Source organism: Lagenorhynchus albirostris, chromosome 12 (assembly GCF_949774975.1).
Source record: "Lagenorhynchus albirostris chromosome 12, mLagAlb1.1, whole genome shotgun sequence".
NCBI lineage: Eukaryota > Metazoa > Chordata > Mammalia > Artiodactyla > Delphinidae > Lagenorhynchus > Lagenorhynchus albirostris.
This window is the reverse complement of record NC_083106.1, coordinates 47,318,822-47,463,000: the sequence shown is the minus strand read 5'-3', so window position 1 is coordinate 47,463,000 and position 144,179 is coordinate 47,318,822. Positions and strand designations below refer to the sequence as shown.

General features: G+C 43.1%; 1 protein-coding gene and 5 long non-coding RNA genes across 15 annotated transcripts; 3 read left to right on the top strand and 3 right to left on the bottom strand.

Moving 5' to 3' along the window:
- The first annotated feature begins 552 nt into the window (after positions 1-552).
- On the top strand, positions 553-17,254 carry LOC132530846 (uncharacterized). Its single transcript, XR_009543918.1, has 3 exons — positions 553-718; positions 12,071-12,148; positions 16,964-17,254. It is a non-coding gene; the product is annotated as an uncharacterized LOC132530846 (long non-coding RNA).
- Positions 17,255-39,652: 22,398 nt separating this feature from the next.
- On the bottom strand, positions 39,653-61,211 carry LOC132530849 (uncharacterized). The gene is made up of 3 exons (XR_009543921.1): positions 61,090-61,211; positions 52,039-52,139; positions 39,653-40,680 (listed from the first exon to the last, which is right to left on the bottom strand). It is a non-coding gene; the product is annotated as an uncharacterized LOC132530849 (long non-coding RNA).
- Positions 61,212-64,254: 3,043 nt separating this feature from the next.
- TRAF3IP2 (TRAF3 interacting protein 2) lies at positions 64,255-105,470 on the bottom strand. Of its 4 annotated transcripts, none has more exons than XM_060168323.1 (9): positions 105,192-105,459; positions 92,466-93,299; positions 81,654-81,840; positions 78,159-78,337; positions 76,042-76,130; positions 72,277-72,345; positions 71,087-71,203; positions 67,274-67,348; positions 64,255-64,851 (listed from the first exon to the last, which is right to left on the bottom strand). In XM_060168323.1, exons 2-9 carry the CDS (start codon positions 93,289-93,291, stop codon positions 64,705-64,707), a joined length of 1,689 nt encoding a protein of 562 aa, XP_060024306.1. In that variant the 5' UTR covers positions 93,292-93,299; positions 105,192-105,459; the 3' UTR covers positions 64,255-64,704. The 4 variants fall into 4 exon arrangements, with proteins under 4 accessions (XP_060024306.1, XP_060024305.1, XP_060024308.1 ...); XM_060168322.1 differs by having other exon boundaries at positions 81,648-81,840; positions 105,192-105,458; XM_060168324.1 differs by lacking the exons at positions 64,255-64,851; positions 67,274-67,348 and having other exon boundaries at positions 71,111-71,203; positions 76,004-76,130; positions 81,648-81,840; positions 105,192-105,470.
- Positions 78,801-108,849, top strand: LOC132530844 (uncharacterized). 7 transcript variants are annotated; one of them, XR_009543913.1, is made up of 5 exons: positions 78,801-79,338; positions 87,792-87,864; positions 97,523-102,095; positions 103,081-104,058; positions 107,078-108,849. It is a non-coding gene; the product is annotated as an uncharacterized LOC132530844 (long non-coding RNA). The 7 variants fall into 7 exon arrangements; XR_009543917.1 differs by lacking the exons at positions 87,792-87,864; positions 107,078-108,849 and adding exons at positions 105,145-105,304; positions 105,958-106,485; XR_009543912.1 differs by lacking the exon at positions 87,792-87,864 and having other exon boundaries at positions 78,805-79,338; positions 97,523-101,737; positions 103,081-103,156; positions 103,933-104,058.
- Positions 83,118-85,473, top strand: LOC132530847 (uncharacterized). Its single transcript, XR_009543919.1, has 3 exons — positions 83,118-83,226; positions 83,325-83,401; positions 84,157-85,473. It is a non-coding gene; the product is annotated as an uncharacterized LOC132530847 (long non-coding RNA).
- Positions 108,850-135,061: 26,212 nt separating the features above from the next.
- Positions 135,062-143,444, bottom strand: LOC132530848 (uncharacterized). The gene is made up of 3 exons (XR_009543920.1): positions 143,352-143,444; positions 136,652-136,904; positions 135,062-136,032 (listed from the first exon to the last, which is right to left on the bottom strand). It is a non-coding gene; the product is annotated as an uncharacterized LOC132530848 (long non-coding RNA).
- Positions 143,445-144,179: the final 735 nt, after the last annotated feature.

The window sequence follows — 144,179 nt, the reverse complement described above, 5'->3', positions numbered from 1 at the left end:
AGGCGGGATTGGCCGGAGCCGCGGTGATCGCGCTCGCCTCGCCGACCGCCATTTCACATTCTGCAGAGTAGGCGGGGGCAGCCGCGGAAACGGCTTTTTACAAGGTAAGAAAACCCGCCCGCGGGGAGGCGAGGCGCAGCCCTCGTGCCGCTGCAGCCTCGCGGGAGGGCGGGCGGCGGACGCAGCCGGCCCTTCTCAGGTAACGCAGCGGCCTCGCGCGTGGCCCAGGGGCGGTGCGAGGGGCGGGGGCGCGCGAGCGCGGGCTTCGGCCTATAAAAGAGCCGCCCAGCCGTTCGTTCCCCCACATGCGGCGCGAGCCACCGCGCCCCCTCTTCAGCTGCTGTTCTGCAGTGTCTGCGCCTGGCCGCTTAATGAGTTTTATTCACGCTCAGCTCTGCTTAGGTTTGTCAGGGCTTGGCAGATGCAGTGCACAGGGATTTCCCACCGCGGTGTCTTTCTCCCGCCCCTTTCCTCCCCTCTCGCCCTAGTATGTCCTTCCTTGGTTTCCTCCTAGGACCCACAGGCTGCGTCCCGGGCGCGCGCCTGGACGTGTAAGGACTTGTCAGTTCCCAGTGACCTCCCTCCTCCCCTTCCTCCCCTCCCTTCCCCGCGGAACGTAGGATTAAGAGCCTTTCGGCGAAATTTTCGGCCGAAGAAAAGGCCCAAGAAAGTCACCACGTCAGATGTGGACTCCCAGTGTTATTCATTAACAGTTTGTGTAAGGTTTTACTATCCTAAGGCATAAAAGCAAAAGGAGGTGGGGGAGGACCGTTAGACAAAACAACTTTATCCAAAAGCGGGGGGGAGGGGGAAATAGGGGTGCAGTTGTGAAACGGAGAGCAAAAAAAGGGTAGTAACAGATGCAGCTGGCTTGGCCATTATATTGGAACCGTTAGGTTTTTGTCTGACTTGGTCACTAATATTGGGCGTGACCTTGGACAAATAATTTGGTCTCTTCGGGCCTCAGTTTCCTTATCCGTGCAACGAGAGTTTAACATAAAAATCCATTAGGGTTTCTTCCCATCAAAAAGATTGAAGCAGTAGAAGGCAGAAACCGTGGTTTCAAGTTTGAAATATGCCACAGAATTAGGACTTTTGACAGTCGTTTTCAATCTACTCTAATTAGAGATCATTCTTTCACACGTGTATTATACAGGTGTTATTTTAATGGTTAGTAGGTTGCCGTATATTTGAAGTGGTGTGAGAGACCCTCATTTGGAACCATTGTGGTTCTTAAAGTAGGAAAAGCAAAAGGCCCAGAGGGACAGATCACTGGTAAGCTGTCTATAAATCCCATAACATATAATGCTAATAAGAGTTTATGTTCCGAGGGATTCGAGACTGATTACCACAGCAAATTAGCTTGCAGTTTTCAGCCAGAGAGCATGATTGTAAACATAGGTGGCAAGATTTCTACTAATATACAGGACCTTACTTAATATTTTAAGAGGCAAAATCTAATTTGATTTTAGTTTTAGAAAGGTATAGAAGTGACTTAAAAATAGGACTACCATACTAAATGCATTTTCTGGTAAAATATTTTGTACAAGCTGAATATCAGATGCACAGTACCAGTGATTCTCACAGTATTTCATGGCACTAGTGTGTTCTTTAATATTTTGGCACTTACTAAATCACATTTTTGGGGTATGGGGCCTGGACCACCCACCACTGTCATGATTCTTAAGTAATATAAAATCGAGCATCCCTGTACTATATTATAAAGTACATCCATAATATTTAAATTATATTACTCCTAACTAGAAAAAGGTAAAAGTATGAGATTCACAGATTAGCTATTTCTAGAAAAGGGTTTCTTTCCTCCTACCTCTTGAATCAACTCATTTACTTTAAGAAAAGGCAGTTGCAACCATCATTCAAATCCTTCTAGAACTCCAAGGAAAGAATGTTCACTCTTGAAGAAAAACATTTGCAGCATGAAATTAAGATATTGTGTCCATTGCATGTAATAAAATTTAATGTTCAAATTGAAAACCTGACAGTACTCCCCTAATTAATCATTATCAAATGTGTTTTATAATTATATTCTCCTGAGGTAAGAAAGAGCTCTGGAATTTTGAGTCAGAGAATGAAAAATTAAACCATCAGTTACTAGGTAAATGAGTTTGGAAAGATAACTATTTTGGGTTTTTTTTTTTTCTCATCTATGAAATGGATAGTAATTCCTGTTTTAACTTTTCAGGGATGTTGTAAGGCTTAATCAAATGAGATAATGTAAAAAAAAAATGAGATAATGTATGTGAAAGTATCATAATAAACTTTGACATCCAGAAATTTAACTCATCTGAAAACAATAAAACCATTTGGAACTGTTATCTACATACAATATGAGAAATGCCGAAATTGACCTCTATACTTAACAAACTTAAAGCATCTGTTTTTGTTATTGCTGTTAATGCTGAGTGACTATTTGCCAGGTGATTTGAGATATAGCGAGAAACAAAACAGACATGTTTCCTGCCCTTAGAGAGTTTATAGTCCAGCATCATAGAAATATATTTCAGTCATATCAAGTGACATTTTATTATCTCTTCTAGTTCATTAACCTATACTCATCATGTCATGCCTTTAGTAAAACCTGCTCAGCCTTCTGTACCAATACTGTTCAATGTCTGTTAGCAATTTATAATCTAGAACAAGGCAATGGATACCATAATTTTTTGGTAGATATTATAAGATGGCTTATTCAACACTTATCCAGCCCCCTTTCTAGCTTGCTTTTCTGTACTTTAGAAGCTAGAAAATTAAAAAATACTAGAGTACTGGCATGGATGAGTGGTGTGCTAGTAAATCATTAACAATGGCTGGAGGAGGGGAAAGAACCTGATTTGTAGCATTGACCCATTTTCATGGTGTGAATACTCCCAAGCTACCAAAGGGACTTCACTGAATGGGGAGTTAGTTGGAGAAGATACTAACAATTATATGTTGGCTTCAGCGTTTCACTACATGTAACCTAGTTTCCAGCAATCAGATGCACCCATTCAAGACGTAGATCTGAAAATGAGCAACGTGATGCCTCAGTTGCACTCAGGGAGATGGGATTTTCTGGCAAACACCGTGGTGGAGGTGTCTGGTTCTTCTGGGTAGCTGGGGAGGAGTTCTGGCATCCATTTTGAGAGTCATAGGTGCTGACTGGCAAGTGGTGCTAGGATGGCTTTCTGCTAGAATAGCGGATGTGATGTGGGATGAGTGTTCTTCCCGGTTTGGTTTTTCCTGGATGTTGTTTCTAGCCATGTATTATCCAAGCCTGGTTCTCTGGTTCTCTCAGAGATCTATGAGCTAAATACCATCCTTTAATCCCTTTCTGCTTAAACTAGCTCAGTCACAGTCAGCTACACAATTTGTTGAGCCCAGAGCAAAATGAAAAATGTAAGGCCCCTGTTCAAAAAGCAGGGAACAAGTGCCATTATACGTACTAAAATACAAAGCTTTTTCTTTCTTCCGTCATCTCTCCCTCAGCCTGTCATGCTGTTTTTTAATTTGCTTTTTAATGTCATTCTAAGAAAAATTAGAATTTTAAATTATTAGAATGAATTTTACCATTTCTCGTTATATTGTGCAGTGCCATTTATAAATGCAAATATAAGAGCATTTAACTCATACATGAAATCACCAAAACGACACAATTCATATTTCGTAGCTTGTACATGCCACGAGGATGTATTTTTTGCTTATCAGAACAGTGTAAATGCAGCACAAAACTAACTCAGCTGTTTTTCTTTCCCTTCTTGATATGCACATATCCTACCAACCTGAGTAAGGAAGGACTGAAGGGAAAGGAACTATGGGTTGCCCTGCCTTTCCCCTTCCTTCTATGTCATCATTTTCAGTGTAAATGGTCATACAGGGAAGTAACACACACAAGTAAGGCTACGATAGAATTCTTTGGTCACTTGTATTTCTTAGGATGCCATTATCTTCTTTCTGCACCTGAAGCAAGTTCTGGTTGAAATGGAAAGCATAGTCTCTTGGAACTGTCAGCGCCTCCACTAAATCAGTCATAGATATAACATGTTTGCCTTGTAGTCACTTTCCCAGAGCTCCTGTATGCTTAGGTTCACCAGCATCCTGTGCTTGTGAGGCATTATGCAGACTGTGTGCAAACTGGGTAGTAAGCAAGAAGACAAACAGTTTGCCTCCTCTGCTTGCAGGTATGATCCATTGTACCACTTCTTTTATAAAACAGACATTCAAACATAAAAGTATTAAGATTTTCAGAATGGTAACTGCAGACCGTTAAAGCAAGCAGAGGGCCCTGTATGACTGCACAGTTTGCATGCCATGAAGTTGACCCTGAGCTCAGTGTTTCTCAAGGGGGCTTCTCCTGATATTTTGGATGAAACAATTCTTTATTGTGCAGGATATTTAACATCCCTGGCCCCTGGGCACTACATGCCACTGTGATAAAAATACCCTCATACATTTCTAAGTGCCCCCCAAAGAGGAGTTACTTCTCTCTACTGAACTCCTTTAGTGGACTCCACTGTCTGCAGCTAGAAACCATGATCATTGCAGATCCTGGAAAGGTCATGTGCAATTTTTGCTATGGATTCTCAAGCAGAGCAAAATACAGAGTTGAGTTAAAAAGATTTCAAAATTCTCATACCTGGGAGAGCAGAATTATGGTGACCTTTTTTCCATTGTCAGAAAAATAATACCACCTACCTTGGTGATGAAACAAACATTTGGGATGAAAGTTTAAAGGGGATCAGTGGGTTTTAGGTGTCACATGCATATAAATGGTAGTTGATCTTTTCTAAGGGAAATTTTTACCCAATCCTTCATACAGTGTCTGACCTCTATGAAACCATGATGGTAAAGAAACTCATTTCCTCCCAGAAGGGATTTGGAAGACCTAATTAAGTATGGCAAACTCTGGAGGCAATTGCCATCAGCTCTCCTCACTCTCAAAAGACTTCATGCAGGTTTCCTCCAATTTATTCATAGCAGCTGTCTGGGTATAAGGTAGACACATAAATATGTATTGCCTGAATGATAAAATATTTTTTGACTAAAAGAATGGGGTTTTATGTCTCTTTTTAAAAGAAATTAAAGGAAAGTCAAATTAATCATTGTGGTGAGAGCTGAATTTCTCTCTGTTCTTATCTTTTTAACCAATTAATCTACTCAGTTACAGGGAGAAGCAACACTTTGAAAAAACAACTCTCAACTTTTCCACTTCCATAAATTAGCAGTAATAGTTTTAAGGGAGAGACCATTGAGCCTATAAATTAAAGATGATGTTTGAGAAACAAAAAAGAAGCTTTCAGAATAGAGTAATATTAGAATTGTTGATTGAGCTTTCCAGGACCCTCATTTAAATTACATGTCCAGAACTGATATTGGGGCATTTCTGATGGATCATGACTAGGCAGGAAGAAACCAAACACACATAGAGTAAGATTAGATTAAGTTCTCAGTTTAAATAATCAGGATTCAAAATCTCAGAAGCAGTGTGTCTGTAGAGCAGCATATCTCAGGCTGGTTTTCCCTGGCCCCAAAGTCCCCACTGCACTTACATATTCACAGCTTAAATCACATTCCAGGAAAACGTCCACTAATAATTTTTGTTATTGACAGTGAGCTCCCCTGGGTTTTGATCCTAATTTTACATCCCTCCAGGGACCAGGAAAGACTATTTACTGTCAGATGTGTAGGTCACAGACCAACACTTATATTTCCTTATTTTCTCAATAAAATGTATTTTTCCAATCTTAAAGGTTTGAAATGCATAGGAAAGAAATTATGGAAAACCATAAAGAAAATATAGGACACTCAATCCCACCCAAAGGCAGTCATGATTAACATTTTAGCCCCTTTTTTCCTAGAAAATTTTTCTATAAGTATATTACACAGTGGAAATAATCCCGTTTTTTTTCACTTTACATTGTAGCAGAAACATTTCTCATGCAAATTAGAATTTTTCGTATAAATTATTCTAATGGATACATAATATGCTGTGCCATGGACATACAAGAGTTTTCCATTTTCCTACTGTCGGCCAATAACAGAATGTTTCAAATTTTACAGTTATAAATATCCCACCGATTAGCTCCATTTTGGATCCTACTCTTAACTTTGAAGGAATTTACTTTATTGTTCATTATTTGACGAGAACATCAGTTTCAAGTACATGCCATGTTCTTTCTCTCCAAAGAAGAGAGAATTGTATGTGATATTCTTTCTGCCTGGTTTGCTCTTCCTCTCTCCACCTCTTTTTGCACAGTTAGTTCATTCTTTAAATTTCAGGTCGGGACTTCCCTGGTGGTCCAGTGGTAAAGAATCTGCCTTCCAATGCAGGGAACGTGGGTTTGATCCCTGGTTCGGGAACTAAGATCCCACATGCCTCGGGGAAACTAAGCCCATGCACCACAACTACTGAGCCCACGCACCTCAACTAGAGAGCCCGCGTGCTGAAACTACAGAGCCCACACGCTCTGGAGCCCGGGTGCCACAACTAGAGAGAAGCCCGTGCGCCGCAGCAGAAAGATCCCACATGCCACAAAGGCCCGATGCAGCCAAAAATAAAATAAATAAATAATTATTTATTTTTTAAAAAGAGAGATCTTTAAAAAATAAAAAATAAATTTCAGGTCAAAGGTCACTTCCCCAGGGAAGCCTTCCCAAGCTATATATTTGATTATGGTTCTCTGTTACACACTCGAATTGTACTGTTTCTTTTTCTCCAGAGCACTTACCTGTGGTTGCAATAATCCATTCATTTGTGTTTTATTTGATTAATTTCTGTACCCGCCTTGGACTAGAATACTGCAATCATTATCTGGATAAGCAGTGATTATAATGCTTCTATAAACACAGGCCAGTTAATGTGATCTCATTCATATCACTGACAAGATGGGTTAAAGCTTGAGGCTGAAATACAATTAGTCCAAAAATACTTATGTACCAGGTATTATGCTAGGTGCTGGGAATATAGAAGTGAGAATGACAGGCATGATTTCAGCCTTCATGCTAATAGTCTAGTGCAGGGTTTGGCAAATTTCCTGTAAAGGGACAGATAAATTGTAGGCTTATCAGGCCATATGGTCTCTCTCCCAACTACTCAACTTTGCCATTGAAACACAAAAGCAATCATCAACAATACATATAGGAAAGAATGTCTGGGTTCCAATAAAACTTTACTTAAAAAACAGGCGGGGGGACTGGGTTTGATCCACGGACTATTGTTTACTGACCCCTGGTCTAGTGGACAAGACAGCCATTAAACAGATCATTTGAGATGACAAATACTTCAAAAGAAAAGGACAGGGTGACATAAAGTCACATGGCAGAGCTGTCCAACTTAGCCTAGAGAGAAGAATAAAGACTTTCTTGAAGAATATGACTTTAAGCTAATATTTAAATAAAGAGGAAGAGGAGTTACCCGGATAAAAGTAAGGGCAACAGGCTTGATGAAGACCTAAAGCATGGAAAGAGCAAGAATAGAATTAAATTCATTCTTAAACTTAGCGATTGACGGAGAGGGAGATGAAATTGTGTAAGGATAGAGTACAGAGTGAAAAGACAAACTAAAAGTGTTGAAAAAATTTCAGAACCTAGTACTTCCCTAGAGGAAGAGATGCCAGCAGGAAATACTCAGAAGGAATGATCAGTGAGGTGTAGCAGTAGTAGCAGGACGTTTAAGACCTTCCATCTTGTGACCTAAATGGGAAGGAAATCCAAAAAAGAGGGGATATATGTATATGTACAGCTGATTCACTTTGCTGTGCAGTAGAAACTAACACAACATTGTAAAGCAACTATACTCCAATAAAATTTTAAAAATAAATAAATAAAAGAATAGTTTGTATAAAAAAAAAAAGACCTTCCATCTTTTATGTTGGATATGTAAGTTGGGAGATATCAGCCTAAAGGCTGGGAACCTCAGAGAACTGGTACACTTTCTGAAGGACTAGATAGGTAGGTAGATAGATAGATAGATGATATAAAAGAATAGACCTGAGGACTGAGAAAGTGTGAGTGGTAGGGTAGAAAAATGAAGAGGTAGTGAAGGAATCAGAAATAATAGATAGGAACACATCACTGATATATAGTAGGTGCTCAATAATTTTTTGATAAGTGAATGGAAGGATAACAATATAATGTAAAATCAAAGAACCCAAGAGGGAAAGGGTTTCAATAACAGGTTGACCTATAGTTTTGCATGCTTAGAAGAGCTATTGCTCAAGGCTGGTTTCCTTGACTATCTGAGAAAGGTTGCGGGTAAGGACTCAGTTACTTTTGATGCCCTAGTGCAGGATAAGCCTGACCTCCAATTCCTTCCTCTAAGGAAAGCTGACCTGGCTCTTTTCTTCCCTGAAGATTTCAATGAGTAGGAATAGGGACCTTCCTGTGTCAGTACGTGTTCAAAATAAAAATATAAAATTAGAATAGGAGCAAGATTTTTCATAGATTGCCATGACACAAGCTCAACTGTTTTGGTCATTTATATTAAACATGTATTTTATTACTTAATTCTAAACATTTTGTATTGCTGTTTTAACTTTATTAACTTCTTGTTGATATCTATAAAGTCCTGTGTTAGATGCTGTGAGTGATTCAAAAAAATGTAAGACATAGCTCTGGGCTAAAGTATTATGTAACTGACAAGTAAATTGTAAGTTTCTTGACATTAGGAATCATATTTGACATTTCCTATTTTTCCTTGTACAGTATCAGATTTATAGTTGGTACTGCAGAAATAATTTTCCCCTGCCCTCTGCCTTGCACCATTTGGTGACCAAATGGTGTCCATAATATAGCCACTTCTGTATGACTTGGACAAAACATGATGCTTTCTGAAAAAGACAATATTCTGAAGGCATCTGTGACAGTAATTTCAGCTTGTTGAAGGTTGGGGTTCTTTGTGTAAAGGTCAGCCTGTCAGTAAATAGCATTGCCACCCTGTTCTTTCAAGATTATAAGAAACCTTTGTATGTGTGTTTTTATACCTAAAGAAAAAAAAAAAAGGGTAGTGGGAAACTGTACCCAGTGGTCTCACCAGATGTTTTCAAACCAGAACTAGGGCAACTGAGTTGTAATTTGTTTTTAAACAATTTATTTTCACAAATTTATGAGAGTAGGGAGCTGAGATTTTTCTTGCCTGAATTAGCAGGTAATTTCATTTTCCATTCGACTTTAGCAGAGAAGACCTCTCCTTAAGATGAAAATGTGAAGCAGAGGTTCTTGCTAAATCTAAAAAGTAGAGCAAAGATTAGTCTTAAGAAAACTCATAGATAAGGGGGAAGCATACCTTTTTCCGAATACCCAGTCCCCTGTACTAAGCATATTCAGAGGCTTGCAAGACTTAATTTATTAATGACTATGACATGTGGCTTACGTCCTCCTCTTTACCTGCGTTCCTCCCGTCATCCTGAGTGAATTCATCACCCAAGTAGACAGCTCACCCAGCACCAGCCTCAGAGTTCCTGGATGTGATCTTCACCCACTCACTTCTATTGCCACATCCTGGATTTGTCATACACCCAATCTGTTTCACCTCTAACCTCATAAATGCAGACTTGACTTTGGCCAGAACTTTCATCCTAGCTCTGTCACTCAGTTACTCCCAGTACAGCCATTCTCAGTTCCCTAACATCTCATTTCCAGTACTCTTCCTCACTCTGCTGCAACCTCTCACCCTTCTCAGGTTTCTCTGACTTGGGACCTCCAGTCCATAGACTTCTCTTCTTTCTCCCTATCAGCCTTCTCCTGCCTTCACTTCTTTCATCTCCTGCTGCGTTCTATTTTAAATTACCACTCTCTTGCCAGGAACCACATCTCCTTTGCCCTGTTGCCCTGATATCGCTTACCTGACAAAACAACAGCTCTAACTGGGTGTCTGCTCCCAGATTGCTGAGTGCACCCAGACAGAAAAAATAACTGCTATGCAGATTGGCATTTAACACTGTAAATTCAGGACCACCAACCTCAGCTAGATTATTCTTTATCTATACTGTTGGGAAGAGAAGGTTATCCTTATAATGTATTAGTCTCTACCACCTGAATCTCATACTTAATAAGCCAAGGTATAGTGTTATAAATTCTTTGTATACCAAAAATTAGTATTAGGCTGGATCATTTCAATTATTACCCTCTCTGACTCTCTAACTTAGCTTTTGTACTTACTTTCCTGTTTTACTTTATGGTTTTGGGTCTAGTCCATCCAATAAGGTAAATTTCTAATGTTTTTAAAATTAATGTTTGATCAGTCAAAAAGAACATGTCTTAAACATTATGGAATGAAATGATAACGGAAGGGAAATCATTCCTACACGTAATTACCCTTTTTAGAGGCCTTTGTGAATCCAAGTCTCTAGTTGTTGTCACTCAGGACAGGGGTCTTAGGCTCAGCTCACTTAAGTCATTTCATTCTTGCCTTTCCCAGCTTCCCCTTTCCATCATTTCTGATCCCACAAATTTCTAAAAACACACCCTTTTTTTCCCCCAAAAGTAGCAGGGAAAGCAGTGCTATGTGTATGGGGAACAGGGCTGGGTATGTTTGTACGTATAGTTCATTTATTGAATGGCAGCGTAGCATACTGGTTAAGAGTTCAGGCTCTCCGGCCCAATTTCCCTAGTTACCTGCTCTGTGATTTTGGGCAAATTACTTTCTGTACCTCAGTTTTCCCATCTGTAATATACAGATAATAATACTAGTTCCTACCTCACAGTGTGATTGTGAGGATTAAATTACATATTTTAAATGAGTTAATATCTTAGAACTGGTAAGCACTCAGTAACTGTAAGCTATTATTCATAATTTAGAATAAATTATTATTAATAATTACAGCTTCTCTATTTCCTAAAATACACTTATTAAGAAGAGAATAATGATGAAAGCTAGGAGCTGTTAAAAGTCCATTGATTGGATGTAAAAAGTAGAGTTTTAGAATCGCAAAGGACCCAAGAAATTATTTAGACCATTGGTTCTTAGACAGTAATATGCATTAGAATCACTTATGAAATATTATAAAGTCACAGTTACCCAGGCCCTCCCTTCTCACATCTACCAAGTCAGAAATATCCACAGGCAGTTCCAAAGCATCTTCCTTGCAAGAACCACTGAACTAATTCAAGTCTTTAGATTTTATTATGAGGAAATTGAGACTTAGAATAAATAACTCGCCTAAGACCCCAAGTGTAAGTGGGACCCAGGTAACGTAGCTCCTTGGTAAGTGATCTTCCTGCTCTTCTATGTTGCTTGCCAAATATTAAATTTTAAAGAAATTAATATGGGAGTTTATCCTTCTCTCAGTAATATCAGGAAGAATAACATAGGTTTTAAAAGCATACTTCATTCAGCATTTAATTCAAAATAAAACTTATTTTACAATAAAAATAAATGCAGATGACTTTTGTAGAGGACTTCATGCAGAGGACTTTTGCATATTTACAGTAGGATTTAAAGTGAATTTTGCTGTGCTTTTCATGTGGACGTTTGTTTTTGCCACAATGCTTGCTGCTAATTAGTACAAGGAAACACTGCGTTTTTGCTCCTCACGCCAACCTCACAGATTGACAGGCAAACAAAACAAATGGTTTATAGGGCAAGGTAGGTTGTAGGAATTAAATTCTTCAGAGCTCTCAATAATAAAATATGCATTTCTTATAATTAGGATTTTTTAATTTACATTAAATTTTTTAAACCTTTGTGAAATATTCTTGGAATTTTCCAGTCCATGAACAGTCAATGTAGGAAAATCAATGGTTATTAGGTATAGTTTTGTTATTGTAGCTTTACTGATTGGTAGATTAAAAGTCTAAAAACTATAGCAAAAATTTTTTTCTGAATTTTTCTATTTGGTATTGAGTACTATGATACTATATCTCTTAAAATGTTTTTCTTTATCCATAATATAAAGGAATCAAAAAATACATTAGAACTCGGATGTGAACTTGTGCAAAGGTGTGAAATAAATTGAGATGACAGGGCAGAAGCAAGAAAATGGAGCTCAAATTAAATCTACCCCTCAACGCAGGCCTGTTTATATTTTACTATGTTTGCTATCATAAATTTATTTCCATGTATGTGTTTCTTTGCTAGAAATGATAAATAGCTGCCAGCCCAACTTCTGATTCTTAGGCAACTCCATTTTACCAACAAACCACTCATTTTGATTTGGTAAGTGCGATGAAGTCCACTATCCCAGATCCCCATCAACCTGTTTTAAACTGTTGTTGCTTCTACTGTGTCTTTGCCTGATTCCATACCCTTTGCTCTGCATTTCATCTCAGGTTTGACCTTTGGATCTTTTTACTTGATGCATGTGTCTGGCCTCCTGGCATTTGACTACAACCTGATCATCTTTGGTTTAGACTCACCTTCTAGTTCCAAGCTACCAAGATTTATACCCCCTGATTCCAGCAGTTCAGAAATTCCCGGCACAGCCATTGGCTGCTATCTAAAGGGGATCAACTTCAAACACTAGCCCTATATTATAAACATTTTTTCATTTGTTCAACAGATTGTACTCATCACTACTATGTGTAAGGCACTAGAGTAATTTCTGGGAAATACAGAAAATTAATTAGTAATAGAAAGCTTAATGCTCTTAAAATCTGGTAAAACAAATAATACAAGTATATAATGATAGTTTAAGATAGTATGTGTTCAACTCTTATGAAGTATTTATACAAACAAAACATTAATTTTAAAAATCTTCGAATAGAAAATCCTTAAGCTGGAATTAAGGGGTATGGGGTACAAGAAGACATGACCAAAAGAACCTGGGATGTGATTCATGCATTAAAAAAGATTAGGAAGGGCTTCCCTGGTGGCGCAGTGGTTGAGAGTCCGCCTGCCGATGCAGGGGACACGGGTTCGTGCCCCGGTCCGGGAAGATCCCACATGCCGCGGAGCGGCTGGGCCCGTGAGCCATGGCCGCTGAGCCTGCGCGTCTGGAGCCTGTGCTCCGCAATGGGAGAGGCCACAGCAATGAGAGGTCCAAGTACCGCAAAAAAAAAAAAAAAAAAAGATTAGGAACACTGACAGGTGTTTAACTAGACTTTGGAGGTAGGGTAGGATAGACACATGCAACAAACACATTCCAAAAAGTGGAACCAAATCAACAAGAGCAGAAAAGGTTAAAGAAATTTTATTCGTCTAGACTGGTTGACAGTATATGTAAGGAGTGGAAGAAAGCCTAGAAAAGTTGGTTGGAACCAGATTATGGAAGGGTTTGAATACTGAGGAGTTTAGAGTTGGCACGTATGTTTTGGGGAGTCAGAAAGTTTTGAGCAGGAAATGATGATTGGCTTGATTTAGCAGTGCTTTACAGGAAGGATTTGGTAGTGAGGAGACAGGCAGGTAGAGACTGCAAACCAGGGAATCAGGAGGCTAATACAGACAGTAATCTAAAGTAAGGAGGGCCTGGAGACAATTTCTTTTTTTTTTTTTTTTTTTTTTGCGGTACGCGGGCCTCTCACTGTTGCGGCCCCTCCCGTTGCGGAGCACAGGCTCCGGTCGCGCAGGCCCAGCGGCCATGGCTCACGGGTCCAGCCGCTCCTCGGCATGTGGGATCCTCCCGGACCGGGGTACGAACCCGTATCCCGCATCGGCAGGCGGACTCTCAACCACTGCGCCACCAGGGAAGCCCTGGAGACGACTTCTTAAGTGCCTGTTATGAGCTGGTGCTGGTGATACAATGAGGACTGGGTCCTTTTGATGAGGAAGTTTTTAGTCTAGCGAGATATTGATTTCTTAAAGGCTCCTAGAGGGGTCTCTATGCAAAACTTTGGGACCACTTCTGATCGTTTCCCGGTTACTAGGTTAATTAGATCGATCTTCATTTTATAATAGGATGTATTCTCTACCTTCTAAAACTACTTTTCCGTTTTATCAGTCTGCTAAGGCAAAAGTATCCCAACCACTTGCACATAAAGAAAAGCAGTTTATTACTTAAAACAAGACAGGAACACGACACCATACAAGGCAAAGCAGAAAATGACACGTTTTAAAGAGATAACTGAAGATGATGAGGAGAATGAATTGGAGGTTAGATTAGGAACAAGAAAACCAGTTAAGAGGTTGTTGTAGTAATCTACCTGCTTGATTATGAGGGTCTGAACTAAGACAGTATGAAAGAAGAGGAGTCCTTAGTGGCTACTTCCACCATAATCCTTTCTATCACTGCCCTGGTACAACTCGGGGGTGGGTAAAGGACTCTCACTTGGAATTGATCTTGAACAGAGGGACTCAAGAACACAAGAAACACTTGTTTACTTCTGCAGACTTAGAGGTAAGGCTCCTACTGCCAAGCAGTCTCTTTTCCTGTTCCTTTCTTATTTGGAACATGGTTTACCAGCCTTCACATTGATTCTGTGAACTCCCTGATAAATTCTTGTTTTGCTTTAGTTAGCCCAAGTTGGTTCCTAGGGCTTACAATAAAAAACCTCTAATTGACACTGTATGTGATTTTTGAGGCACCTGTGGATAACCAGGTGGAGACTGTTAGAAATATGAAACTCGAATAGTGGTTCTCAAAGTGATGCATCAGCATTACCTGAGAACTTGTTAGAAATGTAAGTTCTCAGGTCCCGCCCCAGACTAACTGAATATGAAACTTGAGGAGTGGGGCCTGAGCAATCTGAATATCAGTAAGCCCTCTGGGTGATTCTAATGCAAACTATAGTTTGAGAACCAATTGAACTAGAGCTTAGAAGGGAGATTGGGGGTGGAGATAAAGATGTGTGAGTCAAATGAATGACAGTTGCTGTTAGGGGGAATGAATAACCTCCCAGAAGAGTGGAAGAGAAGATAAGCCCCTGAAGTACATGAAATAATCGAAGAAATTGAGACTAGTGCCGTACAATCAAGGAAGGGGAAATTTAACAGAGGTGTCAGGTGCTACACAGAGGCCAAGGTGGATGAGAGAGCCAAGCGATAGGACTGACCATTAGAGGTTTTTGGTGTCAATTAAGGGAGAATTGGTACAGATAATGAAAATAAGTGGTGAGAGAACAAAGGCAAGAAAAAAACAAAGGATACTTTTTTGCAGTAGGTTGGGAGTGCAAGAAAGAAAGTTGAGGTAGATGTCTCAGTTTTTACTGCATAATAAACACTCTAAAACACAATGGCTTGAGACAGTAATTATTATTATAGCTCAAGTGTTTGAAGGTTGGCTGATCTCAGCTGGGCTTGCTCATATATCTGAAAGCCTAATGTGGGTTTTCCTCTGGGCTGGGTTCTGTTTCACATATCTGTCATCCTCCTGGGACTCTTTGGCTTGCCCTGAGCATGCCTTTCTCATGGAGATGGAAGAAGAGTTTCGTTTTGGGTTTTTTTTCACTGCAGCATTTTTTTAATTGAAGTATAGTTGGTGTACAATATTATATGTAAGTTACAGGTGAACAATATAGTGATTTACATTTTTTAAAGGCTATACTCCATTTATAGTTATTATACAATATTGGCTATATTCTCTGTGTTGTACAGTATATTCTTGTAGCTTATTTTATACATAATAGTTTGTACCTCTTAATCCCCAACCCCTATATTGCCCCTCCCCCTTCCCTCTCCCCACTGGTAACCACTAGTTCTCTATATCTGTCAGTCTGCTTTTTTTAAAACTATATTCACTAGTTTGTTGTATTTTTTAGATTCCACATATAAGTGATATACAGTATCTGTCTTTCTCTGACATTTCATTTGGCATAATGCTAAAGTCCATCCATGTTGCTTCAAATGGAAAAATTTCATTCTTTTTTTATGGCTGAGTAGTATTCCATTGGATGTATATACCACATCTTCTTTATCCATTCATTTGTTGATGGACACTTAGGTTGCTCCCATATCTTGGCAATTGTAAATAATGCTGCTGTGAACATTGGGGTACATGTATCTTTTCCAATTAGTGTTTTTGTTTTTTTCAGATGTTTTTGTTTTCTTCTTGTCTGGAAGAAGAGTTTTAAGAGGGCAAGCAGAAACATACAAGGCTTCTTGAGGCCTAGACTCCAAACTGACACACTGGCACTTCTGCCTCTGCCTCATATTGGACAGAGCAGGTTGTGTGACCAAGCCCAGATTCAAGGGGGTGGGAAATAGAATTCACCTTTTAGAGAAGCTGCAAAGTGACATGGCAAAGGGCATGAGTTCACACAGGGGTGGAGAATTGGGACCATTAAAACCATTAATACTTGGATCAGCAGTAATGCTTGACTGCTGGGAAGCAGTGGTAGGAACAGAGACAGCTGGTGCAGGCAACCACCTTGGTTTGACTGTGTAGGAGAGGCCTGGGGAGGAGTTGGGGAGGAGGGCATAGTTGAAATGACTAGGGGTCCAGATTGTACACGGAAGCAGGTGAAACCAGAAGGTGAATTGGGAGGCAGAAGATGAACAATTATGCATTTTCATTGGAAGAGGTGGAAGTTCACAGAGAAGAAACAGAATTTATAGTCTTGGAAGAATAGTTCTGTGATAATGGGGTTAAAAATCCAATTTCATGAGACAGAACTGGAGCTAAATTTAAAGCAAGAGCTCTGGAGACAAGGTACCTAGTTTTGCATTCTAGTTATGTGATCTTGGTCAAATAATTAAATTTCTGTATGACTTAGATTTTTTTTTTTTGGTAAAACATGAATAATAATTGTTCTTACCTCATAGGGTTACTGTGAGGATTAAGTGAAATAAACTATATGAAGTACCTAGAACAGTATGTCTGGTGTTTACTATGTTTTATTATTTTAAATACCACTTACATGTATCTATAATCAATAAATGTGAATACTTTAGAGAATATTACTTGAAAGACAGTGGCAAGTATACATTGTGTGTTCTGCCTTAGCTAACAAATGCTGTGTCTGGAAAATACATACACAGTTAGCTACCTGTTGAAGTTGGAACTCATGCAGCCTTTACCACTTAAGGTTGTTTTCTTTACTGTTACTACAAGAAAATAATTATCATGCTCAAGTCATATGTCTCCTCATTTCCCCCTAGGTGACCATGCTTTGGGATTTTCATAGTTTGAGTAATTCCTCTGGGCTCTACCACCCAGCAAGTTAAAGAGGACAAGATTCCTCCCTGGGGATTGTGGTTCTGGGAATGTGAGCAGCTTGTTTTCATGAGAGCTGCACCCAGACGGGACCTACTGTTAGGAGCTGTTGTGTGGGTGGCTGTGTTGTTTTTAGTTGTTTCTTCCATCCTACACTGTTGTTTATATATAAAGATTTTTGAAAAGTGAATGTTTTACAGGGCTGTTTTGCTTATACAAAGAAAATTAAAACAATTTCAAAGTAATTACTTGTGTTTTATATTTTTCTCTTTTAAAATAAAGTATTCATTGATATTGCCTGGAAAGAAAATGAAGACCAAAGACCTGGCTACACTCTTAATGTTTTAAAATAAGGTAATGTTATTCTCTGTTTGAATGGAGCCTTCTAAGGAATGACCACAGTCTCATACACAGTCGACTTAAATGCATTCTTTATCTTTAAAAGGAAGCAGAATAGGATCATTGAATAAATCACATGTGTTCACAGCCTTGTCTGATGAAATCATATACTACACAAACACATTATTCTCTAGTCAGGAGGGTAAGGGGACATTTGAAGTGGGGCTTGCCCTGGCGGAAACCTTTTTTTGTTTAAAAAATAGTGCAGTGAAAGACCACACAGTAGATGATAACAGAAAATATCTTCCATGCCTTCCTCTACCTTTATACTTTCTCATTCTCCTTTGTTCTCTAAGGACATCTGTTGTAATGATTATTTGGTATAACTCATAGGTACATAGCAGAAGGCATATCATATTTCATTTATTATTTTGTCTATTATAATTATTGCTCTCTTTTACATCATGACATTGTAGGTTTTTAAAATATTTTGTTTATAAAATATATGAAAGATGTTATAGGAAATTTATTAGTTGGCTGTAGATATCTAAAGAGTAAATGTTTTAACTCTGAATTTAATAAAATTATATTTTAGGAAGTCTAGCATACTTTTATCAAGCTACATCTTAAAGAGATAAATATACTGAAAGATGAATTTCATTTTCCTTTTTTACATCAATTGCAATGTTTTGTTTTTTTTACTTAGGCATTTGAAAGATTCTTAATTATAAGCAACATTGATAGGAGATTTTGGAGGCTTTAAAATAGGTCCATTATTTCAAATGTTTTCAACATTTTGATAGCTGATTTGCTGTCTATATTATGGATGCAATTCAAAATTCAAGTTTTTACTTCTTATTAGGTGTTCTTATATTGCCTTCCAATTTTGCCCTAGGTTGATCCCCTGAGGAATTTTGAAATTTATGTTTGAAAGAGTTTTTTTTAATGAAATGCAGTATTTTTGAAAGAATTTCAAATAAATGTTATTTTTATTATGAAAATGTCAAACATACACAAAAGTAGAGCAAATAGTATGACAAACCCCCAAGTTATGTCTGAACTTTAAGTGATATGTTAGTACAGGTACTACACTACATTTGTTAATGCAACATGTTCAGGGACTCAAGAAATGCTTGTGGCTTACTGCACACTTGAAAGAAGTTGTATAAATCAATTTTTTAAAAATATTCAGTCATTTCCCAATCTATAACAGATTGTATTTCAAATGTTTGTTGGTCGTTAGCCAATTTTTGGACCTACAAATGTGTTTCTCATAGAAACAATCTTGAAATGGCTATTAGCTTTTCAGGCTAGCTCTCAGTAATTTATCTAATTCACAGTTAAGGGAACCCAAACACCATTTTTAACATCATTTCAGTGAGAAAATGCTTCCTTTGAAGCATTTGAAGTCCTAGGGAACAGCACCACCCATCTTCCCTTCCACTAAGTATGGGAGATACGGGAGCAGAGTCAGAAGACTATAGTGAAGATTCACATCCATGATGCGTCTTCAACAAAAGTAGCAGGAACTCAGAGAGGACAGTAGGAGTGTGGGGATGGGAGTGCACTCTGTACATTCCATTCTGAAATGATTTACTGTTTCCTCTGCCAGTGGAGTTTGTTTTTATCCTTTTTTTTTTTAAGAACTTTTTATTTAAAAAAAAACACCTTCACAAATACTCTGTTGTATCCAAAGTTTTCATTTTACAGACTTTTTTAAAAGCAGGCTTCTGGTTATTTTATTCTTTGAGTAAGTTTCTGACATGGGGGGAAATTATTTTCACTGGCTGAGATATGCCTAAGACAACAGGAAAAGATTCCTGACTAGTAAAACATAAAATTGGAGTATAAACATAGGTACTAAACTGCAAATAAGTCAGGTTGTTGGAATAATGTATATAGTGAACTTACAAGTATTATTAACCTTTTAGAGTATCTGGGAATGACAAATGAAAGCACAGTTTTGTCATGCCAACCTATACTCTCATTCTTCTAAATTGACCTTACATTCCTACACTCCCAGGCTCTTATCCTGGCAGCTATTATAGGCTCCAGTCTTACCTCCTCTCTAGAGAACGTGTATGCTTGTGAGTGACTTGACAGCAGGCCCCCAATGCTAGCTAACCTCATTTTCCAGAGGTAGTAATGCCAGTACCCATATATACAAAGAAAATCAAACATCCTTTGTGATGAGTCCACTGAAGGTCCCACAGCATGATGTGCCACAACTTCACTCCGACCCACGCTCCCAGAAGATAAAGAGGGTCCTGCTGTGGGTCGAGTACTGAGCTAACAAGGTGCTTTACATATGTTACTGTATTAGACCTCATAGTAACTCTGAGGGATAGGGGTGCTGTCCTCATTTTACAGATGAGGAAAATTTCCAAGAACTAGTTAGCACTGGAGTTAGTGAGTGGCTAGATTCAAACTGGGTTCAAACCACTATGAGGGGAATGAACCCACATATCCCTCATTTGAACTTGCCCACCAAACCAGCTAAGGGAAGAAAACCAAAAAGCCGTCTCTGAGTTAGCTTTACACTTACCAGCAACTCTTAGAACTGTGGTTCCTCTGCCTGGGGAACCTGGGCCCTGCAGCTCCCGGAGCTAGCTCATATCCTCAAGATCCCCCCAAATCCAGGGTAAGCATGTCTCGTCTCAGCCCTTCTGAAGTCAGGTAAATGCCTTGCCATTATCACTAGGCTCCTGCAGCTGGAAACCCAATCATCTCTAACCCAGATGAGGAAACTGGAGCTTGATATTAAGGCACGGCTCCAGAAGAACCCTTCAACTGGAGTCCCTCCCTGCCTACTGATGGTGCTGAGAGTGCCAGAGGACAGGCTCCCCTGCCAACCAGCGTAACTCGGGAAAATCTGCGTGAAGATATAGTAGTCGAGAGGAAAAGAAATAAAATTCAAGAACTGGAGTTGTCAGGTGATCCTGCAAAGGAGCCTCTAGGCCCACAGATGTTTCATCTGCATTAATAACTTCTCCAGTAACTTCAAAGATAGCTACTTCTAGATCTCTGAATTCCTAACCACTGATGGAGAGTCTAAATTTAAGATATCAGGCTCAGAAACTCCCAGAAATAGCCTAGGGCAGTCTCAAAATATGTCCCTGGGAACTCGTTAAAAATGCAAATTAAAGAACCCATCTCAGGCTTACTGAATCAAAAGTGGGGTCCAGGAATCTCTGTTTTAACAAGCCCTCCAGGTGATCCTGGTATTCACTAAGGTTTGAAAACCACTGGCCTAGGAAGATGAAGGATGATTCCAGGTTCTCCACATTAACCTAGAATTAACCTGCAACAGCTACCTGAGGTTAGATTCTACCCTCCCACCTCCCACCCACCTCTAACCAGTGCTGTGGTTAGAGTCGGGTGACTCTCTCAACCAAGACTAACTGCCTGGTTGCTCATTTTTTCCCTTGAAAACTCCAAGGAAAATTTTGGGTAGACAGCAGATGACTGAATTGAAATTTTAAAACTCATTGTTTATGATAGGGGAATTGGAAATAACTTAAATGTCTATTAATAGGGATTTGATTAAAAACAAATTCTAGGGCTTCCCTGGTGGCGCAGTGGTTGAGAGTCTGCCTGCTGATGCAGGGGACACGGGTTCGTGCCCCAGTCCGGGAAGATCCCACATGCCGCGGAGCGGCTGGGCCCGTGAGCCATGGCCGCTGAGCCTGCGCGTCCGGAGCCTGTGCTCCGCAACGGGAGAGGCCACAACAGTGAGAGGCCCGCGTACCGCAAAAAACAAAACAAAACAAAACAAAAATTCTATGAGGATTGGGACCAATGCTGACCAATACTACGTTCGCTATATTCTCATTGCCTAATACAGCATTAGTATTCAATATTCATTAATTGAATGAATAAGTGAATATATATTCATATACCTTCAAATGCTGAAGTACAATGCAGCCTTTAAAAAAGTTTTCTAATAGCAATCTCATTCCCACATATTTACCCCAAAACCTGAAAGCCAATGTTTATAGCAACTTTATAATCGCCCAAAACTGGAAACAACCCAAATGTCCTTCACCTGGTAAATGGATCAGGAGGGGACTGCATTTGAGGAAGTAGTTGAGGGCACCTCATTTTACATATTGTTTTAATTATAAGAATATATTTGTGTATTATATAATTAATAAACAACATTTTATAGACTGGCAGGATAAACACCCAAAATGTCAATAGTAGTTATCTTTGGTTGGTAGGATGACAAGTGATGTTTTTTTTATAGAAAAATTTTATAGAAAAATTAATTTCGTATTTTTCTATATAAACAGGTTATGCTTTTATAACTAGAATAAAAAACAAGTTATTTTAAAAGTGGGGAGTGGGAAACCCAGGAAGCATGACACATGAAAAATTTATACAAATTAAAAACGTGGGGGACTTCCCTGGCAGTCCAGTAGTGAAGACACCGCACTTCCATTGCAAGGGGCATGGGTTCCTGCTCGGGGAACTAGATCCCTCATGCCACATGGTGTGGCCCAAAACAAAAAAGGAAAAGAGAAAGTTATAAAAATATCCAAAGCAAAGTTTCACTGGAAAAAGAATTTGTATACTCCCTCCTCAAATTTAATGTCCCTACAGATTACCTGGAGTACTTGTTAAAATGCAGATTCTGATTCCAAGGATTTGAATTTCTAACAAGCTCCTGGTCCATAGAGCGCTTGAACAACAGGCTGTAACACTGTGTTGTCAAAAGAACAGCCACTAACTAGCCACATATGCACTTGAAATGTGACTAGTCCCAATTGAGGTGTACAAGTGTAAAATACACACTGGATTTTGAAGACTTAACACACACACCAAAAATGTAAAATATCTTAATTATATTAATTACATATTGAAACAATATTTTTGGATATATGGCATTAAATAATATATTAAAATTAATTTAAGCCTGTTTCTTTTAATTGTTTTAAAATGGCTACCAGAATATTTTAAATTACATTTGTGGTTTGTATTTTTTGGCTTGTATTTTATTTTTATTGGACAGCACTGATCTAGAATAACTATTAACAGGATTTTACTTCACTCTGGGTCTTAAATCACTAAAATAATGCAGGAAAAGGATTAACACCTCATTAATGACCAAATTGGCAACTTTTGTATATTATTCATTAAGTAAACATCCTTAGGATTTCTTAAAATCTATAGGTAGAGGTTGAGACAAATAGAAATCATAGAATTTTAGATCAGAAAAGAAACTTTAAGGTCATCAAGTTCAAACACCCTGGCTTATGGAATTATTTATCAATTTGACAAAGATGTATTCAGTATTTAATATCTGTAAGTACTGAATAGGTACTTACATGATGGACAAGTAAGTAAGGTGAGTGCCTACCCTGGAGAAGCTGAGAATGATGGTAGTGGTCTGTAATGGCACCCCATTAGGCATGTGGACAGAGTTCTCTCAGACACAGAGGCAGAGGCCAACACAGACTCCATTTTCCTGAGGAAGATCTAACAAGCTCCAAACAAAGAAGCTTACTTGGGCTGGCTCTAAGTTTCCCCAGGTTTTATAGCTTCTGTTTGATATCAATGATGCACATAAGGCTTTAGGATTAGACGTGTATTTAAATAATCAACATAAGGCATGCTCTCTCCTCTTTCACACAAAATAGATGCACTGTTATCAGAAAGCAAGGAAATTTAAACCTGAGAAACTTTGGAAGTTTGAACATGGTTGATGGAAGCAGAATGAAATTTGGAGTGCAGCACAGCCAACCTTCAATTACATGTGCAAATGAGAGGCGAATAAAACAAGATGCTCAGTTCAGCAATTATTTTTTAAAACTTATTTATAAGGAATATTTTATATCGGGGCATTATGACTGAAATTTTTTCTTATTTGTTACATTTCCTTTCTGTGAAGGAAGGAAAAGACAAATTTAGGATAAATAATAAAGCATTTCAGTGAGCTATAAAAATTCTTTTTACTTCAAGTGGTAACATGGGCTGAAAATATGAATAGCCTTTACAATTTTTTTTACTTTAAAATCTGGGTCCTTCCCCCCCATAATATTTCAAGCATTAATAATGTAGTGCTTCTTTAAATCAGGTTGCTTTGGTATGCATTCTTAACCTATAGAGAAGCAGCTTCAGAGGACAAGCTTCCCTCAGTACATCCACAGAACCAAAGGCCCTCATGATCATGGGTTGGATCTAATCTGAACATTTATTTGTATTACTCATTTTCAACCAATATTTTTAAAACTGCCCATCTGGAAAAAGTCAAACCTACCTGAGAATTGCTGGACAGCCCTTGCCCAAGAGTAAAAAACTGCCTAAAGCCATTTAAAACCAAAACTTGAACTAAGCAGAATAAATAGTTCTGCCTAAGAATTGTAACTACATTCCCCTGTCTTTGAGAGTAATTGGACGGACTTCCCTGGTGGTGAAGTGGTTAAGAATCCACCTGCCAATGCAGGGGACACAGGTTCAGAGCCCTGGTCCAGGAAGATCCCACATGCCAGGGAGCAGCTAAGCCTGTGCGCCACAACTACTGAGCCTGCGCTCTAGAGCCTGTGAGCCACAGCTACTCAGCCCGCATTCCACAATTGCTGAAGCCTGCGCACCTAGAGGCCGAGCTCCGCAGCAAGAGAAGCCACCGCAATGAGAAGCCTGCGCACCGCAATGAAGAGTAGCCCCTGCTCGCAGCAACTAGAGAAAGCCAGCGCGCAGCAACGAAGACCCAAGGCAGCCAAAAATTTAAAAAACAAAAGAGTAATTGGAACAGCATATTTAGAACCCAGAATGTTTGCTTAAGAACCAGCAAGTTAATTTGGTTAATTTTGCCTCATTCACACCAAAAGGTAGAGTGTATTGAGTCTTCAGTTGGCTTTAAATATTCCTAATGATTTTTTAAAAATCTTATTCCCAAACATGAGCAGCAATTATTACAGGAAGTGGCCTAATCTTCTTAAATAATAATCTGCCATCCCCCCACATACAAAGGGAAAACCCATTACGACATCATTTAAAAATGTATCTGTTGTAAAGACACCTGTTCTTTGGATCAACATGCTGGGGGTGCAGGAGGTACCCATCTTGGAATATCGACACGGAGAGATCCTGAATTAGGGGTATTTGGGATGATGAGACATTTACAAAAGGTTTAGATTCTGGAAAAATATATACCTGTAAGTGTAGTCCAATAATGTGGTAATTTAGGTATGAATTCTTCTTTTCTCAAATACAGAGTTTTAGGAGAAGATGTTTTAGGAGAACCAACACACTGCTCATGTCTTGTATAATACCAAGCTTGCTTTGCTATTTTCCTGAGTTGCATCAATAGAAGAAATATAAAATGATAATTAGTCTCCTTGCCACCTCATCAGAGGTTTTATAAATTTATAATTTTGGCATGTTTATGACACAACTTGCACCCTTATTTATTTCAGATGATTTTATTAGCTGGTATCTGCAGGCTATGAAAAAAAAACTCACTTATCTTTTCTAAGCTTTCCACATCAGTTGGTCATTAGAAAATTCATGGTCTTTTTGGAAAAATTCTAACATTCCAGCCTCTTAAATAAGTATTTTTTTCCCTCTATGACATTAATTTCTTCCCTTAAGTTTTTACTCCAGCTATAATCTTAAGAGTACAGGTAAATGGGAAATACACATAATAATAACTGCATTTAAATTTATAATGTGCTGAATCTCTTTTGAAGGTAGTCTTGTAATAAAGAAGGAATTCAAAACAGAGAACCTCAATCTAGTTTCTGCGAAAACATAAGAAAGCTACAAATCTGCCAACATTTCATTCACACTGAGCTATACATTTCCTAGGCACATCTACCTTCACTAGCAGGCAGAATTTTCTTTCTCCAGAATAGAATATGGATAATAAAGATAGATAGACATTGATAATTACTTGGCTTCAAAATTATGCTTTCTTCACGTACATAGATTCAGGAGCAAAATGTTTAGAGAACTGTTTCAAATGTATTGTGGGTTGTGAAGACCAACTTCATTCGCTTACTCTCCTAATCCACTGTTTCATACCTTCTCCTCCTCAAGCCACCAATAGCTCCTTCCCTCTTTCCTTTTCAGCCCTTGTGTCCTATTTCACTGAGAAATAGGAGTAATCAGAGAAGAATATCCACAGATCCCCTGGCCACCAGCACAGTCACCTGCCAGTATCTGTGCATATTCTCTGCCTTCCTTCCTTGGAATGAAACATACCAAGCTATGTATCTCTGCAGCTTGTGCACTAGATCCTATCCCTTCCCCCCTACTCAAAGACAGTGAATCAGCAACCTTCCCCTCTCCTGCATCATCATTCCCACCTTCCCTATGGCTCATTTGCATAAACTGCTACCACTTTGGTGGAAGCAGCTCTCAGCGCTCTTCCTGGATTCTTGCAGTAGCCTCCTGAGTGGTCTCCTTCTTTCAGCCCTTGCTCCCCTTCAATCTGTACTCACCTCAACAGCCAGAATGCTTCTGTGAAAATCCAAAATCTTGCTGCTCCTTTGCACAAAACCCTCCACAGGCTTCACATCTCACTGAGGGTAAAAGCTAACGTCCCTACCAAGGCTTTCAAGGCCCTATTTGGTCTTCCCTGCCCTCGGCCTCCCCTTACCCTCTAACTCAATCTTCTGCTTTTCTCCCTGGGCTCTTCCTGCACGAGCCGCAGGGACCTCTTCATCTTCCCTCCAACACCAGGCACACTCATGCCACTTGTACCAGATTTTTACATGGTTCATTCCCTTATTTTCTTTTGATCTTTCCTCAAACATCACCTTCTCAATAAGGCCTTTCCTGTCCACTCTTTAAAATTACAACTGCCCCTCCCCCACCCCACCTTCCTTGTTCTATTTTTCACTTATTCCATGTGGTGAAATACTATGTATTTTCACTTGTTAATTGTTGTTTATAGTCTGTCTGCCCCCACCCCAAGCAAAATCCATGAGTGGATGAGACTTTTTTTCCTTTTTACTTCCCCCCCATATTCCTGGTATATTCCTGAAACATAGTAAATGCTCAATAAATATTTATTGAAAGTATGACTCTGTCTTTATGAGAACGTAACTGGAAAAGGACGTGGGAGTATTAGTCGTGCTGACTAAAATTTTAAAATCTATTTCACCAATTCTATTTTACAGATTTATAATTTAAATATACTTTTAGCTTCAGTTGGTTCTCTATAGGCATTTCTTTTCATTTAGAGGTATTATGGGACTCTCGTATACTTTAAGAGAAATATACTGTGGAAAAAAAAGGTATGTATCAATTCCTTTTGAACTCTCATATCTTTCGATAGCTTGCTATTTAAATTTTTTTTAATTCAATTCAGACATTCAAGTATTTACACTTATTTTTTTATGGTCCCTAATCAAAGATGACCTGCTATAAATTTCCCTCTAAGCACTGCTTTATGTGCATTGTACAAATTTTGATATGTTGTATTTTCATTATTATCCAGTTCAAAATACTTTCTTGTAATTTCTTATTTGACCTATGGGCTATTTAAAATTATGTTAACTTCTAGATATTTGGGGATTTTGCACATGTTTATATTGACTTCTAATTTAATTCTATTTTATGGTCAGAAACCGTAGTTTTTAAATTTCATTTTAATTTTTTTGAGACTTGCTCTACGGCCCAGCAAATAATCTTTCTTGGTGAATGTTCTGTGTGCACTTGAAAAGAAATGCGTATCCTGAAGTTTTCAGATAGGGCGTTCTATATATGTTAATTAGACTAAGTTGGTTGATTGTGTTATAAAAGTCATGTTTATCTCTTCAGATTTTCTGTCTATTTGTTCTATCAATTATTTTGTTAGTCAAACAGGAGTAGAAATCTGTTAGTGTGAATTTGTCTATATCTCCCTTTGGTTTTATTAGTTTTTACTTCTTGTATTTTGAAGCTCTATTATTAAGTGAATGCATGTTTAGAATTGTTATATATCTTTCTGATGATTGACTCTTCTATTATTATGAAACATCCCTCTTTATTTTTGGTATTATTCTTTGACCTAAAGTATACTTTAATATTAATATAGCCATTTCAGTTTTCTTATAATTAGTGTTTATATTGTCTGTATTTTTCAGTCCTTTTAATCTATATGTTTAAAATGTATTTCTCATAGACAGTATACAGTTAGGTCTTGCTTTATTTTCCAGTGAGATTTCTCTGCCTTTTGATTGATGCGCTTAGTCCATTTACAGCTACTATAATTATCGATATGGTTGATTTAAGTCTGCTCTCTTGCTCTTTGTTTTCTATTTATCCCATCTGTTTTAAGTTCTTTTTTCCTGCCTTCTTTTGGGATATTTGAATATTTTTAAATCATTCTATCTTCTCTATTGTTTATTAGTTATGCCTCTGTTTTAGCTTTTTAAGGGTTACTTTAGGGTAAAACACATATCTTTAACTTACCACAGTCTACCTTCAAATAATATTATATCAATACTATTCACCTTACAATAGTATACTTCCATTTCTCCCTTCCAATCCTCTGTGTTTTTGTTGTCATTTTACTTCTGCATATGTTTTATACACCCACAGTACACTGTGATTATTTCTGTTTTAAATAGTTAATAATCTTTTTAAAATTTATTTTATTTTTTGGCTGCACCACACACCTTGTGGGCTCTTAGTTCCCTGACCAGGGATTGAACCCAGGCCCAAGCAGTGAAAGCACAGAGTCCTAACCACTGGACCACCAGGGAATTCCCTAAAATTTATTTTATATTTATCCATATGTATACCATTTCCAATGTTCATTCCTTTGTGTGTATTCAATTTTCCATCTGGTATTATTTTCTTCACACTGAAGAATTTTCTTTACCATTTTTTGTAGTCCAGGTCTGTTGGTGACAAATTCTCTCACTTTTGTTTGTCAGAAAGGGTCTTTTTTTTTTTTCCAGTTTTTAAATTCTTTAATTTGTTTCAAAGTTAAACCCAAGACACATTGACTTCATAGGAAATCCACTAAGAAATGTTTTTCTAGGCTGAACACCTCTTTTCCTTTAGTCTCCCCCAAGAGAGCATGTACATGTTAATTACTTTCATTTTATAATCACTGCTGTCCCACCACTATACCAAGATCACCTAAACTGTGTGTGTAGTATTCTGAATGTTCTTAGTTATACCCTAATTTCACTAACTGCGAAAGATTTTCTGGGATAGCCTGTCACTTGAATTCTTCGGCTACTTTTGAAGATGAAGTCCAAAGAACTCTCAAATGATTCTCCTTTGGCGGGGGAGGGGGGGTGCTGCTGGTGGTATTTTATAGGCATTAGCAACTGGCACCTGGGGCTGTGCTGATCCCATCGGGCATCACTGGGAGGCAACCTATAAAACCAAAGAATCACTTGGTGCAGCAGCCAACTAAGTGACTCAAAACTGAAGGTTAAATTTAAAGAAAAAACTAATTCAGAGAAAAAATGGTAATCCTAGAGGAACTCACTCTAAGCAATCAATCATTATGTGTGTGTGTGTGTGTGTGTGTGTGTGTGTCTAAGGCACAACCAGAATGGTAATCGAGAGGAACTCATTCTAAGCAATCAGTCATTATGCCTATGTGTGTGTGTGTGTGTGTAAGGCACAACCAGATCAATTCAGTGCAGCCTGGTAGGTCCCAGATGACTCTCCTTTTCAGGAGACTGTGATCTGAGGGAGCAGAATCTGGCAAGTGGCCAGTACCAGTAAAGAGCAGCCATGGCAACATTTATATTCAACCCCCCTCTGCAGTCAAACCTACAGGTTCTGGAATTCCCTGGCGGTCCAGTGGTTAGGACTCATCACTCTCACTGCCAAGGGCCAGGGTTCAATCCCTGGTTGAGGAACTAAGATCCCACAAGCTGTGTGGCACAGCTTTAAAATAAAACAAAAACAGAGGGACTTCTCTGGTGGCGCAGTGGTTAAGAATCCACCTGCCAATGCACGGCACACGGGTTCGAGCCCTGGTCCGGGAAGATCCCATATGCCGTGGAGCAACTAAGCCCGTGCGCCACAACTACTGAGCCTGCGCTCTGGAGCCCGTGAACCACAACTACTGAGCCTGCGTGCCTAGAGCCCGTGCTCCGCCAAGGAGAAGCCCGCGCACGGCAATAAAGAGTAGCCCCTGCTCGCTGCAACTAGAGAAAGCCTGCACACAGCAATGAAGACCCAACGCAGCCAAAAATAAAACAAAATAATTAATTTAAAAAAAAAAACAAAACAGAAACAAACCTACAGGTTCACTTGGGTCCCACAGAGCAGTCAAGTCCACTCAGAAGCAGACTATAACCCAGCAGGTAGACTTTCCCACTTGCCAACACATCCAGAAAGGGTCTTTCTTTTGCTTTCATTTTCAAGGTTACATTTTCTGTATAAAGAATTCTAAGTTGATGATGTTTATTTATTTGCATGTTCGTTTGCTTTCAGCACTTGTCTTCTGGCTTGCTTTGTTTCTGATGAAAAATTGGTAATCATTCTTATTTCTGTTCCCCTCTATGTAATATATCTTTTTTTCCTCTGGCTGCTTTTAAGATTTTCTCTTTATCGTTGGTTTATGGCAACTTAATTATGGTGTTCCTTGGTGTGATGATCTTGTGTTTATCCCTCTCAGGGGTTACTGAATTTCATCAATCTGTGACTTAATGGTTCTCATCTACTGTGGGAACATTTCAATCATCATTTCTTCAAATATTTTTTCTTGCCACACTCTTTCTTCTACTTCTGAATTACACTCCTTGATGTTGTTCCACACTTCACTAGGGCTCTGTCTTTCTTTTATTTCTCCCCAGTGCTTCAGGTTGTATAATTCCCATTGTCCATTTTTCAGGTTCACTGAGCTTCCACAGTGTATAATCTGCTGCTGTAATGCCCTTCCAAAGAAATTTAAAATTTTTTATTTCAAAGAATGTATTTTCAGCTCTAGAAGTTATATATGATTTTTAAAACTTCTTAATGTCTCTACTTTACTTGTTTCCAAATTATTTCATGTTTTCTATTATATCCTTGAACATATTTATAAGAGATATTTTAAAGTCCTTTTCTATTAATTGTAATAGACTGAGTTTATCCTAGTTATGAGTTACACTTCCTTGCTTCTTTATGCATCTGTTAATTTTCTTTGCTGCTGGATCTTGTACTCACCATACTGTTGAGCTTCTAGACTTTCTAGTCTTCCTTTTGAGAGTATTTTGTTCCAGCAGGCAGTTAATTTACTTCCAGATCAGCTTGGTCCTTTCAAGTCTTGTTTTAAAGCTTTGTTAAGATGGTGTTTTTTTGTTTTTTTTTTTTGCGGTACTCGGGCCTCTCACTGTTGTGGCCTCTCCCGTTGCAGAGCACAGGCTCCGGACGCGCAGGCTCAGCGGCCATGGCTCACGGGCCCAGCCGCTCTGCGGCATGTGGGATCTTCCCGGACCGGGGCACGAACCCGTGTCCCCTGCATCGGCAGGCAGACTCTCAACAACTGCGCCACCAGGGAATCCCTGTTAAGATGGTTTTAAAGCAGAAGGAGTCAAAATTTTTCTTTAAAGGGCCAGGTAGTAAGTATTCTAGGCTTTACAGGCTATAGTCTCTTTTGCATCTTCTTTTTTTTTTTTTTAAACAACACTTTAAATTGTAAAAAACATTATTTTCTCAAAAGGCATTCAAAACCAGTTGGATTTGTTCTGTAGGCTGGATTTGCCAACGCCTGTTTTAAAGAACTCTTTAGGGCTACTTTAGCTATACGTTTAGAGTATTGCCTTTCTGAAGTCTCTATTAAATGCTGTCAGTCAGGGACTATTCAACGTCTGAGATTTTATCCTACTTGCAAGCCTACAACAGCAGCCTAGATGCCGGCAGAAAACAGGAGACTCCTAGATCAGAGACAAAGGACTTTATTACAGCACAACAGGCATCCTGAGCTTCATATTCTCCTTGGTTTCCCTTGGTCCCTGTACATCATGGGGGCATTGCAGAGTGGATCCAAGTGGATGTTACACACACAGTGGATCTGTATCACAGCTGAGGAACCCTGAGCTTAGGAAACCTCTCATTTTATAAGATAGCTGCTAGCAAACCTGTCCAAACTTTGCCCTGGAAGGAGCCATTCTCTTTATTACCCTGGTCAGGAAACAAATTTGCCCTTTGTCCTGGAGGGTGACACTATAGCATCGAAAGGCTATTGGATATACAAATATCCTTGGAAAGGTAATCTGGGACAAAATTGTCACAAGACATGGAAAAATGCCATGGAAGATTGTCTCTTAGCACCCACATGTTCAAGAGGTCTCTCTACTGGTTGGAACTCAAATGCTTCCCATCTCTGTTAAAGTGTTGCTTAAGTCTCAGATCCCCGGTAGTTCTTTCTCTGAGAGTTGTTCTTCTCCCAGTAGTTTTGCCTGGCCTTATGGGGTCCTATCTTATGCATGTGCATCTTAATATTCAAACAAACACTCAAGATGACCCTTACGCAGATTTCTGGAACTCTGTCTCTGCACATCTTTCTCCTCTCTGCTACTCTGTTCTTCAAACTGCAGTTACTTCCTGAGCTCCAATCTCTTAAACTCAGCAAAACCACCATCCTCTGCTTAAGTTTTCCTTCTTTGTGAATTCACAGAGAGCCTCCAGGCAGAAAGCTGGGGCATTTGTGGAACTCAACTCATTTGTTTTCTTTTCCCAGGCAACAAAGTCCCATACAGCCTGTTGTTCAACTTCTGAAAATGGTTGTTTTATATATTGTTTTATTTTTATAACTTTTTATAGCAGGAGATCTAGTCTGGTACTGCTTACTCTATCATTGCACAACTGTCTTTTTAGCATTAACTTCTTTGTGTTTTGGAATTTTGATTTGCACAATCACTGAGTGGGAGTTACTTCTGTTATTCTTTCTTACCCCATCTCCAATTTAATGAATATTTTCATCTGCCCTTGTCCCCATTCCAGACTCCAGTCCATAAACAAGATCTTAAAATGGCTTTAGAGGACTCCAGCTCCGTATCGATATTAGGAATACGTCCAATCTATTAACTGAGCCAGGTGGTATCTCAGTTCACTTGCTGTAATGATGTTTTTTTGTCCTTTTCCTTTCCTGGGTCCACTGCTTCTGATAAACCCACAGGTCCAGGAAGTATATTGGCAGTAGTTTTGTCCAGCCTCCTTTTGTGAGGCTGGGAAAAGTCAGGTGACCAATCATCACTGGTTACCCGGAACTATGGGATTTCCGGAAACTCAGGAGTTTCACTGGTAAAGCAGAGAGTGTCCTAGGGAAACCAGGATGGTAGGTCTGCACCAGTTCCTGGCTTTCAGAACAATGCTGGCTTTGGTCTCCATCTTGACTAGAGCATTTTAGCCTTGGTATTCCACCAGAACTAAATTTCCAGTTGCCACTAGTTGTTTCAAGACCCAGGCCCTGATAGGCTGAAGCTTTAGTCCAGCTCACTGCTTTGCATTTCTGTTGTGTTTCTAGTGCACAAAGATGTTTATCTTGTTTTTCTGAGCCCAGCAATGACCTTTTGGTTTTCTCTTTTTCTACTTTATCTGCCTTACCATGTGTTTAGAGCATACAGGATGAATTGAAGCATGAATTTACTGTGCCACCTGACTGGAAATTCTACCGATCCTTTTTCAATTTGATATTGACTTAGTTTAGGAAATAATGCAATTTAATTGCCTGCTTTGTTTAGAAACCCTCCAAGCCCTTCCAGTCATTTTGAGGGACTTCAAATTACAGAAATTCAGGTGAATAGTCTCTGTCCATGCAGTGGCTGAATTCTGTTTGAGGGTATTGTAACTCAGTACTTGAGTTAGCATAGAACAAAGGAGAAATAGCATCCTAACTGTCCTCCATTCCACAACTTTCATCAACTTGGTTGAGGAAAATGGCATCAAATACTGCTTTACCATCATCTCCACTTCCACTTACAGCTACTCTCCTTTTCTTATTCATCCCTTCCTGAAGACGCAGAAGGAAGAAAGTCAAAGGGAGGCTTGGGCCAGTGGTTTCTAACCTCTTTCTTATGCAACCCTCAAACTGTTTTTGGAGAATATATGGATTTTCAGACCCTTTGACATAACTATGGAGCCCTCCCACATAGTTACTACCCTTGAAATTGGGCAAAAGGAGCAGGATAAGCCTTTCTGCTTCCTTGTTTGCCTCAAATTATGCTGTCTGTATTCTTTTAGATGTGAAGATTTTTAAAAAGTTTTCAGCCTTTTGCTGTTGCATTCTGTTGACAGTAACAATCCAGTTATTTGTCTTGCAGACTTGCACTGTGATCTACAGTAAGCATTCAAACTATTTCTACCGGATTAAAGAGTTTTTGAACATCGGGGTTTTCACATTTCAAACCCAAGTACCTAATATCATGTAAACCAAGCTTCTACCATAATACAAAACTACTGAAGTAGCAAAAATACTTTCTAGAGCAAAGTAGTTCACGTAACCATCTTAGCTCTACTTAGAAAAATAGTCCCATCACCCAGCTTTGGACTTCTGTTTTTAAAGTGGTGGAAATGTGTACGTGGCTATTCACACTGAGACATTTAAAAGTTGGTATCTTTAAGGGTTAGTCTATTTTTAACAAAAATACAATAAATATGTGAGTTAACTGCTCACGTGATGGAATTAAATATTTTCTGGGAAGTAATTTAGTAAAAACCAAATGATTCAAGAAATGATTACCTTACTGTTTTGTTAAAGAAACTAGTTGGAAAATGCCTTGTTGGGTATCTTAAAATAACTCCATAGGTAGCTGGTCTGTGACTCCTGACCCGGGTTGGGGGCGTGTACAGAAAAGTTACAAAATGAAATAGAGAGCCATTAGCAATTGAGAACACACTTATTTAACTGGGACTAAATATTGCCAGACCAAGTTTTGTGCTAAAATTAGACGTTGGGGTTGGTCCAATAGCAGCACAAGTTATAATCCTTTAGAAATCATAGTCTGTTGGTTCAAATCAGGACACCACAACATGAGAATATAAATCACTTACGTCTCCATTGCAGGACAGTAGAGTTACCAAAGCTAGAATTACTTCTACCTAAAGGTTGGATTTTATTTTATTTTTTCTTTTTTTGCTTTTCTTTCATATGTGAAAAGCCCCTTTGAAAATGATATTTAATTTCCTAGTGCTCTGGCCCCATGCATCAATATATATATATATATATATATATATATATATATATATATATATATATGTATTTAGGTAGGTACTGGGAACGGCATACTAGAACCTAGGAAAATTAATGGGAAAGGTAATGTGGTATAGTGGAAAGAGAGTCTACCTTGGAGTCACACACACCTGCCTGTGAATCCCAGCTCCACCACACTCTCTAAAACCTTGGAGAAATCACTTCATTTCTATGGACCTCGGCTTTCTTACCTTGTTTTTTATTTATCTTTTATTTTTTATTTTTTACCTGTTTTTTTAAAAAAGCAGAAAATGTCAGGCGCTGAGAAAATGCTTTCCCCTTTCCCCTCTGCACCACCATCAGAAGACATTTAGATAGACAGAATTTCATTAACTTAATATTTATTGTGTGCCAGGCATTGTGCTACGTATTATCTCATTTAGTCTTGACATACCCATGAAGTAGTGGGGCTTAAACAGTCCTTATATATGTCTTTAGGCTTTGCTTGCCTAAAGGTACATGGCTAGAAAGTGACAGAACCAAGACTAGAGCTCAGTGCTCTTAACCACTATGATTTCAGACTCACAAAAAATCAAAACTTAAAGATAACCTACCAATTAAATGCTGCGAGAAATGTAATGACAAACCATTAGTTTCTCACCAGATTTAATTTTTTTTTTTTTTTACCAAATTTAATTTTGATACATGTATTAGTTAGGGCTGCCATACAAAATACCACAGACTGCGTGGCTTAAACAACAGACTTTTTTCTCACAATTCTGGAGGCTAGAAGTCAAAGGTCAAGGTGTGGTAGGTTTGGTTTCTTCTCAGGCCTCCCTCCTTGGGTTGCAGATGGCTGCCTTCTCTGTGTCCTCACATGATCATCCCTCTATTTGTCTGTGTCCTAATCTCCTCTTCTTATGAGGACACTAGTCATTTTGGATTAATGACCCCATTTTAACTTAATTACTGCTTTAAAGGCCCTGCCTCTAATAGAGACAGTCACATTCAGAGGTCTTTGGGGTTAGGGCTTCAATATATGAATTTGAAGGGACACAATTCAGCCCATAACAATGCATATATAGCATAAACCATGTGATACCAAATAAAGAAAACAACTAACCCCCCCAGAGTGTTCTCTATGTGTCAAACACTGTTCAAAACACTTTACACGTATTTATTTAATCCATATGAGCTAGGTACTATTCTTAGCCCCATTTGTTACTGAGAGGTTAAGTAGTTTATCAAGTCACATAGCTAGTAAGTAATAGGATAGGATTTGAATCCACACAGTCTGACGCTAGAGTCTGTATTCATCCAATACATTATACTGCCCCTCTCAACAAGAAGCATCCCATTTGGGCCAAAGAACCAGAAAACACAGTAATATCTATTTGAAGTAAAATTATGATTAAACTTCAGAACTCTGTATATGTTTAACTAGCAATTACTATGCTGTCCTACATGAAAAATAATGAAGCAGCTTTCGTTTATTCCTTGGTTATGGCTGAAGTAATAAATCAGAGTCACTTAGAAAATGGCAAAGAAAAATTCTAAGTAAATTTCTAGCATTCTACTCTATGTAATGAAGAATTAATACAAAGCATTTCTCTTCTAAATCTTCAAAGGCAAATAGTACCCACAATGAAGCATTAATATGTGAAGACTCAGGACACATATGCCTCACTTCTGATTTTTCTCGTTAAGTGGGCATCATTCCTGCTTCAGCCCATTTACTGAAACAAGAAAAGGAGCTGAGTTTCATGTCTGGAGATGGTGGTCTCGGGGATAGCAATACGCTCCTTCTAGCTACTGAAGTCTGCAGGTCTACAGAAGCAAGAACTTGGAGCCAGATGTGACTAGAAAGAGAAATTGTAAACTACCCCCACCCCCTTCCAGAATCCCCCAGTTAGGGAGGAATGTAGGGTTCCCACTGCACAAAGGAACAGGACTTGAGCTAATTTAGTTGAGTCTCAAAGGACGGCATTCATCAGCTCACATCTGGTTTAAATCCAAAGTGAACACAAGAATAGATTTGGGGTTAGGGATAAAATCACTGCTGTGGTACTCTTTGCCAGTCATTTTAGTTTGTCAACAGAGCCTCTGCCTTCAAGGTGCTTACAATTTGATGACGGTGGGTATTTACAAAGATGTGATAACGAGAGTTTACAGAGCTCTCACAGTCAAGTTCTACTTTGAACATAATCAATATGAAAATGAAGAGTGGAGATACTTGTTACTGCTGTTCAGGATTTTAGAGGCCACTGCTGACTGGAGTTAAAGGCAAGCTGACTGGAGTTAAAGGCACACTCACTGGAGAAAACTTGGGTGTTGAGATGGGCCTTGAAAAATGGTGTAGGATTTGCTTGGGTGAGGGGAAGTGAAGGCATGTTAGAGGATTCAGTAGCAGCTGGGGCACAAAGGCAGGAGTGAGGGAGCCATGTGGGAACAACAAAGAGACCTCGTCTCTGGAACGGACAGATTTGGGGGAGTCATGTGAGGTACTTTAGGATTAGACAGAGTGGGGTCAGATGATGAATATGGCTCAAGCTGGAGGTCAGAATAATTCTGTTAGTTGAATTGCTCATTGCAATCATCTCAATTCTCTAAACATGTTGGTAAGAACATGTCTCAATAGAACTAAGTGCTTTGCCACTACTATATATAAAAGGATAACTAGTAAGAACCTACTGTACAGCACAGGGAACTCTAGTCAGTACTCTATAATGACCTATATGGAAAAGGACCTGAAAAGGAGTGGACATATGTATATGTATAATTGATTCACTTTGCTGTACCACAGAAACTAACAACATTGTAAATCAACTATACTCCAATAAATAAAAAAAGAACTAAGTGCTTTGCATTCAGTGGCATGTTTGTTATCCTTAAGGCTGCTCAGACTACAACATACACTGTGGACCACTGGCCCATCAGATTTGTGTCGTGCCTAATTGAGCTGGGGGATCATGCACCTGTTAGCCGTAGGCCTCCATAGACTCAGGCCTGGCGGGAGGCCTTGGAGCAAACTCACGTGGCTTCTAAGTGCCCTGCTGGAGTTGGGAGGAGGGTGCCACTGCCCCGCAAAGGCATATAGCCTCAGAAATGACTTCAACTTTTTTGAATCAATGAAATACACATTCTCTGTCTGCATTTTATAACCCTTCAGAAGGGAGAGCTCTAGGGAGCTCTGGGACGCGCCACCCGCTCACCGCCGCGCCGTGCTGTCTTGTAGTAGAAAGTTTTAGAGTCTCACAGACCTTTGACTTCTGACCCTCCTGTGTGACGTTACACAAGTTTACTAAAGTTTTTGAGCCTGTTATATTTTTTAAATCTGTAAAACAGACCAGTAACTATGCAGTTACAGTTCACTCTCTTCCTCCTCTTTTGTGACTTCTCTCAGTTGCTGACATTTTTGAAGAACATTTTTTTCTAATCATAAATGTGCTCTGCTATCAAGGAGGCGAAAACCTTACCATTTAGGAGGCCTATGGCTCCTGAAGGAAATATGGGGGTGGGTAGAGTTGGCCTGCCCCTCCCCCCTCCCCAATCATGTATTTATCTCCTCAGGCTAGGATTTCAAGTCAACCAGAGCCACTCCTCAGGATAGCACAGAGCTCAATAGGGTCCAGAGTTCTTGGAAATCATGTCAGAGTAGAGGAATCAACTACCGTTATTCATATTGCGTTTAAAAGAAGAAAGAATGGCTTAAAGCCAGTATGTGGCCTAAAGCATATAAAAATTAAGGTTACATGTGACAAAGCATTTTACGAGTTCAGAAACAGTTGGGCAAGGCCATAAACTATCATATTACTAAATTGCTACCATTTCTAATGTTCAAGGCTCCAACTACAAGTTTGTCCTTAGAAATTGCAATGTGCTCTCAGTAACTTGGCGCAACCCAGTTGCGCTTCCAGCTAAGAAGCACATAGGGTTTGCTGGTTCGTATTTTGCCTATATTTGAATCCTAAAAATAACCACCTCATGAGAACAAGATGAGCTTTGTGAAGACTGTATTCCAGTTGGTTAGAAATGGAAGATACATTTTTCCCATGGCCTCTTGCCTTTCATTTCTAAACACATTTGTCTCTACTCTGAAGCAGAGGAGACTATTAGAGCAGCTGCAGTGAGCAGCTGTAGAATCTTCTGTCATCTGCTCTCTGGCTTTGCAGACTTTGTCCCATCCTCTGCTCCCAGTTGTCCTTTTCTTTCTCTTTAAAATCACCTGCTCTCCTCAGGTCCTGGCTCTGTCCCTGCAGTGATTTTAGGGGATTTTGCCTGGCGTCCCCCCCCCCACTTTTACCATTCTTTACAGTAAACAAACAAACAAAAAATCAATAGGGAAAACATTTTTATCTTATGAGCAACAGCTGGAAGGGGGAAAAAGTCTATCAGCCAATATAGAGCTGCTTGCTGCTGCCCCTGCAAGTTCTGTTTGTCATTTTTGGTGGTGCTCTTTTCCATGTGCTGCCATTTCAGTACAACAGAATGCTCTACTTTTACATTTGCATGCAGAGGCCAGATGATTACGACTCTTTGAGGGGAAGCCCGCCACAGATTACCTTGAGAGAAATGATTTATTCATCCCGTGCACAGTCAACAGCTCTCCCAGAGGCCCTAACCCACAACTTCGCACCGAGTGCTTAGGGACTGTCTGAGCCGCTCCCAGCATCGCTCTCAGTGCACAATAAGCTGTTACGAACCAGCAGCTGTGGAACGCTTTTTGTTCCTAATGTGTCGTTGAGCATAAACCTCTCTCTAAGGCAGCTTATGGGAGCTAATGCAGGACAAGTTCCTTTGCAGAGTATGTTAAAGTAATTTATGTTCCATGGCTTTTAGGGAAGAGCCAGCTCATTTTGACAGGTCCTTTTAATGTTGTTTGATTTTGAACACTTAGAAAATAAGCTTGCATTCTTTTTCTCCTTTTGAAAAGCTATTATGTGGTTTTGAAACATACATATTTTAGATCCCACATAATATATTATCCAAATACTAATTTAAAACAAAGTATTATTTAATATATCTGATTTATAACACATTACATGCACCAAGCATAGAAATCAGGTAAAAACATATTATAAGTCTTATTCTACTATGTTGGCAACAGAGAATTCTGCCTTAAAAAACAATATAAATCATCTTTTGCCACTGCTCTCTGAAAATAATTTGTGGTTAACAAAATCAAAATTGCACCTGCAAGAACTGCCAGTAATATCTTCAATTTTCACTGACTGCACTCTCCCTTCTCTCCCCCCGCATCTTTAGACTCAGGGAACAGCAGCACAGTGTCCACAATAAAAAACAAAAGTGAAAGAAAGGAAAGGAAGAGTTTGTAAAATTTCTTTGGCTGTGAAAGAGGATGGATCCTAGCATGAACAGCATATAAGTACACAGACAAAGCATACCTAAAATAAGGCAGTACACACACACCAGACTACATGTGGATATGTGTGCACGTGTGCGTGTGCCACTGCCCATTTTCTCACAGAAGTATAGCAGCTTCACTACCTAGAGGTAAATATCGATATATCAATGCTATATGTGAAAAAGAAAACCCAACACTAAATTGCCTTTTTAAATATTACAAAAAAACAATAAGAGTATCTTTGCTTAGAAATGTAAAAATAATATGCTTGCAAATGCTAATTAATTAGAACTGAGAGTAAATACTTTGTGAAGAGTAGATAAGAAACTAGAACAGTTAGACCTCAGTTGGCCTGGGCCAAGTGTGAAAATATAGAATCACAGAAGCTTGGAGCCAGAAGGATTTGATTAGACTTCCATAAATCACATCTTAGAGGCATGAATCCCCTTGGTAACATCCCAGTCAAGTGGTCATTCTGCCCTGGTTTTAAATACTTCTGCTGTAAATATACTCATTACTTCCAATGCAACCAGCCTCAAGTTCTTATTTAGGGAAGATAAACTTATCTGTACGTATGTACATCCATTTGGTTCTTCTTCCCCTTCAACCCACAAAGACTAGATCTAACCCCTCCTTCAACCCTTCAAATATTTGAAGACAACCATGATGCCTTATAACTGTCCTGTAACTGAGCTGTCACTAACCTGGATTGTCTCCTAAACCAGTCAGCCAGGCTCTTTATCCATCCACACCACTCAGCAGCTGAAAGATCTTCATTCCTGGAGTAGACTGGTGGTGGTGCTTCTCAGGTGATGGGCCTGTGATGTGACTGTACTGTGTTGATGAGTTACTGCTGAAGACACTGGAGCCAGAGAGGGGAGATCCTAAACCGAGAGAGACCAGGGAAGAGCTTGAGTCTTAATTAAGGTGATGGCAACAAAGGCAGGCACTGTGATGTTTCACCTGTGCCGAAAAAACAAAAACAAAAACTATTACTTCATGTCATTGACATTCAACCAAGCCTGTAACTTTGGAGTTAGCACCTTGAGCTCTAGTTGTACCACCAGTTCTGTCATTGGCCAGTTGCATGCCCTGGGAAAATATTCCCCACCTTTCCAGAGTTGCCTCTGTGATATTCAAAGGTATATGCTGCTTTTCTGCCTAGAAATGTGGCCCCTCTCCTGGTCGGTCTCAGTTTAGATGTCATCTCCAGGAACCCTTCCCTGACTCCCACCCCTACCTCACCTTGAGACTGGCCTCTGTCTTCCATTGCACCCTATGTTCACCTCTATTGTAGCCTCACTCCATTGTGTTTTAATCACCTGTTCACTTGTCTGTGTCCACTGTACTAGAAGTTCTTTAAGGCTAAGAACTCAGTTTTGGTCTCCAGCACTTAGCTCAGTGCCTGGTGTATACCAGAACTCAGAAAATATTTGTTGAAAAAAGAAGAAAGGAAAGAAAAGACTAAGAGGGAGAAGATAAGATGAGGAAGTTGGGGCATATTATGTATCTAGCTTCTTACAGCTAAAACTCTGCAATTCCTTGTTCTTAAGTTCCATCTTTAATGTCAACCACAGACTTTTAGAAATCCAGATTTTTCTCTAGTAAGAAGATAAGTTTCAAGTGGTTACACCAATTAGAAAAGCTATAAATATTTATACATGTAATACAATTTTAGGACTGAGATTTAGACTTCATTTAACAAGCTCGAAGTTTTATTTTATATATAAGGAAACTGAGGCAAAATGAGATTAAGTTATTTGCCCAAACCCACCTGGTTAGCGGGAAAACCAGGTTTCAGACACTGATCTCTTTGTCCCTGTTGGGCTGTACCCCCCAGCCCTTCAAGCTCTGCAGTTGCCCAGCCTCAGAGACTGAAGAGCCCAGAGATAGCAACAGAACCATCAATGGTTTATTGGATAGGGGGAGCTTACACAAAGGATCCTGGAGGGAAACCCCACTATGTGTGGCAGACAACGGGCAGGACGTGACAGCAGTCTTCACTACTGGGGCGGCGGAGAAGGAGGCTACCATTTACAGGGGGAAGCCAGGTCAGGTGGGCTCATCAGTTACCAGGGACTAATTAAGCCCTATAATTAAAAGAGGATTGGATAGTCATGTGAGTGAAGCAGGCACTGGTCAAGCAGGGGATGTATAGAGAGCAAGGAAACAGCCATCTTGAATGGCCTAACCATATAGCCCCCAAACCAGGATAGCAGGTCTCTAGTCTTCCTTTTTGAAAGAGCTGCTACAAACACGGCTACAAATGAAAGTGACAGATGTTTCTCCTATTATGTGATGGTTATATCAATCCACAAGTTTCTGGCTGTAAATTAAACTTTGATAAACACCCTTCTCTGCTCCTAGAGAAACTAATGAAAATTACTTCTCTTTTCTCCCAGAAACGTGGGAGGGTGGTACCGTGCTTCACCAGGTGGCTTCCATAAGTTGTTTGCTAAAGAGTTGCAGTCATATGAATTGCTTTCAGCCAGGTTCGCTATCAACGCTCAGTGTTTTGGTATTAAGCCATAGGGTGGTGCTGCCATGAGACCAGCTTCTTGGCGAGTAGCCCTGAGGTGCAGCTGTAAGGTGACCCTGTGCAGGCTTGAGACCAGAGCCCAGTGCTCAGTGCCAGAAACCTGAGCCAAACACTGGAACTAAGTCCCAGGGCACTGAATTGGTCTAAAGTAAAATTTTAGATGAAAAGATTTTTTTGTTTACTCTGAAGAACCACTTCATTTTTTTAAGCTCATAGGAAAGTTAGATGTTTTGCCATTATACTTGAAATATTTTCCAGAGGCCAAACCTTTAAAAAAGAAGACGAGGAAGAAGAAGAGGAGGAGAATAAGAGGCTTTAGATTATGTAAGAAGTCATGAAAATATTTCCTGAAAGCAACATCTTTCATAAGATATGCTAACTGGAGAACCTTTATTTCTCTGTCTTGGAATATGCTGTGAAAGTTGTAAGGTGGTATTGGGGTGGAAGTGGTAGAGTCCTGGTCAAGGTGATGGTAATGACTGAACCAAACTCTGAACCCACACAGATTTGAATTCAGCACACAGCCCCACCACTTCCTAGCAGCTGACCTTGGGTAGTATGCTTAAGCATGGAGACTATGTTATATATTGGGGTTTTCAACCTGGCTGTGGTAGAATCACCTGGATGCTTTCAAAAAGCATCCTTGCCCGGGACCCAGCCCAGACCAATTAAGTCAGACTCTCCGGGGTGAGACCCAGACAAGGATAGTTTTAGAATGCTCTCTGGTGATTCTAATGTTGCAGACCAATGGCATAGTGATCGTAACTTTGGTGCTTGGAGTCAAATTGCTTGGGCTCACATGACAGATATGCCTTTTCATGATATTTGACCTTGGCCAATTAACCTGTGTGACCCTCAATGTTCTCATCTGTACAAATGGGTTAATAGGAGTTTAGAGTTGTTAGAGGATTAAGCTAAGTAACTCATGTAAAAGCACAGTGTTGTGCTTGTGTAAAAGCATGTGTTGTAAGCACAGTGCTTACAACATAGTAAGTATTCAATCATAGCTGCTATTGTAATATTTATTAGCCATAATTTCTTTAATTCACATTGGGTGTAAAGCCCAGTTGGATCCTGTTCACAGTCCTGCAGAGAACACTGAAAAAAGAAAGATAGCTTACTAATGAACATGAAAATAAGTGGAAAATTTTTATAGGGATAAATATTTGTGTGCAACCTTCTTGTTAGATTTTGAGTGAAAGGATGAAGTTGAGTGAAAGGATAAAGTTGAGTGAAAGGAGTCTGCACTGACTCAAGCGCCCATGGGAACTTCATTTTATCATTTCTCCACCTCATGGTCTCATTTTTAAAACCATGAAAATATGTAAACACAGAGGGAATCAAAGGGATACTTTTTGGAAGGAGGGAAATAGAGGCTGGAGGCCTCTAGGTAGGAAGATATTTCTTAGTTCAACAGTGCATCTCAGTAGTTCTCAAACTTTAATAAACATCAGAGAATCATCTGGGAGCTTGTGAAAACACAGATTGTTGGGCTGTGCCCCTCTCCAGGGAGTCGGTCTGGAATGGGACCTAAGAATTTGCATTTCTGACAAGTTCCTAGGTGATGCTGATACTGCTCCTTTAGGAACCACACTTTGAGAAGCACTAGTGGCTAGACATGGAGCACTTGGTAATCTGGATGTTCTTAGACCCTGTTGGCTGTTCAGGTTGCTTTCCCATCTGTGTCCATACAGAGTTGGTAGGCACCCCCAAAATCTCTCTCTCTTCTGATGACTTAGGTACTGCCATCGAACAGTGTTGGTTTTCTATTCATTGGTCTTTTCTCAGCCTGGAGTCTCAAACTGCACTTGAAGTTTCCTTATTGTACAGTCTTAAGTTCCAACAGTAGAGTTTCATAGTTCATTCCAGAGAATGGTTGGGTATTCATTTTTGCCCACTGAACAACCATACACCACCTTATTCCCAATTCCGCCAGGTTTGTTGTTTATCAAGACAGATCCCCCAGAACCAGCAGTGTCCTTCCACAGAGGCCTCATACTCCTACCTAGCATAGTTCAAACTCAAGAACCTGGGATTTTTGGTACAGTCTCAACCTCTTTGTTTAAAGGACATCAGGGCACATAGGCAAATCCAGACTACCGTTCCCCAAATGCAAGACCAAACTCTGTAACAATCCTGGGCCACATGTTATTAGAAACTTGGGATGATAAAGGACTATAACTCAATACACCCACACTGAATCTTACTTGAAGATCATCTTATCCTTCCAACTTTACAGTTTCTGTTAACATCACTCTTATCATAGCTGCCCAGACTCAAAACTTAGGCATAATGATCCCTAATATTTGTTGAGTACTTAATCCTCACAACAGTATGAATGGATGTTATTCTTTCCATTTTATGCATGAGGATCCTGAGACTTAGCAAGGTTAAGACATAGCTGGAACCCAGAATTTTTGTCAATTTTATTCTCTGATATAGCCCAAGTGCCTAGAGCAATGTCTGGCCCATACTGGTGTTCAATATATATTCATTGAATGAAGGGAAGATACATACAACAAACACGTGGAAACTGGGATTTGAAACCAGCCCTGTGCTAACCACTATGCCACACTTGCTCTTGCTTCAGCTTTGGCTCTCCTTTTGTAATCCCATAAACTCATTCCCCCAAATCAGTTGTGAGTCCTAGCAAGTATATTATCATGATATTTCCTGAATTTGGCCCTTCCCCTCCCCATTTCTGCTGCCACCAACCTCGTTAAAGTGCTTGCTATTTATTTCCTGAACTATTGCTAATTTTTTTTTCCCAACATGCAGTCTTTGCAGACCCCTGTGTTACCTGCACGACTTTTACCAGATGGTTTTTCACAAAGCACATTCAATACGCATCATAACTCTCCTCAAAGACAAGGGAAGTCATGTGGTATAATGAAATATTAAGGAACTAAGGATAAGAAAACCAGGGTTCTGGTCTCAATTCTGTGACCTCGGACAAGTTGTGTGTCCCTCTTAGGCTTCAGTGGCCCATTAATAACATTAGGAAGTAGGACTGGGTGATCTCTTCCCACCCCAGCATTGTCTGGTGGTTAGATGCACCCTGCCTGTAGAATCCTACCTGGAATCCTACCTTGTGCCTCCAAGGGGTTTAGAATGAGATGAATACATACATTTTTATCAAACAAGGCAGAGCAGTGTAAGTGCCCTCAAAGAAGTAAAGTGAGGAGCTATGGCTGTTGGGGAAGGGAGAGATCTCATCTGGTTACTAACGGGGAGTATGGATGGGGCACAGATGCTGCTCTTCCTCTCATGTCAGCCCATCCCTAGCGTGCAGGTCCTTACCTCACTGATGAGAAGAGGAGAAGCTGCTGAGATCCCAATAGTTTTAAGCCACCAGCTTAAACTGTGGCAGAAATCCATCATGAGCACTAACTCTCTAATTCAGAAGTTGTTGGCTCAAGACACACAAATTGTTCTAATGCTTAGGAAAGTGCTTATAGGGGCAAAGAGGAAAGAGAAAACAAAAGTGGTTGACATGTTCCTGATAACCGCTCCGTGTCTTGCTCTGCCACTTAATAGTCAGGCAGCCTTGGACAGGCCACTTATCCTCTCCGAGCCTTGGTCTCACCTCAGTTCCCCATCTAGAGATTGGGGATGATAATATCAACCATGCAGGATGGTTGTGAGGAGATGTAGTATGTGAAGCCACGCTGGGAACACAGTAGATGTTCAGGGACTTTTATCCTCCATGTTACCTCCTACCTCCTGTAACGTGTCTGTGTCTAGAAACGTCCTTTAAATAACCCCTGGGGGCAGAAAGAGAGAGAGAGAGAGAGAGAGAGAGAGAGAGAGAGAGAGAGAGAGATCCTCCCACATTGGTAACTCAATTGTATTCTATATACTCTGCCCTTGCATACATTCAGGTATTGGAAATCATGTGCCATATTTACTTAAGAAGCTTCCCTACCCCTTTGTAGGTATTAAAAGAACAGGGTAGCAAGGGAAAATCAGAAGTTGTCCCTGATTTATCCATGGCTGAAGGAGGAACTAGGGAGGTGCAGCGAGCAGCATTATTTCTTCCTCCAGGTGAACTAATGAAGGCTTAGAAGAAACAGCTGCATCACGGCCAGGGTGGCCTAACCTTGTCCTTTCACTTTCATTATCTGCTTATCTGGCCTTCAAGGAGCTGTTGTTGCTGTATCAATGGTTGACAGTCATCACTGCAACCAAGGAAAATGTATGTGACAAAAAAACTACATTTCATTAAACTTTGGATTGAGGAAGTATATGTATAGGATATAATTATTATTTTTTAGAAATTAAGGAAAATCATCCACTCATTCAGCCTTCAAATATTTATTGACAGCTACTGTTGTAACAAACGCCATTCTGGGCACTGAGGATACAACAGCAACTAAAACAAAAATCGCTGCCTTTTGCAATTTCTATTCTAGTGGAAGATGCAGACAGTAAAAAAGATAAATTAGTGAGATATATAGTATGTTAGGAAGTAGTTAGTGCTAAGGGGAAAAATAAGGTAGAAAAGGGGACTGTAAAGTATCAAGAGGTATATTAGATGGTGATCCAGGGAAAGTCTCATTGATAAGGTGCTTTTTTTTTTTTTGATAAGGTGCTTTTGAAGTAAAGACCTGATGGAAGTGACAAGCCAGCCTTGAGGATGTCTGAGGGACAGCTTTCAAGACAAGGGGTCCTGAGATGAGAGGGTGCCTGGTGTGTCTGAGGAGCAGCCTGGAGGTCAGCGTGTGAGCTGAGCATGGAGGGAAAGCAGTCTGAGATCTGGTCAGAAAGAAAACAGGCCAGTTGTATGGGGCCTTGGAGGACATGATAAGGATGTCGGCTTTCACTGGTAGTAAGAGGAAAAGCTCCAGGGAGTTTGGGCAGAGGAAAGATATTATACATCCATTTTTATTGAGTGCTTGCTCTGTTAGATTCTATTTTAAATGGTTTATTTGTAATCCTCACAATTACCTTATGAGGTAGGACCCACTATCTTCTCCATTTTACAGCCGAGGAAACAGAGGCCCAGAGAGGTTAAGTAATAACTTGCATGAGGTCACACAGCTGACAGGGACATGGTGAAAATTTAGACCCTGGCCAACACTTAACCACCTTGTTGTCCTGACCCCAAATGCTTAAGAGACTGAGGGTTTTTTTTTTTCTTTCTTGATATCTGTATTTCCAGAGCACACTTACAATGAAATCACTTCATACTCATTCATAAATACAGAACTTCTTTGCTTAAACTGATAAATATTCCAAGTATTCTGCTTTATGGTTTCAAGTTTTTTTGTTTTTTTTTTTAAAAAGCCCTCAGGGGGGCTTCCCTGGTGGCGCAGTGGTTGAGAGTCCGCCTGCCGATGCAGGGGACACGGGTTCGTGCCCCGGTCCGGGAGGATCCCACATGCCGTGGAGCAGCTGGGCCCGTGAGCCATGGCCGCTGAGCCTGCGCGTCCGAAGCCTGTGCTCCGTTGAAAAAAAAAAAAGCCCTCAGGGACTTCCCTGGTGGTACAGTGGTTAAGAATCCACCTGTCAATGCAAGGGACATGGGTTCGATCCCTGTTCCAGGAAGATCTCACATGCCGCGGACCAACTAAGCCTGTGCACCACAACTACTGAGCCCATGTGCTGCAACTACTGAAGCCCACATGCCTAGAGCCATTGCTCTGCAACGAGAAGCCACTGCAGTGAGAAGCCCACGCACTGCAACGAAGAGTAGCCCCTGCTCGCCACAACTAAAGAAAAGCCCTCGAGCAGCTGTGAAGACCCAGGCAGCCAAAAAAAAAAAAAAGCCCTCAGATTAGCATATTAACAAGCATCTTGACATGTCTCGCTTTAATTATGCAGACAGCAATTTCTTTTTTGCTTCTAATGTAGAGGTTGATTGGGAAATTTTTTATTTTATTGCTTACAATCTTACCCTAGCTACCTAAATCACTACTATAAGATTTGACATCTATAATTTATCATTTTCCTCTGCTATTAGATAAAATGCCCTTTAAAACATTCCACAGCAAGGTGAACACAAGTCAAGCTTGCAAAGTTCTAGAAAAAAGAATTGCAAAGAATCATTAAAGAATAATGAACGTTGACTTATGTAGCATATGATATCAGGGCTGCCCAGTTTAACAAATATAATTATTCCAAGTCATTTTCAGAAGGCCTCTAAATTTCAGCACCTAATTTTCATCATCTTTCAAGGAATAACAACAAAAATACCTTACATTTATAAAGACTCTAAAAGCGAACTCTTTAATTCATTTCTCTGGATTTCACTAAAGCGAAGCATGAAACAATAGACAACTTAAAATACAGGAAACCCAGATTCCTTTTACTATTGTGTGGCTTTAACATTTTACTGCTATAGCCAAGAGTCCTTGGTTTCTGCGGCCAACAGCCTTTTGCATGCTGATTTTGCAGAGAGAGTCTCTCAGGAGTTATTACTTTTGAGTACTATCTACGATGACTCCAGTCTCTGCAGGAAGTGGGAGGTAGCAGAGTTTGGGAATGAAAACACTGAGGGAAAAATCTTTCCAGATAGAATTGTCAACTCAATCTAATTTTAGGTTTCGGGCAGAACACATAGCTGTACCTTCAGCTACCTGCAAACATTTGCCTCTCAGGTGCCCATCATTGAAGGACTACAACCAGGACAAACAAAAATAATGAAGTTTTCTATCATAATATTTTTTAGTAAAATAGGTGATGTGTCAGAGTATGTGTGTGTATGCATGCGCACGGGCAAACCATGTGTTTGTACCCCTACGTTCAAGGTTTCATAGCGTTCAGAGTAAAGGAGATGGTCCAAAAGGGTTTCTTTCTATTTTTCATAAACTCTATTTAATTTTTCCTTCCAGTCCCTCACAACCAAAAGGACTAATAGTCCCAGGCGCAAGACCTCAGAAACGTATTACTGAGTTATGTGGAACAGGAATAAGAGACATTTTTAGTAATACTTTCTATGTGGTAGCTATTTTGGTATTGAAACAACTAAATCAAATCTAACAAAGGTCTTTTGAGAGGAAATGGTTAAAAGGGCATGTCTTTCCTTTTCTAAAAGGAAAACCACAGCAAAGTATTCCGATCAGGAATAAATTAAAGAGCACTGCACTTTTCTGCAAGGGTCAGGAAGTCAAGCTCTTGGCCTTGGGCTGCTTCTCAGCCCCACCCCAGCTGACCCTGGGAACAAGGCACTCCCCATCTCTGTGTGAACTCAACAGTTGCTGTCAAGTCCTGCCATTCCTCTGCAGAAAAGAGCCAGGGATTTTCTGGCTCTTGCCAGAAATCAGAGTCAGAAGGAGGTAGCTAAGGTGCCGGGGGCTTTCTATAGTGTCCCAGTGCCAGCTTTCTGTCGCCAAAGGAAAATTCCCTAAACTCACTAAAGCCAAATCTCACATTTTGAAAAGTCTCCAAAAGAAGTTTCATAAGCTGTTTTGCTGCTAGAAGATTAAGCTCTCATTTCCCAGATTACATTTTTTAAATGTAATTTCCTTAAATTCAGCAGCACTTTTAATCCATGACACTCGCTGGTAGACAAGAAAAACAACTCTGCTGTCTTCACAATCGATTTAAAGCTTACAGATGTGACATCTCAGTACTTCATGTTGTGGTTAATTGCCTTATACTAACATCTGATGAAAAATATATATATATATATATTTAATGTTCTTATATAACCTGTGCAGCTGACATGTGATTAGTTGGGAAATAGGGGCTGTGAGGTGTCCCAAACAGCTGAACTTGATCAAGACGTCATGCACTCTTGACCTCTTTAATAGACTATTTTGCTCTTTTGACAGCATTCAAAATCTACTTGTCCTTCAAGGTCTAGCTCAGTTCCTGCCTCCAGCCCAAATCTGTGCCTGACCATTTAAGTTCTCACTGAGATCTTCCCCCAGCACCACCTTAAGGCCCTATTGCCTGTGCTATTATGGCATTTGGATATGTCAGCGTACACCATATTTTATTCACTGACTTTCAAGGGCCGTGTGCTTTCTCTTTGGCTCCCCATTGTGCCTAGTCTGGTGCTGAGCACATGTGGATGCTCTGTGGTAGAAGTGAATCAAATTGACTTACCTCCTTTTTCATCATTTTCCCTATGATCATATCTAGGGATAAAATTTGCATTATTGCTTTTTATTTCTCCAGTCATTGTTCCTTAGTGACCCAGGAGCATCTAGAATGAGCTGCAAGTTTGATCACTCCTGGAATAGGTTGGTCACCTGTGGTTTTTGGCTTGGATGTCACTGTCTGTACCACCCATGGAAATGGGAGACAAGTTACATCCCTTATGACTGTAGTCATTAGGGAATTACCAATGAATATAAAGAGAAGAAATAAGCTAATGGAACAGAGAAAGAAAATAAAGAAAAGGATGAGGGGAAAAGAGAATGAAAGAGGCAAAAAAAAAAAAAGCTCCCACAATCCTACTTTCTGATGTACATACGTTTCCTTTTTAAATGACAAAACATAAAGACTCCTCGCAGGTATATTTAATGGATGGTTACTTGCATATCTTAATAATGTTTGCTCTCTGGGGAATCATATACAGAAACAACTGCCTTTCCAGTTTGAATTAGGAATAAAGTGGAAAGGCAGTTACTTTGGGAGGAAGTAAAAGCAAAGCCTAGTAACACTGGTGCATTGTATGAGGCAGTGAGAAATGACAGTTCACAATGAGGCAGACTTCTCTCTTCAGTGATCAGCCTGCTCGGCCCTCAATGAGTCCGTGAGATTCCGTATTTTATAGGTTGAGCTTCCCACTGGCAGCAACTGAAGCAGTTTATTATGCACATCTGTCACGTGATCCACTTCATCAACCAAATGGAACTGGGAGAATAAGCCACCCTAACAAGATCCTCAGTACACTCTTAAAAACTACTTACAGATGTACTCTTCCTCCTAGGGGATACAATGCGTTTCCTTGTACGGTGCCACATGATACAGGAAATGCATTATCCCCATCCAAATTCAGGCATACCAGGAGGAAGCCCATGAAAAGAAAGCAGCTCAGAAAAGCACACATGGCTTTTGCAAAAGTCCTGAGAGGGGCTCGTACACCAATTTGTGATAACGGCAGATAAAATCCCAGGCCTCTGAAGCTCAGTTCATTACAAATGCTAATGTCCACACAGGGGGAAGGAAACCACATCAGCAGTCAGCATCGACACAAATGTCGCCAATGCTTTTTATTTACGGTTGTCACTGAGTCCCCTCAGCAGTATGCCACATCTCCATTTGTGTTGTAACTTTAACTACGTTATGTGCTTTCACAGCTCGCTAGGTTATGTACCCATAGGTGATTTGTGCTTTCAGACTGTGTCTGGTGAGATGAGCGGCTGCACTTCTAATCTTGAATCTGGAACCATTTTGTTCCCATTCAGATAAGATCGAAGGAATGCTTTTGTAGATGCATCCAGGAACAGTAACACCTGCCATTGTTAAATCTTCCTGTTTCAGCTGGGGTGATCAATTTATCATTCAGTCAGTCAGCCAACAGCTATTTATTGAACACCTGCCACGTGCCAGACACTGTTCCAGGCATTGGAGATATAACAGTGAATAGAGTCCTACCATCAAAAAGATTACATTCTAGACAGGGGGAGGGGGAGACGGCAAACAAGTATGGAATATGGCAGAGTGTGTCAGTCAGGATAGGCTAGTCACTTTGTGGTAATAACAACCCAATCTCAGTGGATTAAAACAACCAGGTTTATCTCTGACTTACACTGGGTGTTCATTGCAGGTCAGCTGGGGGCTCAGCTCTGTGCAGCTTCACTCTGGGACCCAGGCTGCCTGGAGAATCCCCATCTGGAGCATGGCCAGTCTCTGTGGGAGAGGGAGAAGACAGAGTGGTGAACTGCACACTGGCTTATGCCCGAAAGTGACACACGACCCTTCTCCTCACGTGGCACTGGACAAAGTCAGTCAGGTGGCTGCACCCAACTTCAAAAGGTGAGGAAGTGCAATCATATCATATGTTTAGGAAAATCAGACATACTTGGTGGGCAGAACTGTCCCAATGATGATGATTGCTATGAAGAAAAAAGCAAGGTAAAGGAGATGGTGTCTGGGGAGCTGGTTTCCACTTACAGAGATGGTCAGGAAAGGTCTCTCTGATATGGTGACATTTGAGGAGAGATCCCAAGGAAGAGAGAGAGGGCTGTTTGGATGGGGTGGGGACAGCATCCTGCAGAGGATACAGCAAGGGCATAGTTTGCCTGGCATGTCTGAGGAACAGCAAGGAAGTCAAGATGGCTAGAGAGGAGCGAGCAAGGGGAGAGCTGTAGAAAAGTAGGTCAGAGACATAAGAGAGAGTTGTGGGACCCAAGTGGGCACCTTATTATAAGGGCTATGGCCATTGCAGATGTTTGGGTGAAGACATGATCTGAGTTAGGTTTTAAAAGAATCCTGTAGCTGCTGTGAGGAAAATATACCAGGGGGCCAAGGGCTGAAGCAGGGAATAGTTGAGAGGCTCTTGCAATAATCCAAGTAAGATAAGAGAGTGGGTAGTAGTCAGACTCTGGAGAGAGTTTGAAGGTAGAACAAACAGAATTTGCCCATGTATTGCTGTAAGAGAAAGAAAGGATTCAAGGATGACCAGAAAGGTTTGTTTCTTCTAGTAATCCCTGGATACACATAAGGACTACTTCATGTGACTTTTGAGAATCTTCAAATTTGGCAAAATCACATAGCACATAACCTCCCTCCAAAATGAGTTGAGAGTTGAAGAGCCAAGTGGAGAGATGGATGCTGGGTGGTCAGCTTGATTCATGGACCATCTAAGGGACATCTCTCCCACACTGGCCTAATATCCAGTCTCTCTTAGGGTTTTGATGCATGTTACTTTATAAAACCAGAAAAATGAGCTTCATAATTACAAGCAAAACAGGAGCTTCTGACTGAGTCATCCCAACCTCATCCCACTTCTCTGTGAACCTCAGGTACCAACCACTACCAAGAAACTTAGCTATACAACACAAGACCTGTCCTCAGTATACGCTGGTATAGTGGTGTGTCACCAATTCTCCTAAAAGTAGGTTGAATAGAAATCTTAATAAATACAATAAAATAACATTATGGTGTTCTTCTGAATAGTTTCCCCTCTTTCTGCTCACCCTGTCTTCCCATCACATGGTTCTCCCCATTCACCACCACCCATTAAATGGCCACTAGAGCGTCCTACTACACCTGGGCCTTCTCTTATGTCTTCTCCAGCTTAGGAAAGTGCAGGTTGAATGCAGTTTGCCAACTACCGTAATGGAATGAATAAATAAAGGTCATTGCTGTTTTTTGTTTTGTTTTTTTTTTTCCTTGGCCGCACTGCACAGCTTGCGGGATCTCAGTTCCCCGATCAGGGATTGGACCCGGCCCACTGCACTGAAAGCCCAGAACCCTAACCACCAGGCCACTGGGGAACTCCTTATTGCTGTTTTTAAAAACTGTATATTTTTGGTATTTGTAATCAAAAGCATTCGTTCATTCAAAACATCTTCTTGAACTCCTACCATGTGCCACTTCCTCTTCTAAGCACTGCAGACACAGCCATGAATAGAATGTGGAAGTAATACATATTGTTGAAAACTGGGAGAGCATAGAAAAGTATTAAGAAAAGATAAACTTTCCACTAACTCACCACTGAAACATAACTGCTAGTAACATGTTGGTGCCCTGTCTTTTTCCAAGCATACATATTGTTCCTCCTTGCTCTTTCGAATAAAATTTACAACTCTGGACTTATACAGTACATTTTTTTCTTTAAAAATTATTTCTTCTTATAAAAATAAATCATAGCAGATGCTCAGTAAGTATTTGTTGAATGAATAAATTAATTATAGAAACAGTAAATTACAGAGAAGCAAAAAATTAAAAATGAAAGTCATCAATAATATCACTACTAAGAGATAGTATCACTAGTAATAGTTTGGGTTGTTCAGTATGGTTTTGAATAATCAACATATTTTTACAACATCGCTCCACAATGATTATTTTGTAAATGACAACTTTCTCTTTTTTCCTAATTACAAAAGTAACATGCCATTGTAGATATTTTGGAAAATATTGAAAACTACAAAAGGAAAAACCAAAAGTTATTTGTAGTCCCACTGCCCTGAGACTACTGCTATTAATATTCTCCAATTGGGCTTCCCTGGTGGCGCAGTGGTTGAGAGTCCGCCTGACGATGCAGGGGACACGGGTTCATGCCTCGATCCGGGAGGATCCTACATGCCGCGGAGTGGCTGGGCCCGTGAGCCATGGTCGCTGAGCCTGCGCGTCCGGAGCCTGTGCTCCGCAACGGGAGAGGCCCGCATACCGCAAAAAAAAACTCTCCAATCTTTTTGGAAATTTTTTTCCAATCTTTTTTTTCTTGAGCAGTACAGTAGGTTTGTTAAGAGCCTGGGCAAGTTACTCAGCCTCTCTGAGCCTCAGATTCTTCATCTGTAAAATGATACTAGTAGTACCCACTTTGTAAGATTGGTGTGAAATTTAAATAAGATAAGATACACAAACTGTTTAGTTTAACATCTGACTGACCCATTATAAGTGCTTCATATGAGAACTCTTACCACTTTGCAAGACATTTCTATATAGTTGGTCAGACTTTATACATGAATTTTTTGTCTTCTTTTTTTAAAGAAAGAAACAACATTCCTCAATCTCATTAAATTTAAAATTCTGAGACGATCTCAAATTTTCAGAAAAATTGCAAGCAAAGTACAAAGATCTTTTCTCCCTTGAAATATTTGAAAGGAAGTTGTCAATCCAATTCCTCCATTACCCCTGAATATCATAGCTCACATTCTACAACTCAAACAGAGACATAGCTCAAACAGAGACCTTCCCCTACAACTCCAGTGCAAACAGCAAAATTGAGAAATTAACATTGGTACACTGGGGTCTAATCCTCAGACTCCAGTCAAATTTCTCCATACATACCTTATAACAAAGGATTCCAGTTCCAAACCACACCATGTAATTATTCCCCATGTCTCTCCAGTCTCCTTCAATCTGAAATAGTTCCTCCACCTTTCCTAGACTTTAATATCCTTGACACTTTGAAAGAATATGGGCCAGTCATTTTGTAGAATGTCCCTCATATGATGTTTTCTCATGATTAAGTTATGCATATGTCTTTGTCAGGAATACCACAGAAGTGATGCTGTGTTCTTATTGTATCTTATTAGGTAACATACCTGTTTTGGCTATAACAACCTGTGCTGGACCACCTTCCTACACAGATACGCCTCTCACCCCACCTGGGCTCTGAAATATCCTCTTCACCCTGCCTCGACGCCAACATCTCGCACTAGGCTATGCCTTTGCAAGAACACTCCCCTCACCTCACGTAGGCTCTGAAACCTCCTGCCGGGCTGCCCCTCCCACCCTCAATCCTCAGCCCACCTGGGCCACCCTGCGCTGAGCCATCCTCTCAGCCTGCTTTGGCTCTGACACTGAGCTAAGCTGACCCTCTGCAGGGGTGGCTCTCTTGAGCTGCCTGGGCACTGGCACCAGCTATCCCACTCGTGGGATGCCCTCCTCACTCCACTTTTGCGGTGTCCTAATTCTTTAAAGATTTCTATTATCTGTGTATATAGTATCAGTTTTTCCTCAAACTAGAGGTCTGTGTATGTATTATTGATGATCCATCAGTAATAATGTGTTTTCATTTCAATGATGATCTAAAAAAAACTTACATTATAAAATATAAGCATATCTGGGATGTTCGTTTTATAACCACATACTTTTAGTGTTGGTGCTTTGTGTTTAAAATTGGGCTGGTACCGCGTGATTGTTAATGTGTCAATATTTAACTTTTAAATTGGTGGTAGTTTTAGATTGGCATTCCTGGCATCAAAATACAAAAACCATCTTGATTTCTGTTCGGTAAAAATTATATTGCGTGTTCTTGCCAACTATAAATCTAAAACTGCTCAGTGATGAGATTTATGTCTTTATTTAATAAATTAATTTTGACTTTCCGTCATAAAAATAACCATGCTACTTTAATTGTCACAGGCTGATGAAAAAAGAACTGAGCTGGCTGACTTGATACACAAATGAGGTACTCATGCAAAGTGAAGGCCAAATGAATCATGGCACTGGTATAAGTGAAGCTTTACAATAGTTCAAATAGAGGAAAGTAGAGAGAAAACTGAGTCATTACAGGTCTCTTGGTATCATAGGTTGAACTCAAAAGAAGCTAGGCAAAGCAGTCACTTTTTTCAGATTATTGACAGATGTGTTTGTGTGTGTGTGTTTATATGGCATATCAGCTTGCAAATATTCTCCATGAAGGACTTTTGTTAGGAGCTTTTTAAAAAAATAATTATCAATATTATATTTTGGAGAAAACCATTTTTAGATGAGTTGGACCAATTAAAATAATCAGCTGATGGTTTCAAATGAGTAACCTGATGGAAGGAAAAATTATGGTAATGATAACGATTGCGAATCAAATGACTGTCCATCATGCTCATAATCAAATATTTAGGTCAACAATTGATACATAAAATGCATAAAAGCATCTTATTATGCTTTTATAATTACAATGTATACATTGTAATTAAATCCAACATTGGCTACTTAGTTTCAGCAAAACTTTACCACTTTTACACTAAATTAATGTTTCTTATTTGAATTTATCTGGTGATCTTGTTTTTATCTAGCTTGTTAAATTTGATTTCTTCTTATGGTTTGTTTTAATTGTGGTAAAGAAAACATATAACCTAAAACTTACTGTCTTAACCATTTTTAAGTGTACAGCTTGGTAGTATTGAGTATATTCACATTGTGTGCAACAGACATCTAGAACTTTTTCATTTTGTGTACTTATAGTTTTTAATGAGCTATAAGTATAAAGCATTTATACCTAATTATACATTGGCACGTATTTCAGGAGCAAGATGATGAAAATTATTTAAGTCAACATAAAAGGTGGTCTCAAGAGAACTTTTTCCTTTTGGGAAAAAAGGAAGAGGTTTAAGAAACACTAATCAATATGGTAATTAACTTCCAATCTAAATGTTTGCTTAGGCCCACCCCCACTTTTCTCCCTGGCTGGACGGTTCACAGTGGACTGGGAGGAAAAGGCAGTGATACCTCATTTCTTGGAAAATGCAGAGCCAGGGGAGAGCATAGCAGTTTTCCCAACCTGAATTCAAAACTTGCTTTTAAGTAATAGGTATAATATGAACATAAAACTGCCTTTCAAATTACTTTTCAAAATAGTTTCAAATCCATTATCCTAATTTTGAGGCCCCGTTGTGAATCTCTAAAGTTAGTTTCCTTTAAAGTCAAACCTCATTGCCAAGTTTGATATGTTATAACTCTAATCGTCCAAGCCAGTGCTGCTGGAGTTTTGCTCCTTAGCAAGATGCTAGAGGGAAGAAGGCTGTCTCCAGATGCTGTGATTGTTCCGAGTCCGCTATGGCCTCTTGCAGGCCTTATTAAGAAAACAAACTGTGCTGATTAGTTTCTCTGAAAAACTAGACGGAAGTTTTCAGCTTAAAAGCTCATATGCTGACCTCTCCTAAGGCTTCATTTTTAAAATGAAAGTTTGTTGTTAGGATTTGCTATTTGACTTTTTAGAAATAAGAAAATATCCAAAGTTCCCATAAGTAATCATTAATTATGAGGTGGAAAGCAAGAAGGAAAGGGCAAGAAAGGAAGGAAAATTTATTATTTACTCTGTGCCAGGCACTATTCTAGAAGCTTTATATCACCCGTCTTACCTTGTCCTGACAACCTCCCTAGGAGTTGGTTCTGTTGTCCCCATTTCAATGGCTGAGACTCTGAGAGGTAAAGTAACTTGCCAAAGATCACGCAGCTTGTAAGCGAACAGGTTTGATTCAAACTCAGGGTTGTCTGATTACCACTCACTCAAGTATGAAACACGTCAAGACACATCACAGATCAGCTTGGTCAGTTTTCTGCCACAGATTTTGTCTGGGGAAACTGGACCATGCCGATACTCATTCATGGAGAAAGTCTCTCTGCCCATTCCAGCACATTATCATTCTCTGCTCTCTCGCTCAGTTACTTGTATATTTAGCTGACAGACTCAACTTCGAACACTCCCCAGACCCTACCCAACAGAGTGCAGAAATCCCTTTGCTCTCTCGCAGCTGATCCCAGCACCGGCTAGGTTTCTGCTCCCCCAGTTGTGGAGGCTGCAGTGTAAAAAGCACTTCCTCACCTTGCAACTACAGTACTGTCTGGCGCTTCTTGAGGCAGGGGTCTAAGCTGCTGTCTAGAGAGGCCTGATGTATGCCCTGTGGGCTGCACTGTCATTTACTGGTTTAATATGCACACTCTGTGATGCATTTTTATACTTTAAATTCTGTCTCCTAACTCAGATCTCATTTACATGGTGATTTATAGGGCCTGAATATTATAATCTAAAAGGTGTATGTGGAGAGGAGGAGTGAGCACATCTTCTATTTATTAGGAAAAGTCTCCAATCATCTGCTTCTTTGAAAATCTGACCTTGAAACTGCATAATGAGAGCTCAGTCCCCAGTCATAGTGAGGAGCAGGGAAAAGGGACCAGCTGGTCCGTTTGCTTAGCGTCTACTGTACGCTGCCTTGGGTAATCTCTTTTCACATGACGGCCTCTCTCCCCAGTTAGATCTTAAATAATTGGAGGGCAAGAGCATGTATCACTGACCTTTGTGCCAAGCATAAGCCCCTTGCACATAGTAGGCATTTAGTAAATAACTGGATGTTGGTTGCTGATCTGTGACTGACCGCTGCTTAAACCTCCCCATTCCCCACCATACCCCTGACCTTTCTGGTTTAGTTTTTACGTGACAGTTTCAGTAGAAATGGTAGCAGGATGGAACCAGAACTTTCACGCACACACTGGGATATCAGAGACTTCTGCTTCACGTGTCTTTTCAAAGAATAAGTATAGGCTAGTATCCATAGACCTAGTTTAGAATCTTGAATTTTAAAAACTTGACTGTGGGAAAGCCCTGCCCACTCACTTTGGAATGCCCCCGCCCCCTCTTAAGCATACTACACAGCGTGGTTTAGTGCCTGGACTTGGTGATACCACTTTGCCTGGGAGGCCTAGTGCATGAAACCCTTTCCACGCTGACACCACAGCTTAAATTCATTCTTCAGGCAGCCATTATTTTTTCTTATTAGGGTCAAAGATAAGGTGATGTGTGGAGGGGCAGGCGGGGCATCGTCTGGGGGGACAGGACTCTACCAGAGGAGCAGGAGCTGATGCTGGGCATCTCGTTGGAGGCAAGAAGGAGCCCATACAGAAGCAGGGGATGGGGTTTAGGTGCTGTGGAGCATTAACTGCTGCCCCGACTGCACAATTCTCCTCAGGCTGGCTGTTTTGCCCAAACCTAGTCTAGAATTGTCCATGTTCTAGGAGCCTCTTATGAATGAGCATCTTGCTTTGAAAATCAATTTGAAGCCAGAGTGGAAGTTTTCTTTTAGTCACAAAGTGAGAGCAATGAAAATAGGACTATCCTGCTGTATTATTTTTGGCCTTGTAACAGTGCAAAGTCAACTTTTCTTTCTGACTTAGGAGCGTTTTATAAAATCTCCACGTTTTGTGTGCATTTCAGACCCGAGAATCTGCCACCCCAGACCCCATTTGTGAGGGACGATTTAAAGTTCAGGGAAACAGCAGCTCTCTGCAAGTTTCTGAGTAACTGAACTTTGTTATAACAACAGATTGGAAGATAGAATCTGTTAATCTCTAAACTCAGGGAACCCTTGACCCCTATCCCGGGTAACACAGGATGCTGAAAATTGGTCGGGTCCCTAACTCACCTTCTCACATTTCTCCTCTCCCTGGAAGAATGCAGCTTTTGACCACCGTGCCAGCTTGAGAGCAGGGCCTCCCTGTCACGCCTCCGTGAATGCGTGACCAGGTGGATTTCTGTGCCGGGCGTCGCCTGGAAGGTGGCAAAAGCCAGACAGGTACCTGTGGCCCAGCTGCTGCTCAGCTACGAGGCTGGCAGCCAAGCCGGGCGGCAGCTTCTCGAAAGCAGCCCTTTTGATAACACCGATTACGTTTCCCTCGCTAGAGCCTTGGGCTGATTGAGCAACAGCCAGCTTCTCTGGGTAACAAAGAGGAGGGGAAAGTAATCCAAACACAGGTTTTATTATAAAAACCTGGGAGTGAGAGAAGTATATTTATTCTGTAAGATAACACACCTGCTCAGTGCCCAGGAGGCTCATTTCCATCAGTTGCCATGGCAAACTCGTTATACTTCAAGGCCATGTGGCTTTGTTTCCTTTTGAGATCTGGTCCTTGTCCTACCTTTCCTAACAACTGCAACACAATGACATGGAGGCCTGCGACAGCATAATTGATTTCTCCTTCCCTCTATCAACGGTTCGCATTTGTTCGGCACAGGACTGAGCCTGCCTCTTCCTTTGAACTCCTGGCTAACCATGAAGGCATGCTTCAGAGCGCCGTCCTCATTAACATTCCAGGTCTCCCTTCCCCGTCAGCGATAAACAAGCCCCGCATCAACGGCCTCCTTCCTTCCAGCTTTACAAATGAGTGGCTCAGTTCCATGTTTCACTGCCGATCCAGGTGCCCAGGCGCACAATGCGGGGCTAAGAAGCACGCTGGAGAGACTAAAAATAGAACAGCAGTTTTGGACGCATACCAGAGCAGCTACTTCATCTCAACTTGCTTTGCACACTAAGCCTAATGGGATCCATCAGGCATGAGTTCTCTCCCTCTCACCCTCCCTCTCCCTCTCCCTCCCCGCCGCCGCCCCCCTCACCCCCCCATCTACCGTCAGCACCTTCCTGGTGAAGGGAGCAAAGGAGGTCAGGCCAGGGACAAGAAGCGTGTGCCCTCCTGGTCTTAGTTTACGAGTCCTGGGAGATCTGGGGGCTGCAATTACTCCTTCCGTACAAGCGTTTCTAGAAAAGAGCAGGCAGGTCCAGAACATGGTCTGGTACCTTTGCCCAGGTACACTTCGCTCCTCCAAGACTTTCATTGTTCAGCAAAGGGTCAACTATCACTTCCTACACACCCCAGTAAGCGTGACCTAGCCCCAGACTCAGAAGCTTCTTGGGCAGTTAAATAGAGAACTACACTACAGTGTTCCTCTTACAGGACCCATCTGCTTGGCTTGAGGCTAAAGATTTGGGAGCAAATGCACCATCACAGATGGAGGGGCTGTAGCTCACGTGGGTGGGTGGGCAGCACGTGACTGCCCAGGGTCTGCGAAAGCCTCCCACCAGTGATTCTATCTGAAAGCCTTTTGCAATAGAAAATGGAACAAATCAGTATGAAGTTAGGAACATGCTGTCCTGCCTGGGCACCAGGCCTCCCCAGTGCCAGCTGTATTGAATGAGCGAGGCTCCTCTGTGTTGTTGATGTGTCTCCCTTCTTGCAGCCTCCCTCCACCCAAAGGAGAGTTAGCCAGACCCACACATTTCTCATGAAGGGTAATGCAGGGGTTCCAAACAGCTAAGTATTACTGCAACGAGTACCACTCGTGTAGAATTAGGAGCGGGAGGGAGAAAAAACAGAAAAGAGAGAGGGAAAGATGACTATTACGGTATTGAAAAATAAAAGCCTTTTCATGGTTGTTGTTTTGGAGATTGGCCAGATACAACGAAAAGAAATCGATCTACTGGCGGGTTTTGTCTGTAAGCTTCTGGAAGGTGTCAAGATCTTTTCAATTGTGCCTTGGTTTCATAGACTAGCAGGATAAAATAAACATGCCAAACTACTTCAAGAAAAGTCACCCTCCGTACAGCAATAATTAACCCCCCAAAGAATTTCCCACAGAACAAGTTGCAACATGATCGTTTAATCCTCCAGCCACCAGAGGACAGAGGTGCATCTTCCCTCAGCCTTCTCCTATGTTCATGAGGCCCAGTATACCTCCAGGAGATACTGGGTCATTTGTTGAATAAATCTACCATCAAAACCCAGAAAGTTTTCTAGGTTCACCGAATAAATGTCTGTAGACTGGAAGCCAGGGTGTTCTAGCCCAAGGGTGAGCTTAGCAGAGCCACAGGTGCCCTGCACCTCACTTTTCTCATGCCTAAAACAAAACTGCAGAGGTGCATGATTTCTAGGGTCCTTTCCAGACTGAAGATTCCCTGGCAGAAATAAATGATATGGGAATTAAATTTTCGTTGGTGATTTCATTCATCCTTTCTCGTTTTGGTGGTGGTTTATTTGGTTCGTGGGCCCTTATAGAACGATATACCTTGAAAAATATTGCATAATTCTTCAGGGGGAGAGGCATTTCTTCTTTGTGACATTTTCCCATACTCTAACTTTCCTTCTCTTTCATTTGCCACTAGGAGGTGGGTCTCACTGATTCTTCTTGGTTCATTAAGAAGAAACAGAAAGATCGTGTGTTTTGAGAGACTCTTTCTGGATCATTTCCCAGTGGTCACAGGACTTTGCAATTCATTTGGCAAAGGTGATGGTGACAATGGGGCATTTGGCAAAGTGGCTGAGGTGGCTGATGAAGTGACTGAGGTTAAGAAGGCTCCTGGCAAAACATCATGAAACAGGGTCTGGAATGTTCGAAACGGAGGGCCTGCCTCCCTCGCAGACACGGCTCCGAGAAGAGCTCAGTCTTTAAACAGGTGATTTGTTTAATAGGAAGCAAAGAAAAACGGTATCAACAACAATTCTGGGGGGCACTGGGCTGAGAAAGAGCTAGTCTAATACTTCGATTGTAGCCATGAACTGAGATGCCTTTGAATAATACAGAAATTGAACTAACCAGGCAGATATTCTGAAACCAGTCACTGAAATTAAAAATCACGTTGTAAGTTTTCAGTTAGTCACTAAATATCAGACAAGACTCTAGCCTTGCACTCTGCACACGTCACCCCTAACATCAGTTTAGGTCTGAATAAAGCTTTGAGGCTAAGAGGTTATTATTACTGAGTCAGCCCTAGGCCACTTCCATCCCCTGCAAACCTGCAGATGAATGCATGAGGACCAGGGTAACTTCCTTCATCATTCACCTCGGGGAGGAATAGTGGCTGAGGGCTCAGAACAGGCCTCCGAAGTGAGGAAGGCATAATAACATCACATTATTAAACCTCCACAAACTAGAAACATTTCAGAGTAATCATTGCTGATGCCACTTTTGTACAACTCTGTGTAGAATCTTTAATGATGGTGTCACCTCCAAAAAAGACAATAAAAAGAGAGGAGGAAGCCTTGATGCTTGTGTCTGGGGTGTTTTCCAGGCACTTTGAGTTAACTAAACAAGCACATCAGTTTTACCAGATCCCAAATGCTATGACACTAAAGGTACTCGTCATAAAGTCTTACAAATGAGGACTTCAGGTATACTAGCTTTTCTTTTCTCTTCCTAGTTTTAAAAACAAAGACATTGGGCTTCCCTGGTGGCACAGTGGTTGAGAGTCTGCCTGCCGATGCAGGGGATGCGGGTTCGTGCCCCGGCCTGGGAAGATCCCACATGCCGCGGAGCGGCTGGGCCCGTGAGCCATGGCCGCTGAGCCTGCGTGTCCGGAGCCTGTGCTCCGCAACGGGAGAGGCCACAACAGTGAGAGGCCCGCGTATCACAAAAAAACAAAAAAACAAAAATAAACAAAGACATTCACTGTACCCAGTAGACATCTAGGTTATAATGTAAAGAAAACTAGTGTTCTTTGCAATTCATCAGCAAGGTTTCTTATTTATAGTTGATAAGTACTCATCTTCCTAAGAACTATGATTTTATTTAGAATCACGGTTGTGTATGGTACGAAGTTGTTTTGTTCAAAAAATTCTACTGCAGGAATAAAGCTTTCAAGATTAAGTTAAAAGGGATTGTTTAACTCTCTGGCCTTAATCCTTTAATACAAAGTAGTCTGTTACATTTGTCTAATATTCTATTTAAGCAGCTTTATTGATGTCCCTGGAAGCACCTGCCTAGATAAATTAATATATATCTATGTCCTTTGAGATAAGTGAAACACAATTTTACAAAAGAGTAAATATTTTATTATTTGTACATGAATCAGTGTGGTCTAAAGACACACAGCATCTGGCTAACTCAGAAAAGTAGCCCAAAGTGATGGGAGAGTGTGGTCGTTGACATGTATTGCAACGTCACTTGTACTGTCTACTTGCTAAGTGCTGAGAGCCCGTTCTGGACACGTCACACTCTTAGGAGGAACCTGCAGTGGGCTTAAGAAGAAGGGAATGCAGAGCATCCGTGGCCTCTGTTTCAAAGACAAGGTCCTTGGAGGTCTGGGGTGGCCGGGAGGAAGAGGACCCTGCAGAACAGGTTTTCTGGGGTGGGAGGGCCCCTCAGGGAGGGACTGAAAACAACAGCCCTGAACGCTGCCATACAGCCTCAGCCAGAAGAGTGCTCGTCAGAACAGGGGCCCAAACGTGGCATGGCCCCCAGATCTGGGGATGGAGGGAGTCACAAGGGAACCACCTGAAGTGTGGGCAGAGGCCCTCGCGGGGGAGCCACATACTCTTCCTCTCTGAGCAGCCGCAGAAGGATATTTTTTTTATTCTTCGGCCAGCTGTAGACGTGAGTGTTCTGAAGCCAGGTGGGCACATGCTCCTAGGGGAGAGAGAGTGACAGAAGCAAAAGCCATTAGAGAAAAACCTGGCCTCTAGATCCCAGATTCAGTTCCCAATTTTTCCTTCATGGGCGTCTCCTACTAAATTCTGGGAGTTGTACTGTTTTGCTTTCGGAAGGGGTTCGAGTGTGAAACGGCTCTGGGTGCAAGCTGTGTAGCTTGTTATGGAAAGCACATGTGTCCAGCATCTTCCTTCAGTCTCCCAGGCTACCTGCCCTTTGCATCTCAGTGTGCTTTTCACCATGATCCCATAAAAGGGGTAGGACGGAAGTCATGCAGAGTGGTGTGAACTCCTCTGTGGCTTCCGCAGAAGGGTGCCAAGGCTTTGGGCTTAATCTAATTCATTATCCTTTCACTCCAGCGACAGGGCTGGCTCACAGAAGAAGCCCACCAGATCCCAGTTATCAGGCAAAAGCAGAACCTGTAAGCCAGGGATCGTGAGGGTGCAGTTTCAGAGTGCCCTCGGGGAGTGGACATTCTGTTGGGGAAAGAAAGACAATGAATAAGTAAAATATATAGTGGGTTCAACGGTAATGCAGGCTGTGGAGAAAAATAAAACAGAGAAAAGGGGTAGCAAGTGCTGGGCAGGGCTGAAAGATTTGCAGTTTTAAATAGGGTGTGAGGGAGAGGTCTTACTGAGAAAACAAGCAAAGACGTGACAGAGTAGTGAGCAAGCTTTGTGGATGTCTGGGTCCAGGCAGCTAGGAGAGCCAGTGCAAAGGCCCTGTGGTGGAAGCATGTTTGCCAGTGCAGCCAGAGAAAAATGAATGAAAGAGAGTAGGGGAGGGGTTTTGGAAGTAGAGGGGGCTGTATCAGATAGGGCCTCAGAGATTTTTCACTGAGTAGATAGGACTCCTTTGGGGATTGCAGGATGAGCTTAGACAGGAGCACCTGCTGTAGGTCAGGCACCATGCTGGGTATTCATGATGCCCAAATGAAAAAGACACAATTACTGCCTTGAGGAGTTCATAGTCTTATGATGGAGTCAAAATGTAACTATTTTCTAGGCCATAACATGCCAAGTGGCCGGGGCAGCAGGGGGGGGGTGCAGTCTGCCCTGAGAGCGGGTAAACAAGGGGACTGTTTTAGGAAGTTTAAAAAACATTAACAAAACCAACTAAAAGCTGGTCTGCTTTTCTCTGTCACCATAACGCTCCAGTAATTCTAAACAATTACTCCCAACAGCCCCAGCCACGCACCACTGACTCCAGGTACTATAATTAAGAGCTCTCAAGAGAGGGACTATTCAGTACATCGGCACAGGGGAGGAGAGGCTAGAGGGATTGGGTGCTATGGAGATAAGCAAGAGTTCCCTGGACACACAACCAAGGAAGGGCACGGCAGAGCAGTGGGAGCACAAGTACAAAGGCACAGAAACATGAAAGAGTGGGGCGTGTGTGAGGGCAAGCTGAAACAGGCCACCGTGCCCAGGGCGTAGTGTCATCTGTGCGCACGGTGGCGAGAGGGAAGGCCAGGCAGGCAGCACAGCCCTCTTCTGAAGGGCCAAGCACGCCATACTAAGGAAGACCGATGTGATCTTGTAGTCAGTAGGAAACCACCACAAAATTTCTAAGCTGGACAGAGACAGATCAGATCTACATTTCGGATGTTCTTCTTTGATGGCAGCACAGGGGATGGCTTGTACAGGGTCAAAGCGGACACAGGGAGACCAGGAAGGACATGTTGCAGTGAGAGCAGTCAGAGCCTGGGCGAGGGATGGAAAGCACACTGTTGGCAGGCTGTGAACTGCGCAACCCCAGGGGTCCCGTTCCCATAAATGGAACCCTCCCTCACCCAGGGCAGAAGTCTCAGTGCAGTCCTGACATCTAGGGATCCTCCAGGGTGGGGCTGGGCCTGAGCTCAGGGTCCCGTGGTGTGGCTCCCAAGATGTTTACTACACTGCTGCCTTCGCTTCTCCAAGCCTGGCGTGGGACCTCAGATGTTTTTGCCCCCGTTCTCCAAATCTGCTGGCCTGCCCTTCCAGTGAAAAAACCCTCATATGACCCACAGCAAAGTTCCCTTCGGTAACTGTATAGGTTTAATTCCCATATTCTACAGCTTTGAGAGCTGAACTATGTGTAACCAAACATTTCCGTGGAACAGCCTGCAAAAAATGCACACATCTCGACTTTTATGTGCAAGAGATAAGAAGTATCAGATGAACAGTCTCTTTTTGTCTCATGAGTTACAACACAAACTACTTCTCTGTGTGTGATGGCTGCTTGAACAATTAGGATGGTCTATCAGGTAAAGCTCTGAAACCTTCCTGATTCATGCTGCTCAACTGAGTGCTACAACCTGTTGATCTTTCTGGCAACACTGCTATCTCGAAGGATGGATAAAGGGCTGACAAGCTTTTCCATTTAAAATCCCAGATAACAAACAAACCGTTTGTTTGTTTACCTTCTTAGCATTTGGGAAGAGCACAGGGATGAATCTGAAGTTCATACTTCCTTGTTTTATGAACTCAATCTGCATCTGGAAGAGAACACACTTGAAGGATTAATTTCAGGAATGAGGATGAATCAATGGTACTCACGATCGTGCAAGCCCGCACGGGATTTTTATTCTGATTTCCTTCAGTGTCACACACTCATAACTTTAAACTCTCCATCACACATGTATGCCATCTGCTCATTCATCGGTCATGTATCGAAGGCCTATCGAAAGTCATGCTCTGTGGTCAGGGGGCCCGGCCGGCACCACCACCTTCTCCCCCATGCTGTGAAGGCAGGCCCCGCACCCCAGTGCCCGGGTCGTGCTCACACTGGACTCTCCATCTTGTGCATATCTTTAACAATAGCTTCTGTCTCTCCCCAGTCTTCTAAAGACACTCACTTTATCTTCTCATGCCATGGGTCCCTTTGACAGTCTGGTAAGGACCCCTTCTCCAAATAAAATACATAAGAAAATAAAACAACTAAGAGAACGAGAAAATCTAGGAAAATAAAGGAACTATTGTTACTGTTATTGAAAACCACTTGTCAAATATTTTTAAAATATGTAAAAAATAAAAGACCTATTTGAGATTAAAAAAAAAAAAAGTCATGCTCTGTGCTGGACTTGGGGTTTCAAGGACTAGGATACTTTACAGGGTGTGCTAAGTTGCCTCATAGCAGTTCACAGAAGCCACTCATGTGCATCTCTTCCCAGTTCTGTGTTCAGTGACTTCACATTGGTAGGTTGAAATCGTCCATGTGAGAGTATTTGTACCATGGAAATGGGCAAATGCTACAAATCAGGATCTTTTTTTTTTTTTTTTTTTTTGAGAACCAGTTTACCAGACACCATGGATATAATTCCTATCCTCACAAAACCAGCGGTTTAATGAGCAGGCAGGAAGGAAAACTACCGACCACAGTGCAGTGTGAAAGGTATGAACAAATCGCTGTGGAAGCCCAGTGGGGGCCATCATTTTCTACACCAGTGGTTTGAAGGAGTTACAAGGGAGTTGTCATTTGGATACTAAAAGAAAATTGGAATTTGGTCAGACAGGGAAAATGGGGGGAGGGGAAGAACATTCTCAGCAGAGGAAACAGCATAAGCAAATGTCTGGAGGTGTGAAGAAATGTTTGTGGGGTTGGGACCAGCTAGTAATGCGTTGAGGCCAGAGCACAGGAGGGCAAGGGAGGCTGAGGGAGGCCGAGGGAGGCGAGGCTAGGAGGTCAATGAGGAAAGCTCCGTCTGCCAAGCTTTAGGTTTCCCACACCACTTCCAATTTGGTCTGCCACTATGGTGGCCCTGCAAGATTTAGCTGCCAAGAACTCTATCAAAACCAGAATTTTCGACGTGAGAGGAGTTAGAGCCTTTCAAATCCTGTAACCAGCACAAAGCTTTCAATCATCTGATGACAAAGGAGATGAGGAATTATGTGTTCCCAACTATCTCATCTTCCAACTGATTTTTATAACTGAGAAGTCTTCACCATGCATGGGAATAAAAACAGAACAGAGAAGAAAGTGACAGTGGTGATGACTGAAATCACCATAGAAACAGCCTCATAAACACTCACTCTTACACTCACACACACACACACAGTCACAACACACACAAATCTTCCATGAGGTGTTTTCTCAGTGCCATCTCACATTAAAAATCAGAAGACGACACCAAAGGCCTATTTTAAAATGACCCGAGTGAGGTGCAACTAAAAGCACCAACCACACGAACACAAACAAGTGAGAGGAAGGGTGTAGGGCCTGTAAGTTAAAAGTGAAGAACTGGATTTAGTCCCTGACTTCCAGGACACTGCATACTGTACAATTTTGCTTGTCCACTAGGCTACCCCGGCGGTGGTGCGTTTTCATCATCTCTTATGTTTCCGGAGATGGGCCTTCTGGGAGCCATTGGCTCTATGATGCAGTTACTCATGGGTACCTCCTCGCTCCCTCTGTCCTGGAGTTTCCTGCTGCTTGGAGGGGACCAGGAAGCCAGCCAGGTGGGCAGGAAGGCACTTCTGCAGCTGGCCTCTTGGACTCCTCCAGTGATGAGGAAGGGCCCGAGACATCGTTGCCCCAAGAAACCAAGTTTGGGGACAATCTGGTTCATGGTTGGGCACCGTCAGAAAAGCCCTGAGGTCCAGCTGCCCTGCCTGGCGTCACCACACACCAGCAGAGCTTGACAGGACCTGGAGCCCTTCACACACAAGAGCTGTCGGCTCCAGGACTGGCAGTTCCTAGCCATGAGTGCTTTGGGGCCATGCAGACAGCCGAGGGGTAGCAGCACCCGGAACCAGCCATGACCTTTTAGGGCAGAAAGGGTGGCTTTCCTGGGCCTTACCAGGGTCTGTCAGGCTGGGTAAGAATGGAATAGGAGGGATACTTATCTCCTGACTCCTTGGCCTCACTCTCTGACCTCCCTACCTTGCCTCGGCTTTTGCTTTGCGTTGGTTCTGAGCTCAAGTAAGTGGTCGGCACTTGGTAGAAGAGGAGCCAGAGACTCTGAAGACCCAGATGGGGAACACCCACCCAGCCAGCCTGCCTTTTTCCGGTACTCCCGACCCACAGAACAGATCTGGATTTCAGTACGCCTCCCCTGAGGTGAAGCTGCATGTCCCTGACCGCCTGACTGCCTCCTGCCTGGTCCTGCTTACTTATTCCATCTGGGCCATGTCTGCTTCCTGCCCCATCTTCCTGTCTTAATCAGTGACCTTTTATGCCCATTCCAGGTGCCTTCCCCCCTTGTGGAATGCTCGAGCTGAAATGGAGCTTACAAGTTCTAGACCAGTGAGTTTCAAGCCTTTTTAAGTCTCAGAATCCTTGGTAAACCAGCCTGAGAAATGCAGACAGCTCTGGGTGGGGTGGGAGGCCCAGGGCCCCCAGCACATATGGGCACCTAAAGGGACTCTACAGGAGAGTGTGACAGTCACAAGTCTAGCCCGGCATCCTAGTCAAACAGGCACCATCTCCACAGGCTCTATACGGTCATGAAAAGCAGGGAGGCTGCTTGCCCATAACACAGCCAGTTCCAAAGCTGGTGATACTTTCAGCCAGAATGTTCTGTCAGATGCTAAGTCGAACTTCCTATAAATGTCTCCCCCTGGTTTGAGTTTGACCAGGCCCCCATAGTTCAGGTGTTGCTCACGTATCATGAGCTAGAACCATCCCTTCCCTTGACCGAGCATCTGATCTGTGCCATATGCTCCACAGATATTATTTCATCCAATCTTCACAACAACACGGTGTTAGTGACCCATTTTCTGAATAGGGACATGGAGGCACAAAGAGGTTTAAGCCTTTGGCCGGTGGTCACACAGCCTGTGCAGGAGGAAGCTAGATTTGAACAGTCTCTTTGACACAACAGGCGGTGACCTTTTGGCTGCGCTACTCTGGCTCTCTGAAAAGGCAGGGGACAGAACAGGACACAGATGCAGGAGCCCACTCCCCTCGCGGCCCTGTCTCCCGCCACCCCACCGCACCCCCCAGGTTTCACATTTGTTGATAAAAAACCAAGCCAGCGAAGCACTGCTTTCCAGAATCTTGGAACTTAGAGATCACACATTAATCTCCCTGTTACTGAGAGGTACACTGAGTCCCAGAGGTGTGGGGACTTGCCCCAGGTCCCGAAGGTAGGCGGAGCGAGAACCAACACCCGCCTCTCCTGCGGGGGTTCTTCACCCATCAGCCGGCTGGTCTCTGGTGAAGGACAGGCCTTCACAGAAGAAAGTGCCCGACTCCGAGGGCCCAGGGCCGGCGAGGTGCTGGTTTCCTCACTCACCATTCGATGAATGTACTTAGTATGTAAGCCATGCTCATCCTCGTCCAGCTGCGACTCAGCACCTTCCACATCCTGTTTGTATTTGGGGCTGATTGCTACAATTATCATCACTGTCTTCTGTTAATGAGAGGGAGAAAGCATGTTTATGGAAGTGCGGTCCATTTGGTGAAGGCAGGCTGGAAACCGGCCAGCAGGACTGTGAGCCTTCTCTGATACACTGCAGGATGGAGGGCCGGCCTCCATCCCCAGAAAGCGAAAGGCACGGCCCCAGCCCAGGCAGACTCCTGCCTCCCCTCCTCCCCTGTCTCCCTCCCCAGCTCCCTTCAAACACCAAGAGCGAATGGCTCCGGCTCTCCTAGATGGACACGGTTCTGCCCACCGATTTCTACAACCATCGCTAATAAATGTCTAATGAAAACTGGAATCACTAAGTGACTCTGCATTGTGGCAAAATGGCTCTGCAACGACAACGATGAAAACCCCCTCCCTCGGGCAGCAGGATCTAAGCTGTCAGTTACTGCACCCTTGACTGCCCTGCTTGCCGAGGAGCAGACCCTTCAGCACAAAGCAAACATCAGGCTGCAGACAAAAGGAAAAGTCTCAAAACCCCAGCCTGCTGAGACTCTGTCCCCCACCGCTCCCTCCGAAAGAGGCGGCCGACACGGACAGGCTGGCAGCAATCAATTTCTATCTTGTTAAAGCACAAAGTGTCCCAGTGGTCGGTATAGATTCTGTCAGTGGAAAACAAATCACAAGGCTGTGAGGGGGCGTCGGGGGCTGGGGGGCTGTGGGCAATGTGCTGCACGGCCTGTGAGGCTGCCCTGGAAACCCCTTCAGCCTGATCCCACAAAACATTTGGGGTGGCCTCAGATTCAATTGAATTCTGCCGCTCCCTCCCCACTCCCCGCCTTCATTTCCTCCTTTCCTATTCTGGTCAAAAAATTGTTTGCTCTGATTGTTATCAACCACCTGTGTCTGGTTCGACAGTTACTTCCTGCCTGTGCATGTCCAGGAGGGTGACCCCATCCTTCCTTTCCAAGTCTTTGCACGGCTGCCAACAAGGGAAGCTTTGTTGGGACTTTGTCTGCTTTGCCCTTGGTGGGTGTGCCAGTGCTTCTTTGATAAAATAACTCCCCAAGCTAATTGTCTTACTCACAAGAAAAAAGTTCAGAATTTTGGGATGTACTTACATCCCTAAGGTAGCGTTCCATCCACTTAATGATATCAATGCCTCGGATTCTATCCTCAAATATGTCAATCTACAAGAAAAAGATGTGGAAAGTGACTCTTAATGAGAAGCTCTGTCTAGATGCAAAGCAAGAGAAAGCACAAGAGGCTATATATATTTAAGACTGAAAAAGTCACTAATGCTTTTTGCAAGGAGGAGCCGGTAAGTGTAAAAATCAAGATACAATTTTCTTAAAATGTTTCCTATTTCAAGATTAGTAGGCATTTGAGTATTTAGTATTTGTAATTATGTTTTAAAAATCTGAGAGACATAGTAGACCACCAGGTGCATGTAAGCCAGCAACGTATGCATATATATATATATATATATATATATATATATATATATGTCTGTAATTTGGAAGGCAAACATGATTCTGGAGCATTTTAATGGATGCGTAGTATGCGTGTACTGAGATACGATATGGTACTTTGCTTGCATTAGCCGGGTCATTATTATGGTATTATGTCCAGTTTCGATCTATATATTTAGAAAGGATTGCATGCGACTTGAAACAAGTCCAAGAAACAGTCACAAAAACAATTACTGAGATGGTGGGGAAAAGGTTTATGATGAAAGTCAAGATGTAGAACTCCTGGGCCTTGAAAAAACTGGTATTAAATATCAAGCCTTCGAAGGGGAGAAAAACCAGTTATTTTCTGTTTTACAGAAGACTAACTAAGAAGGCCTTTCTTGGGCTCAGCCTTGTTCTGCAGCCAGAGAGCAGTGTGTTTGTGCACAAGGTGCTCACGATTGGAAGAGGGATTATATACGGAAATGGGTAATACAAGGAGAGTGTCCTTGAAGAGGGGTTATTTGATTCGGCCACACTGCTCCTAGATCAATGGTCCTACATGTTATGCCGCCATTTAGGGCCCATCAAGTCCAGTCCCAGCCACGGAGCAAGCTTCTGTGCCACCCATGATCCAGGCTTACCTCTCTTTTCCACGCACGTCCTGTCTACTTTACTCCCCACACGGGTGTCCCCTGCACCCTAAAGCACAGTGCAAGCCCCCCTGCTCTGTGAATCCTCCTCACGCACTGACTTCCTTCTCCTCACCTTAATGAACTCTACCCCTTTGTGACCACTGGTGGTGCTAGACGATGAACACATTATTACAGCATTCTTTCATTTACTGAATGTCTCATTGATGTCTGCCTTATCTCTTCAACGTGGTTCTAAGCTTCCTATGGAACAAGATCCTGCCTTGTGTACACCAAACTCAGATACATATAGTACAAATATGAGTTCAGAATGTCCTTCTTTTTAACTGATGGAACATCAAAAATGGAATGGCTTTCCTTTTGGTTTGGACGATTCCTGCTTTAAAATGTCCAATGGCCAGTGACTACACTAGGTAATCTTGAGAGAGCTTCTGCAGCTCTCTGAGGTTGTACCAATTATCCATTTCTGTTCTACGAGAGAGAAGCAATGTGATGTCAGGGCTGGGAAGAGACAGGCAGCTTGGCTTTCCTCTTGGCTCCTGCCCTTCCCACTTGCATGACTTGGGAAACATTCCCAAAACTCTCTAAGTCTTAATATTTTCATTTGTAATATGTGGTTAATAAACCTGCTTCCTAGGGTGGTTGTGAGGATTAAAATGAGTTAGTGTGGAAAAGGCATATCAAAATGCCAGACATGAAGTAAGTACTCAATAAATGGTCATTCTCATTATTACCCCAGCACCTAAATCCTTCCTCGCTATGGAGGTGGACATTCTGGGTGGCACAATGTGCTGGAGATCTTCCATTAGTCTCTCTAGAACTCTACTAAAATCCACAGCTCCTGTCAGGCCAACTTTTCCACCCAGCCACTATTATGAGCTGAATCGCGTCCCTCCAAATTCGTATGTCTCAACATATGTCTTAACCCCCAGTGCCTCAGACTGTGACTGTATTTGGAGATAGGGCCTTTGAAAAGGTGATTAAAGTAAAACGGGGTCTTATGGGTGGGCCCTGATCCAATATGACTGGTGTCCTTATAAGAGGAGATTATAAAGAAAGACCAGAGGAAAGACCAGGTGAAGACACAGGGAGAAGATGGCCATCTACAAGCCAAGGAAAACACCTCAGAATGAAAGCAACCCTGCTGACACCTTGATCTTACACTACTAGCCTCCACAACTGTGGGGAAATAAACGTCTGTTGTTTAAGCTCCCCCACCTGTGGTATTCTGTGGCAGCCCTGACAAGCCACTACAGCACCCCCTTTAGGTTGCAGGCGTCACTGTTCCCTTGCCTCTTTAGACCTCCTGCTTTTGCTAGTCCTGGGATATTGAACTATTTATTCCCTGTGGATTCCCTAAAACTCACCTAGAACTTTGAAAATTGTCCCTTTATTAAATTACCCATTAAGTTTATTTTTCTCCACTAAGGGGATCTTGATGTATCAATATAGCAACTTAGCTGTCCAGGATGGGGCTATGGGATTCTACCACAGGCTTCAGAGTGATAAGGATCAAGGACAAATTTAAACTTGGCCTAAGCAGCCCCTGATTGTTAAGGTCACAAAAACCTGTCCTCTTCTCCAGAGACAATCAGTATGCTTATTTGGAAAGGACCCAAAGTAAGATCTTTTCTGAAATGTTGACCTTATGTCTTGTAATTTGATTTTATACCATGGTTGCCACAGTGTTTCTTATCCCAGAAACGAGAAACTGAAATGTTGGTCTCTATACAGTCGTGTATTTATATAGTCATGAAGTTGGAGTGTATAAAGTATATACTTTTAACAACTTTCATGTACTTCCATTTAAAAATAATTATAGACTGAAGAAAAAATTTGAATAAAACTCGTGTCAGAAATGCTAAATAATCTTTAAAATTAACATTTAGCTACTAAATGTCAACATTTATCCTTTATCCTTCAACATTCCTATTTGTAGATATTTCCCTTAATCTTTCACCACTCTTTAGAATTGACCGTCTCTAAATACCCAGAGGAGGTCTCTGGGAAGGAAGAGAAGCGATCTCAGCGTTTGAGGAAAGCCAGTCCTCCGAGTAGCCTCCTGTGGTTCTCTATTTATCCTAAGGAAAACTTACATGGGTTTAAGCTGAGCTTTTTCAAAGCACTGCAGGGGACTTGAAGAGCATGTGCTTCCTGAGATTTCTTAGGCTAAGATCACAGTGAACAGCAGGGCTGGGGCGTCTACCTTCCTGAACTAGCCTAGACCAGCCGAGAACCTGGCCAGGTACCTCCCTGTCCAGAAGCATTGCTGCTGCGGCAAAATGCGGATGGACCAGCAGCTTCGCACAGCGGGGCCCCCAGGCTGCAGGGGCCTCCACTGCAAACCTCACGGCCCAGTGCGGAACGAAAGGACCTTGTAAGATGAGTAGGTGACCTGGTGAAGCCTGCAGCCTCCTGTACCACAGGAAGCATAACCAAAGCAGGCATGATTGGTGAGGATGGGCAAAGATGCCAAGTGCAGCGAGAGCCTGGCGTTTTCCTCAGGCCGGGCACCAGCTCATACGTGCTCAGCGTTTACGCCGTTCTGGCTGTACGGAGGCACTCGGGGTCGCTCAAAAGGCATGCAGGAAAAACATGCTGGAGACTTTGGAGAGTTTAAACTCTAGAAAATAATTACCTAAATCCATAAGCATTTAGTTCATAATCACGTAAATCAAATAACATAGCTTAAAACATCAACAGCTCTTTATAATTTTTCTTGTTTTTCTTTTCATTATACTCACTTTAACAGTTCAGTCTTCTCTTTGGATAAAATACTTACTGCAGTTTGGAAGCCATTTACCAACAAAAAGTTCACAAATTTCACCACCTCCATGGCCGTGTCCATAGAATAAGTGATAAAGACTTTCCCTAAGAGAGATTTTTCACATTTATTAGAAAATAGTCAAATTATTCTATTCTAAACCACACTTGAAAAGTGTATGCAATGTCTTTTGTCCTTCTAGAATAATGAAGGGAAGCCTCAGGATGGGAGTGGTCTGAGGGCTATGGCTACAGCAGGGTGAACTGCTGTCCTCAGGACATAGATCTGCAGGCCCAAAGGGGCAGGGGGTTCTGTCCAAGGGAATGCAGACTGCTCAGGGTGCATGGAAAGGAGAGAGGGTTCTGGCAGGCTGAGACAAGCAGAGGAGGTCTTCTGAAAAACCACATGATGCGTTAACAAAAAAATCCATCACCCAGAACCTGCGGGGCCTTAAGATCAGGCCACCCCTGGTATATTAGAGACACTTGGCTCTGTGCCCAAAAAATACTCTCACAGCGGGCCAGGAAGTTGAGCCCTGCTAAGGGGCCACCCAGCAGTGTCCTCTTTTGATCTCATGATGCTCTCCGCTGCCCTGAACTTGACAAGAGCAAGAGAGGAGAGGGAGAAAATGGTTCTCCTCCCCCTTCTCCCCTCACTGGTGGGGGAAAGGCCAGGAAGTTGGAGTAGACTAAAGCGCAGCTCAGAAATGTTACTAAGAACTTCAGCAGCTTGAAGGAGAGAGCCCGCCTCTGGCAGGTCCAGCATCATTGACTCCCTTGCTTCTCCCTGAGTCAGCCTAGAGCAGCAGATGGGATTGTGCCCATAAGCCTAACCCAGTCAGGGTGAGAACCAGTGTTTTCCCAGGCTAAAGTCTTGGGTAATTATCTGGCTAGCGTGTTAATGTGGTAGATGAATAATCTCTCTGTATTGGCTTTTAGTCTGGAATCAACTGGCTACATCTCAGGAAGCCCTGGGGCAGAGGGTGGAGAAGAAAGCAGGGATTGGAGAGAACCTACTTATCTACGCTTAGGCTCTTGTTTTTTGAAGCACAGCTCTCAAAGGGAAGTATGTTCAACGGTCATGTTGACTCATTTAAGCAGCCAGGCATATTGATAGCACTCTATTTTCTTCATGACACCTAATATTCAACCAATTCCTCTGTAAGAATTTTAGGACTCCCTTTATAGGTTATGGTAAGATAAATATGGTCTATAAACGGACACCCAGACTATATCCTAACATCTTCCATTCTCCAGAAATGCTCGAAATTTAAATGTCTAAGATTTTAAGAAGATTAAAACAAAAGTTTTTTTAAAAAAAACAACAATGGATCATTGTCATAGAAATCTTTCAGAGCCTTAAATGACCAAAGAGCATCGATTCCCCCAGTTGGAATTAACAAATGCAAAGGGCTTAATTTTAAGTTGGTTCAAAGCAGTGCCTAGATTTGGAAAGGGCTTATTAGAATTCCAGCAAGCACAACAGAATATAACAATTTCACAAGTAGTGACTGTTTTCTTAAGATTTCTGGAACTTACTGTCCTGACAGACCTTAATATGAGAACATTTTGGTGATATTTCAAAGTGGTTCTGGCTGCAAAATGTGGAAAAAGCATCATCACCTGACACTTAGTCGAATGTTTCTTTAAATAAGAGGCTTAGTTTGCATTTGGTTGTAAAGCAGTATGGAGAATGTGAGACTGCTTTTTCCAAACAAGATTGCTTATTCCTACAGGAAATGACCTCGTTCTTGAAGGCTGCTGCTAATTTATGGTGAGACGCTAGATCCCTGGCCAATACCACATGGACATCTAATCAATCTATCCAGGGACAAGTCCACTTAAGAGCATCATTTAGAAGAGGGAAAAAGCGTGGGGGTCATTTGTTGTTGGAGTACATGTTGAAGAAAAAGCTAGTCGTTAAGCACTTTGTGAGTATTGCAGGTAGTGTCAGAATCACTACAAACAGTCCTACAAAATGCTGGTTACTTTTTTAACAAAAAGGAAAAAAGGAAATTTCATTTCACTGTGTAGTATGTGAGAGATATCCAAGATTATGGATGAATAATCATCAAGTACTCTTAAAGTATAAGACCTGACAAGAAGAAGGAAAAAACAACATCGCAAACAACTTACGCAGTTCTTCTGGCAAATTGCTTGTTTTCAGAGTTCCTCTGGCTGGAGGGTTAATTGGGGGTCTAGGGATAGCAGCTGGGGATGGAGTCTGGGGACCCTCCGGTCTCAACTCTGCAGGACACTCCAAGGACCCCTCAGGAGCACCAGCTCTATGAGGTGGCTGGTTATAAAGCCGGCCCCTGGAAAGGAATACATTCACAGTAAATGTTCATGTTTTATAAACACAAACCTAGGGGGACAGAAAGCCTTTAATGACTATGGGAAATACCAGTGAGCTATCTCTCTCCTCTGCCTCCATTTCTTTCCTGACCCAGAAGGACAGAGTTTTTTTCTGCAGAGATTTTGGTCAATGAGCAATTTGGCTGGCTGCCATTTATAAGGGCCTGTGCTAGGGGTCAAAGAGGGAAGCAGGATTTGATTTCTCAATTTAAGGACTGTCTAATGGGGAAGATAAGTCTCAGGTACAGTTCAGACAAGATCACCAAGAAAACAAAGTAATACAATGGGTGACATACAAGGTTTGGTGTTTAGGCATTCTGATAAAAAGACAACTTTTAGCTCACAATAGATAACATTTAATTATATCTCAAAAGATAGAAAAGACCATGTAGGTTTAAAAGTATCTATGTTAATATACGAATGAAAATCTGATTTTGAAGACCCTTTAAAGAGGTTTGTACCATATTATTATATGGCATCTTTATTATTATTTTGGTCACCCAAATATTCCCATGAACAGTCTGCTGAGAGGAACAACCAGATGCACTCGTGTGAGATTTGGAAGGTAGATGGAAATGGAGGCCATGCTTCTGCCACTTCTGTGGTTTCTGTTGTTCAGGGCTGTCTGTCATGAGGTGCCGAGTTCATCAGGAGGCATCCCAGTGTCCCGTTACAGCTTCACAGTGTCAAGGGCAGGGCATGGGCATCCGTGTTTTTGCCAGTGCAGACCTAGCAGGAACAAAATGTTTCCAGTAGCTGAGGTGGTGGCAACTTCCGGATTCTGGAGTGTGCTGTGGCAGCATGGCCTAGAATGGAGGGCTCCGCGGTGGCTTTCTGACCCTCCGCCTCTCTGACCATGCCAGAGGAAGCAGCCTCTCTGGTCTCCTGTTCTGTGACTTTGCTCTGGGACCATTCCTGGAAGCCCAGCCTAAAACTCGCTCCTCCAACCTCCAACAATGTCGTAAGTACCCAATTCCCTATATTAAATCCCTTCTGTTTACAATAGCTAGAGTTGTTTCTGTTTTCTGTAACTGAATTCTAACTGATATGGAGACTAAAACTGTGTCGGTAATGTTTTATTTCTTCAAAAAAATATGAAGTAAATGTGGCATTGTTAACATTTTAAAAAACGTAGGTAGTGGGAACAGGAATGTTTGTTATTTGTTATGTTTGAAATTGTTTTATATTCTAAATTTTACAAAAGTTTTGAATATAAAATCTGTGTGTATATGCCTAGATTGTTGCTTATGATTTCATATTTTTACCCAAGAGTATTAAAAAAATTCTGAAAGTCCTATGTAACAAGATTTAAAATAAAATTATACAGAATCTCAACTATATTATATTTCTAATTGTGAAGGCTTGAGGAAGTTATTTTTATTTTATATTAATATAGAAAAATTTTTTTTACGAAATATGCCTTCATCTAATGGGGATCGAGTTCCATATTCTTTTTGCATTAAATGCCTTTGTACCCAAAGTTGCTTAGTTGTTATAAAAGACGGTTGCTCACTTGACAAAGCAAAGGCCTTGATAATATTCAAAAACTTTCATATAAAACAATATTCATGGAGAGTAATGACAGAGTAAATTTTCTGTATTAAGGTTCTCTTTCAAAAGACCAGTAAGAGGAGAATTAGCTTCATTACCTGTACTTATTTTTCATTATCTTAAAATGATAAAATAAATCCAAGGAGACCATAGCAGGCTTAAATTGATGTTACAAAAGCGGTTACTCTGTACTACATTTGCTATTCTTCTGCATATCTAAAATTATTTCAAAATAAAAGTTTAATTTAAAAATTACTATTGCCTCTCCTATTCAACAGTAAACATAAAGATGCTTAAATGTTGTTTGTTTTCTTGGAATTTTAGATATTTTTTCTGCAAGAGTGCTTATCTGGCTGTAAATCATTACTTAATTCCATTATATAAATTCCGTGCAATTTTGTTTTTAAAAAAATAAGGTATCTGTCTGCAAAGAAAATCTGAGGGCTTGTCGGCTTTTGAGTGAAGAGGAAAGGCAGATGTGCCTTATCTGCCATTGTAAATAGAGTGGGCTTTTTTCTTTCAATAAACTTTTTGATCTGATTACCGATTTCTCTATTTCTGAAAAAAACTGCTTTAATAGGACCTTCATATCTCATTCCGTCTCAAAACAGAATATAGATTTACTCTGAGTGGTATATAAAAGTCGTGCTTGAGCAAGAGCAAACATTTTATCTACTCTCTTTCCAATTTTGTCATCAATTAGGAAGCTCCATTTACATGAGTTGTTCCTGTATGTTTTAGATCTATAAATTAAGAGAAAAGGAAAACTTGAAGAGTCAAAAGAAAACTATGGGGCTTCCCTGGTGGTGCAGTGGTTAAGAATCTGCCTGCCAACGCAGGGGACACGGGTTTGAGCCCTGGTTGGGAAGATCCCACATCCCGCGGAGCAACTAAGCCCAGTGCCACAACTATTGAGCCTGCGCTCTAGAACCCACGAGCCACAACTACTGAGCCTGCACGCCTAGAGCCCTTCTCCACAACAAGAGAAGTCACTGCAATGAGAAGCCCGAGCACCGCAACGAAGAGTAGCCCCTGCTCGCCACAACTAGAGAAAGCCCGCACGCAGCAACGAAGACCCATCACAGCCAAAAACAAACAAATAAATAAATTTACAAAAAAAAAAGAACAATGAAGAGAAATATGATTAAAGGATTAGACAATTAAACAATTAAAGTCAAGAAAAACCAAAATTGTTTTTCTGGAAGAAGTATCGGAAAGACCTAATAATGGTGTTCAACATGTGTGAATTCTTTGATTACAAAAGAAAATAACAGGTTATTTTAAATTTCTATTAAGAACGAATTGAATTTAAAATTTCAAAGTAAGAAATGGTCTTAAACAGGTGTAGAAACTAAGGATATAAAAAAGAACTTCATAGCTTTGGAAGTCAGCCATAGTAAAAATAAAAAACTATTTCGTGGGCTAAAAGGCCAGGGGATCTGAAAGTAAAAGAAGCAGGTGTGACTTAGCATCTTAAGAGCCTTTCCTTCAAGAGCATTTTGACTAGTCACCAGTGGCTTTATGTGTCTGGTAAAGAGATTCTTATCAACCAGTTTCCCTTTCCTCATGACCTGAAAAGTCTAGGTTGGGTGTTCCAGTGTGGGACTTGGTCAGCAGCTTGGGTAGCAAACCAACAGAGAGTTTAGATACATTTTGATTGCATTGGCATCATTCTTTTTCATGTTAGAACTGTTTGAAATTTGGCCCCATCGTACTTACTGATACCTCAGGAGCCCTAGGGAGGAGCAGTCTCTTTGTGGAGGCCTCTCCTCTTGGTCCCAGGGGCTGGGATAGTTCAGGACGACCTTCTGCACAGGGTGCAGGCCTCTCACACTGGCTCCAGGTGGGGCCTGCCCAGGTAGTGCCGGCTGGATCACTTGCTGGTAGGCTGTTCGAGGGTAGTCATGGCCATCTGCAGGTAAAGACAGCAAAGAAAACAGGGAAGGCTGACCCTAGCTCCGTGGTGTGAAAGGAGAGGTAAGCTCAGTGCAAATTTTTGTCTTGATACCAACTGAGGGGTCCAGATAACGTTTACCACCTCTAAGATGTTTGCCATATTTCTGTACTATTATTTACTTGATTGCTTTCATGAAATTGAGTCATTGTTTTTATTTTTTTCCTAAATAAAAACATCTGTGAAATCATGAGTTTGGTGTTCTAATTGGAAAGTACAAAGCTCCACATAGGCCCCTATTTAAATAAGATGCTTAAAATAATCCAAACTGAGCCTATTCCAGCTGCCTGGCTGGTAAAGACCAGGACTTGGAGGGCATCTTTAAGAATGGGGAGGTAGGACCACAGAGACCCCTTTGGTCTAGGACAAGATATACTGCCCAGGTTTTGCTGTTACAGCTTTCCTGGGGCAGGTGAGATACATCCCAAGGGACCCAGATCACCACTATTCCTACCATAATTCCCCAAGTTTTTAGAACCCAAGGCTAGGAGAAATTATCCTCAGGATAGATACAGAATCACTACTTGCTCTTTTCCTTCCCTGGACACACACACACACACACACACACACACACACACCAATCCCTCAAGAAGAAGTAAATGAATGAAAACTTGGCTCATACCTCTGGAAAGTAACCAACCAGTTGGCAACACCTCCCAACTTTCTCAGTCCTCTGTTGCTAAAGGCTATGTGCACCTGGGGCCAGGGCAGTTAGAAGAGGGCAGTCTCAGAGCAAAGCCAGGCCTGGCAGTGATTTATATGAATTTGTAACCTAGGAGAAAGTTGGTCCCAGCCAGGCCCAGGAGTAGCAGAGTCCCAAAGGAAGAAGGGCAACCTGCCTGACCAGGTGAGAGAAGAGAAGTGAAGGTCAGAGGAGGGATGCAAGGGAACCCAGGAAGGGTGGGAGAGGAAGGCTCTGGGGGAACTGTCCGGGCCCAAAGGGGCTCAGGTGTGGGAAATCTGAGAGCTCTGATATATCTTAGGGGTGGGCCTAGCTTGGAGAGGGACTGGAGAGTGCCAAGTGGATAACCCTGCAAAATGAACCATGAGCACATCCTGGTGATCCAAGCATTGCCACCTCTGCCCAAGTAAGAACTTGGAGGATGGAGGAGGCATAGCTAGTTAGGGCAAGAAAGAACCTTGGTTTTCAAAAGATATTTATTGGTCTTTATTCTTTTTCTGATTATATAAATAATAACCAATTTGCCTGCTGTGTAGGTAGGATACATGCCGGGATGTAAAGTGAAATAAAACTAGGAATTGAGCAAGAAAGTAACGGATAAAGAAGGTTGGAACCAGAATGTGGAGAGCGAGAATGTGGTTAAGAACTTTATGCCTAGTTTGGTAAGTAGTCAGGAACCAGTGAAGTTTTCATGGGAACATCTAGGGGACTATTGGCCTCAAGTACAGAAGACAAATAATATGTGTATTCACTTCACTAGTGTGGCCCCACTGTCTGGACTCAGGAAACTTGGCTGAGTGACCCTGGAAATGTGCCCAAGCCAGTCTCTCAAGCATGGTCAGAATCCCTGGATTTAGTCTATTGTCTGCTCTGACCTGTGACATCAGCTAGGTCCTTCCTGTCCTGCTTCCTTTGGCAAAACTGACCACACCCCTCTTAACCCAGGTTGTCTCCTGGCCCTGACCGTGACCCTTGCCCTGCTATTGCTTAGGCCTGGTTATGATATTAGGGGCTTAAGGAAAGGGAGGAGGATAAAAGGATCTGACTGGGTCTATCCCAGCCCCTTGGCTGATAAAGACCTGGACATGGAAGGCATCTCTAAGAATGGGGAGACAGGACCACAGAGCCCCCTATGGTCTAGAACAAGATAGACCACTGAGGTTTTGTCTTTACAGCCTTCCTGGGGCAGGTCAGACACATTGCAAGGGGTCCAGCTCACCAGTTGGAGTTCCAGGGCTACAGGGCTGGTCTCTCCTGCTGCTCTTTTCCCTAGCTGGAACAGGGTTAAAAAGTGCCACTGCTATCAGGTCACTAGGCCAGCCATGTTTTTAGGTGAGTCTTGTATGACTGGACCATTTACAAAACCAGCTATAGGTACAACCCTCCAGAGATTTCCCCTGCATTTAAAATCCACCTTGCAGGATCGGGTCTCTGCCCTTCTTGATTTTACCTCCTACTATACTCTGCTCACCAAGCCCCAGCTATCCTGGCTGTCTTTCTTCTTCTTGAACGCCCCAAGCTAGTACCCCACCTCTGGGATCCTGAGTCTGCCATCCGCTCTGCCCAGACTGTTTTGCCCTGTGTCTTTACAGATCAACATCTCGACATTCAGGGTTCAGCTCAGATATCACCTGTTCACCAGTGAATTCATCTGTTCAAATCCTTTCTCCCTATTTTATTTTCTTCCTAGTGCTCATCATGTTTGTATAAGTAAGCAAGACCCTTACTTGTCAACTTCTTACCTGCCTTCCCTATGAGACTCTAAGCTCTGTGAAAGCATGAACTGTGTCTGTTTGCCACCACATCTCCAGGCACAGTGCCGACACCCAGGGGATGCTCAATAAATGAATGAATGAAGACTGAAGAGTTACAAAGCCAACTTCACACACGCACACAAGCGAAGCCATGGAGCACTGCACAGTCTGCCTGCTAGGTCTTGGGTCTTCTAGACTGTCTATGTCTCATCTGCTCTCCATCTGCGGTATTTTTCAGTGTCTCCTCTGGAAGTAGGAAGAAGGAAGACAAGGAGAAGAGGAGCAACGTTGCCAGTGGCCTTGAAAGTTTTTAATGCTTAGAGCCATTCTTGTTTCCCATATCCATTAAAAAGTGGCTAATAAGGTTTTATTTGCTTTAAAAGGACTACCAAGCTCTAATCATAGGGTTTCTTTCTTTTCCAGAAGGTGGATGTTAGTGCTGTTAATCAAAAGCCTTTGAATCAAGGACATATGATTTCTAACAGATTATTCCTCACACAACAGGTTTTTGTCTCATAGCAACTAATCATATCATTAAAATCACTAAGGCATGTGGGCTAAGTGTTTGATTAGCTGTAACTCTCATTTCTGAAATGGCCACCTGTGATAAAAACTTACACTGCTTTGTGTGAGCAGATGAAAATGATCCACCTCACCTATTTTTGAAATTAGGGTACTGACAATAGAGTTCTCTATGCTGTCCTTTGATTGTTAAAGCAAAGAAATATTGAATATCAGAGGGTCAATCAAAAATAAGATTTCCTTTTTTTTAAAATAAATTTATTTTATTTATTTACTTTCGGCTGCATTGGATCTTCGTTGCTGTGTGTGGGCTTTCTCTAGTTGCTGCGAGTGGGACTACTCTTCGATGCGGTGCGTGGGCTTCTCATTGCGGTGGCTTCTCTTGTTGTGGAGCATGGGCTCTAGGCTTGCGGGCTTCTGTAGTTGTGGCACGAGGGCTCAGTAGTTGTGGTGCACGGGCTTAGTTGCTCCACGGGATGTGGGATCTTCCTGGACCAGGGCTTGAACCCGTGGTTCTTAACCACTGTGCCACCGGGGAAACCCAAGGTTTCCTTTTTGTAAGTGGAACTTGACTGGTTTTGTCTGGAATTTGGCTGGTTGTGTGGAAAAGTTGTGAAATAAAATCTGTAGTTGTTGGGTAAATGAATGTCTTTTCATTGCTCAAATTTTGATAGTTTTGTTCCACTATTTTGACCAAGGCTTGCTAGTTTAGCTGGGTACTATATATATAATGGCTAACATTTATCGAGTACTTGTTACATGCCAAGTACTGTTCTAAGTTCCTTATTCAGGATTATAGAGTTCAATTTTTTGTTTTCCTAAAGAAGTTTAACTTAGAAAAAAATCCAAATTCCTTACCACAGTCCTTGCCCTTGCCTCCTTCATTTTCTAGCATATCATTCTCTCCCTGCTCACCCTGCTCCAGCCCCACTCACTTGCTTTTGGTACATTAACTACACCAAACTCCTTGCTTCCTGGACCTTCTTTTCCTTTGGATTTCAGCTCACATGTGTCCTACTCAAAGAGGCCTCCTCTCACCATCCTGTCTATTAATGTCTGTTCTAACACCTGGCTATTTCCTTTATAACACATACACTTTGTTATTTTGTTTGCCCATTTCTTCTTATCTATAGACTTATCTCCAGTAGACTGTGAACTCCACAAAGGCAGGACCATGTGTGTTGTATTCACCCCTGCACACCCAGTGCCTAGCAGAGAACTGGGCAAATATTTGTTGAATAAGTTGATAAATGAATGAACAAGGTGTGTTTCCAAATCTCATTGACCTCCTTTCTTTCCTCTGCTCTCCCATTAGACAAGTAAAGATGGCCTTTCCAAGGCTTGATATCACAAAGTCTCTACTCATGATTAGGGAATCACTCCTTTTCCCAGGAAGTAGGGAACAGATTTCTTTTTGTTCATTCAACAAATATTATTGAACCTTTATGGCTAGGCAGGCGGTGAATAGAAATAAATAGGTTATAGTTCTCCTTAGTAGCTCAAAATAAATGGAGAGAGAAAGAGGAAATCTGTGTGTCTATGGATGTTTGTTTGGAAACACAAACCCACACTCAGTGCGTAAGAGAGGTGTGCAAGCCAGCAGCCAGCTACGTGGTAGACTTAAGAATCACTGCCTAAAATATCTCCCCCAATGACTTGTCCTCATGCCTAAAATTCCATCAAGAGAGTGCATTCTGTAGAATGTGATAGACAAGTGATTTGTTAGCACAGTAACTCCTAGATTCTGACGCAGTGTTAATCACAAAACAAAAATACAAATCTTGCACATCATGAATAGGTGCCCAGAACTGTATGTTTCTTGTCAATCTTATGATCCTCCTGGCCTGGGTACACATGGTCTTCGTGTTACTGGGCTTTGACCATTTGGAATTTGTAAACCAAATCCTAAACGAGGCTTTCCACTTCTCAGTCAAAACATTCAACATTTTTCTTCCTTATTAAGAATGGTATTAAAAGAATTTATGAGAGAGAAAATAAAACCTGATTTTCAAGTTGTCAAAAGACATGATGATATAACGCAATCACTTTAGCCAGGAAAACAAAAGGGCCCGCATAAACTGTTACAGGAACTCTCACAGCTGTAAACAGCTGTAGTTCCTGAAAGGCAACGCCTTTCTTTCTCATCTCTTCCACTTGGTTTGTTTTTTCCTTACTTTTAATTGTGCATGCATTCTAGCATACAAATAATCACTCCTTGGGGCCCATATGAGCAATAGTAGGCATGTGCTCACAGGTTTATTTTATTCAGTCTCCTTGGTAGAGAAAGCAAGAATTTTACAGTAAAATGAGTCTTTTAGACTTAATACATTCTTTTCTCCCAATTTATTTGCGTCATGGGTTTTATTTGATTGCATAGCCATGATCTCCAGTCTGGTGACCTTCAGTGGAAGGATTTTGAGGCAGTAAGAGGCTGACTTCTCCCGGGGGTGGGGGGAGGAAAGAAACAGTCTTTTCCCACTTCTTGTTTTCACCTGCTTTGATAACTTTTTTTTTCTTTGACATGAAAGGGGTGACCAGTAACCATTTTTGCTTTAACTTGCAAAGGCTAAGGTATGCCATTTGCATGGTGATCATTATTTATTTATATTTTCATTAACGGATGAGGAAGTAATACTCTTCTAAAGCCGAGTAGAACCACGTAGCCATGGTTTCCAACTGCACGAGCATCACTTAGATGAACAGCTCTTTTGAAGTGGTTTTGTTGGCAATTAAATGCAGTTACAGCCCTGACATGAAACTAAGCATTTATACACCTGCTTTGAATGCTTAAAATCTGTGCCAGCGAGAGGGATCTAGAAGTAGAGGGGTACTTTACAGGATCCATTTAGATAATAACAATAATAACTAAGAGCTGCTAGTTATTGAGGGCTTACTACAAGCCAGCCACTTTCCTAGTGTCTTTAATACATTATCTCATTTAATCCTCACAGCAACCTTCCTGGGAGCCATTGCTATTGGAGGCTTCATAAATATTTTGGGCTTGCACTGCCCTGAAGAGAAACTGTAAGCACTGAATTTCCCTGACAAACACAGCCCGACCCTGACCCTCTTCCCTGTGATAATGCCCCTGGGAACTAGGACCAAGGCACATGCAGGGTGGATTAGGGTGAGCCCACCTGTACACTCTCATTTCCCCTTACTTTTCTTTTTTCTTTTTAACTTTTACTTATTTTTAAAAATTACTTATTTATTTATTTATGGCTGTGTTGGGTCTTCGTTGCTGCGCACTGGCTTTCTCTAGTTGCAGCTAGCGGGGCTACTCTTCGTAGCGGTGTGTGGGCTTCTCATTGCGGTGGCTTCTCTTGTTGTGGAGCACGGGCTCTAGGCTCGCGGGCCTCAGTAGTTGTGGCTCGTGGGCTCAGTAGTTGTGGCACACGGCCTCAGTAGTTGTGGCTCACGGGCTCTAGAGCACAGGCTCAGTAGTTGTGGTGCACGGGCTTGGCTGCTCCGCGGCACGTGGGATCTTCCCGGACCAGGGCTCAAACCCGTGTCCCCTGCATTGGCAGGCAGATTCTTTTTTTTTTTTTTTAGCAGGCAGACTCTTAACCACTGTACCACCAGGGAAGTCCCTTTACTTATTTTTTAAATTATAAAAGTAATGCCTGTCTGCTCTAACAAATTCAACAAAAATATGTAGAGTTAGAAGAAAACTCTCCCTGTCTCTTCCTAATTCCTTGTTCCCCTTTCCCCATGATCACAGTTAACAGTTGGGGCCATCTTACACACTTTTTAATGGAGTCTTTAACATATATAATTAAAAAAAATAACATGTATGGGAATCAACACTTCATGCTTCTCCCTTAACCTTTTTTATGTCAGAGTGTGTATTTTAGTCTATGTAACAGGGACCTAGTAGTCTATGGTATAAATAAATCACAACTTATTTACAATAATGTATATTCTTTATAACATAATTTGATAATTATTTATAATTTACTAATTTATAATTATTTACTATAATCTGTCCCCTTACTGATAGGCATTTTACTGTTTTTATTCTTACTCTAATACAATGCTTTAATAAACATCCTCATTCAGGTATTTCTATATGTTCATTTAATGTGTCTATAGGACAGATTCCTACAAGTGAGACTGCTGGACCAAAGAGGACCCATTTAAAATTTTGATAGTGAAATTGTCTCTTGGAAGACTGTACCAGTTTATAATCCTACCAAGAGTAGATGGGGAAGTTCATTTCCCCATAAACCCACTAACACTAGATGTTGTCCCAGGGTTTTTTTGTTTTTGTGCACCTGATTGGGAAAAATACATCTTTAAAAATTTTGCATTTCTCAAATTCAGTAATATTAAGCTTGGTTTCATATGCTTATTGGCTGCTTATATGTGTTCTGTGAATTATTCCCTTCTCCTGTCCAAGTTCTCTCCTCTCTGCCTTTCATCACTTATCTTCACTCCCAGGATCCTAGGCTCCCCTTCCTCCCCGACTTCAAGAGAAGGAAATAATATAGAGAGCAAGGGGAGGGAATCTGATGAGAGAAAGCAAGTGTTAAGAGACTAAAAGTATTCCCAGTGGGAGTGTTTGCATTTTAACAGAGCCTGCCCAAAGAGGGCAATGCTTACCTCCAAAGACTAGATTGCTAACGATGCCATTTCAGGGTTCAACAGGAAAAATATTTACAGGTGAGAAGATCTTCCTGGAACTCTCCAATCGTGAGTCCATGTTTTCTCTGTCTATCACAATGGGGCTTTCCCCTGTTAGTGGTTAAAGGCAACTGCTTGGGACTTAGTATCACAAAGCCCTTGATGAAGTATTCACACTTCTACATATTAATCTAAGAAACTAATCAGAAATGCAGGTAAAAACTTATGTACATGATATATCATATCATTGTTTTTTGGATCAGAAATCGGAAACTACTTAAAATGTCCAACAACAGAGAATAACTTAAAAACAACTTGATAGATCCATCTGATGAAATAATATGCAGCATTTTTAGGTGATGCTGGAAGAATTACACTGAAATTATTTTAGTTTTATATTAAATATATATGCAAAGAAAAAAACCCAGTAAATATGTCAAACCCCAATAAGGAATTATTTTTGGGTGATGGAAACATGGCTTTTGAGCATATTTCAACTTTGAGAGTGAACAAACATTAGTATTATGATCAGAAAAATTATCTTTAAATGCAGATAGTAGAATGTTAAAAAGAAGTATCTTGTGGTATTATTCCCACAAAATTATTCCTTTTTAACCTAGAAATCGTTGAGAAAAAAATGCAAATCCTGACCCTGCCAAGGTTCAGTTTTCAGTGAGTGATTCATGCTCAAGGAACTCTGCCACCACACCCATCCTATCCCTGGGTGCTCAAAGTACAAGTGAGGTCCTTGCTTCCCAATCAGCTGACTTCCCAGCATCCCACACCAACACCAGAGTCCCAGTTGTAGACCTCAGGGGCTCTTTCTCCCGAAGCTCCGCTGCTTCCTCATCTCTTAGCCTCACTCTTTTTTTTGTTTTTAACAAATACTTATTGAGCACTTGGCACATGCAGATATATATATATATATTTACTTTTGGCTGCGTTGGGTCTTCGTTGCTGGGTGCGGGCTTTCTCTAGTTGTGGTGAGCGGGGCTACTCTTTGTTGTGGTGTGCAGGTTTCTCATTGCAGTGGCTTCTCTTGTTGTGTAGCACGGGCTCTAGGCATGTGGGCTTCAGTAGCTGTGGCTCTCGGGCTCTAGAGCGCAGGCTCAGTAGTTGTGGCGCACGGGCTTAGTTGCTCTGCGGCATGTGGGATCTTCCCGGACCAGAGCTTGAATCTGTGTCTCCTGCATTGGCAGGTGGATTCTTAACCACTGTGTCACCAGGGAAGCCCCTCTTAGCCTCACTCTTAACTCACATTCATTATTGCCTGCTTTCTTCCAAGCATCTTCTAAGTTAAATTCCTTTACCTCACTTTTATTTTTTTAAATTATGAATTACTCTGTTGCTCCATTTGCTTTAGGAAGCTTTATTAAGCTTCCTAAAGCTATATTAAAGCTATATTAAATTCACATGTATAAATACATAAATTGTGATTTGATTATAGGATGTGTAATTATTTCTATAATTTATTTTAAAGCTAGGCACCAGATTTGGTCAGACTCTTTGGTCAGACCATTTGAACTGCTTTCGATACGGTGTTTTATTTTGCTAAGAAAAATATTGCACCTCCCAGCCCCATGTTTCATCTGTAAAGCCCTATTGTTATTTTCCAGCAGCGTCTTAGAGAGCTGACATCAAGAATTGTGATGAACCTTTTATCTCAGTCTAAGACTTTATCACTTTCAGAGATGCTTACTGTACTGATACATATTATTTATTTATTTATTCATTCATTCATTCAGAAATAATTTATTGAGAATCTAGTAAATGCTGGTCACTGTGCTAAATACTGGAGAATTATGGATTGAAAATACACCTTTTGGGCTTCCCTGGTGGTGCAGTTGTTGAGAGTCCGCCTGCCAATGCAGGGGACATGGGTTCGTGTCCCGGTCTGGGAAGATCCCACGTGCTGCGGAGCAGCTAGGCCCGTGAGCCATGGCCACTGAGCCTGCGCGTCTGGAGCCTGTGCTCCGCAAAGGGAGAGGCCGCAACAGTGAGAGGCCCACGTACCGCAAAAAAAAAAAAAAAAAAGAAAATACACCTTTGCTGAATGTGCAAAAACTTACAGTCTGGAAGGAGAAGTAAACAAGTCCATAAGTAAATGCCATACTGGCATTAGGTGCCCCAACAGGCAGAGCATAAGGAAACAGAGAGCGCAAAGGAGGGACTGATCTGGGGAGACTGCCAGAGGGACACTTGAGCTAAGTCTTAAAAGAGGTATATAGTGATGGTTGTATAACTCTAAATTGAATTGTACACCTAAATGGGGGCAGGGTGAACTTCATAGTGTATAAATTAGATCTCAAAAAAGCAGTTAAAGAATAAAGGTATAGAACTGGTTCAAATGTACACGAAGGGGAAAAACACCTTGGGTAGAGAGAAGAATGTGGGCAAATGCAGGGGGATGTGAAACAGCTCGACAAGTTAGGGGGACTGCCAGTCCTCAAGTGTGGCTAGATGGTAGGGTAGATGTTGATGGTTCAACCTCCAAAGGCCTTTTAGCAATGTAATCACAGGAGCAACTGGATCTTCATGTCATGCATGAATTCAGTCTCAATGACATTCTGGGCACCTTCTGATATTTTTGACAGAAGGCCCCTTTCTCTGAAAAATCTAAGGTGGAGAAGAAGCATGTAAAGAAGGAAAAACCCAGATGCCCAAGAATTTGGATAACAAACAAGTTTTCTAGAAGTTATTTGAGTCGTCTCCCTGCCTCTCAGCAAGTTTCACTTAAAACTACCCTAGAGAGGAATCTGTTTTATACTTAAAGTTTCCTAGAGAAGCAGGTTCCAAGCGGAACGGGCTTTGGGCCAAGATAAAGCATTATTCTAAAGCCCCTTGCAAATCCAATCACATGCGGAAGGCCCCATAGGAAGCAAAATGTCCTCCCTGCCCTCTGATCTGTCTGTGCTGGTCTAACGATGCAAGACATTGACGTGAGATTCCCATTTACTCGGTTACCCAGCCCAGAATGTCCAGAGGAGGTAAAGCTCACTTACATGGCACCAGGTGATCGGGGCCTCCAGGACAATAGTAGCGATAGTTCCACTGAGCCTGTGGGGAAGGGTTGGGAGGCAGCATCTGTGCACATGCTGGGTATCTCTGAGGTTCAAGCTGATGGAACTCCCTGGATCTGAGAGGCCTGGGGAGGTCCTGGGGGTAACACACGGAGGTGAGGGGCAGGGGCCTTTCCAGTTGCCTGATGCCCAGGACGTCCTGGGGCTGTGAATCATAGCCCGTGTCGATCGTACGCAGGTCTGGGGCCGCTCGGTTCCTGTGGATCCGGGCCCGTGGCACCATCTCTTGGCTACTGCCCGGGGGGTCTGCTGAGGCATTAGGTAAACTTTGGTCTGATGTGTCTGAGTCATGGCCAGTGTCAGGAGAAGCTGCTGAAAGCTGAGATCCCAGCCATTGATTACGTTTTTCCATAAGTGAAAACTGATGCTCCGGGGTGAGGGCTCCAACCACAGACTCAGCCTCAGGCTCGCTGGCTGCAGAGCAGCCCAAGGGAAAATCTTTGCCGGGGTCTGGGTGTCTCCTCCAGAAGCTGTCTTCACTCTCTGCCAGGACTTTAGTGCGCAGGCAGGTGACCTGCTGGGACACAGGCTGCCGGTTTGAAAGCTTCAGGGTTGGGTGAGCGTGAGAAAAGTCTCCTGAGGAAGAGTGAAGGGTCTGAGGTGCAGACAAGCTGTTGGGGGCCATGTCCCTTGTATCTGGAGCAGGGAGCTCGGATTCTTCTTCCAGGGAATATTCTGAGAGAGGTTTCAGCAACTGACTTGGGTATGGTTCTGATTCATCAACCTCCACAGGAATGCTTCGGATCATCCTAGTTTCTGGAACAAGAGAAAACATGCCACAGCGTCAGAAGTCAGATCATTTCTTGGAGTCCCCCGCTTTAGGACCTTAAGGGACCTCATTCAAGATGTGGTTTAAATTAACAGTAGAGTGACACCAATGCACTGGCAGAGCCCTGATCACGTAAAAAGTGTTCACTTATCCTCCAGGCAAAGGCACTAAGGCTTATTAAGATATTTTTATCTGGAAGGCGATTCAAAGAATGTGACTGGACCCTTATGTGGTAGAAGTCATACACCAGCAAGGGAAAGACACGGGTGAAAATCAACAGCCAAGTTTTGAGGAAGGAGAAATAATCGGAATGTGGGTTGTTTCATCTGTATTTGGAATCCATGATGAAAGAAATCTCAGTAATGAATGTGGAATGATCTCTAAAATATACTGTTAAGTGATTAAAGAAAAGCAAGGTGCAGACCAATGTGTATACGATGCTGCTATTTGGTGTGAAAAAATAAAGAGAGGGGAATGTGTGTGTGTGTGAGCACAGCTGCTTGCACATGTATAAAACGTGGATGGAGGACACACAAGACACTGGCGCACTGGTTGCCTTTGAGAATGGAGCTAAGCTGGGGGGGGGAGGGGGAAAGTTTTTACCTTCTGAAGTTTTAAACTTTTGCCCCCTGTGACTACTGCCCAATTTAAGAAAAAGATTTTTAAAGCCTGAGTTTAAAAAGCACTGGAAAAAAGGTCATAGTGACATTTTCCACTTACAACTATAGGTCATTTGGAGGGCTTAATTCCCTCTTGCACGATGCCTGCATGACCATCTGGCCTGTGACGTAGTAGCTGCACGGACAAGGCTCGCTCAACTAGCCTTTAGCCCACAGAGCAGTTAGCCCACGGTCCAGGTAATATTGGTTTTACCTATAAAAACAGAACTCTCAATCAACATAACGGAATGAGAAAGAAAATTCGCCTCCCCTCATCAGAAGATTGGTTGAGATGATGTCCCACGATGCTTAGGCTCCAGGGGAAGCAAGGAGGCAGGTCACGGAAAAGATGTCACAGGGTGATGACGGGAGGCCTGCAGAAGGCTCCAGAGCAGGGAGAGTGGGAGCGAGGAAGTGAAAAGAAAAATCCTGGCCGCCTGTTCCGTGCAGGCCTCGTACATAGCACACCTCAAGTGCCATACAGGGAGAAGGGGTGGTGCGGGGCGGGGGTGTGTGGATTTTTAAATTCCTATTTTATCCATGTAGAATTTCAACCACGAACACTCACTGAGGGCTTACTGTGCCCAAAGGCACGATGCCCATCAGTTATTGTGCTAAGACAAATTGGAAAATTATGAATTCCCCTTCTCTCGTGCCCAGTACCCAACCCAATGGCAAGAAGACAGCACACATTTTAAAATGCTGCCCCAGGGCTTCCCTGGTGGTGCAGTGGTTGAGGGTCCGCCTGCCGATGCAGGGGACGCGGGTTCGTGCCCTGGTCCGGGAGGATCCCACATGCCGCGGAGCGGCTGGGCCCGTGAGCCGTGGCCGCTGAGCCTGTGCGTCCGGAGCCTGTGCTCCGCAAGGGGAGAGGCCACAACCTCTCACGCAGTGAGAGGCCTGCGTACCGCAAAAAAAAAAAAAAAAAAAAAATGCTGCCCCAAAGAGCAGAAGTGGGATCCGTAGTTTCCCACCAAATTTATCTTCCTGGCCTATAGAAAGAGACCTCAATCTGCCCTGCACTCCATGCCAAATGAATGCCCTCTAACACTTCTCTGACTCTCACTGGGTATCAGACTTACCCATCTGCTGCAAACAACCTTTGTACCATTTTCTGGCACAACAGAAAATTCCCTCAGGCTTCAAGTCCCGGCGGGCCCTCCCTCCTTGCCTTGGTGTCCCCTGCCCCGGGCTGGCTCTTTTCTAGGCTGCTGTCTAGGCTGGGTGTACTTCCTGCCCCTTGACTCTGCAGACGATAGACCTCATCACCTAAATTGCTTAGACCCTGTAAAAACACACAAATTTCAACTGATTTCAATTGATGAGACCTACCCAAAACACACATATTTCAACTACTGAGTATTTTAAAATGTTCACCATTGTTTTCCTTTCTTTCTTACAATTTTTCTATAGCTATGAAATTGGATATGCCATACAACATGCTCTTCAGCCGGTCAGGAAACAGAAGTATTTTCCAAAGCGCTGGCTGAGTGTCGCGTAATCTCCTGCAAGCATCTGTGGGCCCACAGCTGAATGGGGGAGGGGATCGGGGTGGGGGGTCGGGGTAAGAGTGGCAGCCAGTGAGCCAGCCAGCAAGAGAACTAAATGCTGTTAGCTATTTCTTGGTATGCAATTCATATTCATTTTCCACACTTCAGGTACAATTGTTTATATTCTCCCTGGGTCTTCAAATGTGAATACTTTAGAAGTGCTTCCCTAAAAAACTTAAATTAAATTTAAAAAGTTGCAAATTCTCTTCTAGCTGAGGAACCTTCAAGGACTTGGAGGAAGCTAATAAAAAGGGTGACAAATGTGGTCATCTCCGGAGTGCGGTCAGTGACTGGGAATCTGAGGTCCATCCTAGGGTGGGAATTCTAGCGTTGACATTGGTCTGAAAATGAACAGACGGTTCCTCGGATGATAGTGAATAAACCCGGCATGGCAGTGAACAACCTTTCAGGAAAGCTATGGGATTAGTAATCTTTAAAAAACAAAATGAACTCTGATGTTTCAAATTTGTACAAATATTCAAACAGCAAATGATTACTGAACCTTACTATGTGTCCAACTCTGTGCTGTGTACCCCCTCTTCTGAGGCATAAGCTCAGTTAAAATTTTTTTACAAATGGTAATACCTACAAGTGACACAAAACTCAAAAGGTACAAGAGGGTATATTGTGAAAGGTAAACAAAATTATTTCTTAAGACATAAAACATTATTCCTACCTTCAAGTTGCTTGTGATCCAGCTCAAGAAAGACAACTAATACAGGAAATCAAAGGCCCTACCTCAGGGCCTTTGCACTTGCTGTGCCTTCTTGGAACACTCTTCCCCTACATATCTGCATGGCTTGATTCCTTTCTTTTTTAGGTCTTTACTCAGCTCTTGCTTTCTCAGTGAGGGCTCCCTGGTCACCCTCTAAAATTTTTACATGCTTCTTGCATTCTCTGTCTCCCTTCCCTGCTTTATCATTCTCTGTAGCAGTTATCATCACTATATATACTATAAAATGTATGTTATAAATACAAATATCTAGTACATTCCTTGTTTATTGTCTCCCCCCTTCCCCAGAATGTAAATTTCATGAGGGCATGATTTTTGACTCTTCTGTTCACAGCTGTATACCCAGCATCTAGAACTATACCTGGTACATAGTAGGTGCTCAATAAATATTTGTTGAATGAATGAATGATTGATGCCTGTTTCAGAGAGGAGATAGATCCATGTAGCTGGAAGGATCCCTGACAGTGAGGATCTCAGGCTCATGAAAGGTGGCAGGGAGGATTTCAGAGTTCTTGAAATTATACCCTTCCCTCTTCCTCTCTTCCTCTCAAATATGTATTAAGTTCCACTAAGTGTCAGGCCCCGAGGCGGGCCTAGGCCATGCCTGAAGAGGTCCCACCCCCCCACAGCAGGGTTGACCTGAACCCTCACTGGCAGAATAACAGTGAGTCCACCACCCAGTGTGCTGGGACATCTGTTCTGCTTCAGACAGGAAAGCGGCTGGTCTCCTCCTGCATCCTCAGAGCTTCGCGAAGAACAGCAGAGGGTGGGGCAGGCCTGCAGTCACCACGAGGGTCCCTCCAGCCCTAGACCCCGGCCAGAACTGACAGAAAAACCCTGCCACCCTCCTGAGGGTGTCACAGAGAAAAACTACACACCGATGCCACATCAGAGGGCCTTGGGCAGATCAGTGGCTTGGGTCGGAAATGACAGTTTTACTTTTTGGTCTTTTTTTTTTTTTTTGCGGTACACGGGCCTCTCACTGTTGTGGCCTCTCCTGTTGCGGAGCACAGGCTCCAGATGCGCAGGCTCAGCGGCCATGGCTCACGGGCCGAGCCGCTCCGCGGCATGTGGGATCTTCCCGGACCAGGGCACGAACCCGTGTCCCCTGCATCGGCAGGTGGACTCTCAGCCACTGTGCTACCGGGAAGCCCTACTTTTTGGTCTTTAATGTCAATATTGTAAAAAAAAAAATAATGCACGTTGAAAAAAATTAACTCAGTATCTCATCGCTCCTAACCATTTCTAATTTCCCTGTTTTATTCCAGACCCTTCTCTATATGATGTCCAGGCAGTTGTAACCCTGGCACAGCCTGTGCTCCCATCCTTAACAGCGGGTGGCAATTGGATTTAAGTGGAAAAGCCCTGTTTTCTAGCCATGACCTAGAGGAGAAGTCTATGACCCCTGAGGGGGACAGAAGACCTGCCAGCCAGGCCCTGGTGAGCCCCAGGGCTGGCGGTGCTCTAGACAGTCTCAGCTTATCAGGATGAAGCTGGAAGGAATCAAGCCATGCAGATATGAAGGGAAGAGTGTTCCAAGCCGGAAGCCGGGGAGAGGCTGGAGCACGACAGCCATGTCTAGCTCATCGCTTCAGACCCCTGGGGGAAGGGAGAGGCTGGCTGGCCAGGGACCACAGGAGAGTTTCTGCTTCAGAAGCGCTTTCTGAGACTCACAATACAGATGTCCAGGCCTCACACCTAGAGATTCTGAGGCGGGGCCAGGGCTCCCTTTTTTTGCTGTTTAAGTCCCACAGGTAAATAGGGTCTCTCATATTTTGCCAAGGGGAGTGTAATCTGTACAATTTGGCCATAACTATCAGAATTTTAAGATCTTATGTCCTTTGACCTAGTAATTTCATTTCCAAGAATTTCCTCTACAGAGATATGCACATATTATTTAAAACGAAGAGGCTATGAGGATAGGCAATGCAGCAATGTTTGTAACAGCAAAGACTACAAACAAGCCACGCGTCCAAAAAGGCTCTGCTTTTTCAAACTATGGTCCAGCCTTACAATGAACACTGCATCTTTTTGAAAAGACTGAGGAAGTGCTGTGTGAACTGATGTGGAACCATCTCCAAGATTTACTGTGAAGTTAAAAAAGGAAAGAGCAGAACCGTGTGTAGAGTACACTACCCTTTGTACGATCTGAGATTGCATATGCCCACACCATCACATCCGAAAGCTGGAACAGAGGATGCCTCTGGGAAGGGAGCTGGGTGACTGGGAACAGGGGCAGGGGAGGGACTTGCTTTTCAGAGCATTTTTTACCTTTTAAGTTTTGTACCAAGTGCCTGTATATCTACTTAAAAGATAAAAAAGGAAAAGGAGAAGCTCCCCCAGTGATTCTGATGTTCACAAAGATTAAGAATCAATGTGAGCGAGGCACTGCTGAGACCACCCAGGAGAGAGTGAACCGTCCCATAAAATACAAAAGACCGTTCAGCAGAGGATGGGGACGTTTGTCCACGGTAGGAGTGGGTGGGACTGGGGTGGCGCAAGCTAGGAATGGAGGGCTAGTCCCAGGGCCACACAACCAGGTGAAACCGTGGTGTATGTGAGCCTGGTTCTTACTCTGATCTGACCCAAGAGACAGCAGTTTTCTTTCTCTGGAATCCCACTGCCCTTTGGACTGTGAGCTGTGGTTCCAGCTCCTGGATTCTGACCAGCATCTTTCTTCAAATCTGTCAGTTTTTCTGTCCCAGCCTCTCTCGCTTCCTTTCTGCCCCCTACCCTTCCTGCGTAGCCTGGCTTTGCAGATAAGACCTTATCCAGACATCAGTAGTTTTGACATCCCCTGTGACAATGCTCCCTGGTGTCCCATTCACAGAATATCCCATTCATTCTCTTTCTCTCTCTTTTGCTGCCTCCAAGTCTTTGCTCATGTCTGTTCCCAGCAACCTTTCTCTCCTCCAGCACATTCTGCCTTAAATTATTAGTTTCTCGAAACAGAGCCTATCAGTCTTCGCAGCACTACCTTTCTTATCTCATCGCTCATCCCAAAGCTTCTTTTCCTCCCACCACGCCCGCCTCGCTTTCTGCAGATCTCTTAGACCCCATCCTGGTGTGCATAGGGCACAAGTCTCTCTCAGGGCACATATTCACAGATATGATGTCCATGTTCACAGTTAACTGTGGCTTCTGCCATCCAGACGGGCTTACCCTGAATAAATACATATTCTAGGATGTGGAAAATATGCAGGACTTAAATGCACAGGCTCTAGATTCAATCTCCCCGTGATTAAATTCCTTCTCTGCTAGCTGCACGATTAGACGTGTGACCTTGAGAAAATTACTTAACTTCTCTGGGCCTCATTTTTCTCATCTGTAAAGTGGGGAAAATGACAGCATTTGCCCCATAGGAGGGTAAAAGAAGAAGGTGTAAATAAAGTGCTGACTGTAGGGCCTGGCCCATATCAAGCTCTCCCAAAACAATGGCTATTTTGTTATTTTTACAACAACAAGTGATTTGGCTTTAGAACTGTTTTCTAAACAATGTTCACTTGTTTTATACCTGGACGCTAAACCTATTATATGAACCTAATGTATGGAGACCATATCTTTTTAACCAACATGTGTATTTCTGGCAGATTCGATATACGTCATCTCATCTGGTCCTTAAAACAGCTGGGTCCCAGGTGAGGTACGTGGTTTCACTTCACCATTCCTATTGTACAGAGCTGTGGGCACATTAAATAGCTTCTCCAAAGTCACCGCCAATTCTAGCCTATAGATCTCCTACCTCTTTCCATTAAACCACATAGATCAGGCACTGGCAAACCTTTTCTGTAAAGAACCGGATAGTAAATAGTTCACATTTGTGGACCACATACCGTCTCTGTCTCATACCCTGCTTTTCAGTTAGTTTGTTTGTTCTTAAACAACCCTTTAAAAATATAAATTCTTAGCAATAGGCAGGTACAGAAACAGACCATAGGCCACCTTTGGCTCGACTGTTGTAGTTTATCAAGCTCTGATATAGTTTATGCTGATAAATCAATATAAACCTAATGAAATGGATATACTTAAGAAACCTTACCCTTTGTTAACAATAATTGTTAATATTTGTTAAATGTTTACTATGTGTCAAATACTGTTCCAAGTTTTTTACATGTATTAACTTATCCTCTCAGCCACCCTATTTGTAGGTACTGTCGTCAGCCCCGTTTTAGGAATGGGAAAACTGAACACAGGGAGGAGGGTAAGTAACTTTCCCAACGCCGCAGGGCCAGTAAGTAGCCTAGCTAGTGTTCAAATCCAAGCAGTTCAGCACCAGAGCCTGGGCACTGAACCCACCTGATTGTCAGCTGGGGGCACTGACTTGTACAGCGATGTGGGGGAGGGGAGAAAGGGGATGGCAGGAGCTGAGTAAACCCTAGAAGCTCCTGGAATAGATAGGTTTCAGAACCATTCACCCTGAAGCTAAGGAGGCGTGGATACATGCCACCTGTGTTTTATGAAGAATGGCCAGGCTGGAAACCTGTGATGGCTTTCCTTCATGCCACAACAATAGAGGATGTGCATGAGACTGCAGAGGCATCTTGATTTGAGAAAAGCACTTGATTGGATCTCATTAAATTTTAATCATAAACTGAACTCAAAGTAAATTGAAAACTTGTTGACAGAGCACAAACAAAGGGTGAGGATAACTGGCGATGCATCTAGAGAGGGGATATCTTCCAGGGGACGCCTCTGAGGCAAGGATGGATGGGATTTAATGAAGGTGTTATGTCCCTGGAAGAAGACAAATAGCAGAGCAAGAAACAGAGGAAGGGCAGGAGTGAGCAGCCTGAGTAATTAATAAACCACATTACCAGCTCCTAAATGATCAAGGCTTGCTGTTACCAACTGCTTGGATTTTTTTAAAAAAGCATTCTTTGGGTCAACAATAGGGTTGAAGGGTCCTAGAGACACACAGCATGAATATTTCAGGTGGACATATTAATAAATATATAAATTTACAGCTAGGAAGATCCTCAGATGCACTTTGGACCAGATCCTTGCAGTCACAGATTCTCAAGGTCTTACTTCATTCTCCAGGGAGTAATTTTTTTCATAACTGTCCAAAAATTTGGGATTTAAAAAAAATCTTTAAACTCATTAATGTTCTTTGTTTACTGCCCCAACGCATGCAAACTCTCCCAACATTGGTTTGCTTAGTGGAAGTTGGTTTTGAGTGAACTGTGTGGCTCAGGTTCAAATTCCAGTGAGGAAATATTTCCAAGTTTACTTGCAGAATTTCCCAGACAGAGAAGTTCTTCCATTTGGTTTGCCAGAGGATTGGAAGCAGTGGTGAGCCCTGGAGACAAGGGAACATTTACTGGCCCTTGTTCATACCCTGCACAGTACAGCTCACAGCAGGCTGAAGGCGGTGCAGCGTGACCCGACCTGATGTGCGGAAGTTTGCTCTGCAACTCCTCTGAGCTGCTCAACTCAATGACGGGGCTAATGGGAAAGGACTGACTCCACCACGCTGGAAGCTGGTAAAAACCGTTTAGAGAACAACCTCAAACCAGCCCATGGGTTCTCTTGTTTGTTTGTTTTGTTTCAGATAAGGTTTCTCTAAACACACGTTCGTGATTCTTAATTCAGTCCAGACCCCAGAGTGAGGAAAAGAAGGGGCAGAAAGGAAAAAAAATCGGCAGAGGGAGGAGAAGGGATAGAAAGGAAGAAAGGAAAATGGAAGAGAAGCAACGAGAGTGGGAAACCTTGAAGGAAAAGTTTAAAAAACTCGTCCTTTATTGGTGGAGGAGAGAGGCTTGCTTAAACTGTGATTTTTACGTATTACAGTTGGAAGGGAAGGGAAAGAATGAATGCAGGCAAAAGGCAAAAGTGTTACAGGTAAGCTGCTGAACTGGGAAGAATCTGGGCAGACAGCACAGAGGAGGAGGAAGGGAAATCGGAGGTGGGAGGGAGACCTGGGACCCCGCCTGGGAGAGGAAGGAGGAAAAACACTGGAACCATGAGCGCAGGAAAACAGTGAGGTGGGGAAGGGCCAGGTTTCCATTAGCGCTCAGGGAGCTGCCCAGACCCCAGCCAGCCTGCGTCTTCAGGATGAAAGAAGGGGGTCAAGCAGGCCGGGGGCTCCAGTCAGTCCTGAATAGCTTGATCTCAGCTGCTTTACCAGGGAACCACGCCAAACTGGCTCAGCTCTGCGAATCACGAGGGGATGAAAGCCCACCTTCCTCCCTCAGCCAATTTACAACTTCTGGTCCCCAGGAAGGTTTGTGTACACATCTGTACACATGCACACACACACACACACACACACACACAGAGGCACAGGGTGAGCTTAACACTCAGGCATCGAAGCACATGTGGGCGAGTAGGAGGCCTGCTGGGCAAGAGACGCAAAGAATGTCAAATGTCCGAGGGAGAAGGACAGCCTGGGTTTCAGGAACTAAAAATATCTCGGTGACAATGCACTAGGAGAAACAGGAGAGGCCCAAAGGGAGAGCTTCTTGATTCTAATCCTCAGATGCTTTCTCACGGAAGGCCTGCAGGGTTGTTTTGATAAGGAACTGTGATCAAACATTAGGGGTCATTTCGTTGGATCTGAAAGGAACTTAAAGTTTAATATGGCTCGTCTGTGCTCTTTTTTGTTTTCCCTGCAGCAGTTGCCCGCAATGCATATGTGTTTTGAAAGGCTAATCTAAATTTTCCTGTAGCAGAAAAATGATTAGAATTCAGGATATTTCCGAGATTTCGATTCTTCTAAACGTAGATTTAATTTAGACAAACTACCCGCCTAATCGATCTTTCTGAGTGCCTGCAACTATGATTCTGAATTCGTGCAACTATGACTGCCTTCTTCTCTTATTTTCAGAGCATTTGAAAATCACTAACACCTTAATCTTGAGAGAAGCAGGCTTACATATTTTCCATCTTTGCACCCTCCCAAAGTGAGTACCCCTGAGTTAAAAGTCTGCTCCCCAACATGCTTTCACTCCTAGTCAGCCCACCCCAGGCACGGAGCAGAGCAGGGGCTTCTGTCAAGTGCCACCTCATCACAAATGACACCAGATGAGGAATGACTTTGGGTGGCCTTTCTGGATCAAAGCTAGGCTGGCAGCAAATAACAGCCTGATTTCAGATAGTGGTGCATGTTATTTGAAAAGAAAAAAAAAAATCAGTAACTCATCACAGGTGAAACATCTTGAAATTCCTGTCCTCCCAACCCAGGGTGATAGAGAGAGCCATCTAAAAACATGACAGGGGCCATACCAGGGCCTTGATATTCCACAGAAACAGCTGAGCAATACCGAAAGCCGTGAGTCAGTCCATCCCACACAGTCAGGGCCTGTTTGAACTGTATGGAGGGAGAGTAACAGCTCAAAAGAAACAATAAGGATTTTTTTTGAAAAGCTTAAGGATTCTGTGTGTCGGTCATCAAATAACGCGTCTGATCCTAGTCATCACCCTTACGTGGTATCTAGACGTGCTTCACAGCTTCCCTTCACCCCCCATTAAAGGCCCCACACACAGTGACTGGTCTAGCCAAGGAGTGGTTTCCAGCTCCTGCTAAGTCAGTAACGTAGCCTTCTGGAGCCAGGCTCGTCTGCCAGCTCTCGGGCCTGCCCTGACTCTGTGGGCAAGTGCACGGACTGGTTCTTCCTGGGTAACCCAAATGGGACATAAATTAATTCAAGAAACCCCCTGCTTTCTCCTATTTAACTAGAGCCAAGAATAACACCTAAATTCCAGGCAGCCTCCTGCAGAGCCACGTGGCAGCCCAGCACACCACACCGCCGCTGCTCTCAGCCTCTTACCCAGGCTATGGCTTCACCTTTTGCCTCGAGAGCAGGTAAGTGAAACAAATCAGAGCAGCTTATATGGAAGAAACCCGAGTGCCTACAAGGTGCTTGATAGTATACTGAGTGCTAGAGGGTAGAGAAGGATTAAGAAAGGAGTCCTTTTCCTCCAGGGACTAACTATCTCTTAGTAGCAAGAGGTGAGATGAATGTATTTGAGTAATCAGTAAACAAAACGCACTCTTCTAAGACCACCCATTATGGCTACCCCTCTGGGATTCCCATCACCCCAGCCTTATTTCGTTAGAATTTCGACATAATCTTGTTAGCTCACCACCCCACACACATTTTATTGATGAAGAAATCCAGGCCTAGGGAAACCAAAGTAAATTGCATAAGTCACAGAGCCAGCAAGGAGTGGAGTGAGAACTTGAAACCAAGTTTCTTGTCCTCTGCTTTTATTATTTATTTGGTCTCTTTTTTCCCCCGTTCATTAAAAAATATCCCCCTATGCTAAGAAATCATCTTGAACTTGAAAGTCATAGGACGCTCGATTAGCTTCTAAGATCAAATAATAGCACTTCTGCCCTGGTTTTCCCTAAAGGCTCAGGCCTACTGTCCGTGCCGGCAGATGTCTGGGCCATTTGGGAGGGTGGAGGGCTGTGGGAGAGGAGCTGACAGGGCGCCACAGCCAGCACAGAGCGGAGATGAACTTCCTGGCCCAAGAACGTGGTGTTGATTTTTCTTCCCCCGAGTGAAAAAGGGATCAAGAGAACTTGGGAGTTCTCCCTCCAACTCTGCCACTGACGTGTCTGAGGCTGGAAGCCAATTCCTTAATCTGTGCCATCCCCGGCTCCCTCCCTGGAGAATGGGGCTTGTCTTCTTAATCGAAACTTGTGGGGACACTAAGTACTCAAACACAGGCGTGTGTGTGTGTCTCCACTCCTCAAAGAGTTAATCTTCGCTCGCCCGTCTGAAATACTAAACCACCAGCATTTTCTCACAGCAGAAACGTAGCTGTCATTTTCCCAGCCCAAGCTGGTCTCTCTGTACACAAACAAACGAAAGGTGGGGAGAGCCGGGTGGAGGAAAGTAAGGCAGCACATTTCAGTAAAGGAGAAAACTGTTTTGGGAAACAGGTCAAAAAGAAGTAAGGCGCGGCAGGTGACAACTCTGAACAACTTACCTTAGAGCCACCACGGACAAACAGACCGGGCCACGGGGTGATCGCGCTCTCTCCTTCTTGGGTCACTCCACCTTGGGTCGCTCCGGGCCTCCCTCCACCCTCTCCCGGCCCAGGTAAAGCCGGAACAGGCTCCGAAGCAGGAAGTGGAAGTTGTATGCAAATTTCTACCGAGGCTAGGAAGCCTGGGCTCAAAAATCTCCCTGTGGGCAGTGAATCAACAGCCGCTGAGAAGTCACTTTATTTCTTAAAACAGAAACCTCCTTCATTCACTAGAAAAGGCCACTGGCCAATTAGGCTGCATTTTTCTTTTTTAACCACCCAGCTAAGTAACTGCTGAGGAATGTTCCCACTGCCCTGGACCTCAGCGTTGTCGTCGTCCTGGTACCCTGGCCTGAGACGGTGCCTGGGGAGGGGATTGAACTTGGGTGTTAAGATCGGTTATTCATTAGCAGCTCCAGAGGAGGAAACTGGGGGCAGATCGTGGGGAGGAGTATGAAGCAGAAACTTCTTACTGTCTCTAACTGCATTTGCTGCTCTTAATCACAAAGGGAGGACTCACTGTCCATCCCCCTACACACACAAACGTGCACACACACACGCACACACGCCCCCGCACACACCCTGCCCCATCCACACGCATGGAAAAGTGACTAGTTTTGAGAACCACCCCCCGCCCCGACACACACACACACACAGCCCTCCTCTGGCTGCATTTTTCACGTACTCAAGTTTATTTCCTTGCCTTTCCTTCTCCTTGCTTAATCAGTGCCTACAGAGTTTATTGCCAAAGGAGATGCTAGAAACAGGATGACCAGGACGGCAGACTGTAATGGGAGCTGTGTTGGCCGCAGCTCTGGAGTCAGAGGGACCCAGGTGTGAACTCAGTTACCCACTGGCCAGCTGGGTGCTGGGCAGGCGCACTGTGTTCCTGGACGCTCTGCCTGCCTGCTGAGTCCCCAGGGTCAGCCCACTCGGCTGGCCACCCCTCTACCCTCGAGCAGGGGATGGGCCCCAGAACGTCCCTATCCAGACCACCAGGTTCTGTTCAAGTGAGCCATGTGGAGCAGGTTGCTCTATGTTCTGCAAGCAGAGGGAATGCTGCTTGTTTTTAAAACGACATATACAGGGTGTATACATTTTGGTGTATCCTTACAGTGGAATACTACACAGCTGTTAAAAACCATAAATATTTATTTATGTATATATTTATTTCCACATACAAGGAAAAGTGGCTCTGAGATATTATTCATTGAGAAACATAATCTCATTTTTGCCAATAGATATAACAAATACGTGTGTGTGTATATATATATATATATATATATATTTATTTATTTATTTATGTTTATTCACCATTGGTTCCAACACCTATCACTCTGCCCAGAACATAGTTGGCAAGTACTACATATCTGCTAAACGGCCAAAAATGACAGAAATGTCTGGAAGAATGCATACCAGACTGTTAAGTGGTGATCACCTCTGGGGAAAAGGATTGAGGGGAATGGGTCAAAACAGAGGGCTTTTATCCTATTTATAGTACTGATATAAAATATGTATACTGTACATATGTGTATGTATAGTATACATATGTTGGATTCCTTTTCCAACAAGTGTGTAGTACTTCATTCATTTAAAAAAAGATTTAAAAATTGTACTTATTATCTTGGCCTTGAGCTTTCTGCCTCAAAATTATTATTATAATAATCTTTTTTTAGTTTGGGGAAAATAGCATTTTTTTGCATGTGGAGCAGTTGGTACCAGGATACTTTGAAAAAGCTATCAGTATTAGGAGATGAGAATAGAAAAGACAAGAAGAATGACAAGAGGAGGAAAAAAGAGGGAGATCAAAGAAAGGGCAGGGTGAAGATACTTTTCATTTCTCTTAGATGCCCTTAAATGGATTGGGAAAAGCCTGAAAGATGCTTCTGTCAAGTACTGCCTTTGGAATACAACCCATCAGGAAGAACAAGAGGAATCTTTTTTTCCAATTCTCCCACCAACTGTTTCCCCAGATGTGAGCCTAAGGGCTCTGTGGGGAGATACCAAGCGTTGCAGTGCTGCTTTTAATTGCTGGTAGCTGGGCCTTCCTCCCATCTCAGTTTATCCCGAGCAGAAAGGCAGCACTTGGGGGAAGGAGTTAATGGTTCCTACCTAGGAGCCCTTGCTGGGGCCCCACTGAAAAGCGGCCTGAGGATGTAAACTGTTTAGAGAGGGTGTCCTGAACACAAGAAACTTCCATCTGAACATGCCTGAGGCAGTTACAGTGAAATATGGATGACAGGGAAAGTGTCAGAGAGCCTAGGAAATGAACACCTCCGGCCCCCAGCAGTACCCCCTGGTGTTCTCAGGCTAATACACACACCCTTTTAGCTGGCATCACAGGAGACGAACGCTTATTTAAAAAAATATTTCTTATTTATTTATTTATTCATTTATTTTGGTTGCACCGGGTCTTAGTCACGGCACGCGGGATCTTCAGTTGCGGTGTGCGTGCAGGATCTAGTTCCCCGACCAGGGATCGAACCCTGGCCCCCTGCATTGGGAGCATGCAGTCTCGCCCACTGGACCACCAGGGAAGTCCCAGGAGAGGAACTCTTCACTGAGGACCTACCATATACTACTTGCTAGTGCATTTAATCCTGCAAACAGTCCTGTGAGATGCATTTACTACTGTCATTCCCACTTTACCTTTGAAGAATCTGAGGCTCAAGACTTAGAGTAACCTCTCCAGGGTCAGCCAGATAGTCTGTGGAGAAGGATTCCTGCACTGTCTCATTTCTAGGTGGGGATGTTTCCTCCCGTTCCTTTGTTGCCCTGCTGTAGTCTGTCCTTCCTTATGTGCTTGGATGGAGCCCACATAACTTGTTTTCTTTGCACAATTCTTGACAACAACGCTTAATGTGGGTGGGGAAAGGTGTAGGCAATAAAAGGGTGGGGCTGAGACTGTGCCGGTTCCCAAAGTGCAGTGTTTACATATGGTGAAGGCTGCTGTGTGCATAATAGGGCAGTCAAGAGCTGGGCCAGCCCTCTCCCTCTAGTTAAAAGTCTAGGAGGGGAGGATTTGTGCTTGCCAGATTCTAGAGTGGCTCAGTATTCTTGCAAAAGGCATAATTCCATAAAGGTCAGCTTTCCCCACCTCTGTAAACAAAACCGTTTGGACCTAATGCTCAGAACTTGTCATTCTACAGCTTTAATAGATGGAAAGAAAGGAAAAAAGAAAAAAGGAAAAGATTCATTCCTTGGACAAGCCTTGAGTTTCCATTTTTAAATGCTATGATTCTAAGTGCTGAAATGGCAGAGCGAAACTATGACACACCACGAGGAAGAGAAGAAAACTCCTGTCCTGCATTTCCCGGAGGATGGTCTTCACCCAAAGGGTCCCTGGTGTTGGCTAACTCTCCCCATAACTCAGTTCTGGCGTCACTGCTGGAACCTAGGCAGGAAGAGAAGAAACACCCAGGCTCCCAGTGCCTGGTCCTGCCCTTCTGGCTAACTCCAGTCCCACAACCTTTAGTGAGCCTTGCCTTATTCCAGACGTGCACTGGGTGCTAGGCACGCAAATTGTAAGATTCTCAACATGTTCTTGTGTCTCTTTCAGAAGCAAAAACTGGGGAGATACAGGCAGTTCGAAATAAATTAGCCACTAGACAAAGCTGTAGAGCCATTGGTTACTTTTCCACTGCTTTGGTGGGCTGCTTCTAGTCCAGAGGGTCAGCCAGACACAGGCAGAAGCCAGAACCCATCACCACCTTTCTCACCGCCCCCCCCCCCACCCGCTGAGCCCCGGGATGCTGCCCCACCGTCCAGGTGGCCCTCCTTCTAGGCGAGTTGCCCGCTAGAACTGTTTCCTGTTCTGTCAGCTGACTCAGTCAGGACCTCACAAATCTAGCAAAGGGGTCCTGGAAACACAAACTCTCACGTGGAAAGGATTACCTCTCAATCTTTTTCTTTTCAAGAGGTTCCTTGAGCCCCGTACAGATTTATTCATCTCCTTCCCCTACAAAGGGTATATTGGGAACAGCAGCTTCTGTCAAGCTACAAAAGCTCTGTCATTCCATTACCCCAGGGCGATGGCGTCTATTCACCTTACATTTGCATACTTAAAGGGGAACACTTTAAAGTTCTGGAAAGGCCAAAGATTATCTGCTCCAAGGTGACTTTCCTCAGAGTGGTCAACTGGACCCAAAGTTGTCGGCAGCATCTCTTGCTACAAAGGGATTAGATCCTAACAGACTGAGCTCCCCATTACCACCAGTACAATAATAACAGCTAACCTCAGCGCTTAAGTGTTCTAAGAACTTCGTGTGCATTTATTTACGCACTTAACTGTTCACAGTACCCCTGTGAGATAGGTACCAGAAGATTAGCTACCATTTATTATCTACTATATGTCAGGTGATTTTCATTATCTGTATAATGGAGTGGAAAATTTTATTCACCAGAATTCCAGACAGCTGCTTTCCAAGAGGGAAAAGCACATTGAGACCAGATTCTACTTCCTGTGGAGGCTGAACACAGCAGGGCAAGTCAGATGAGAGAGGAACGTTTGGAAAGGGATGATGAGAAAGTAGCACGAGCCCCACAGAGGAGGTGGAGGAGACACAGTGTAGTAGTGAGAGAGCAGGAGGGATCCTCTGCCCTTCAAGAAAGTCTGTGATAAATAATCCCATGTTATTCTCCAAGTCTTCTCTGTACTCATTTGTTTGACTTTTGGACATGTATATGGGCAGCTTTATTCAGGTTATATTTAAAAATTAGGATGGTTAGGGCAGAAGAACTAAATAAACATTTCTCCAAAGGAGACATACAGATGGCCAACAGGCACATGAAAAGATGCTCAAATCGCTAATTATTAGAAAAATGCAAATCAAAACTACAATGAGGTGTCACCTCACATGGGTCTGAATGGCCATCCTTAAAAAGTCTATAAATAGGCTTACCTGGTGGCGCAGTGGTTGAGAGTCCGCCTGCCGATGCAGGGGACATGGGTTCGTGCCCCGGTCCGAGAAGATTCCACATGCCGCGGAGCGGCTGGGCCTGTGAGCCATGGCCGCTGAGCCTGCGCGTCCAGAGCCTGTGCTCCTCAACGGGAGAGGCCACAACAGTAAGAGGCCCGCGTCCCGCAAAAAAAAAAAAAAAAAAAAAAAGTCTATAAATAATAAATGCTGGAGAGGGTGTGGAGAAAAGGGAACCCTCCTACACTGTTGGTGGGAATGTAAATTGGTACAGTCACTATGGAGAACAGTATGGAGGTTCCTTAAAAAAACTAAAAATAGGGACTTCCCTGGTGGTGCAGTGGTTAAGGATCCGCCTGCCAATGCAGGGGACACAGGTTCAAGCCCTAGTTCACGAAGATCCCACATGCTGCAGAGCAACTAAGCCCATGCGCCACAACTACTGAGCCTGTGCTCTAAAGCCTGTGAGCCACAACTACTGAGCCCACGAGCCACAACTACTGAAGCCCATGCACCTAGAGCCCGTGCTCCGCAACAAGAGAAGCCACCGCAATGAGAAGCCCACGCACCACAATGAAGAGTAGCCCCCACTCACTGCAACTAGAGAAGGCCCATGCACAGCAACAAAGACCCAATGTAGCCATAAATAAATAAATAAATAAATAAACAAAAACTAAAAGGAGAGTTACCATATGATCCAGCAATCTCACTCCTGGGCATATATCTGGAAAAGATGAAAACTAATTTGAAAAGATACATGCACCCCAATGTTCATAACAGCACTTGTAAGCATAACAGTGTAAGCATAACAGTGCTTACAATAGCCAAGACATGGAAGCAAGCTAAGTGTCCATTAACAGATGAATGGATAAAGAAGATGTGGTACATATATACAATGGAATATTACTCAGCCATAAAAAAGAATAAACTAATGCCATTTGCAACAACATGGATGGACCTAGAGATTATCATACTAAGTGAATAAGTCAAAGACAAATATCATGTGATATCACTTATATGTGGAATCTAAAATATGATACAGAAGAACTTATTTACAAAACAGAAACAGACTCATGGACATCAAGACAAGACTTATGGTTACTGAAGGGGAAGGGTGGGGAGGGATAAATTGGGAGTATGGGATTAACGGATGCACACTACCATATATAAAATAAATAAACAACAAGGACTTACTGTATAGCACAGGGAACTATACTGAATATCTTGTAATAAACTATAATGGAAAAGAATAGAAAAAAAGAATATATGTATACATATACATGCATAACCAAATCACTTTGCTGTATACCTGAAACACAATATTGAAAATCAACTATACTTCAATTAAAACAAATTAGGATAGTTACTATTAAAAATGAGAAAATAACAAGTGTCAGGGAGAATGTGGAGAAACTGGAATCCACGTGCACCATTGGTGGAATGTGAAGTGGTGCAGCCTGTGTGAAAAATAGTGTGGCGATTTCTCAAAAAATTAAAAATAGAATTACCATAGGATCCAATAATTCCATTTCTGGGTATATACCCAGAAGAACTGAGGGTCTCAAAGAAACCCTCAAGAAAAGAGAGTCTTGAAGAGAAATCTGTACACCATGTTCATAGTAGCATTATACACGACAGCCAAAGTAGGAGGCAACCCACGTGTCCATCGATGGATGGATGGATAAACAAAATGTGGTATACACATACAATGGAATATTAATCAGCCTTATAAAAGGAAGGAAATTCTGACATGTACTATGACAGGGATGAACCTGGAGGACATTATTCTAAGTGAAATAAGTCAGTCATAAAAGGACAAATACTGTATGATTCCACTTAGCTGAGGCACCTAGAGCAGTCAAATTCATAGAGACAAAGTAGAATGGTGGCTATCAAAGACTGAGAAGAGGCAGGAACGCAGAATTATTGCTTAATGGGTATAGAGTTTCAGTTTTGCAAGAGCAAAAGAGTTCTGGAAATAAATAGTGGTGCTGGTTACACAACAATGTGAATCTACTTAATGCCACTGAAGTGTACACTTAAAAGTGGTTAGGATGGTAAATTTTATGTTATTTCATCACAATTAAAATAAAATAGTCCCCAAAGCAGGCCTGCATGGTGGGTTTTATTTCCCTCATTTTACAGGTGAGGAAATTAAGGTGCACAGAAGTCAGGCAGCTTGTTAGGGCTGCACAGCTGGGTTTCAGACCAGAGCTGACTCCCTAAGAAAGCCACGCCTCTCCCCTGCACCGGGCTGCCCAGTACCCACCGGGGGCTCAAGGTGGGTGCGGACATATGCTGAGGCCACACAGATTCACCTCCTTCCTGGGCCCTTTACCCTCTCTAGACTGTCCTTTCTCCAGCACCAGTTTTTCTGGTATCCTTATTCTCTCTTCGGCCTTTCCCTCATCTAAAGGTCCTCTCAGGAAAAAACCTGATCCCTCATTTATACCTCAGCTACACGGTGTGAATTTAAATCACTGTGCTACCTCTCTGAGGGGCGCTTGCATTTTAAGCTTCATCACTCTCTGTGAAATGAAACCCTTTGTTCCATGTTCAAGGAATTTCAGGCATCAGGGAGCAAGCAGGAAGGAACTGGAGGGTGCTGGTGGCAGGTAGGACAACTATAACCCAGAGAAATGCATTAAATGGGGGGAATTTGGGTGCAAAGTTAGAAGGCAGATATATTTTATGGACAGACTGATCTTTCAAGGCTCCACAAAGACGTGAAGTATGGGTGCGAGGGAGGTAGGTGGACAGTTCTCGTTAAGCTTTCCCCACTGAGCAAACTGGGCTGCCTGACCTCCAGACTCCAAACTTTTGTTTGTTGTCAGAATCTAGAGGGTTGATTTCCTCAGGGTGTTGTTTCCCTGACAGTTCTCAATGCCTCTTCTCTTCCTGTTACATCGTGAAATTCCAGTCTAAAGCAGCTGGCTGCAGTAGCTGGAGGTTTCTGCCCAAAGAGCTGAGCAATCATTCCTTTAGTGTCAAGAATGCATCTCATCTGCTCACTGATGTAGCGTGTTGCGTAGAACCCAAGGTAACTCATGTGGACACAAATGCTTGTCTTCTGGGCACTCACAACCTAAGACTGAGCATTCCCGGTGGTGGGGAAGACACTACACCAACAGCATCCAGGTTGAGAGCCTGGGCTGCAAGTCTGGCTGCTGGACTAGTCTCTCGACCACCTCCTGCCAGCCATGTGACCTTAGGGAAGTTCTTAACCTCTTTGTACCTCGGATTCTTAATCTGGATAATGGGAGACATAAGGTCTCTCTTTCATTGGTGATCAAGGCTCCCAATGCACTGATTCTGGCTGTTGCCTTTGTGTAAAGAAGACATCTCCTTTCCTCCAGGGGCATGAGACCTCTGCCCCAGCACAGGGCTTGGTGGATGGGGGACCAGGGCTGATTTTGCCTTCTCAGCCGGGCACCAACTGCATAACTGCGTACCGCAGCCCCGAGATTGTTATGGAAGATTAGATAAAATGACCTCTGTGCAGTGTCTGGCATTGCGCTCGATAAATATTAGCTAGTATTATAATAATAACTATCAAATAAATGCATAATTCAATTAGTATACCAAGAGTCAGTTATCGGTCAATACTGTAAAGGAACAAAACTCAACAAAATAGTAGATGATATTAAAATATTCGTATGCAGCAATAAGACATTCTTATGCTAACAATTAAATAAGGGTGTGTTGTATGTTAGAGAATTTACTGCAAATCAGAGAATCCAAACACATGTGAGGATCCAGTTGCGCAAAAACCAAAGGCCCGGGCTTCCCTGGTGGCGCAGTGGTTGAGAGTCCGCCTGCTGATGCAAGGGACATGGGTTTGTGCCCCCGTCTGGGAAGATCCCACATGCCGCGGAGCGGCTGGGCCCGTGAGCCATGGCCGCTGAGCCTGCGCATCCGGAGCCTGTGCTCCGCAACGGGAGAGGCCGCAACAGTGAGAGGCCCGCGTACCGCAAAAAAAACAACCACCAAAAAAACCGCTAAAGGCCCAACCATGTACCTCCTGAGGGCTTTTGCCTGCTCTGCTCTGCGTTCTGTTCTGGGAACAGAGTGACCATCTTACCTCTCAGGCCACCTGAAAGCTTAGGTATTACAAGCAGACTTGTCTTCACTGGCTCAGCTTGTTGCCTTGATGCTCACATCTTCCTGGCAGGAGAAAAATTATGTATTCTTTTCATTTAAAAGATCTTCCCTTTCAGCTTTGCCTGGCTGGCAGATTGCATAAACAGGGATAGCGGTGGTTCTACCTGTAAGAAAGATGCTCTTAGAACTTCATCTTAAAAACAATAGGCCGGTAAATTTTACTCGTGTGTGTGTGTGTGTGTGTGTGTGTGTGTGTGTGTGTCACAGAGAGAGAGAGACAGAGAGAGACAAAGAGAGAGACAGAGACATAGACAGAGAGAGTTTTAACTTTTAGATTACACCAAAACCCCCAAAACTCCACAACCGTTTTTTTTTTTTTGGCCACGCTACGCGGTGGCATGCAGGATCTTAGTTCCCTGATCAGGGATCGAACCCACATCCCCTGCAGTGGAGGCACAGGGTCTTAACCACTGGACTGCCAGGGAAGTCCCTCCACAACCTTTTTTTTCTATAGCTATTCTACCTCTCCTAGTGAGCTCCCATTCCACTAAATTGTGGGGAAAGGACCGTATGCTTGCCAGTGAGAGTAATTCAGTCTCCTTCAGTTCTGTCTCTCCTTGGTAATTATTGAACATTTGGCATTTCTCCCTCTTTCTCTTCGGCACAGGGTCTAGACGTAGAGGAGAGCCTGTGGGTCTTCTCATTAGTGAGGGCAGAGCCTCAGGTCCCTGTTGGGCTTTTCTGTTCTCTGTGGAAATAGTCTTTTCCCACTGGGCACCTTGCTCTTATCTGAAGATGGTGACGATGTGAGCACCTTCTAAGTGCTCACCTCGGCGCTCCTGGAGGGTAAGCTGACTTGCTCTTCACCTTCCCCAGGACACTCTCTCAGGGAACTGGACCAAGCTTGGTGCAGCTCAACCCAGTTTGGGTTTTTGATGTCTGAGCGGAGGCTCAGAGTGAACCCCGGCATTCACTCTCTTCTTCTGCCATAGTAGTAGAATCTTTTTTTTTTTTTTTTTTTTGCAGTACGCGGGGCTCTCACTGTTATGGCCTCTCCCGTTGCGGAGCACAGGCTCTGGACGCGCAGGCTCAGTGGCCATGGCTCACGGGCCCAGCCGCTCCGCGGCATGAGGGATCTTCTCGGACCGGGGCACGAACCCGCGTCCCCTGCATCGGCAGGCGGACTCTCAACCACTGCGCCACCAGGGAAGCCCAGTAGTAGAATCTTTTGTTGGGCAAATGGCTCTGTTACCCAGCCTTCCTGTCAGTAGGGATGGCCATGCGGACTAGGTTCTGATCCAAGAGAAATGAGAAGTGTCGTATGCCCTTCGAGCAAAGGGGCATGTCTTCCTCTTCCTCCCCTTCTCATTGGCTACAGCGTGGATTTGGTGGTGGGGGTGAGCTGTTGGGGGACCATGTGGTGACAGCAACACCCCAAGGATGGGGGAGCAACAAGAGGAAAGGAGTCTGGGTCCCTGATAACACCAGAACCTATATCCTAGGTATGTAATGTTGTACAAGACTCCTATTGGGCTTTGATTTGATTGTCTTACTGGAATTTTCACACTAAAATTGCATCTGAAACCATTTTCCCCTCAAGAGCTTTAGGTAGAGGATAGATTTTCCTTGAAGCTTATTAATCATCTTGAGAAGAGCTCAACCATAGAAAGGATTTGAGGACTAAGACAGGCCTTGGAACAGAATGGGATACTAAGCTCTTCCCCTCTTGGGGACTCCTGGATAGGGCCAGGCCCCAGGAGAGAGGGCACGTCCTCTGAAGGAAGGGAAGCTAGTCTAAGAGAGGAAGTTGCTGGCTGGGACTCCCTGAAGATGGCCTAGTTCTGGGCTGGAAACATACAAGCAAAGAAGAGCCTGCCTGTCAGTCATTGAGGCTGACAAGGAAGCTGAGGCCATGAGACCCTCACAACGCACGGGACAACCTCCCTCTCTCGGCCGCGTGTGTGCGCGCGCGCACACTCACACACACACACACACACACACACACACACACACACACGGTAGAAATGGTAGGCTTCTGGGGAGCTTTCAGGTCCTTTGAGAGGCTGGGTTTCCAGCAATTTGTGGGGCTCAAGTCCTCACCCTTTGACTCTTTTAAAGGAAGTGTTACTCGGCATTTGGGTGAGAGGGAGAAGGCTGGTGCTAACAACCTGGGAAGGAGGTGATGTTTGTCTTTGACCTTTTTTCATTAATCGTTTCCCTTCATCGGTTCTGGGTGCCCTTCTTTCAGGGCATCATCTTCCTGGGAGACTCCTCTCACAGAGGCTGCAGCCTGTTCTGTCTCACGTCCTCACTGGCTGCCCCCTCTGGGCCTCCCAGCGTGACTGCCACCTGGTCCTCTGCCCTCCTTGACCCCTTCCTGCCCCAGATCTGCCCCAACTCTCTGCCTTCCGAGGGCACACTAGCTTCCGATACACTCCCCAAGGTAGAAACAGAGTAGGAAATGGAAGCTTAAGCCACTTCCCCAAGGCCACAGGCTAGTCCGTGGTGGAGCTGGGAATTTAACACTTGCAATCCAACTCCAGGCTCTGGACTCTTTGTCCTAAGTCCTCCAGACTTTAGAAATCATCCTTCCCTTAACAAATAAACGAAATGCCTTAAGTCCATCTCCTGCATCCTGTGGGAAGTCCAGTACCTCCCTAACATTTCCAAGGGCTCCTGGGGAGTGGATGGTGAGTCATATCCTGGGGATTCCCACTTAAATTCCTGATCCTTCGAGTCCTCTTGCCTCCCACGTGTGGGGTCCTCTCTCTCCTTCCCTCACCCAGTGCAGGAGCACTGTCTCCCCACCGATTCCCCAAAGCACACCTAAGCCCAAAGCAGCATGTTAAGCGTGTTCTTAGGGATCGGGGATGCGTGGTGATAACAGAAGGCCACCGAGCCATAGCAGAGCTCAGGAAAGAGCTGCAAACTCAAAATGGGGCATGCCTATTCGGCAGGCCCACTCCTACATTGACACGGATGGGGCAAGAAAGCACTGGAGGCCCAACTCTCACCCTCTCTCCCATGCCCTTCCTAACACCAGCTACATCCTGCACACGAGGGACCTCAGCTGTGAACACTGTGGCCCATGTTTAAACTCTGAACCACCCCCTTTGGGAAGAGGCCTGCATAGCATCAGGGTGCTCCAAGGTCCTGAAGGACGGGGAGAGACTCGGTGTAGACACACCCCCCCGGCCCCATGCAGTGGTGTGCCAGTTAGCACAGGTTCTTGAGAGTCAAATCATTGCTTCCTGGACTTCCCTGGTGGCGCAGTGCTTAAGAATCAGCCTGCCAATGCAGGGGACACGGGTTCGAGCCCTGGTCTGGAAAGATCCCACACGTCGCGGAGCAGCTACACCCGTGCGCCACAACTACTGAGCCCGCGCACCACAACTACTGAAGCCCGCATGCCTAGAGCCCATGCTCCATGACAAGAGAAGCCACCGCAATGAGAAGCCCGCGCACCGCAAGGAAGAGTAGCCCCCGCTCGCCGCAACTAGAGAAAGCCCACGTGCAGCAACAAAGACCCAATGCAGCCAAAAACAAATAAGTAAATTTATTTAAAAAAAAAAATCGCTTCCTAACTCCACTTTCAGGGCGTTGCACTGGTAGCTTGAAATCAGCTGTGCTATGGGGGGAGTGGAAACTGGCAAACATTTCAATCTACAAATCAACCTTTTTTTTTTTCTGGATAGCCTGTTTATCAGTGCACCCCTGGCCCATGGACACCTCCCACCACGCACAGGGGCACAGCCAGAAAAAGCCCAGATTTGAGCCCTCTGAGGCAGTGGTTCTCAGATTTTGCTACATATTAGAATCACCTGAGAGTTCTGGTGGTGGGCTGTCAGTATTTTTTTAAGTTTCCTGGGCAATTCCAATGCACAGCCAAAGCTGCAGACCAATGCTCTAAAAACATCACTTATGAAAATTTAGTGTACATATAAATTGCCTGGGGAGCTCTGAAATGACAGATTCTGGTCCAGTAAAGTCTGGGTTGGGGCCTGGGATTCTGCATTTCTAACAAGCTCTTAGGCGCTACTGATGCTGCTATTCTGTGGACCACAATTTAAGCAGCAAAATTCTACAGCGCAGGCCCGAGGGAGGTATCGCTATTCTGAGGACCCGCAGCTTTGCCTGTCATGGAGAGTTTCTCACTGGAGTTCCTTTTCTCCTTAAGCCCTGACCTTAGCCATTTTTGGAGCCTATTCTGATCCCTTTTACCCTGTTCTGGGTAATGGGGCACAAGTCTCCCTTGATGCCTGGGGGAAGCCCCTAATTCCTACAACCTCGTTATGCAGACGACTTTGGTTCTCCTGCCAGGAGGCTCACCTTTCATAACCAAACAGGTGTTTTCCTAAACAATCAAGCCATTTTTCTTCTGCTTCCTCTCTTCCTCACCCCGTGCACCCACCCTCCATCTCTAGAATTCAGACATGCACCTACAGTGGTTTATTTTTTGCATCATTTGTTTTCCTTTCCTGTATTGGCAAAGCCTGAGACCTAGTGATAAAGGCTCTGATGCAGGTGTGAACAACCTGCACGGAGCAGACGGTGTGGGATGAGAACAAGATAGGACGTGCAGAAGAGGGACCAGACTGAGGAGACGGGAGGGTAACCCCTTAGTCACATGGGCTCTAATCCCCAGACCTTCAGCTAAGAGAAACACAGGACTTGTTTCAGAACTAAAATGATAGTGAATCTTTTAGTTTGCTGTGTAAAAGTGTAACTAGAGATGAATGAAAAGACACCTCAGTCTTCCTACAGAGTGTGGGTCTATTTCATGATAACAAGTCTTTCGTTGCTTGCAGTATTGATGAAAGAAACCTCCCTTGTGTTTCTACAGATGAATCTCTGGACAGAGGTGACCCAATCTGATCATCAAAGTCAGGGTTCTGATACCCACGGTGGCCTTACTGAGGCGACAGACCGGTATGAGGTCCTGTCTCCGTGTGAGGCGTCTCCGTCTGAGCAAGTTCACATTCCCAGGCCAGTCCCTGCTCTGCATCGCCCCGGAGTGACTCGTTCGGGGAATGTTCCTCATGGTAGTGGGAAGTTAGATCTAAACTAAGCTGCCCCAGTGTCACCCAGCTCCCTGAAAGCCACAGAGTTGTTTCACAGGCTGTGCATTTTGCCGAAACTTGGCTCCAAGAGGGCGAGTCTCTGTTTCTGGCCTGCTAGAACATTCACTAATATTCTGCCCACATATGATGCTGGAGCTTCACCTCCAGTGGCTCTGGTTCTTCTGCTCCAAGGCATGGTATTCTCGGGATAACCTGGAAAGCCCCAAGTCTTCCCTTTGTCTGCAATTGTCTTTTCCTTTAATTTCTACTCCAAGTGGCTGCAGTCCCCGCCTCATTTCCCGTAGGATTTCTGACGTGCCCCACACTCAGTTCCTGCTTCCACTCAGCATGGGTGCAGCCCATCTCCCCCAACTTTGGAGAGCCCCTCTCCCACCTCTCTGTCCCTCCCATTTGCTCGCAGGGCCTTGCACATAAGAGATTTTAGCTGAAGGTTTAGGGACAATGGAGGGGAATTACAGCCCAGGGCAGACCAAGTAAGCAATTTCTCAATAAAATCAACTATGAGGCATTCTAGCTTCATTGGCAAAGATCTCCTTGGTCATCTTTCACCTTAGGACCCCGGACCCTGGTGGTGCAGAGCTTGGCCCCCTCTCTACAGAGACTTCTCTCCGTTCTTTCAGGGTCTTAGACCCCTGGCTCAGCACCTCCCAGGGAAGACAATATTCTTGCAACTTTATCAGGCCAATACCGTCTAGTTCCTTTTTCTGGGTGGTAACCTTTCTCCTGATCACTGAAAGGGCTCTCACCTTTCACAGCCAACCACGTCCTATCAAGGTCATTCCATAAACAGCCAGCTACTACGGAGATCAGTTCTATTCCCTAAACGACAAAAGAGATCATTATTAGGAAACAGTCTGGTGATTCCTCAAAAAGTTAAACATAGACTTACTATGTGATCCAGCAATTCTACATCAGGGTATATACCCAGAAGAACTGAAAGCAGGGACTTGAACAGATATTTGTTCACCCATGTTCACTGTAGCACTATTCATAGCGGTCAAAAGGTGAAAAGAGCCCAAATGTCCTCCATGGATGAATGGATACACAAAACGTGGTGCAGACATAAAACAGAATATTATTCAGCCTTAAACAGGAATGAAGTACGATACACGTTACAACACAAATGAACCTTGGAAACATTATGCTAAGTGAAATAAGCCAGACATAAAAGAATAAGTATTACATGATTCCACTTATATGAGATGCCTAGAGTACTCAAATGTATAGGGATAGAAAGTAGAATAGAGGTTACCAGGGGCTGGGAGAGGGGAGAATGAGGAGCTCCTGTCTAATGGGTGCAGAGTTTCTGTTTGGGATGATGAAAAAATTCCGGAAACTGGTAGTGGTGATGGTTGCAGAACACTGTGAATGTACTTAATGCTACCGAACTGGAAATGGTTAAAATGATAAATTTTATGTCATGTATATTTTACTACAATAAAAAAAAAAACCAAATTAGAAGCCTTGGCTCTTTCATCTTGCACAGCCTCAGGCCAGACCTTTCTCATACAAGTCCCTGAGGAGCCCCCGAGGGGACAGGTGAGGGCTGAGGGCAAGGTGGACAGGGCTTGCAGCACAGCTGTGCCTGTGAAGCAGGCGGGGCTGTATTGCAGATTCTGCTTCTCTTTAGGACTCAGCGTCAACGCCTGGCTCACAGGTAAGCCTTCCCTCTAAAGATCCCAAATGCTTTGCTGTTCTCAGTTTTCACCTGTCTTTTGATTGGGTTGAAGCCAGCTCCCTCCCTGGGATTAATATTCACAACAAGCAGTGAGCGATTAATTTAACCAGTTGAAATTTATTGTGCACTCGCCTTAACTCCAAGCCAGCTTCTGCTGGGTGTTTATTTTTCATCGTTGATGCATTGCACATGACAGCCCCTAAGCATCTGAATTTAAAGCACACCGTTGTGCAGAATTCCTGCTGCCCCCCTTCCTCTCGCCCAAACCTCTGAAATCCACAGAGCTCTGAGTTCCACACCACGTCTCAGAGAAGGGAATTCTTGACTGCTGGCCTATGGGAACAGTTGTGAGCCTGGGGACAGTTTCAGATTTGGATTTCATGCCTGGCGCAGGGAGCTGGTGACTCATTTCATTTCAGGGGGCTTCAGTCAATAAATTCTGACTCTGACCTACCGGCACATCCTACTCCACCACCAGCTGTCACAAAAACAACCAGCGTCTGAGCCGACCTCTCAGAGCATTCAGGAAACCCTCTCTGATGTGTCCATCCGCGCCCGGGTTGCACAGGGCCGCCGGGCATTGTGTCGCTTCTCCAGCCCAACCCCTCTCCTCCCGCCTCACCCCACTGGCCACCCTGCAAAGTGTCTGTCTGGAGAGGACTCTACTGCTGGCACTGACAAGGCAGAACAAAGGCCTGCGTGCTTGCGGAGTTCCATTCGGAGTGCGCGACAATTTCAGAGCACAAATGGAAAAAGGAAAAAAAATGGTTTGAAATCTATAGCTGGCTTTTATTAAACCAGAACTTGCAGCTCTCAGCTGACAATCAGCCAGCAGCTAACACCCATGAGGGACGGTTCTTTCTCGCAGCTTCTGGCTGGCTACTAGCTACCAGCAGCCTTCTGACCCCCTTTCCAGGGAAGTAACAGCTGGCAGCTGACAAAGGCGCTGGCAGAGTGGGCAACGTTCTCTTCTCTGGAAACAGATATAAGATTGGCAGGAAATAAGGCATTTAACATATGACGATTATAAGCATTTTTCACTTGCCTTTCTTTATTACGCTTTTGGATTCTGGCTCTGATGGTTGAAATGTATTATGTGCTAAGGAGCTTTGATGGCTTTTTTTTTTCCAAAATAGAAGTCCCAGCTCTTTTCCCTGTCACTAACACCAAGTCAGATAAAGGTGCATTCCACCAGTGCTGTCTACTTAGCTGTCTTTCTTCTTTTTAAATTTTATTTATATTTTTATACAGCAGGTTCCTATTAGTCATCCATTTTATACACATCAGTGTATACATGTCAATCCTATTCTCCCAATTAGCTGTCTTTAAAACAACTGTCAATAAACAAAGATAATTGACTAATGGCCACGAGCATAAAGGAACTTAAATGTGATGCTCCTGACTGATTAAAACATGGCTTTAGCATATCTGAGCCTGTCAGGCAGGGCCTTCTGTGGTGTTTGTGGCAGTTGAGGAGAAGCGGAATTGGGAAATACGAGGTATAGATGGATTCATGAGTGGTGGGTTGGATAAAGATTAATTTAGCTTAATTTCTCTCTTCTATGCACCACCCAGCCCTCCATTTTTCTGTCAGAAAGGGCAGAGGTAGTAGGTATACAGCAGGAGGCCCCAGCCGAGGAGACAGTTACTGCGAGAGGGGACACCCATCCTCAGGAGAGGGGAAGGACACGGTGGGAGGGTCTGACACTTCAGCCACTTTGGTTCTAGCTGCTTTGCCACTGTCTCTCTTCACAGGGCATAGCACTCTGGGGTTGTAACCAATACACTATTTGCAATATTGCTGGTTTTTTTTGTTTGTTTGTTTGTTTTTGCGGTACGCGGGCCTCTCACTGCTGCAGCCTCTCCCGTTGCGGAGCACAGGCTCGGGACGCGCAGGCTCAGCGGCCATGGCTCACGGGCCTAGCCGCTCCGCGGCATGTGGGATCCTCCCGGACCGGGGCACGAACCCGTGTCCCCTGCAGTGGCAGGCGGACTCTCAACCACTGCGCCACCAGGGAAGCCCAATATTGCTGTTTTTACCCTGATAATAATACTACAATCTGCCATTGTAACAGTTGACCTATGTGGAAAATTTTAAAGTGTAGATGTTCAAGGTAATGTTTGTCCAAAGAGCACCGGATGGATGAGGACGAAAAGCCTGAGTTCTGAACGCAAGTGGCCAATAGGACAGAGAAATATCTAGAAGGTCAAAAGGACTAGACTAGATGGAAGAAATATGTTTCCATTACAGACTTAAATGATACATATATATATATGCATTTTAACTTGGCAAGCAGAGAATTTTCAGAGCACTGGATTCTGTTTCTTAAGTTGTTCCCTAAGAAAAAAATTGAGTCAACCTTGAGAGGAAGGCTTATTTTTCAAGATGGCAGACTGTGCACATGGGTGTCTGTCTGCTCCCTTCCTAGGACCCATTAGAATGACAATGAAGGAATATGAAAAAGATATAACATGAAGAGAACTGAGGGGGCAGGAATCAGTGGATGGTGGGAGAAGGAAAGTAAAAGAGAGGACAGTTGATTTTCTAAATAAGCCGACTGTACAATTTGTTTTTTAAATTGTGTAGATATGTTGCTTTTAAGTTTTGTTTTTTTTTTAAGTTGGATGGGAGCTTGGCTGTTGTCTTGTTTCTACTCCTGCTTTTAATCAAGACCACACGTACACCATCCTAAAGACACAAGCTGCCATCCTATTCTTAATACTCCCCAGAGAAAGGCAATGCCAGCCTCTCCTTAACTGAGCCATTTCATTGTCTGACAATCCTCATAGTTTTGATTCACGTTTTCCTTGCAGCCTGAAGGTGATAACGTCCTGTCTGAAGGAGCTAATGTACACCCAGGGAGTAGCCTGGCTCTGTTCAATGAAATAAAATGTCCAGAGGTGTCCTCTTTCCGTTTTCTATGGCAACACACTTTTATGTGTGATTAAGAAACAAAACAACAAAGGGGGAAACGTACGGAGCTTATCAAAGTGCAATAGTTGCTGCTTCACTAGAAAAACTAGTGTTTTCATTCTATTTCTGGTGCTGTTAGGCTGACCCTAGGGAACCAAAGATGTTTTGCACTGAGACAAAAATGAACACTTAACAGTTATAGTCAGCCCATGGCAAAACTGTGAAATAGGCAAAGTTTGTCATTTGGATTTTTCCAACATCCCCTGCTGGGTCTTTCTTCTTATGGTCCCCTCTCTCAGCTCCAAGGCACCTGCTGCTCTCTAGATGCCAGGAAAACGAAACAAAACTGTTTTACACTAAAGTGTCATTGACTGCCTGTGAATTCAACCCCAAGGACATTTGCATCCTCTATCACTCTGGATGCACTCAAGAGGGAGAATCTATAATTGGAACAGAGAAAGTATAACATAAAAAATTATTAACTATAACAGGGGATTAAAGTAGCAAAGAGTTAGTAAGAAGTAAAGAGAGCTCTGAAGAATTTAGGAATGGCAGATAAGGAACAACAACCCATAGGGCTGAGACAGAGGTCTTGAGGAAGAGGCCCCCAGGGCCGAGATTCAGACCTTCTCGAAGAGGGCACAGCTGTGGCTCACCAGATGGCAGAGAAGACTCCGGGAGGCTGTACCGGGGGAACTTGCTGGAAATCTGCTTTCTAGGGTTGCAGGAAAAGCTGATCGCAGGGCGATATCTCACCAGAAGTACTCTGCTATAAAACTACCCAAGGTGAGGGACGTGCCCGGGAAGCTGCTGGCCACTGTGCATTACAGGAGCTGGGCACTGGAGAAGCTGCTGGTGCTACAGGAGCCTGGGAAGCTGCAGGAGTCTGCCAGGCAAGCATAAGGGAGCCAGGACAGAAATCCCCTTCCTCCTGCAGTGTCTCTCCAGCATCCTCTATTGATGTAACTTACAATGCTGCCAGCTGCAACGGAAAATATTTAAAGGGTATGGGCCCATTTTTGAAGAGCAGGTAATGAAGGATAAACTTGGAGCTGAGGAGGCAATAAATTGATAACTGGCATGCATCTTAAAAGAGAAAGACAAGATCAAGATGATGTTGAAGCCAATGATATGATTCTCTAATGGTAAAGTCCCAGAATAGGCAGGCGAGAGAAGGTATTTTGGAGCAGAGAGCTTTCTGATGGTCCAGAAATCACATTATGTAGGTGACATAAATGTATATCAGGATTGAGTGGGATTATTCAATGTTGCTTCTTGGTAGAACTGGGATGCTGTCAGGCCTTGAACTCTTAGTTCAAGGTTCATCTCCATTCCTAGATGTGGTGGAGACCGGCTAGATGGCCACCAATTCTATTTCTTCTTTCAAGCACATGCGGAGACAGCATTCCCCAGAGTATGCAACAGGTTCTAGTTGATGGAATGTGGGAAGAAGTAATAAATGTCTCTTTCAGATCTAGCCCCTAAAAGGTCCCACTAGACTGTCAGTTCATTTCCCTTCACTGATGGGCATATGAAGGCAGAGGATCCAGTAGAGGCTTCAAAGAAGCTCTCGGGAATGGTGGTGCCACAAGATGGAAAGAGCCTGAGTCACGGCTCAGAGGAAAGATATGCAGGTGAGCTGCTCAGCCCACAGTAGATTAGAACGGGACTAAACCGTGTTAAGCTTCTGAGACTTCTGAGATTTTGTTACTGCAGCTAGTGTTAATTTCCCTGGGTAAATTAAGACCCCCTAGGACAGCCTCAATCTTAAATGGGAGAGAGATGGGACCCATCATTCCTTTTGTTTGAGCTCGTTAAAACCAGGAAGATGGATCGTATATTCTCTTCCATCCTGTGTCTCCTAAGTGTGGGATATCAGAGTCCCAAAATAATTTTCCATGGCCTACTGTGGAGGGCAAAGCATGGCAACTAGGTTTCCTTACTGAGCAAAATAGACTCCCTGAAGGTGAACGTCAGAGCCCGTTTTCTTCTCACTTCTGGGAGTTGTTGGTACAAAAAGGATTGACCTGGAGGCCATAGTTGGCCTCAGTGCCCAGGAGAACTTGTCCTGGTCCAGGAGGGGAGCACATTCCTGCCAAAGCTTGGCCTCCGCCACTTCAGATGGCTCTACTTCTGGTCCACACCGAGTGCCCCCGGAAGAGCCCCAAGCTCTGGGTTCCACTCTTCTCTCCGTTATTCACCGAACAACAGGGGCAGATTTGATCCCCTCTGCAAATATTTAGAAAATGCATTGTTTTCTATATTTAAATGGATAAATATTAAATATGTTTTCCCCTTCATTTCTTTCCTTTCAACACGTCCAGACTCCTTCTGAGTGTGCATTGGTAATGAAGGATAGTACACATGGGTTTTCTGCCATCTGCAAAACCCAAGTAAGATCCACTTCTGCCGCCTCCTCTGTTTTACCGCTGTCAGGCTTTAAAGCCACCAGGAGACACCTCTGCCACGTCTGCCTTGGAGGAGCATCACCCCAGATCTCTGTCGTCTGAGGTCCTCAGGAACACTGCTCTGAGCCTCGGGGGCTGACTTTATATGACTCGAGTAGGGTTAGCGCAAGCCCCCTGAAGGTCTGCCTCCTGCCCTCCAACACCCGCTGAGCAAATCACTTTCAACAGCAGCGTGGCACTGTGTAAAGTCCATGTAGGATGGCCTGGAAAGAGCACAGTTTCCTACGGTGACAGGCAGCTGGGCTGGTGTGCGCTAACATCCGCTCACTCCTTTATTAGATTGCAAATTATATCAGCCGGAGGCCTTTGGAGCAGAACAGAACACACAAGGAGGGCCTGGGGAGAGGGAAGACACTGGCAAATGGTATCTGAACCCAGACTTGGAAAAGCTTTTTATATTGTGAGGTTTCTTGGTGTAGGAAATCTGGTACCCTGACGGCAGCCCCCTCTAACCCCCCAACAGACACCTTTCTGGAGGTTATGATGAACTTCAGGGAAACCAGCGAATTAGAAAGATGGGGGGGGTGACCACAGTTTTATTCTCTGACACATGGTTACATGGTTCCACTTTAGAATTCTGGTTTGGGACAAAGGAGCTCCGAAAGAACTCACTGAACCAAACACTTGAGGGGCTTTTTACATGAAATCTCTATCAGTCCCCCAGCATCGCTGCAGGATCCACATTTTCAGCTCTGTCTTTGATTTAACAGGGTGGCACAGGTTGACATTTGTGAACACAAGGGACCTTGGAGCCTACAGAGTTGAGGGCTTTTCACACACCTAAGCCCCAAATCACGTTCGCCCTGACAGACTTGCTTATGGCGATGGTTAGGCTGCCCAGGTGCTATAAATCATTGCTCTCCAAAAAAGGGGTGGGTGTTAGAGGAAGGAAACGTCATCTTCAAAAAATGTCAAGTGGCATGTCTGGGTTAGCCCTGGAGCATCCCCAAATGCCAGATCATTAGAGGCAGCTTTGCAGGTCTGGAAGAGGATAAGGCTATAGAGGAAGCTGAGTGCCACTAGGGGCAGTGAATTCTGCCCTGGGGGAGCCTGGACCAGGAAGGCTGCTGTGGCTCCTTAAACCCCAAAAAGGTGAGGTGGAGAAGAGAGGGGGCGAGGCGCATCAAGGAGTGATTCATGACCAAGAAAGGTTCCCACAAAAGCTGAGCCCACGTTAGGGATGCGGCACAGCGCGGAGATTAGAGAGTGGATTCCGGCCCCGGGCTGGCTGCACTCAGTCCTGGCTTCCCCCACTTATTACCTTGGGCAAGTCACCTAGCCACCTTGTTTGCTAGTTCTCTCAACTGTGATGTGAGGATAATAGGCCTTTCGACGTGTAAACTGTTTAGAAGGGAACCTGGCATATCAGGGGTAATTTAGGAGCAGTGGTCATCCAAGTACCTACAGGGGAAGAGGAGGCAGAAGTGCCTCTTCTCCCCTCACCTTATGCTTCACGACCACAGACACTCTGCTGGCAGACACGGAGGGCCAGGCACATGAAAATCAACACAGAATTCATACTTGCCCCATTCCTTCCTTTTATTCAGGCAGCGTGTGCCGGTGGAAAGACCTCCGGGTGGGGCGTCAAGGGACCCGGGGTTTTATCTCAGCCTTGTCACCAGAGTCAGAGGCCATACGCCTAATCTTCCTGGCTTTTGTTTTACAGATGCCTCCAGCAGCTCAGTGGGCCTTGAAGTTAATCTGGTCCATATTCATAACGTTGACAATAGCAGTAACAGCTGCTACTATTAGCATTTATCAAAAGCTTCCTGTGTCACACACTGTTCTTAGTGCTTTCTGTGAAGTAGCTCAGAATTATTGAGGTAGTTACTACTTTTATACTCATTGTACAGATGGGAAGACTGAGGGAGAGAGAAGTTAGATGACGTATTTTACATCCATTAGCTCATTATCAAAATAGTAGAGGTATTATCTACTATTTACAAATGACATATTATCTCATAATGAGGTATTATTTCTATTTACAGATGAGAAACTGAGGCTCAGAGAAGGTAAACATTCCTTCTGCCTCCCAAAGAGAGAGTAGACTTAAATTTAAATCCTTATAGAGTCTCTTTCAATATGAGCAGTCTTTCTCAATTATTTATTTCTTTTTCTTTTTATTGGCCGGGCAGAGCAGCATGTGGAATTTTAGTTGCCAGGGATCGAACCTGAGCCCCCCTGCAGTGGAAGCGCGGAGTCCTAGCCACTGGACCGCCAGGGAAGTCCCTCAATTATTTATTTTTTATCAAGGAACAACTTACATTTAATAATGTGCTCTAGTCTTAAGCGTGCAGCTAGTGGATTTTTACTTATGTATACACCAGTGGAACCACCAACCTGAACAAGATTTATAACATGTCCTTCACTGCAGAAGGTTCTCCCAGTTAACACCCTCCCAACCCCACTATAGCCCCAGGTTAACTTCTATCACCATTGATTAGTTCTGTCTGTTTTAAAACTTCATATAAATGGACTCACACAGAATGCGCTCTTTTGTGGGCCGTTTCTTTCACTCAACATAGTAAGTGTGAGATTTCATCCACGTTTTGGTGTGTATCAATAGCTTGTTCTTCTTTATTGATTGCTATGTAGTATACTCAGTTGTATGAATTTATCCACAATTTCACTGATCCATTCTTCTACTGATGAACATATAGATTGTTTCCAGTTTTTGGCTATTAAGAATAAAGCTGCTATGAATATTCATGTACAAGTAGGCATATGCAGCAATTTCTCATGAATATATACCTGGAGTGAAACTGCTGGGACATAGGGTAGTAGGCATATGCTTAACTTTGCTGCCAATTTTCCAAAACAGTGGAACAAAGTTATACTCCTACCAGCAATAAATGACCTTTTAATCGCTCCACATCCTCACTCAACGTCGATATTGTCAGCCCTTTTGCTGTTAGCCAATCAGTGCTATCCCATTGTGATTTTAATTTGCATTTCCTTGATGAGTAATGTTGTAAAGTACTTTTTCCAATGCGTACTTACTGGCCATCTGGATATCCTCATTTGTGAAGGGCCTGTACAAGTCTTTTGTCCATTTTTAAATGGATTATTTGTCTTCTTCTTATAGACCTGTAGTTCTTATATATTCTGGGTTTGAGTGCCTTGTAAGAAATATGTATTGCAAATACCTTCAAGTCTGTGACTTGCTGATTCACTTGCTTAATGGTGTTTTTGATGAACATGAGTTCTTATGCTTAGTAAGGTCCAATTTATCTTTTTTTTTTTTTCTTTTGGCCATGCCGCATGGCATGTGGGATCTTAGTTCCCCCACCAGGGATTGAATCTGTGCCCCCTGCAATGGAAGCTCAGAGTCTTAACCACTGGACCGCCAGGGAAGTCCCTATCGCTTTCTCATTTTATAATTTTTCTTTTAAAAACGTCCAATTTAGGGCTTCCCTGGTGGCGCAGTGTTTGAGAGTCCGCCTGCCGATGCAGGGGACACGGGTTCGTGCCCCGGTCCGGGAAGATCCCACATGCCGTGGAGCGGCTGGGCCTGTGAGCCATGGCCGCTGGGCCTGCGTGTCAGGAGCCTGTGCTCCGCAACGGGAAAGGCCACAACAGTGAGAGGCCCGCGTACAGGAAAAAAAAAAAAAAAGGTCAAATTTATCATGTTTTACTTTTATAGTTGAAAGAAGTCTGCCTACTCCAAGGTGAAGATAATCTACTATGTTTTCCTCTAGAGTTCTTATTGTTTTTACCTTTCATATTTAGAAGTATGATTCACCCTTCAATTAATTTTTGTGTATAGAGTGCAGTAAATGTGAAGGTTCATTTTTTTCTCACATGTACATGCAAAATGATTTAGCAGCATTATATTGAAAAGACCATCCTTTTCCTATTGGATTACAATGGTGCTTTTGTTGCAAACCAAATGACTGTATTTGTATGGGTCTGTTTCTGGAGTATATTTTGTTCCACTGGTCTATTTGTTTATTATTTCCCCAGTACCACTCTGCTTCATAGTTTTATAGTAAGTCTTCAAATCTGATAGCATAACTTCTCCAACTTTATTATTCTTCTTCAAAATGGTTTTGGCTATTCTAAGTCCTTTTCATTTCCTTACAAATTTTAGAATCTTGTTGTCAATTTCCATAAAATCTTCCATTGGAATTTTGACTGGGATTGCCTTGACTCAACGGATCAATGTAGAGAGAACTGACATCTTAATAACATTAAATTTTCCAGTCCATGAAGATAGAATATCTTTCCCCAATTATTGAGTGTGAATAACAGTATTTGAGGAAATCTTTAGTATTTTTAAACAGTTAAGCATAGAGTTACCATATGATCCAGTAATTCCATACCTAGTTATATACCCAAAAGAACTGAAAACATATGAACTCATAAGAACTTATACATGAATGTTCACAGCAGCATATTCACATTAGCCAGCATATTCACATTAGCATATTCACACCAGCATATTCACATTAGCATATTCAACTCAAATGTCCATCAGCTGATGAATGGGTCATAAAATGTGGTATATCCATATAATGGAACATAATTTGGCAATAAAATAATAAAGTACCAATATATGCTACAACATGCATAAACCTTGAAAATATTATGCTAAATAAAAAAGGCCAGTCACAAATGATCACCTATTGTATGATACTATTTAAATGAAACGTCCAGAATAGGCAAATCTATAGAGACAGAAAACAGAGAGTGGTTGCCTAGGGCTGGGGGGATGGGAAGAAAATGAGTGAGTGATGGCTAAGGGGCTGGGGATTTCTTTTGGGGTAATGAAAATGTTCTAAAATTGATAGTGGTGATGGTTACACAACTCTGTGAATCTACGAAAAGCATTAAATTGTATGAATCAGATGGCATGTGAATTATATAAATGAGTGAATCGAATTATATCTCAATAAAGCTGTTTAAAACTTTTAAAAGTTATTTTGTCCATAATCTATTGTTATGGGCTGAATTGTTTCCCTCCAAAACTCGTATGTTGAAGCCCTTAGCCCCAGTCCCTCAGAATGTGACCGTATTTGGACATAAGGCCTTTGAGAGGTGATTAAGTTAAAATGAGGCCATAAGGTGGGACCTAATCCAATCTGACTGGGGGAGATGAGGACACAGAGACGTTAGGGATTCATGCACACAGAGGAACGACCATGTGAGGACAGCGAGAAGGTTCCATCTGCACACCAAGGAGAAAGACCCTGAAGAAGAAACCAAACCTGCAGACACTTTGATCCTGGACTTCTAGCCTCCAGAACTGTGAGAGATAAATTTCTATTGTTTAAGCCATCCAGGCTGTGGTACTTTGTTATAGCAGCCCTAGCAAACTAATACGTCTATGTTGCTTTTTATATTCTTCAATGACCAATTTAGTCTAAAATATATTAATACGTAAACTTCCCAAGTCTAAAGAGGAGTCAAACTGGGCCATGTTTTCAGCATCTGTAGAGGTTTTTTTGTGTATGTGTGTGAAAACATTTTGATCGTAAGCAGTGCTTTGGAATTCCTGACGGTTTTTTCCTTTTTAAAATTTTAGACAAATGAGACTAAATTTTGGGGGAAAAGATAATTGTTGAGAAATAGAAGTTTGAAATACACAGAATCCTAAAAAATTCTCAAGTTAAAAATTCTTAATCTGAATTTCATACAGTAAATAATCACAACATGATAATTTTTGACACTATTTAATTAAAACAGTTTCTGCATGTATTAATGCTTTAGAGCTCAATAAAAAGTTCAAAAATAGATAAGATTATTGGAAAACTCCACTTAATCATTTTTGGGTGGTTCATTTTTAAAATTGAAATCTTTTAAGGAATTATGGTAATTACTGCATTTTTTTTCTTTGAAAAAAATAAACTAAGAAATAAGTGAATCTTTCTAAACCCCACTTGAATGAACACAAAGGAAGGTGTAAGTATCACATTAATGAGAGGATGCAAGGGAGCCAGGACTTGATTTTCTAACTTGTAGCCATGGGTGTTTCACGGGGAAACTGAACAACCCTGCCACTACAAAAGCAGTTTTGAAATCTAATTTAAAAATTAAATATTAAAAGTAGACACTTGTCTAAAGCAAATATTAAAGTTGACCAAAACATGTTTTTGGTGAGAATCATCTCAACACAACAATGGGGAGTAGTAGCCCTATACAGTTGACCATTGAACAACATAGGTTGGAACTGCCCAGGTCCACTTATACACAAATTTCTTTCAATAAATATGTACTACAGAGCTATATGATCCTGCGTTGGTTGAATCTGTGAATGTGGAACTGTGGATATGGAGCTCCAACTGGAAAGTTAAAAGCAAGTTTTTGACTATTCAGGGGTGGGTGCCCCTAACCTCCGAGTTGTTCAGTGGTCAACTATATTTGGTAATTTCCCCAAGGTCACATAGGCAGGGGTTCAAAATCAGGTGGTTCTGGAGCCAAAGCCTGTGCCCTTAACCACTACGGTAGACTGAAGTGAAAGAACTGGTCCTGATTCTTCACTTCCCTTTGCTGTAACTTTGCAGAGCTCCCACCAAGGACCGGTATACTCTCTTGCCCTACTGATGTGCGTTTGGCCACATGACGTGTCATCAGTGATCACAACGTAAGCGGAGGTCTTAAAAGAGTATGAGTATGGTCTTAGATATATTGTCGGCCCTCCTTATCCACAGGTTCTGCATCTGAGAATTTAACCAACTCAGGATGGAAAATATTTTAAAATTTTTTGAAAAAAATTCCAGAAAGCTCCAAAAAGCAAAACTTGAATCTGTGCGCTGACAACTATTTACATAGCATTTACATATTATTTACCACTATTCATATAGTATTTGCATTCTATTAGGTATTATAAGTGATCTAGAGATTATTTAAAGTGTGTATGAGGATGTGTGTAGCTTGTATGCAAATACTACACAATTTTATATAAGGGACTTGAGCATCCGTGGATTTTGGTGATTGCGGGGGTCATGGAAACCAATCCCCTGCTTACCAAGAAACAACTGTACTTAAAATGTATGCAAGTTTGGCTTGGCTGGGTGTAATAGCCATGAGATAAGCGTTTCCAGGAAGCCACTGACCCCTTCAACCTGGACCTCAGCATAAACACTCTGGGAACAGACCTGAACTTGACCTGAAGCCTGGATCCAAGTCCTGCAGTGGGCAACTTGGAACTCTGAGCCTAGAGTCCAGCTAAGCCTAGCTGGGTTGTGGTCCAACTGCAGGTAACACTGAGAAAAAAAACCCCCGAAACTTGATATTTTAAGCCACTGGGTTTGGGGATAACTTCTGTAAGTGTAGTGTTATTGCAGCCATCGTCAGCCAATACAAACACTATGTTCTCATAGTATGGTCCTTAGACACCCACACCCAAATCATCTGGGCACTTGTTAAAAAGATGAAGATTCCACGAAAATGATCACTTACATTCACTGATTAAGTGGTTTAATGGGACAATTCAGCAGTACATATTAAACTTAAGAATGTACTTAAATGAACAGCAAAGCAATTCCACTTCCAGATATTTCTCCAAGAGAAATCCTTGCTGATATCCACCAAAAAATGTGCAAGGATGTAGGTTGTTTGTAACAGTGAAAATGTGGAAATAACTAACTATCCATCAATGGAAGAATGGTTAAATGAATGATGCTATTTTCATTCTATGGAATCCTATTGAATGCTATTTGTTAAAAAGAAGAAAGAAGATCTCAATGTGTAGACACGGAGAGTTCTCTGAGACAGATTACTCAGTGAAAAGTCAAGGTGCATGCACACTACTATATTTAAAATACATAACCAACAAGGACCTGCTGTATAGCACAAGGAACTCTCCTCAATATTCTGTAATAACCTAAATGGGAAAAGAATTTGAAAAAGAATAGATACATGTATATGTATATGTATAACTGAATCACTTTGCTGTACACCTGAAACTAACACAACATTGTTAATAAACTACAGTATAAAGTTAAGTTATAAGTTATATAAGTTACAGTATAAAATAAAAATTCAAAAAAATAAAGTACTGGGCTTCCCTGGTGGCGCAGTGGTTGAGAGTCCGCCTGCCGATGCAGGGGACACGGGTTTGTGCTCCGGTCCGGGAAGATCCCACATGCCGCGGAGCGGCTGGGCCCGTGAGCCATGGCCACTGAGCCTGCGTGTCTGGAGCCTGTGCTCCGCAACGAGAGAGGCCACAACAGTGAGAGGCCAGCGTGCCGCAAAAGAAAAAAAGAAAAAAAAAAGTACTCTATAAATTAAAAAAAAAAAAGTCAAGGTGCAGAACAGTATGTGTAGTATGGCTTCATTCATGTAAATAAAAAGCCCTGGGCTTCCCTGGTGCAGTAGTTAAGAATCTGCCTGCCAGTGCAGGGGACACGGGTTTGAGCCCAGGTCTGGGAAGATTCCACATGCCGCGGAGCAACTAAGCCAGTGCGCCACAAGTACTGAGCCTGCATTCTAGAGCCTGCGAGCCACAACTACTGAGCCCACGTGCCACAACTACTGAAGCCCCTGTGCCTAGAGCCCGTGATCCACAACAAGAGAAGTCACCACAATGAGAAGCCCACGCACCGCAACGAAGAGTAGCCCCTGCTCACCACAACTAGAGAAAGCCTGCACGTAGCAACGAAGACCCAATGCAGCCAAAAATAAATAAATAGGTAAATAAATTTATTTAAAAAAAAAAAAGAAAAAGCCCTGTCCATGTATGTGTTCCAAGAGGATTATAAGGACACAAACCAAGATGATAAGTGATAACCTGTGGGAAGGAATGGTGTAGGGAAGGGGTGGGGGGCACTGCTTTGTGTGAACGTTTATTGTTTTTACACTGAGTAGATACTACATGTATCTACCTATATTACACTTGTGCCATCAGAAAGAAAAACTTTATGTGTTCAAAAATGTACATTTCTGCATCTCGCCCCAAGATCAGAAGAGTCCAGGAATCTGCATTGAATGGGAATTTCAGACCCTGTTCTCTCAGCTGCCTGAGTCAGCAGTGAGCTTTCGAGGAGGCAGCCAGCCAGGGTAAGAGCTGCTAACTGGACTAGGCAGGGCCAAAGACAAACGGTAGGATCTCCCCTGTGAGCCGGAGGTGGAGGACAACTTCACCCGAGTGTTTCTCAGTTTTAAGAACGCCAAATGGGGCACAAAGCTCTAGAGTCATTCTGCTTCTGGAGAAAGTTTCTGTCAGTTACAAGAATCCCCTCTGCACAGCATTCTCCATCCCACCTCTGCAGGTGCATATTTGAATCTCTGAAGGGTAACGGGAGGTGCTTGAGAGAGTTACATTTCTCAAAAGAGGGCATGAGGAGTGAGGTAGGGCATCCGTCACTGTGGCCAGCCCAGGGACAGGACCCTGCAGGCCATTCCACATGGAGACATTCTCATTATGGAAAGGACAAGGTTGGGGGCAGGATAAAGTACATGGGCGCTTCAGTGAATTTTTCTTCTTTTACTAGTTTCATCTATAAAACCAGGGGTTTGCTCTGAAAACCAGTCCCTTGTGCTGTGTTAAGTCTGTGATCTTCCAGGACGCTCTGCTAGAGGTCAAGTTCATCAAATCCAATAGGACGGCACCTCCTTGAAGTGCTGGGGTTGATGTCCAGGCTGAGGCCCTGCTTTGCGGCCCCAGATCAGGCAGGAGAAGAGATGTGAGTCGGGCATCTTACCTGGCGTGACGGGAGTCAGGTTATCCCCCTCTCCAAATCCCAGTCCCACCTCTCAGCTGCTCCCACGAGACTGGTCACTGGTCACCGTCCTCGTTGCAGCAGGGACCTGCTTTCTCAGGGGTTGAGTCGGGTCAAGTCCACCTGATGTGGCCTGGTTGGCTTCTCCACAAGCTGAAGGCCTGTGGCCAAGACCGCCCTGCTGCCCTGTCTGGAGCAGAGCATCCACTACTGTGTCCTGAGGGCTCCCATCACCAGCTCCTTTGGTGTCCCTCCTCCCCAGCAGGGTTTCCCTCCCTCCCTGGACTCAGGGCCAAGGGCTTGGCTCAACCCATGACCTAGAGCCCCAAACCCAGCCACTGGTCCAGAGGGAGCCTGGGCAGCTGGGCTGGGAGTGTGATGGGGAGAGCAAGCCCAGGGATGAGCCCCAGGCAGAGGGTCCTGGAGGAGTGGCCTGGCCATGGCTGCAGTCAGGATTCTGGTGGGGAAATTCTCACACGCTGGCAAAACGCAGCCATTTTCTCAAGCGCTGTCTGCACGAGCAGCTGTTTTCTATTCTCAACATTGGTCCGCAGGATCTTGAATCCTAGTGGACCTGTGAGAACATGCAACACAGACACACCCTCTCCTGATCTGCTGGAAGCCAGGTGTGCCTGTAACTCCAACGAAGGGCAGGGCTCTACAGGTCCCGTGTCAACAATGGAAGCTTCTTCTATGTCAGGCCTTCGGGATTCACTAGCCAGTTTCAGCAAGAGACACGGGAACTTTAATGTCAGACGAGAACATCCACTTGCAGTAAGGAGGTGACAGACTTTCCACCAGCCTGGAAGTTTCACCAAGTTTTATATTCCAGCACCAAATCCAGTGTTACGGTTCTAATCAGTTCAGGAAATAAAATGTCTAAATTTACTTGGGTCTGCAAGACTCAGAACTCCTGGCCAAAAACGTGCCCTTTGATCTTTATCCCTTTAATCTGAAGCATTCTCTAAATGCATTTCCATTTTAATGAACAATGCCTTATATTGGCATAATACTCTTCATTGAAGAAACTCAGATCGTATTTTAAGTTTCACAACCCTTGGAGTAAATTCAGTGTAATATCTGAGTGTCAAGTTCCTACTGGCAGTGAGTACAGAGGCGAGAAGGAGCCCTTAGGAAGAAGGGTGCAGGAGGCCCTGGGGTGACCAGAGCCGAGTGCGGGGAGTTCTTGGGAGGAGTCACCATTTACGACTGAGGGATCACAGAGGGCTTCAGGAGGGAGGAGAGGGTTGAGTTGGGCCTCCAAGGATGGATAGGCTGTTAAGAAGAGAAGAGATGGCAAAAGACCGTTGGTGGGAATGTGAATTGATACAGCCACTATGGAGAACAGTATGGAGGTTCCTTAAAAAACTAAAAATAGAACTACCATACGACCCAGCAATCCCACTACTGGGCATATACCCTGAGAAAACCATAATTCAAAAAAACACATGCACCTCAATGTTCACTGCAGCTCTATTTACAGTAGCCAGGACATGGAAGCAACCTAAGTGTCCATCGACAGATGAATGGATAAAGAAGATGTGGCACATATATACAATGGAATATTACTCAGCCATAAAATGAAACGAAATTGAGTTATCTGTAGTGAGGTAGATGGACCTAGAGTCTATCATGCAGAGTGAAGTAAGTCAGAAAGAGAAAAACAAATACTGTATGCTCACACATATATATGGAATCAAAAAAAAAGAAAAATTGGTTCTGAAGAACCTAGGGGCAGGACAGGAATAAAGACACAGACGTAAAGAATAGACTTGAGGACACAGGGAGGGGGAAGGGTAAGCTGGGACAAAGTGAGAGAGTGGCATGGACATATATACACTACCAAATGTAAAATAGATAGCTAGTGGGAAGCAGCCGCATAGCACGGGGAGATCAGCTCGGTGCTTTATGACCACCTAGAGGGGTGGGATAAGGGGGGTGGGATAAGGAGGGTGGGAGGGAGGGAGATGCAAGAGGGAGGAGATATGGGGATATATGTATATGTATAGCTGATTCACTTTGTTATAAAGCAGAAACTAACACACCATTGTAAAGCAATTATACTCTAATAAAGATGTTAAAAATAAAAAAAGAAACAAGGCTGGGAACATCATCTAATTCTGTACAAAGTGATACAACCTAGAATGTCTTTTGATGCTGAGCAGGAAACAGTGCAAAGTGAAATTAATTTTAATTCTGAAATGAAAAAATGACTGACTTGAACAAAAAATATGATTGACTCATTTTAACAAAATGTTAAATAAAAATGACGCTCAAAAAAAAAAAAAAAAAGAGAAGAGACAGCAAAAGAACATTCCAGGCAAGGGGGAAAACACTGGAGCAGTGCAGAGCATGCTTGCGAAGTTGTGGGCAGTTCAGCAGCCAGGATCCAGGGCGGGGGTGATGGTAGGTAGAGGGGACAGGAGAGATGAGGCTGGCAAACAGTGGAGCTGGACTGCAGGGGCCTAAACTCCCTGGAATTAGCTCCAGTGACAAAATGGTGTCTGCAGGGGTTTGAGGAATCTCATAGAAATGGTGCTCAGGAAGTAGAGTTGGACCTGCAGATACAGGTGCTGGACAGCAGCTGTTCCCAGGCACTCTTTCTCTGGTGGCCCATGGTCTCCAGCCACTGATTCTCTCTGCAGACTGCATCCCCTGCTCCCCCATGGGGCCATCTCTGGTCCTGACTCAACTTAACCTGTAGGCCAAGCATCTGTCACCACAGCCTCTTAATTCTTGGTCCCAACTTAAAGGAGACAACTTCATTAGCTAGCGGCCAGTCAGTGGACTGGTTTCCCCGTCAGGCATCTGACCTGGTATCATCAGCTGTTCTGGTGTCGGGGAGGGTCATATGGTAAAAATCTGACCTTCAGTAGAGAGTGTAGTGCTGTGTGGTAGGGAGTTTAAAGAAAGAGGTGTGGACTGGGCAGCCCTTCCAAACGTGTCCCCTTCCACCAGTGGGGGTCAGTGGGAGCCATTATATATATATATATATATATTTTTTTTTTTTTGCGGTACGCGGGCCTCTCACTGTTGTGGCCTCTCCCGTTGCAGAGCACAGGCTCCAGACGCGCAGGCTCAGCGGCCATGGCTCACGGGCCCAGCCGCTCCGCGGCACGCGGGATCCTCCTGGACCAGGGCACAAACCCGCATCCTCTGCATCGGCAGGCAGACTCTCAACCACTGCGCCACCAGGGAAGCCCAGCCATTATATTTTTAAAATAGGAGAACACCACAATCACAGCTGAGATTTTAGGTTACTCTCCACCACGTGAAGGATAGACTGAAGATGAAGGGGAGGTGCCCACACAGATCAAACGCCTTCCACGTACCAAGCGCTACGCTAGATGCTGTGTGCATATTCCCTTATTTCATTTTGACAAGAGTCCATTTCACTCGTGAGGAGACAGAAGCGAAGAGGCTTGGAGATGTGAAGAAGTAGCTGGCCCAAAGTCATACAGTTAGTAATGGAAGAATTGTGATTTGAACCTAAAACTGGGCAAGACTTGAAATCATGCCTTCCCACCACACCAAGCAGGAAATCAGCGAGGACAGCCTCTCATGGATGCCTGCAGGCACCTCACATGCCTGAGTCCACACCAAGTCCACCAGCTCCCGCCTACTCTCAGTTCCTCCTCCTGGGACTTTCATCTCCGTTAATGCTCTCACCATTTACTCAGTCATCCAGCCCCAATCTCTCTAAATCTCAGTTTCCTTCTCTGTAAAGCAGAGATTATAACGGTATGTTCCAAAGGTTGTTGTGAGAACTAAATAAGACGGTTCTCATGGAGTGCTCAGAGCTGAGATTGGAGCTTGGCACATGTGTCCGCAGAATGGACAGAGCGATTGATTGGATGTGGGGACAACAGGATTCTGACTTGGAGTTTTATTTATCTAATGCAGGAGCTGGCAAACATTTTCTGTGAAAAACCAGGTAGTAAATATTTTCAGCTCTTGGGTTATACAGTCTCTTTTGCAACTGCTGAAATTTGCCACTGTAGGGAAACATCAGCTGTAGCCAAGACAGAAGTGAATGGGCGTGGCTGTGTTCCAAGAAAACAAAATGAGCAAGGGGCTGATTTTGCCTGAGGGTAGTAGTTTGCTGTCTCCTGGTCTTTTGCCTTGGCTCCTTCCACGAGGGTGGAGCCATGTCTGTTTAGTTCATCGATTGTCCTCCAGGTCTAGCACAATGCCTGGCACGTGGTAAATATGCCATAAATATTTGCCAAAGGAATGATTAAATGAGCGAAAGCAAGCAAGCAGGAACAAAAGTGGCTGAGAAGGGGCAGCATGTTAAGGATCACCTGGGTGTCAGTTGCAGGGTTCAATGCAGGAAATAGTAACCACACTAGGGATTTTAGGCAAAAAGGTGGAATTACAAACTCGCTGGAAGGGCTGGAAGAGAGGGCTCTATGCTGGATTTCCGGGAATGACTCCCAGAATGTGGCAGAACTGACCTGCCAGGAGGGCAGCCACCTTTCCCACATTCAGGGAGGTGGGACTGAGGAGGCTGCCACTGGCACTGTTGACCTCATGAACATTGTAGCTGCAGTACAATGGTCAGAATGTGGTCAGAAAGCTGGGAACATCTGCCTGCATGTTGGGATGTCGAGCTTAGCCACTGCCACCTCCTCAGCTGACTCTTGACACCTATGAAGCTGGAGGTTGGCCCTCAGTGGCCCCATGACCTTGCTTTCCAGCAGAAAACAGACAAGATCTGCAGGAAATTGGCTTCTGCTTCACTTCTGCCTTCCCAACTTTGCGTTATTATGTCTCACTGGTATGGCCTGATTGACACTCATAATCCTCATGGTAAGGGAGTCTGGGAAATGTAGTTTTCTCTGCTTCCTTGACTCCACAGCACCAGGAGGCATCACAGAAAGATGTGGGAATGGATTCACACCACGTTCAGCCCCACCTGTACATTCTGGTGATCTACTGCTGCAGAACAAGCCATCCCAGACTTCAGTGGCTTAAAACCAGTCATTTATTTTTCTCAGAAATTTGAAATTTGGGCAGGGCTTGGCGGGGGCAACTTGTCTCTGCTCCATGAGGCGTCAACTGGTGGTTTAGCATGGGCTCCACGGTGTCAACAAGCCCTCACAGCCACCTGGGAGCGCAAATGGAGAGGACCCAAAGCCCTCGGCAAGAGCCCCAGCCGGGCTCCTGGGCAGCAGCCAGCATCAACTCATCAGCCGCGTGGACGCGCGTAAGCCGTTTGGAAGGTGGGTCCTTCAGTCCCAAGGGGCTGCCCCAGCTGAGGCCGCATGGAGCAGAGATGTCCCTGATGAGTGTTGTCCAAGTCGCAGACTCATGAGCAAAATAAATGACTATTTCTATTTCTGCCGCTAAGTTTTGGGGTAGTTTGTTTTGCGGCAAAAGATCATCAGAACGTGCAGGTTGTGCTGAATGCGAAGGAGGGAGGGGAACAGATGGGGCGATCAACAAGAACCGAAGCAGCCGACGCCAGGGAGGGGGAATGGTTGACCTAAACATAAGCCAAGTTCACTTTCCTCCTGTACCCACAGCATTGAGACTTACCAGCTTTCTAACTGATGCTTCCTGAAAATCAACCCAATGTGGTTTGGGCTATATCTGCCCAGCCAGCAGGCCAAATCTTGGGCTGAATCAAGAGCCCTTTATTCTTGTAAGAATTGCTGCCTGGGGGCTCTTTGTTTCTTCCAGAAATTGCCTCTCAGCAATTTTTGATCATGGTCGAAAGATTTAGATTTTGAAATTGCCAACTGTCATAAAAAGGCAAGACTGATCTGCTGTGTTCTTACTTTTACAACCAGCTTCCTGGATAACTCAGGTGATTTCCAAGTACAGGGCTGTCACATACAGTTGTGCCAGTTGTATACTGCACAATTCTAGGGGGCACCATTTGCATTCTAGTCATGATCTCTTGGCATATTTATTACAATAGTTTTCTGGCAGGTGGCAGCAAAGTGTCTTGAGGTAGAGTAGCTTTTTCTAATTTGCAGAAAGGCAATTTATAGTTAGTGGCAAGAGGCATAGGGACAAAACTAGTGTCTAATAAATCTTTGGCCAGTGGCAGGGGTTAGTAGGAGAAAAGGAAGAAGTGGGGAGGAGTAGTAGGATTGCGGGGGGCGCCCTTTGCTCATCCAAAACAGGCACCCAAGAGAAAGAAGTGCTGAGATTTGTGGGGTTCAAGATTCAGCTTCTTGGGGCCAGCAGGGTTTTAGAGGAGGCAGGATTTGGCCAACAAAGGAAGAGCACTCAGGAGAAGCAGAGAGAATCAGCTGCACACTTGCCCTGAAAAGTTGAGATTTAAGGGCTCACTGGAATAAGTAAATAATGACCCTCTGTGGAGAAATGGGGATGAAGAGAATGAGTGAATATCTGAATAAAATTTCTATGGTTCTGGTGGGGGTGGGGAGCAGAGGGAGGGGAAGGAAAAAGGACAGTGATTGCCATGGGAACGCACTGTTTAAGTGGAGGGTACCCAGTCCACTGCCGGAATTCCACACCACCTCTGACCACTCTGGTTCTGGAAACCTCCATTAGTCAGGAACCAGTATCATAACTCATAGCAATAGCACAGCTTCTGAATGTCAAGGTGGATTACATGATGCCTTTCTATTTCAGATATTATAGACTGCAAAGTCTTTGCAGTTGAAACAATGTTTTCCATTTTGCATTTGATTCTGAAAGAGAGTCCCAGCCAAGCACAGCTTTTTGTTTTATCTATGCATCTTCCAAGGTCTCCTTTGGCTGTGCACTGTTGCTTTTGTTCTTGGCTCGCTGTTTTAAGTACAGCTTTGCTACATTTCCATTTTCCCTAGAATTCAAAAACTAGTACTTATTTAAATGAAAGTAGAAAAATACTGAATAGAACGAAGCATTGCTTTCCCCCTCTCAAACATGGTGAAGTCATGGTTTAGTGATAGCAGGGACGATGATGAATGCCTTGCACTTTCACTTAGAGACCTTCAGGAACGTATAAACAAATATTTTCCAAAATGCACAGGTGAGGGAGGAGGTGAAGTGGTTCACACAGAATTGGGCTGATTACGGTCTGATTCCTCTTTCCCTTCCCAATTATCTCACAAATTATGCTTTGGTGAACAGGACTGGAGTTGTGCATATTTTAAATCAAACTAAAGTCCACTGAAGTAGGAAAATTATGCATTTTACGTAAATGATGTGGGCAAATTATTATTCAATTTTTAACAGGGTTTTTCCATCACTTTGCTGTGCACAATGTAATATGGTTAATTTACCAGAAAGCACTGTTATTCATTCCCTAATTCTCTATGCAACTGCTGCCATTTGCTTACCATTTCCTCATTGCTCTCTGGGAACTGACAGACCTTCAGGCTCCATTTAGGGTGGTTTGTGCTCCAGGGCAATCTCTAGGGGCTCCGCTCACCCCTTGGGAGGAGTCTGAAAATGAAAGGATTCACACACCTGGATTTAGTTTCTGAGGGGCTTTAAATGAATCCTTTTGTACACACACACACACACACACACACACACACACACACAAATCTCTTGCTATTTACTAATATTTCCCCACAGTGTTACACGTACGTCTTCTGTTAAAAACACTATCTGAATAATACCCATTTCATTCTCTTACTGCCAATTAGCTGCTCATTGATTATTACATAAATTAACCAAAGGGAAAAGAATTCCAAAACAAAACAAACAGAATACCTTGCAACAGCTAGTATATACCTTCTTTCATGAGTTTACATATTGCTGGATGATTCAAGCAAACTAGCCTCATAAATGGGAGAGGAAAGAATGAAATGGGGTCATCAATGGGAGAAAACCCCCTACTAATTTTTATTAAGAGAGGAAGTGAGGCGTTATCATAAGCCCCTTTCCAGGCAATTCTCTTATTCTCGCACTCTATAAATATAGTCCAAACCACATCCCAAAACCCTGCCTGAAACCTTACTCTCTGTCCTTTTATGGTGTTATCTCCCATCCCTCCAGGTAGCAGTGCACTAATCAGAACAAATGATGCACCTACATACCTTTTAATGTCTGCGTTTGTGGGAAGGAGGGAGAAGAAGAGATTTAGATTGTTCTTTGCTTCGTTTTGGTTTCTCTTCATTTAGATGCATTTGCTGAGCACCTTCTATATTTAAAGCATGAGC

Excerpts from the sequence above, each read along its gene's own strand:
- TRAF3IP2 (XM_060168322.1), bottom strand. The coding sequence starts at position 93,291 with ATGATCCGAAGCATTCCTGTGGAGGTTGATGAATCAGAACCATACCCA. Across the intron at positions 78,338-81,647 it reads CTAGGGCTCCTGAGGTATCA|GGGCCGGCTTTATAACCAGC; the intron begins GTAAGTACGATG and ends ATTCCTTTCCAG. Across the intron at positions 64,852-67,273 it reads TCTTCCCAAATGCTAAGAAG|GAGCATGTGCCCACCTGGCT; the intron begins GTAAACAAACAA and ends TCTCTCCCCTAG.